Genomic DNA, 122,864 nt, shown 5'->3' on the forward strand with positions numbered 1-122,864 from the left:
ATTAATAAGTATATCAAAATATCATTATACCATACCATTTCATTTATTTGTATCAAATATATATATATATATAGATATATATATATATATATTGTATTTATATATATGCTATTGTTTCACTTATAGTATTAGTCGGTTTATAATGTGTATAGTATGATATATCGCATCTATGGCATACATCAATAGGGATGTATTCATATCAGAGCGCTAAGTATAAGTAAAACTCAAAACACTTGCAATCCATTGGATCTTGGGATATAACGGTCACATTGATATCACGTATTATCTAATAATGTAGATTTTTAACTTAATAATGTAGTTTGGTTAATAATGTAAATTTTCAGTTTAATAATGCACCTCGACTAATAATATAGATTTTTAGTATAATAATGTAACTTATCACAACCATCCAATCTAAGAATCCAAAGGCTATGATTTGTGTTGTGTTTTACACTAAGGACTTTAACACACTAGTCCAAAGCCTTTGTCCCAGCGGCAATGAGCTTAGACATTATTGTATGAGGTGCCGAGTTCGAGCCCTCTTGACATCAGATGCAATTTCCTTCTTTCTATAGTATATGAGTTTATTTGTAATTTCCTCATTCATATAGAAGTTAGTTTTTTTTAAGGACTTTAACACACTATATAAATATCCATATATAGCATATCTATATACTGTTATATATGAAAATTCGAATTGTGAAATTGTATTTCCTCCTTTCTATAGTATATGAGTTTATTTGTAATTTCCTCATTCATATAGAAGTTAGTTTTTTTTAAGGACTTTAACACACTATATAAATATCCATATATAGCATATCTATATACTGTTATATATGAAAATTCAAATTGTGAAATTGTATTGAGTTTTGCAGGTGGAATGATACTCTCTATGTTCTCTAAAAATATAAACTTTTAAAACGACACGGATTTTAATGCAAAATTGAAAAAGTGAGAGAATTGAAAAAAAAGTGTGTCAGTGAAAAATGTGCCCATTAGAGAGAATTTTTTTTCCTTGAACAGAAAGTTTATATTTTTAGGGACGGACCAAAAAGGAAAGGATTTCTATTTTTAGAGAAGGAAGGGAATATAAATTTGACATGATACAAAATTTGACCTGCTTCGCCTATTGGCATTCAAGAAAAATAAATTATAATCCGTATATTGTTCAGTGAAATATTTCTCCTCGAGTTAAATCCATGTTCAAAATGAACAGGACACTCAAAAAGATAGCACTAGAACTTATCAACTGCAAAGGGAAAGAAAAAAAAACTGCAACTCCAAATTTGCCAGTAATTTCATGTGTTAAAGAAAACTGCAGGAGCGTTGCAGGAACAAGAAACAGGGTAACAATTATTGAACATCAAAATGCATCTTCTAAGCTATGGAAAGAAAAGGATGCCAGGGCAAATTGTTCATCGCTGTCACTTCACTCTTCGGACTGTCTCTGTCCCAGAACCGAAATATCCTCATAGCGTTTCTGCAATAACGTAAAAAAGGAATTACTATACATCAGGTTCTGTCTCAGAAATGCTGTATTTAAGCAACTGTTTGATTTTGTGCTTAAAGAGACCTTAGCAAGATATTATGAGAGTGCAACGAGCTAAACCCTACGAAATAAATTACAGAACATAAGCTGACGCCAGTTAAGGTTAGCAGCATCTTTAAATGGTCATATAATTCATTCCAGCACAGTCTTAACCCTAAACCCTAAGATACAATTTGCATCACAAAGGAAGGCTGACGATACTTCATGACATGTCCCAAGATGAAAGCATAATTGTCGATTATGAAGGCATATCAGTTACAAAAAGCATTACATCTTGATCAGAATAGTCATTTGTATATTTGTGCAAGCACACTAGAAACATAAGCAAGCAAAATCCTTATCTTTCCTAAAACTTAGCTGGTGTGCATAAAGCTCTCGCTCTACATAATGACTAGAAGCACAAGTAACCAGTAGCCATAGGTATATATCATATATTCCATATCGAATGCATCTCCATCAACACATATTAGTCGAATCATAATGTTATGAAGAATCATAATGACAGAGGTAGTATATCTGTAGTGGCACTTCTTAGTTCTTAATGATGCAAGTATGAGAGCCAACTTTTAAATTTCAATCTATCCACACCAACTCATATTACTCGAATTCAACCGAAAGATATTCCTATACACTAGAAAAAGGTTACATCACAGATTAATTTAACACACAAATAACCCATACAAATGTTATGATGAATCAGCAGCTTCTTAGAAGCAGTAGTATCATTTTATTACCTCTTAAAGACTGTTCCTTGAAAGCTAGAATTTAACTACCATATAAAATTGACAATTTCAAAAGCTCAATCAGTTGGACTTGGACAAACTCCCACATAATCTAGCTCAGTCAACATAATCAACAGATGAAATGAAGTTACGCAATTAAACCACAACAATCAGCTAATTTATTTAAATTGAAAAAAATTCAGTAAAAGCAATACCCCAACGTTGATGTGTTCCCATAGAGCGTGAATTCCACGATCGACGGCCTAAATTAGGGAAGAAAAACAACATATCCGATCAGAATCAAATTCAGAATCATAAATACGCAATCAAATTGAAGAAGATGATAGCCGCCAGAAAAAAAATCTATAAATTCACACAGATCATCACCAACTTCTCTTTTCCGTCTCCCCCAATCCCCACGCCAATTATAGAATTAGTACCAATTTCTCAGATCCAATTCAATCCAGCTACCACAAACACGTAAAAACACACAAAATTAACAAAGCTATATTTAAATCTAGATAGAAGATACATACGCGTTCACCGACAAAAGCGCCGACGAGGACGAAGGTGACATAGACCGGAGTGCGGCGCATGACCAATCTATACATGCCCTCCCACGCGCCGCCGCCTCTCCTCCTAACCGCAGGTTCCATTTTCAATAGATGCTTTTTTGCAACAGAAATCAGGCAGCGGGAGAAACTTTCTCTGATCTGTCAATCTCTGCGACGCGATTGAGGAGAAATGGTGAAACTTCGATTTTTTGATCGATTCCAATCTCTTCCACACTGGCTTCGATGGTTTAGTGGGCCGGGTCCGAAATTTCGGACTTTTTGATAGGTATATATGAGCCCGGCCCATTAGAGTTGTAAGTGTACATTTTAGGCATGAGAAAAATACAACTGTATTCGGTTTAATCGATTTGACAAGTCTAAATTTTTATATTGTTCGACTCAATGGATACATGTATTAAGTGTTGGCTTTTCCCATGTGAGTAAATTAGTCTATCGTAATCTTATGGAGTACTTAAACCATTCAATTTCGGACAATCATATGACAAGTTAATCTAGAACAATCGAACGTCTCATAAACTCACAGTCTCAAGTTAAACTATTTTGTCATTGCATGTAGAAGCATGATCAAGTTTACTAGAGTTTGTTTACTAAAGTAATATTCAAATTTGTCTAATATATAACAAAGAGACTATGTAGAGAGACGAAAAAGTCTAGCTTGGGTTGATTGTACTTTTGTAGTGTACAAAAGTTCAAGTACGCTTACTTAAATTTTGTTTATTCAAAAGTCAAATTATATAGATCATGTAGCTTGAGTATTGATTCACATAATTTAATTATAATTTCCAAAATAAAATTATATGATATGACCATTGTTTGCAATAAAGATCTAATAGTGTTTTAATCAATATGGGTGCTTGTATGAAGTACTTTATTTCAAAACTTATTTAATTTTATTTAATTAACAATTCAAAATTAGTGGGAATAAAATATAATGGGCCATATTGAGCCTCTACAAATGAAACAAATATTTCTCTATACTAAATTATTACTTGAAACAATAATGATGATAATAATAATAATAATAATAATAATAATAATAATAATAATAATAAATAGTAGTAGCACTAAGATAAAAATATATATTACTATATGTTATGATGAATTATATAACAGCTGAGCCTCAAATTTTTACTTGTATTGTGAATTTTTGTGAGTACAAATTTTGACCTGCTTCACCTATTGAATGCACATGGAACTCGAGAAAAATAAATGATAATCCGTATATTGTTCAGTGAAATATTTCACCTCAAGTTAAATCCATGTTCAAAATAACCAGGACACTCAAAAGGATCAAACTTATCAGACTGCAAAGTAAAAGAACAAAAAAAAACTTCAACTGCAAAATTGCCAGTAATTTCGTGTTAAAGAAAACTGGTAAGCACATTGCAAGGACGAGAAATAGGGTAACAATTATCAAACATCAAAATGCATCTTCTAAGCTATGGAGAAGAAGAGGATGCCAGGGGCAGATTGTTCATCGTTGTCTTCACTCGTCGGACTGTCTCTGACCCAGAACCGAAATATCCTCATAGCGTTTCTGAAATAACATAATGAAGAAATTACTACAATCTATACACAAGTTCTTGTCTCATAGCAAGTTATTACTATGAGAATGCGTCGCGCCAAACTATACGAAATAAAATACAGAACAAAAAGGTCAGGGAACACCGAAGGACGTCATTCAAGGTTAGCAGCATCTTTAAATGTTCATATAATTCATTCCAGCCCGGCCCCAAGACAATTTGCATCACAAGGGGCCTCTGATGATACTTTATGACACGTCCCAAGATAGAAAGCATAATTGTCAAATATGAAGGCATGTCCATTACAAAAAACATTACATCTTGATCAGAACACTCATTTTTATATTTGTGCAAGCAAACCAGAAACATAAGCAGGCAACATCCTTATCCGGTGATTCTGGTCTGAATAAAGCTCTCACTGTACATAATAATGACAATACATCATACCTTGTACTTTAGTGTTTTCTATTCTCATGACACGTTCCTACAACCTGAGGCTTCTAATTCCATTTCCATTTCCATTTCCATTTATATTTCAACTCCTACGACAAATCATAAGTTTTGAACTGCATCTTCTTTTACTGATAAACATCATTAATAAAAACCGATCCCCTTCCAAAATCCCCATTTCATCTCACTATATTGAGCAATCACCATTGACTTGAGCTTGATAAGTCCATATGAAACAGAATATAATAGACAGATGTGCAAACTTGAAAATGTTGAATGCATAGATATCCTATGCACCAGAAACCTCTTGTACTTCACTTTTTAAAAGAATATATCCTTAGTGGCACTTCTTAAAGATGCAAATAATGAGAGACAACTTTAAATTTCAATCTATCCACACACCAACACAGTAATCGAATTCAACCGAAGATATTCATATACACAAGAAAAAGGATACATTCCAAATCAATTTCCCATACAAATGTTATGACGAATCAGCAACTTCTTAGAAGTACTATCAGTCTATCATTTTATAACCTCTCAAAGACAGTTCCTTAAAAGCAAGAATTTAACTACCATATCAAATTGACAATTTTTAAAGCTCAATTAGTCGAACAACTCCCACCGTCCCACGTAACCCAGCTCAATCAACATAAACAACAGAAAAATAAAGTTACGCGATTAAACCACAACAATCAGCTAATTTATTTAAATGAAGAAAATTAAATAAAGCAATACCCCAACGTTGATGTGTTCCCATAGAGCGTGAATTCCACGATCGACGGCCTAAATTAGGGAAGAAAAACAACATATCAGATCAGAAACCCTCAAAGTCAGAATCATAAATACGCAATCAAATTGAAGAAGATGATAGCCGCCAGAAAAAAATCTATAAATTCACACAGATCATCACCAACTTCTGTTTTCCGTCTCCACCAATCCCCACGCCAATTAAAGAATCAGTACCAATTTCTCAGATCCAATTCAATCCAGCTACCACAAACACGTAAACACACGCACAAAATTAACATAGCTATATTTAAATCTAGATAGGAGATACGTACGCGTTCACCGACAAAAGCGCCGACGAGGACGAAGGTGACATAGACCGGAGTGCGGCGCATGACCAATCTATACATGCCCTCCCACGCGCCGCCGCCCCTCTTCCTAACCGCCGGTTCCATTTTCAATCGATGCTTTTTTGCAACAGAAATCAGGCAGCGGGAGAAACTTTCTGTTTGTCAATCTCTTCGATGCGATGGAGGAGAAATGGTGAAACTTCGATTTTTGATCGATTCCACTCTTCCACACGGGTTTCGAGTTCGTCGGTTTAGTGGGCCGGCCCGAAATTTCGGACATTCTGATGGGTGTGTATGGGTCCGGCCCATTAGCGTTATAAGTGCGCATTTTAGCAGAGAAAATACTAGTACTCCGTATTCGATTTTAATCGCTTAGACAACATTGAATTTTTATGAATGTTGTTCGATTCGATGGGTTCGGTATATAATAGCACCACAATGACTTGTACAATGAGCCTTGGCTTTTCCCAGTCACAAAATTAATCTCAAGACTCTAGTAATCACCATTCAATCTCGGACAATCGCATGACAAGTTAATCTAGAGCAATCGAACATCCCATAAACTCACAGTCTCTCGTATGTTAACAATTTTGACATTGCACGTAGGAGCGTGATCGAGTTGACTACAGTTTGTCTCCTATTATTATCAATGCACATTACGTTTTGTGAACAAAATACCACATTGCTATACGATATCATATACAGTAATAAAGTAAAATACGAGAAGCAGCGGAGAAACCAAACACCGCGGCCGGCCTGAGTCGCGTAGTGAGACTCTGTCGTGTAGAGTTGTGGATAAATTCAGATAAAAAAGAGATGACTGTGGTTTGAGGTCTCTACATAGCCATAGGAAGATCCAAATTTGCCTGATCTAACAAAGTCTAGCTCGTGTTGATTGTACTTTTCCGGTGTACAAGTACAGTGAAGCTTACTCACTCTTGATGGCATGGTATATGCGGCGGACAAACAGCAACGACGCTTGAAAACTCACGGCACCCAGCATCAAGAAAAGCGCGTAACAAATGCAGGCGTTGTAGCCGAAGAAGAAGGCCGTCTGCAAGAGGCCAGTCATATTCGAATGCAGGTAGAAGTATATACAGTAGCAGAACATGAAGATAGCTGTTGAGCCACCGCGCATTAGAGACCTACAAATTTGTAAGAGCAATGGCGGTAGTAAGGGAAATGGTAGAAACAGGCGAAAATATGCAGTCGATGAAATGCCATAAACGGTAAGCACATATGGAAGTATCCTTTCAAGAAAAAGGAGAAAACAATGTAATCTGAGTATACCTCCAATGCCATTTGTGGTCTTCGACAGCCAGTTGAAAATATGTCAACCCAACGCTTAAAATAGCAGTGATCAAGATAAGGATTACGAACGTGAAGAATAAAATTCCTGGAGAGCTATAGAGTTTATAGCCCCAGATTGTAGCATAAAAATGGTGTAACTCGAGAGCAACGGCACTGTAAGGTAGAAGACCTGCAAGAAACATTTGGGCTGGGGTCTTCCGGTACCAAGCCAACGAAGGAATCTCCCTTGGACATTTCTTAGTGACGGATGAGGCCGGGGAAGCAGATTTATAGCGGTGCCCAAACACTCCTCCTAGGGCAAGTAGGGGAACTGATACTAGTATATATACGAGAACAATGACACATATCGTTCCAAGAGGAAGAGCTGCAGTCACCCCGAAAGATGCAGCCAGTAAGTTGAGGATGAATGATGTGAAGAGCAGAGGACCTAAGAACAGTATTCCTACGAAAAGGAGACTTTTTTCCTGCAAAATATATGCATTGGTTTCACATTTTTATTGGTATTTTTTACAAAGAATGACTCAATGTGGTAAGGGAAAAGCATCAATACCCGTCCAGTTTCAGCATACTGACTATAAAATGACGCAGATCTGTAACTCGCAATTGCTGGAGTAAGAATGTAAGAAATGAACACATAACTTGAGAGAGTACCACGGCTATACGGTTGGAAGACTCCCAGAAACGCCAAAATGAATAAAATGAATAACCTGTTTGACGGGGACAAATTTGTAACTTGGATGATACAAGAAAAACTAGTACTCGACTAATTACACGATGTTAAAAAGCACCATAGCCAAATTACACGATGGTTGCATCATGGAGCAATTCTAAACTAAAAAAGAACCAGCTTGGTATATATGAAGAGCTCTTATATGAATGTAATTATCATTTATTGCGATATCAAATAGTTTGAAAAGAGACACGGACTCGACTAATTGTGCTAGTGCACTATATGACAGCCACCGAATATTATGTTATGATAGAGGAGGTAAGAAAATAAATGAAAATGACAGCTTACATTGTCAACAACTGGGTACCACAGCCCAAAACTGCAGAGAGCAGTGGTAGATTCGTTGGGCATCTGAACACGTCCTCGTGAATGTATTTCCAACCAACTTCTTTCTCCTCATCTTCATCTCCAATCGACAATCTGAAATAAATAATAGAGGGAAGATGTCAGAACCAGGTGTGTAACTTCTATGTACGGCGAAACTTACACTGAAATGCACGCACAAAATTAGGAGCAAAAAGCAACGAGTACCACGGCGCAGAAAGTTACTTTCTTAAGTCATTCTTGACATGCCGCAGCAAGAGCAAAGTAAGCAGTCCCGTGAGCAGAATAACTACGACAATAGAATTAGCGAATGAGAACCAATGACTTTGGTGGATAATATGCAATGAGGAAGCTCTAGCGTATCTCTCCATTCTGTTCTCGTATGGCATAGAGGTTCTTTTCCAGGATATAGAATAAGTGAACTCGACTTCAACATCAACATCTTCTGTTATATCCACCATATGACTTGGCTCGCTGAAGGCATGGATTTCTATGACTTGATTTCCATTGTAAAGAACATCAAAGTGAACATGGGTAAAGAGTAAAAACTTTTTCCCCTTGTTGTCAGCTTTCCAGCTTTCATCCTCAACTTTGCCGATGTATGCCCAAAGTGGAAGATCATCACAGTACATGTTATAGTAAAAGTCATTAGCGACAGAATCCCTGAATTTTGTTATATCAGCCTTTGTTAGCTTGTTTGGGCAAACAACTGCTTGGGTTGTGTTGACAGCAAATCTCAAATCGTATAAAGCATTTGCTAATCGATCACCACTCAAAACTTCCCCAAAGCTTTCCTTCTTTTGAATAACCTGATCTGCCAATGAGATAAATAGTGAGTTATGAATCTGCTTATAAAGGTACTTCTTAGCAACGGGATCAAATAAACTTGAAAAATGCAAGAAGATCACCTAAAAGAATTTAGTCTGGAAGAGGGAACAAATAATCTCTTTAAGCATGATTTGAGCAAGATACATTCTTACATTATGGACTGAATATGCTCTCGAGATCTTAATCATGAAAAAGTGGAATCTACCATTCAGAAAAATGAAGAAACTGAATGATCTCTACTCTTGTCTCAAGGAAAACTTAATGCTTCAACTCCCGATACCTTCATCATCTCCATATTTGTATTTTCTTTTTTAAGTTTTTTCTTTTAAGGTGATAATGATCAATATTTCAACTTCGAACTGTATGTATTTGGCTCTTAGCAATGTTCATATATAATTTAATAAGCAAATGATTGCTGATAAGTGATAAACAATTTTCAAAAGAAAGAGAGCAAGATTAAGAATTCTTCTACAATATACATTTACAAGTGTCAAAGCGAACCTGGACGACAGAAGGGCAGCTCATAATATTCATATGTTTCACTGCAAGTAAGTCGAAAGTAAAAGATATCAGAACAATTTGAATGCAAAAGGATCACATATACTACAATTATCAGAGTAAACAGAAGCTTAAAATTGATGAAAACGTGGAAACAAAAAGGTTTTCCAATCATAACAAAACATAATCCCAAAACAAAACAACCAACACTGATTGTCAAAGCTCCTTACCAACCCCAATTCGATTCAATGGGCACTGGATTTGAATTTAAACTGCTATATTAAGCTCTCAAATAGTAGCTAAATGCTTTGCAAATAAAATTGAATATTTCATTTTCGGATCTCACTTCCAAACCATGATGAATAAATGCATCAGTGATTAATTTTGGGAATAAGTTAAAAAATCTCAACAAAAGCGCATCAAAAAACTATTAGTCAACCTCGAAAAACCAAACACAGACAAAATGCACTCCCTCTTTAACATCAAGAGATGAATGCAGACGAGTATATACCAATATGCATTAAAACAGAGCTCAATGCTAACATTTTATATGAATCGATACCTAGGGTTGTGAAGGGGGCCGATTTTGTTGACGAAAAGGGGCACGCGATCTCCCACATTGTAGGTGTTGGCGCAATCAATAGTGATGGGCAATAGGAGTAACAGAGCCGTTACAAAAACAGATTTCGATATCGTCATTCTGCCGTAATCTCGACGGTTCACTGATCTTGAGCTCAGACGGCGGAGGCCGGCGGAGGCGGAGCGGCGGAATTGAAGTGATTAGCAACGGTCAACGACGGGAATTGAGTTCTGCGACAATTAATCTTTAACTGCTACAAGAAAATCGCACTTTCTTCATCGCGCTTTCAATTTATCTCTCTTCTCTATCCAAACTAGTACTACTACTATTATTTTTATTTTATTACTATAATGATACATATTTCAAATCTTATGTTCGATTCTGATAAGTTTGTTAAAATCGAAAAAAATAGGACTGTAGTTATGTAATTTATTTAATATTGTCTTTTAAATTAAATAACTTACTTCATTTAATACTATTAGTGATAATTATTTACTTTTATTTCAAATTTATTTATTAATTTGAATATTTGGATGTCGTCGATTTTTTTTGGCAGATTCTGTTTTTTTTTTGGCATTTTGGACTTATTTCGATTATACTTATATGGTGTATTCTTAAGACTCAATTATCGGATTGTATCCAATGTCTAACTAATTTTAAAGGCCGAACTAGAAATCAAATCTCAGATTTATTTTATCCATTAGATTATGAAAATACGTGGTTGAGATTCGATCTCTAGTTCAGTCTTTAAAATTAGTTCGAAATTGAATATAACTCAGGATTATTATATAGACGGAACTAAGTCTTAATACCGAACCGTCAAACTAAAATATATAAACTACTATCCTTTTATTAATTTAAGTACCCAATTAAATATGAATATAGGAGTACATTTTATTTTATACTTGAAGTAATTTGGGCTCATTGAATATGGAATTGGATAGCCCATGTACTAGGTGGCCAGTGATGGGCTTTTCATAACAATGGGCCGTTGAATTAATTTTAGCCATTGGTTTAACGAAAAAATTAAATGCTAAATTTTGGGGCATTTGATAAGCATTAAGCAATAGCTGAGAAGAAAATCAAATTCCATATTTATATCTATCAAATTTATCTACAACTTTCTTTCATCCAGTCGAATATGATAAATAAAAATAGTATAAGTGATTATTAATATTAATAAATAAACTTTGAAAAGAATAAGTCAATGGATGTACATGAATCATGGCTCCAAATTTATTTATTTGTTCAATGCAGGAATTTAAGGTGCTTGAAGCACTAGATAATCATTATTGTGGAGATTAGTTTCTTAATAGTTGACTATAAGCAACATTTATTCTAAATTAAGAAGTTTAGATGTCAAAGAAGCTTTCATTAGCATCTCAAGCCACATGTATTTATGATATTAATTATTCTACAAGCAAAGCATAAAGCTCCAGCCCCAGGAAGATCACAACCAAAATATATCTCAAGCTTTTTACAAAATAATAATGTGTGATTCTATATAACTTTAAATAAATGAAAATGCGCTTTGATTTCAATTTAATTTCTAAAATAACATTGCTTTATGCTGTTTTTATCTTATAACTTGGAAATTACAATTGGGGTGGTCAAATTTATACATTATATAATAATGAAAGCATTATGTATTATTATTATTATTATTATAAACAAAAGAATAATAGTCAAGCACAAAAATATAACAAGGATTGATTTATTCTATTAAAATATATATATCCAAGAAACGTGATTACATTAGACTCGTTAATTATAAAACAAATATTTCAAAGAGGTCATGATTGTACTACTATTTGATAAGAACATTCGTATTTTCAGAAGAAAAAAAAGCTACACAAGTTTTCCAAATTCATTTTAACACAAATAATCCAAATGCTTTAACATACTATATGCATGAGACTTTTAATGTGCCAATGTTTATATTTTGTAAACTATTTTTTTGTTGTATATGAATAGTAATGGTGAGTTGAGATGCATGAACACCTATTCCTCATATAGACAATTCCCTACCAAAAGTTTTAATTTATAAGCAATCATTAATAATAGTAATAAGAATAATCGGTAGGGGGAATATTATAGCCAACAGTGGTAGATGAAACAAACACATATTTGAATAAAATATTGACTAACCAATAATTAATATCTTCACGAATAGATGTCTAATTGTCTCATCCTTCAAATTATTTTTGTTATCATAAATGTCTTCAAAGTTCTAATAAATTAAAATGACATCTATAACAAATTGTGTAAAATTGGTGGCATGCTAAGTAGTGCAATGGCATGAGATGATTATTCAATGGTTATTCTATTTGTTTCTTTAAATGAAAATAAACTATGATTTAGATGTGGGGTGAATTATAAAATTATTATATAATAATCTCCACTAGCAAAATCTAGAAACTTTATAGCAGTCACACCTAATTCACAAACTAGTGATTTGTCCATTCACAATGATAGATATTCATAAAAATTATGTCCCAGTCCCATAATAGAAATAAAGTCCCAATATTCCCCTTGATATGCAAAGTGACATTTTACATGTTGGTCATATTTAGCTATGTTCTTCAAAAAAAATTATCCAGCCAATATATAAAAAATATAGGGAAAATACTCAGGACTGTGCAATTTCAGCTTATTTTAATTAGATTTATGTCTATTTGCCATCCTTGGTACTTTTATTCATATAAATAGAAATTAAATGTTTGCAAAATAAACCTATATTTACCCAAGTAAAAACAATTACACTAAATGGCGTAAATATGTTATATCTCATCTTAAATGAATGAAATATGATGATCTCTCACCCCATCCATGGATTTAAAATATAACAAGAATTCAAAATAAATTCTATTAAGAGAAAAAAAGAACCTGATGACAAAGAATGGATGTTGACCTATCAACAAATGGGATAACACCAAACAAATCCATCTCAAGAATTGGATTAATAATAATAACAAGTGGAAGTTTTTATAGGTAATTGTATTTAATTAATTAATTTGTTTTGGTTGAAAGCCCTTTAAGCAACATCCTGCATAATAAATATTGTCAAGTATGTGCGTTGTCAAATTCTGAAAATAGCACATAAAAGTAAACCCTTTCAACATAAAAACATCAAAGATCAAGAAAGCAGCTTTAATATACTTTTTTTTAATTACCATATTTTATAAGTATTTGTTAATTCACATCATAACTTGTCTCATAGTATCTCCTACTCTACTTGAAATAAGACACTTATTTAATGTGATCTTGATTTTAGACGAATACGACAAAACACAACTTGTGTATAATCTTAAGTTCTCAACCTCAAAAATGTCATTTCTGAATGTGTATTCAACATTGACAATGATGAATGTTCAAACAATTATTGCAATTAGCAAAACTACCTAAAGACTCAACTCAATATTTACCTCTTTCAAAAAAAGATTCAATTTTTCCTTCAAGAAAAGGGCCAATGAAAAAGCCCAGGCAGTTAGAAAGAGAGGATTTTGAGCATTAGCAATGGGGCGTCCTAAGGCGCGCCACGTCAGCTGTTTTATCCTCCTACCTTTCCACAGCCGCAATGGTGCAAACGATGGCCATCGTCCGCGCTATCCTCCGCGACCGAAGTATAAAGCGCGACTATCGTCCGCTCATTGCGGATGCTCTTAGTGTTCCTGCCAAAGACCCCACCTTTTTTGTAAGGGTGTCCACTATGGAGTGGACGCGGGTGTAGCCGCGAGGGTGGGCGGGGGGGCGGCGGATTATAGTGGAGAAGTTGTCCGCCCTGGAGGCGGACGCGGCGAGGGGGGAGAGAGGCGGCGGACGCGCGATAGCCGGGTGCGGGGCGAGGACGCGGCGGAGGGGCTATAGCTGCGCCTATAGGCGCGGCGCCTATAGTGGACGACATAGCCGCGGCGAATTAGCCGGTTACGGGGAATTTGAAATTTTTTTACACTCCCTCTATAAATACCACACCCCCTACTTATTTTTCACAATTTTCACAAAATCCATCCACTCACTATCCACACAACCACTCTCTAAAAAATGAATCGAGGAGACGACGACTCACCCGACCCTCAGGAATCGGGATATGACACCAATACATCACACCCGTCGGGTTTTGCCGGATATGGCACGACTCCGTCCCAGTATTGGAATTGGAATCAATCTCCCCCACCGTGGGCATCGAGTCCACCGTGGGCATTGGAGGCGCGTCATGATGGCATACGAGGAATTCAAGCCCGACGGCGCCGAGAAGCGCGACCCAGAACAGATCCGAAAAAAGTTCGGTAGGATTCTGCGGGCTACCAAGCTGTTCGCGTCCATATACGAGAACAACCTTCGCCACGCCGAGAGTGGCCGAAGCGTAGTAGATGTGAAGACCCTATCGGAGGGCCAATACCACAAGACGGGCGCGCCGAAGTTCACCTTGTGGGAGGAGTATCTTGTCCTCGCGGATTATCCGAAATTCAGGTCGATCGTGGCGCAAGAGGTGGGCACAGCTCCTGGCCAGAAGCGCACAAGGCACAACCTTGCCGGGGAATACAGCAGTGGGAGCGGCTCGCACGAGTTCGAGCAGTCCGACGAGCAAGTCGAAGAGCCAACCGCGACTCACATTAGGCGACGACGGCCCCCGGGACAACAGGCCTCTATCCGCAGCGCCAGAGGGGGTAGAAGTGCCTCCCGTCTAACGGCGGCCGCGTCCGGATCGCGCATCCCTCAGTCTACCCCAATCCCACAGCCCACGGTGCAACCCCACGAGGTATTGATCAATACCATAGACGTAACGTTGATGCAACAACTGCAAGACGTATGCAGCAAATACGCAGGGGAAAAAGACCCGTACCTCAGGAACGTCTACAAGCGGCTCATCACTCGGATTGAGAGACGATTGGGGAGCGTTGATAATGATCCTGGGGAAACCGTGCCTGCAGCAGCGAGGGAGGAGGAGGAGGAGAAGAAGAAGACGACGAGGAAGCCGACTCCGACACCGAGTAGACGGTGGCGAAGTTTTTAGTTGTATTTTATTTTAATTATTCGTTGTATAATTTTACCAGTTTGCAATACAACGAATATTCGGCCCTAATTACCTCGTTTTCTATTTATTTACACTGCGATTATTTTAATAATAAAATTTGGGGACTATTGGAGGTGTCCACTATAGTGGCGGAAATAGAATTTTGGGGCTATGGACAATAAAACTGGGGCTATGGACAAAAATTGGAGCGGAGCTATTGGGCATGCCCGCCTTATAGTGGACGCTCTAAGTATTTTATTGAACTAATGTTGTTTTTCAATGCACAAATTTCCCTCTTTTTTTAATCTGTTTTAATTTCGATTTTCTGTTGCAAAACCCCACAAAATAAGCCTGGGTTGCCAGGACAAGATTTTCTGTACCCATGGCTCGACTCCCAATTCTGATAGTACTAATTATTACACCCCCACAGAAGAGAGAGTATAAAGTATAGTGTAGAGAGAGAGAGATGATCAAATAGAATAATCAGATTGATTTCTTCATAGAGAAGTAGAGAAAAGAAAGCTAGATAGAGACCCTCCAACAGCTCAAAACTTGTAGTAGTAGTAAATCATTTCAGCAGAGAGAGAGCCCTTCTCACTGACTCACTCCCTTTTAGACAAGAAAGCTATGATCTTTTGCTGATCCATCTTTCAAGAAAGTGGCCTTCTGTCTTCAAATCCCTCAACACACCAAAACCTCAGAAAAACAAAATCAAGAAAATCACCACCTTGAAAAAGAATGGCCTGAAACTGAGTTTGCATGGCGAGTCACAGAGTCGGTGAGCCAGCAGCTTTGTCTGACTCGGGAGCTCCACACCACCACCACATCCCCTACGCAGTTGCTCACATGCTCCACCACCCCACCAACTCTAATTTCATGTAAGCCTAAAAAAGTTTCGATTTTTCGAACTAGCCTTTCGATTTTCTGACTTGGGTTCCTTTGTTTGACAAGAAATCAAGAAGGGCCAGCTTTTGATTTCGGAGAACTTGAGGAGGCCATTATTCTGCAAGGGGTTAAGATCAATAATGATGACAAAAAACAACGTATGCTACTTGCTCTCTCCCTCCTCTTTTGTTTTTCTTACGTTGCTTTGTGTAACCAACTCCCAAGAAAGAGAGAAAGGGGAGAGGAGGGTTTGTTTGTGCAAAGGGGGGTTTCTTTTTCTTGCACAGAAATCATTCTTGGACTAGGGATTTGAATGGCGTGTGTTTCAAATATGGAAAAAACCAGACCTGCTTGCATGATTCTTTTACTGACATAACTGCAAAGCAAAAAAACCCATACATAAAAGGGGATTAGGTTCTTACCCTTCTTTTTAAACCAAAGTTTGAAACTTTCAAAAATCCCAAACATAAAATTCCAGAAAAATTTCCTTCTCGTGGTAGTTTTTTTTCAAATTTCCTATTTTCTGCCTGATTCTTGAAGATTTTGCTTTTGATTTTTGGCAGATTTATACACAGCTATCAGGCCGGCAGCAACTCTGGATATGTTCCCTTCTTGGCCTATGAGATTCCACCAGCATACCACAAGAGTACTCTCTCTATATTTACCTCTCTCTCTTCATAAACCAAGCTTCATTTCTTGCTCTTCTCCCTCTCTATCTTGACCACCTTCTGCAGTGTTGTTTAATGTGTTTTTGAGGTTTTTTTTAAGAATAGAATTCTTTTTTTAGATATTTGGTTGATGGTTGTGATGTGATGATGAAAGCCATTTTGACTAAAAATTTGTGTCATTTAATACAGGGAAGCTCAAAATCAGGAGAGGAGAGTACTGATTCCGGTTCAGCTGTAAACACACTTTCCAACACACCAGAGTCTCCTTCAGACCACCGCCAGCCACCCCCTCCACCGCCGCAGATGGACGCCGCCGGTGGGATTGACAGCCCGAGGATGAGTGGCTTACAGTCACAGCCACCAGCTAAACCTGCCCCAGAAAAGGTTTGCTCCACTTTTCCCCAATTCTTGATTGAATTTCTTCCCATATCTAAAGAAAAAGGTCTCATCTTTATTGCTAGTTTGCTATCCTATCTCTCTGTGTATAATCCCACATAGCTAGCTGCAAGAAAGATTTGTTGGCAAAGGGGAACTGTACTTCCTCATTGCTGAGGAGTTTTTCTGATTTTATTCTGACATATAATAAATCCATCTTTCTTTATCTATTATAATAATATATGCCTGTGTGCCTCAATCTCCAAGACTGCAGTTTCAAGTCCTTGTTCATAATTGCTACTTTTTCCCATCCCAAGAACTGTAGTTTCTTTTTTTCCCTCTCTCTTTCTCTCTCATGTGAGGGATCTTCTTCATAGGATAAAAAAGGGAAAACAAAATATAAAGAGAATTTGCAGACAGAAACAATAAAAATAATTAACTCACATTTTTTTCTCACAGTGGTCATCTCCATTATTATTTTCAAGAACAGTTGTGAAAAATGCCAGCATATCTTCTAATAATAAAAAATTTGAAATCTTTCTGAAGATTCTGCCATTGCTGACACGTTATCTTCCTTCCCCTATTCTCTAACATAGAATAAAAAAAATAAAGTTCAAATTTTTGCCTTATAAAATTTGTTTGTTCTAGCTGCTCTTATTGACTCTAGTAAAGTAGAAACGAATTAACCATTGTCTCTCTTGAATTTATTTTTAAAAATAATGCAGAGAAGAGGGCCTGGTTCTAACTCAGACAAAGTGCTTGATGCTAAGGTGATGAAAAGTGCCAAATTATTCACATGCATGCATGAGCTGAAAATTTAGTCTCACTGATTTTCATAATTTCTACAGTTTTTTCTTACTTCCCAAATTTGAATTCCTTTAAATTATTTATCTTGAGGCTTTGTATTTTTCTTCTTCATACAGACATTGAGACGTCTAGCCCAAAATAGGGAAGCAGCTAGGAAAAGCAGACTTAGAAAAAAGGTAAGTTGCAAAATTTTTACTCCAGTTCTCCTAATCCCCCCCCCCCTCTTTCCCCCCAAAATTGTTTCTTTATAAATATACTCCATATAAATATTATATTTTTATATGTGTGTGTTTGTGTGTGAGTACAGGCCTATGTACAGCAGCTAGAATCAAGCAGGATCAGGCTCGCTCAGCTGGAGCAAGACCTTCAGAGGGCAAGGTCACAGGTAACAACAGTAACATTTAATGGAGTAGAAACAAAGAACATAAAGAAAATCAAAACATCTAGTGTCATAACATAAATAAAATAATTGAAGGATGCCAATCCAAAAATGTTAATTAATTAGTGTCTAATTCCTCTATAATTGATTTTCTTGACTTACTTTCTTTCTCCATCACTATATTCAACAGGGACTTTTCTTAGGAGGAGGTGGAGCTGCAAGTGGGAGTATTAACTCTGGTATCTCTCTACATTTCTCATTAGTGATTTTACTAAACTGCCCTATTGAAGACTTCTTCCCCTTTTCCCATGAATGTTTGATTAAAGATTGATTTTTTTTAAGGAGGAAGGAGTTAGTCTTTCCCATGCTAGTTAATTATTGCATTATTGGATTTGTTTAAACTTAAATGACATTATTAGATTTGTCTGACTTCAATCTAGTTGTGAACAAAAACATCAAAATTGTCAAACCCTTCAATTTGTAGACATTAGCTAGACTTTTTCTTCCTTCATGGTCTAATTATTGACCATAAAATAGTGGGACTTAATCTTAATCTTCAAAAATCAAAATTTTTGGCTAGATGTTTTGTTGTATTGAGTATAAAAAGAGATTTTGAAGCCATATTAGGCTTTAAACTTTTTTCAACTAAAACAAAAAAAAAACTTCTATTTTTGACTAGAAGTTTTCTTCTTCTTGAAAGGCATGTCAGATTTTAATTATTGTTTCAGGGGAAAAAAGATTCAAATCAAATATCTGTATGACCAAGGCTGCAATTCTTACCACATGGTCAGCAAGAGTGTCCTTGACATGTGTGTGTTTTCCCTTCCCAAATAGCTGGTTCTATCAGTATGAATAATATTTGGAATTTTGGAATCTTTACAGTTCAGTCTTTTGCCTCATCTGTGCCCACAGATATTTGAATCCTGGCATCAAGCCTTTGTACATTATGCAAAAAAGTTGTTATGTGGATATACAAAAAAATATAAAATAAAAAATCATACAAAATCAAAACCAAAAAAAGGTGGGAATAAAAAAAATGGTGTAGTAGTTGGTGGTTGTGGCTGTCCTTTTGTGCTTTCTTGAAGCGTGTCTTTACTTTATGAATGCAACATTCATGGGCCCTCAATGGACTATGTGATTCACATACTATAATCAAATAATGTTATGATTTTTTGTTATAGGTGGAGCAATATTCGATATGGAATATTCTAGATGGCTAGATGATGATCACAGGCACATATCCGAACTCCGAACTGCATTGCAAGCTCACTTATCCGACAGCGACTTGAGGGTTATAGTCGATGGATACATTGCTCACTATGACGAGGTCTTTAGCCTGAAAGGCGCCGCTGCTAAATCTGACGTTTTCCACCTCATCACCGGAATGTGGACTACACCTGCAGAGAGGTGTTTCCTTTGGATGGGTGGTTTCCGGCCATCTGACCTGATCAAGGTTATAGTCCATCACTGTACAAGTCATTTGTCATCATCCACATTTTTAACTGTTTAGTAACCATTACATTTTATTGATTATCAGATGTTGATACCGCAATTGGACCCTTTAACGGAGCAGCAATTCATGGGGATTTGCAGCCTTCAGCATTCCTCACAGCAGGCAGAGGAGGCTCTCTCTCAAGGCTTGGACCAGTTGCAGCAATCCTTGGTTGATACCATTGCTAATGGCTCTGTTAACGACAGCATGCGTCACATGGCTGTCGCGTTGGGAAAGCTCGCCAATCTTGAGGGCTTTGTTCGACAGGTTCATACACCCACTCCCTCTTCCTTTCTTGCATTTAGATCAGTCCTATCATGAAACTATGCAAAAATAGAATCTGATTTTAATCCCTTACCTAAAGTCATTTAAAAGTTAAGGCTTGCACTTTAGGGACACGCCGCGTTGTGGTTTGATGCTAAAATGTGATTTTAATTAGTGAGATAAGCGATAAGTGATTAGAAAGCATATGTCGGAAACTAATGCAACAAGATAAAAGTATCATTCCCATTCCTTTTTGGCTTTACATTCTGCTTTCTCTTTTAAGTTATCTCTCAACCATACTTTAACAGATTTAGGTATCTTTCCTCGTCAGCATATACGTGTAACTAAGTAGATTTATCTTCGGACCACATAATATGGCTCCATTAGATTTACATATACCTAAGTACCTTCTTTCATCTGTCAAAAAACATCTGAAAATTGTTAATATTTAGGAAAGGAAAGTATAAAAATACTTCCTTTTTCAAGAAAGCAATGCCTTCATGAAAGCTGCTTTAGCATGATATGACTAATCAGTCCATTTCTGGTGGAACCAATTATAGATGCTCGTTTTCTTGCAACGTCGTTATTTCAACTCATGGCATGTGTTAAAGGCAAACAAATGATGCCTTGCTGTTAACTGATGAGCTCTTAGATGAAGATTTGTGTAGCAGATCAATGCATATGTGACATTACTATTCTCTATGTGCCTAAAAACGACTCAGTAGTTGAAAAAAATGCATTCTTGACTTCATTTTGGTGCTACATTTGCAAAAACACAGGCTGATAATCTAAGGCAACAGACCCTTCATCAGCTGCACCGTTTGTTGACAATTCGGCAAGCTGCACGTTGCTTCCTGGTGATCGGAGAATACTATGGCCGACTACGAGCTCTGAGCTCACTGTGGGCTTCAAGGCCAAGAGAGTAAGATCACTTTTGCATCAACTCATTACAATTCTTGAATATAAAGATTTCATTTTTATTTATTTTTGGTATTTTTTTCAGGAGTATGATTGCAGAAGACAATTCTTGCCAAACGACGTCGGATTTGCAGATGGTGCAGGCTTCTCAAAATCAGTTCTCAAACTTCTGATTGTCACTATTATTACTATAACCGGTTTTATTGATGATTAGGTGAAAATTGAGGTTGTTTAGGAGCTACTCTTAGAGAAAATAGGTTTTCCTCCTATAATTTTGATGTAGCTTTACTTTTAATGTCAACATAATACAATGTTCTCTTGTAAATGTATATCGATGTCTATGCAAATTAATTTTCCTTTTCTTATTAATCATTTCAAAATTGTGGGATGAAAATTACTGATGGATGATATAGTGTTGTTAATTTTTTTTATTTTTTTTATATTTTTTGATATAGTGTTGTTAATTATGGATTCTTTACCGTTAATTTTTTGAAGGACTTCTGGGATTTATCGATACAAATATTCGTCGGTAAATCTTGTTTTATTGTTGCCACACGTGTGACAAAATCATAGTATCTCAAATTAAACTAAACACATTTGTAGGATTTTCAAGTGATGAATAAAATTGAGTGCCATTTTGTAATTTGTGCTATAAATAGCTATATACTAGTATTGTGTTTATCAAATTGTATCTTTATGTAGTATAGTTGAAAAAAAATTCATTCATTAATTCGTAGTATTTGTTAGGTGGGTGTTTTTTAAAGCATAAAAGACGAAGAGCGGAAGAAATAAAGGAGGAATTCATGGGGAGGTTATGAAAATTTGTCTTTTATGTAATTGTTTAATTTATCATTTTCCATTCTACAAAATTATATCTTATCCTTTCAAATAAACATTTAATTTCCCCTTCGAGGTCCACAACTATGAAATTTAAATATTTAATATGAGCTCTTATTGATTTGATTTGTACAAATAAAAAAATTATTGTTGTCCTCCTATATATCATTTCATTTAATTTTAGTGCTTTTCCTTTTAATTTAGTTTCTTATTTCATCGTTTTGCTTTATTTAAGGCCATTTTATTGTGGTACGACATGAACTTTTTTTTGTAAACACTTGAAATTAAGAGCATCCCCATAGCCACTCTCTGGGGCGGACGGCGTCCGTTCCAGCTGCGCGGCACAGCCCCGTCCATCGTCGTGCTTGCGCCAACGGCACGACCCTGCTCGATAATAAGAGCACGTTCGTGCCGCTGAGCATGGCGACGTGGCAGCGTGCGATTGGCCAACGACAATCCCGTTGTAATTTTTTTAAAATCGAAAATAATATCAAAATTAAAAAAAAATTCAGATTCCCAAAAAATATAGCCGTTTATTACCGTTTTTTTTTATTTTTTTGAATTTTTTTTAAATTTTTTTAAATTCCGAATCATCTATAAATACACACATTCATCATCCGTTTTCTCATACAACTCATTCATCATCCATCTTCCTCTCTTACTCAAACTCTTTCTAAAAATTCAAAAATGGATTTCACCGATATCATGGCGGAAGCAGAGCTCGAAAAACAAGAATACTATGAACAATATCGTGCCGCCTATGAAACCTATGTAGACACCGCCACCCCCGCCCTCCTCCTCAACCAACTAGATCAAAACGCCTCTACATTCCTCGTGACCGGGAGGGAGCCCGTGAAAAGCTCGTTGCCGATTATTTTTCTGACAAGCCGCGGTTTCCGGAAGATTACTTTCGGCGCTGTTTTTGCATGTTAAAACGGTTGTTTTTCCGTATTGTCAACACATTGTCCGCCCATGTTGAATACTTTCAATCACGTAGAGACGCAACCGGTCGGCAAAGTCTCTCGGCGTTGCAGAAGTGTACTTGTGCCCTCCGACAACTTGCTACTGGGCAAACGGCTGACCTCTTCGACGAGTATTTGCATGTGGGTGAATCAACTGGAATTCTATGCCTCAAAAATTTTTGCGACGACATTCGTTCTGCTTTCGGTGAGGAATTCCTTCGGGCACCCACCACCGAAGATTGTCAACGGTTGCTTCATCTTCAAGAAACAGTCCACGATTTTCCCGTTATGCTTAGCAGCATTGAATGCATGCATTGAAAGTAGAAGAATTGCCCGAATGCTTGGAGGGGCCAACACTTAAGCTGCCACAAAGGCGGCGGCCCAACACTTATCCTTAAAGTGGTCGCCGACTACCGCCTATGGATTTGACATGCATATTTCGGTGTTGCCGGATCCAACAACAACTTGAACGTGCTATATTCTTCACCACTCTTCAATGATGTTTTGAATGATGTGGCACCGGTGGTCGACTTCACCATCAACGGAAATCTGTACGACATGGGTTAATATCTCGCCGATGGTATCTACCCAATGTAGTCGACTTTCGTGAAGACGCTCAGCAATCCGCAAGACCAGAGACGGGTTCTTTTTGCGAAGCGTCAAGAGTCTGCTCGGAAAGATGTCGAAAGAGCTTTTGGGGTCCTTCAAGGCCGATTCAACATTGTGAATGCCCCGTCTCGGCTGTGGTACTCTAAGAATATTGCCGGCATCATTATAGCTGACGAAGGACCGATGACGTCTAACTTTTACGAAGGGGATGAAGCCGGAAGCTCAACCGCAAGGTCTCCCCCACGCCGAGGTGTGCATACGACGGTGCAAGAGAGGATCGAAACAAGACACACAATGCGCGATACCAAAGCCCACATTGACCTAAAAAAAGACCTAATCAAACACATTTGGGCGAAATTCGGCGACGAGTAGTGGTTTTTTTAATTTTATGAATTTAATTATGTAATTTTTAATTTTTAGAACTTTAATTATGTAATTTTTAATTTTTAGGATTTGAATTATGTAATTTTTAATTTTTTACTAATTTGTAATAGTATTCCGGGTATTTTTAATGCATTTTAATATTGTGAAAATGTTTTTATTTAAATTGAATAATAAAATGGTGGGACTCTTGAGCATATCTTTGCGGAAGAGTAGGGATGTGGGTGTTGTGCTCTTGGGGAAGAGAAAAGAGTAAAAAATGAATAAAAGTAGGTCCGGGCCCACTTTCATTCTCTTGCCTATGAGCATGGATGGGGTGTAACACCCGTAAAAAAAAAGAAAAAAAAATCAAATAAATCTAATTAAATCTTTTCCTAGTTGACTTGGTCAAATATATTTCTCTAAACCATATCACCAAACGATTTCCCCATATCTATACTCCCTAAAATCTCTCCAACCACCAAATCCATCAATATCTATCAGTTTTGCCTATATATATCCAATCAATCCCACGATCTTTCTACACATAAATTCAATACCAAGAAAAACCAGGAACTAAAATTTAGAGAAAGAACCGAGTTGGAGAAGAGAGTTTTCTGCCGCCTAAGAAGGTAATCACCGATCAATTCCCAGCCTTGATTTCCTTGCATTCATTTAGGATAACTCGAATTTTGGAGCATGAAATCTGTAGTATTCGGAGAGTAGGTTCCGACGCATGTTTGACCAACCAAACGAACTCCTTTTTATACGATTCTTTTTTCTGAGTAAACCTTAAGGTGTCTTCTGTGTGGTGTGTGAATTTCAACCTATTTGGACGAAAGATGTATTTTTGGTGAATTTTTGAAGTTGACTGCGCAGTTCTGTCAGAAATTATTTTTCTCGACCAGGGAGTTACGTTTTCGATTTGACCGACCTAAAAAGATTATTTTGATGTGAAATTTTAATTGAATGATATTTTATGTGTCTACTGTATTGTGGGAAAGTTTCAGCCCCAACGGAGACCGGATGAATTTTAAATGATTTTTACAAACCAACCGCGCAATTCTGCCAGTTTTGTTGTTAGGTGAAAATATCACTTGTTGCTAAGTTTTAATGAATTATATGATGCATGTATGATTTAAGAAGGTATCATATGACATGATTATGTGTAACACGTTGAGAAGTATTATGGCATGTTTTTCCTTATGTTGATGAACGTTCGGGAATGGACAATCTAAGAAAACGATGAAAGGAACGATAGGACATGCATGATAATTGTAATAATGGAAAACCTGATTGTGTGGTGATATTGACAAGGGGTTGTTGCACGTACGAGGGTACCAAGAGTAAAAGGTTGCGTAAAGTCGTGATTGTGTGGTATAAGCAAGCGAGGTGGGCTTTCTTTTTAAATAAGGGCAATGCCCTAAGTATACTTTTTTATGTGAAAATGATATGAATATTTGTCATGCCGTGTTTTGTTTTATTCTATGGAACCTATCTGATGTGGCTTTTGCCATCAATGGATAATCGAATTCGGGTCTGTCTAGGGAGTGAGTCCCTATTCAGGCTAGTGTACACCTATGGAGATCGTGAGCCGTCTTTTGGGTCGGCCGGTCTAGTGACTTGGAATGTGGCCACATTCTTTGTCATCAATGGATCAGATATGGTAGACATCTATGGGAAAATGACTGCAGTCACAGGTTTTACGATGGAAATGATTTTAGTGTCTTGGGAAATTTCTAAAGTTAAAACCCCAAGGTCACTCAGTGGTGGCATGATAAATACTTTTATAAAATGTTTTCGGCATGAGTCCACTGAGTGCATCAAGTACTCAGCCCTGCTTTTCTTTTAAAAATTGCAGGTTGAGCGTGACGGGTGCGGTGGGTGTTGAGCAAGACCGTTGAAGAAATTTAAGTGTGTAGAATGTGTCATGTCTTCATATGTGGCATATTCATTCTCTCAAATGCTTCCGCTAAGTAGTTGTTCTTCTTTTGAGTTCTTGTATCGTTGAGATAGTATTCATTCTTGAGTTGTTGATTGTTGAGATACTCTGATTTTTATTCGAGCTATTCCCATTTGTTTCGAGCTATGGTCGATTTGTATTGTTTTCCCCTTTCTTCCCCGCTTCTTTAATCCTCCCCTAGTCGCGATCAACCGTATTTTCTATCCTTAGAAAATGCGGGCGTGACATGGGGATGCTCTAAGAAGTACTGTACATAATTTATTATTGAATTGGCATAAAATTAAATCAACTCTTTTCTGGAAAAAAACATAGTACTAACTTTGGCTGGAAATTGAGAGTTTTAGAGAGAAGTATGCTTTCCGCTTCAAAATAAAATAAAAAATATCAATTTCATTTAAAACGTTAAAAACGAATAAAAAACGATCACAATAAAGTTTGATACCTTTCTTTATTTTTTAATCTACAATCGAACTACATCAACTAACAATAAAAATAACTTGATTCGCTCATTAAATCTTCATAGCGATTTTAAAATCCCCATTTTTCAATTCATGGCCCACATTTTTAACCAAAATATAAACAATTAATTAGTTGTAAAAGGCTAAGATTTTGTCTTTTTTCGAGTGCTTTTGGGAATTAAGTTAGTTTATTGGGCACACAAGATGACCTAATTATCACATTAATTTAATTAAGACGTCCTTTTACAAATTAGGTTTTTTGCAATCAAGTGTGGCCACACAAATTTAAATATGATAAGATTAGAGTATTTCATGAAGTTGTAAGGTGAAAAGTGTTTATTTGCTAACTGATTTTAATTAGTTGCGTGACATGATTCTCAGTACTTAAAAAAAGTTATTCGTGATTGGGAAAGTCGATAACATACTTTATTACTTAACAACTGCTCCCTCTGTTCCATAATAATGGAGACGTTTTTTTTCGCCACAAATATTAAGAAAAATTGTGTTAAGTGAGTTAAGTAAAAGAAGAATAAAATTGAAAATGAAAAAAGATCTAGAGATGAAGAGAGAAAAAAGTAAGAGAGAGTAAAGTAGATGTGGAAAAATTTGTTGACTTCTAGAAGGCAAATGACTCTATTATTAAGAAACGTACCAAAATGGCAAAATGACTCTATTACTATGGAACGGAGGGAGTACCACAAATTACACTTGTTTCAATTCATAATTTAACTAATTGTGTTTTAAATCAAGACTATTAATTAATGAATTGATAATAATGATTATAACAAGAATTATTCGGACAGTTTGCGTCGTAAGACTAAACACATGATTGAAACAAATATACTTAATTAATGCGTGATTATACCAAACGAAATCTAACTACTAGTTTATAAATCAAACATAAAAAATAATTAATGATCAAGTAGAATGTAATTAATCTGCTAATCGTTGACAGTAAAACTATTTATTTTTGCCGACATAGGATATTAGTATACTACTATGATATAAGGTCGATGTAACAATCAGAAAGGTTTGACTTTTTTAGTGATATTTTTATATTTTGCATTATAAATTGTATATTCAGTATCTTTAATTTTCATCTTGATTTATGTTTACGTAAGTATTATAAATTATTTTAACATGAGCTTAGTCAAATTAAGATTAGCATGCTTGGAACAATTATTAATATATGAAATGGAGTATTAATTTGTGAAACTGTCTCCAAAAGGGAAATTTGTAACTAGCTGAAAATTATACTATAATAACTAATACTCCCTCCGTCCTAAAATAAGCGAGTCACACTCCTTTTGAGGATGTCCCACCATAAGTAAGTCATTTATCTTTTTAGCAAAAAATCACCTCTTTTACTTTAATCATAAAAAAGTAACTTAATCAAATTTGAATTTGCCCATAGTCAATTTGGAGTTCACATTTTGGGCCATAAAATTGGCCATAAAATTTAATTTTATGGCTATGATTGTTCTTGTAAAAGCCTCATAAAATATTAGTGGACTGATTCAAATATTATTGGACATGGGATAATGTTTATTTTTGGATTTAAATTTCATTTGCTTAGTAAATGTGGCCTAAGCCCACTAGGAACCAGTTAAAGTTTATTAATCTGATGAGAACCTACATTATTATGAATTAAAATGTACTGAGAAATAATGAATTAAAGTGTACTGAGAGCAATTGCGGATCCATGTAGAGTCGGAGTCGATCGACCTTTGAAGCTGCTGCCGATCCCACAGTGTGATGGTTCCACCGGTTCACTTATGTATTCGTCTAGCATCCATTGCTAGCGACACCTGATGCACCATTTGTGTTTTGATACCGGTAACGACCTTTTCCTAATCACTCATTGACTATGGGTTAAAAACTTGCAAGCAACAATCTGTATACTACTCCCAGTGGGCCGGGGCCCAATATACCATGGGCTGATAAACATGCAGAGGTCCAATGAGTTTTCACAGCAGCGTTAGCATGCATAATACAATTACACATACTTTTAGGAATATTTAGGATTTATTTTGATTTTTTTAATTTACGAAATATTTTGATATCGATTTATTGTATAGTCAATTTTGGGTAAGGGAAATTTTTGAATTTTGCTTATTTGCCAAAAAGTATGATTTTAAATATGGATTTGAACTTAAAAGGTTTTGATTAAATTGCCAAAAAATAAAGAAATATAAATAAAAACATATCAAAAGAACTAAATATAAAAAAGAAAAGTTAGTGACAAACTATGCCTTACACACTTTAGCACATACAAACTATATATAAAGCATTTTTTTAAAAATCTAAATCCACTATATAGAATAAATTCTCTATCCACAACCTATTTAGTGGATTCAACACCAACAATTGCAACTCCATTCACAACCAAATGTTTCTTGAAACAAATAGAATACCAATACTTCAATCTACTTTGCAAGATCATCACTTTTGTGATGAACAAGAATGGACAAAAAAATTCAACCAAACTACTAGCATTGAGGTCTATACATTTGAGGAGGATCTTCTCCAAGAACAAGAGACCTCAAGATGGCTTCACACACATCAGAATCATAAACCAGCAGATGCCCTCCATCCGGGACCTCGTGATACCGAATCCAAGGCAGTTTCCCGGAGACGTGCCTCTGCAGCTGGACCGGCACCACCTTGTCCTCGTGCCCCTGCCATATATGCACCGTGCTTTCCCTCTGAGGATATGGATTGCACAGCTCCAACGGGTCGAAGTCCCACTTGCCAAATGCCACCACAAAATCACGTCGTAGGGAATCGAACACTGTCCTATCCCTTACCTTGTTCTGAATATGTGCAAAACACACATGATTAGGACAGTTTATGTTGATTTCTTGTATGAATTAGTGTCTTTACCTGACTAAGCAATTGGTAACCCGGTGTGATCTTGAGCACTTCTATGTCCTTTCGACTGAAGAATGCAGGGTTCCTATCAAGAACGGTCGATGATGGGAAGAGCTTCTGTGTCAGCCACCAATACAGCAATCGTGGAGCGTGGCTTGCAACGAAAACAGCCCAATGGGAAAGGCCCTTTCGATAGTCATCCTTCGTTAGGTCACTCGGAAGAGAAGGCCATTTGTAGTTTATGTATGGAACTACTAATGCAACACCAGCTAGCCTAAAACATCACAACAAAGAAACCAACATTCTTGAATAGCCCAAACATCAATCAACAAATGACAAGCTTATCGGATCAAACGACTATATACCTGTTTGGTGTTCGTCTGAGGCAACCCCAGACAGGGTAGCACCCCAACGAAACGCCAAGCACGAAGAACTTTGATCCCAGCTGCAACTTATCAGCTAGCTCCTCAATGTCAGAGGCTTCACTTTTTAAGGATCTCTTCGGATTGGGATCGCTTTCGCCATATCCAGCCCGGTCGAACAACAGAAGGCATATCTTCAACTCCTCAAGAAAATCCTAGAGGCTAAAGTCACATCAACTACTAAAAAACTAATCCTGATTTCTACCACAAACAGAACCAGAGGCAAAAATTCAGGTTTCTACTTTTGTAAAGTGAATTAAATTCAGATCAAGAAACCAAGACGAGTCTTTACAACAACACAAGCGAGACATCCAACAATCACAAACTACAATTGAACATAAGGCCATCAACCCTAATTTCACAATGAAAAAATTAAAAATTTACTAAAAGGGGGTAAATTAAAATTACCATACCTGGGAAGCCATAAAGTTCATTTCTTTAGAGCTACCAAATCCATGAACAACAATAACTGTGTAATTGGACTTATTCATGGGGACTCCTCTCTCTGTGTAAGCCAAGAATCTGCCATCACTGAGCCTGATTCCTTTTGAGCCACAGATTTCAACATCAATGGATGAAGATTCAGCAGTTTCAGCAGGAGGGGCAGGAAGAGTGGGCTGCTTCGATATCCCTAAACAACGCATCATCAAAACTGCCACTTTCTTGAAAACCATTGCTGCAGATGAAGCCCAAACGGAAGGGGGGAAAAATTGAATCTTGAACTAAAAAAATTGAATCTTGAACTAAAATGAATGCTTAAAAGTAGAGATGTGTATGATTGAAGAATGAGATTCTTGTTGTTGGCATACCTTAGAGACAGTGTGATCTTCACAGATTCTTGTCGATTATTTATTAGCTTCTGTATTGTTTTCGGACAGAGATGTTGACTTCCTAGTAACAGAGTTGTCTGAAAATGTAGATTGTGCCGACAATAGCTTCCACTTTGAGCATCTAAAAATGTTTTTGGATCACAGTTTTGTGTAAAGATTGATTCTTGGAGGAGTTCTATCAACTATTGCTTCTGAGATTTGATGAAGTGTGAGATTAAATTCAGTTAACTTCAAAGGAATGGTGGCGGCCCCATACTCATCTGTAAATTCTTCTCTCCCTCTCTGTCTGTCTGTATTATTGATTTAATACAAGTGGATTAAAGAAATGAGAGTGATTACTTAATGGCTTAAGGCCTAATTTTGGAGTATTAATGGTTGAAAAAGAAGAAGAAGAAATATTAGAATATTTATTTTTTATATATTTCTAGGCAGTCAATCAATTTATTATTGCCATTATCTTGAAAATTAAGCCAGTTAGATTCTTCCTTATTTCAATTTTTTTTACTTTTAATATCAATAACTTTGATAGTGAATAATGTGTATTTTAATTATATTACGGTATGTAAATTAAATAAAAAATAATTAAAATATTACTAAAGATAGGAAAGACTAATTTTATAGATGAAAAAACTAGTAGTAGTACCTTAATTATGAAGATAGTGAATTACAGTTTAATTTTTGTGTGTGAAAGCAAGATGGGGATATTTTCTATAAAACCGGTCAACAGAAATGATTCAAAAAAATGTACAATGAATAAAATAAAACTGGCCTATCTGGAAATAGGAGCAGTGATTAATTATACCATTATTCATGACCTCTGCTACATAATCAACCATCACACATATGCCTACTATATGTTCTCATTAATAATTAGATTATACAAAGTGACAAACAACACAATATTTATACTCTACTTTTTTTATACTACTAGTTTACAATTCAGAAATAGGATTTTAATGTAATTTCAATTTTTTGTTTTGTTAGTGTAGTTTATTAAAGTTTTTCATTTTTTTTACTTAGTGTAATTTCAATTTATTATTTCATAGTTGTAGTTTTTTAGTTACTTTTTTTTATGTATGAATATAGTATCATTAATTTCTCTACCCTTTTAGTATATCTAGAAACATAAAGTTCCGTAACAGAATTTACTTTTTACTTATTTATGAGTAGATTTTGTCACCGGTATCTAAAATTGTAGGTAGATCTCATTTTACATCTTGTATCTCTTAAAATAGATAACGACAAAAGTTTCCCAATTTATTAATGAGTGACATTAATAAACTATCAAGATTTACTTGTATCATTTCTACACTCTTTCATATTCAAATTCAATTGGAGTTGGATTTAAGTATATTCTTTTTATATATATTCGAAAACTCAGATCTTATTTATAGAATTATTCCCGTGTCTAAGAATATTCTTTGTGTGCCATTTCCGGCGCCTTTTTCAAATAAATGATTATCGCGTTAACACAGACAAAATAATTGAATACTATTCACTTATTACATCATGTTAAACTTTTGAAGTTAAATCTTAAATGCCTACAATTTTAGTAGACAGTATCATCGACAATTCTTTCCTCATGAAAAACACGTTATTGAATAGTAACTCATATTTCCATTTAAAATTATTATAGTTTTGTTGTAATAATTCATTTTATGTCAGTGCAATAATAATAATCCACATGAAGATAATAAGACAAAATTCTAATGCAAAAATACTGGTAAACAAGTAGTAAAAGGGAAGGCTGTAATAATGGGCTACAGATTTAAGTAATGGGCTTTAATATTTCCTAAAATGGGCCTTCTGTGTAATACTTCTATTTGTTAACAACCTTATCAAAGTCCATTATGTGATTTCATTCAAATATACTCCCTCCGTCCCGGACTACTTGCACTTATTTCCTTTTTGGGCGTCCCAAGTTATTTGCACTCATTCTATTTTTAGTAAAAATTTTCACCTACAGCCGTAATATTTGACTTTGCTATACACTCATTCCTTAATCTTCGTGCCGAAAAGGAAACGTGCGAGTAGTGCGGGACGGAGGAAGTACTTTTTTGCTTCAGCCTTCATTTCATTCAAATTTATGAGAAATTGATTTTGAACAATGAAATTTACTTTTGTTGATTTTTGCAACAACTACTCATAATAGTTAAGAATAAATAAACTATTTTTTTTAACTTTATTTTTTTTAAATGGCCATTTATTTGTGCGCACTGCTAAATAATCTGTGGAAAAGTTGAAGTACATAAAGTTATAGCTAGGATGCTGATTGAACTCTACATATAGCCATATAGGTAGATATCCTTAGAAAAATCGACACGTCAAACGTTGTTGTATCAAAGAAAAAATTTGTAATTTCCAACCTAATTATTACTCCCACAAAAAAATTCCGACTGTACTTCAACATGGTACACTTTAAAATTTAAATATTGTGTCACTTCTCCATGCACGCTCATTTTAATTCCACTGTTAATTCATAAAACTCGATAATACGTATAACCATAACTTGCTTCATTAATTAGAAAAAGTATACTCTATCCGTCCAACAAAAATAAAAAAGTGCATACAAATTTTAATAAAAGTGATCAAAATATTATAAGAAGATAAAATATTCATGATCATAAAGATAGTTTTAATAAAAAAAACATAACTATATTGTAATAAAAGAAAGTAGTGGACCAATATGAAAGATAAATAAATTGATATATTGAAAGTTAGAATAATATCTGTCTGTAAGTGTAAATAAACTAGTTATCGTGGAGTACCAAAATGACAAATTCTATAATTCCAATAATTATACTATATAATACTCCTAGTAAATACTCCCTCCGTCCCGCACTACTTGCACTTATTTTCTTTTTGGGCGTCCCAAGTTATTTGCACTCTTTCCATTTTTAGTAACAATTTATATCTACAGCCGTAATTGTTGACTTTGTCTATCACTCATTCCTTAATCTCCGTGCCCAAAAGGAAAGGTGCGAGTAGTGCGGGACGGAGGGAGTACTAGTTACGCCACTATGAAACTTATTTTTCTTCCTTTTCCTTCTAGAACTTCAAGCATCCAATTCGCTCAACAACAATTTTAACCGTACATTAATGTAATTGCAAATTTGCAATATACTCTATACCATTTTAGAAGCTTCTAAATAATGCAATACCAAACTTTGCTGAGAAGAAAATAGTAGTAGTACTTATAATTAAGGTGACTTCTAAAACTAGGTAGAGTAGTAGATATGGAAGAATCTCATCACATCAATAGAGAGAAAAATTGATGCCTTATGACAATATGACATCTTTTTCAACCAAATAGATTCCTCATAGTTTTCATTATTTTGTCTCATATAGTGGTGCAAATTAATATGAAGTGTATACCTAATTAAGGTCTCGATTGTTGGATTAAGAGAATCTAATGATCATAAGAAATTGCTTGTTAATTTTTATATTGCAGATTGTTCCTTAAATGGAAATATGCTTTCTCCACCATATACCTAGCGACAATTAGGGATTGCATGCCAAATCACGTTTCATTGGTTTTTATGCTAACAATACAGCTATGCTGCCACATATATTATGACTACCTATACAAATTAATTTTTGTGAATATACATAAATTAATAAACCAAAAAAGCTGAAGAGAGTGAAAAATGGACTGAGCAGTAATTTATAATTAAAGTATTCATACAAAATGTTTTATTTTATTTCATGTTAATACAAACATGAAACATTAGTAAAACATTTTGTATGAATAGTATTATTACCCCATTCGAGTTAAACAAGACAGTGACAACTTTCAATAAGAATTGTTGAAGTGAATAGTCTATCAACTTAACCTGATTAATTCGAATCAAACAAGTTGGCTCGACTGACATTCCTAAGTGCAGTGCAACGTCTCATTATTAAAGTAACTAAGTTGAAGTTGTCACATCATAAAATCATTAACTAAACAAATAAGGAAAATAGAAGGAAATGCACTAGAAACTATATATAAACCTAGAGTATGCACAGAAAGTCCAATTAAGTGGACTATATAGTCTATATAGATGAAGAACTCATCAACCTAGGGCTTTCCATTTAGAGCACAAAAATCAATATTTGCCCCTTCCCATTTTCCATTTTAGGAACCACTACCAAAACCTTCAAAAAGATAGAAATTCCCACCATTTTATTCCTTTTCTTGAAATGTCCACCACCACAACTTAACTATTGTGGAGTCCCTTTAATTATGAAACTTTTTATTCTTCATTGCATGAAAAAAAATCCCCTTTTTATACCTAAAATACCAAGAGTTACATCTCCTTTTAGTATCTACAGAAGTCCCAAACAGTATCTCCAAATTCCCTAGCTCTCTCACTTCATTTTTATATGTACATTATTAGGGAATTCAAAGATGAATATCCTCCATTTAAAGCCTGCATATCAATGTGCCAAGAGAGAGAAAGAGTTAGAGTGTCAAATCATCTTTAACAATTTTTTGTTGCTCAAATTCTTCCTTTTTACAATAAAATCCCTTTTTCTAGCCTCTTACTTGGGCTTTTTTTTCTTCTTTATTCCTTAAAGTTAAAACCTTTAAAATAATGAACAAAAATAGAGTACAACTAGCCAATGACACATGAGCAATCTGTTAGTTGTTGTTGTTTTCACTATAAATACATACCCTTTGCTATTCCATTCTAAGCAAAAAGTAGAGCACACTATAAACACACACACACATCACTTGAAAATGTCTTCATCGACGCCGCTGATAATCGGAAGAGTAATCGGAGACGTGGTGGATAACTTTACGGCCACGGTGAAAATGTCGGTGACGTACAACTCTAACAAGCATGTGTACAATGGCCATGAGCTCTTCCCCTCCATAGTCACCCCCAAACCTAGGGTTGAGGTTCATGGTGGTGACATGAGATCATTCTTTACCTTGGTAATATTACATTCTAATTTACATATATTTCATTTTGTGTGTGTGTGTGTATGTTTGAGAGAGAGAAAGTGTGTGTTTTGAGTGATAGTGTTAATTTTGTTAGATTTTTTGCTCAGATCATGACAGACCCTGATGTTCCTGGTCCTAGTGATCCATATCTAAGGGAACACCTGCACTGGTAAGATTATCCGCCCCATTTAAAGCGAAACATTTTTTTTTCCGACACAAGATTTTACGTAATTTTGCTTAGAAAAATGGAATTTTTATTTATTGAAATATGATATATTTAGTAAGGCGGAAGGAGTATATGTATTTTAATTTGGAAATTACACAATCATTGAGTAAAAATAAAAACAAAACAAAATACATATTTTTATGAATTACAAGAACCTAATATATTGATTGAAATATCAGCTATTTTATGAAGCAGTTGTGTTTCTTATTAAACAAAATAATCAAGAATTGGAGACTAACTAATGATTTTGTCTGATTTGACCAACTGATCACAGGATAGTCACAGATATTCCAGGCACCACTGATGCTTCATTTGGTAAAATTTTTATATACATTACCTTAATTGATAAAAAGAGTAAATATTTGAGTTTAATTACATGGAAAAAAAAACAGGAAAAGAAGTAGTGAGCTACGAGATGCCTCGTCCAAACATAGGAATCCACAGGTTTGTGTTATTGCTGTTCAAACAGAAGAAGAGAGACGGGATTAAGGCACCGATTTGCAGAGATCGATTTAATACGAGGAAGTTTGCTGAGGATAATGATCTCGGGCTTCCGGTTGCTGCTGTATTCTTCAACTGCCAGCGTGAAACTGCTGCGAGAAGGCATTGATCATCTTCATCAAAAATTTATACCTAAATAAAGTAAACTATATATATATGATGATGTTGTTGTAATGAAGGTGATGTTGTTGTTGCTAGCCATGTTACTCCTTTTTATGTATGTATGTAAATTAGTCATGTTTGCATCAATGTTGTCTAATAAACTTTTGCTAATAACCACTTGTTATTTGTATCTCTGTGTGCATTATTAAAAAAAACGGTGTTTGAGGAGCATCGATGCTTGCTAAACTGGCGAAAATGCTCACTCGACAGGAGTCATCGCGAACTTACAAAAGAATAAATGTGCTAGGCAAAGCGATCGTTGCTAACTTATTGATCGAGCAAGTACGATACCATTTTCAGACGAGTAATACTTATTATATAATCACTGCTTAATTTTGGATTGGTTATGAGATATTTGTGCAAATTATGTATAGTACAAGACATTTGGTAAGACGTTTCTCATCTTGTGTGTGAGAGTTGTAATTTTTAAAATATATGCACGAGGATAAAAGGACAAATTATTTAGCTAATTAATTGGATGATGCCTTGCAGCTGAGGATGGGAATTTGTAGGTATTTTCGGTTTTATTTTCTTAGTATGTGATTTAGGCCGTTAGCAACAAATCTGTAATCATAATTGTTTGAGAAATTTCATGGGTTCTTAACTAAAGACCATAAAGCATAAATAACAAAATAAATGAATACAAATTAAAAATAATGGCCCTATATTGTGTCATATTTTACCCTCTTAATTAATAAAGATTATATGCAGATTTATTTGTAATGAAGTTCGAAAATGATACTCCATACAGTAATTTTTTATGCCTTAACTAATCATTCAAAATTTGAAATAATAATTATATATTTATAATACAAAAATGTAAAAAAAAATCAGCAGATAGTTTGATTCCTTATTTAACTATGAAAATAGTAAAACATGTATTACTACTTCTAGGCTTCTAGCCTAAAATAATTTAACCTGTTTACTCAATCTGTTTTGGAAGATAATACTAATACTATTACACATGTTCTCATTGCTTAAAGCCGTCTTTAAAGTACAGAATATTTCGTGAAACTCTCAATTATTTTCTGGTCTATACTGTCAAAAATGTCAAATATGCACCAACAAGAATAATTACTAGGGTTTTAACCATTGGTTATTACATGATACGTTTATAACCATCGGGTTTTACACAAATAGACACACACACGCAGACAAAATTAATGTCTGAATCGATTTGATGCAGAATCATGAGTCTGTTAGAAAGATTCAATTGAGATTATGTGTTTTCACCTTTTGCCACATTGTTTGTTTGTTCTTTTTGAAAAATCAATTTTTAAACCTCAAACTTTCCTTCGTATAGAATTAGTCATGGACTACATTATTTTGTGGAATTCAACAGTCATAACTCCATTTTCACCTTTTGCCACATTGTTTTGTGGACAAATTATATTTAAAATTTTAAATATATTATTAAAAAACATGAAAACAAGGAAATAAATAGTAAAATAAGAAGAAAAATAAAAGAAAAAGGAATTATAAAAGAAAAGGGAAAACAGAAAATAATTATACTATAAGTACGTACAGAAAATATTCTCTGTACTTTTATTTGCAAGTGTGTACTTTCAGATTTCAAAATATTTTCAATGAGATGTCGCTATTTATGTTCTTTCTTTCTTTCTTTCTGTTTCTTGGAATTGAGTTCTTAAATTTTCATTTCGTTTGTAAAACGAAAAAATTAACTTGTTCTTCATTCAACAATTGAATAATTTAAAATTATTTTCTTTTACGTAATTATTTTAAATTTTAATTAAGTTTTTTCTAGTATTAGAGTGTCCACAATGGTGGCCCTTGAAGGCCACCATTTGTGGCCCGGCCACCATTCGTGGCTCTCATGTGGCTTCCGTAATGGTAAAGTCAACAAAACTATCAAAAATAACAAGGGCCACCAAATGTGGCCCTCTTTAAAAAAAATTAATTTGTTTATTTTTTTAATATTATTTTTTAATTTAAGTCTAATAAATTTTATTAGTTTTAAATTTATGATATTTATAAATTTAATTAAAGTAAAATAATGTGGATTGTAAATTAAAAAATTCACAACCTAGAAAAAATGTAACAATAACTTCGTTGTATTATATTGAAATAGGAAAATTATACAACGAAAGTGACATAATTTAAAAACAACAAGCCGGAAACCCAAATCACTCTCCAGCGCCCCTTCTACGGTTACAGACCTCTTCAACCATATCAACCTGCAGTGAATCATGCGATATTTGGCTCCGCATATCGGTGTACCTCTGGATCAAGTATTCATTACTACGTGGTACACCCATCTGTATGGGCTCCATGGCAATACCCGAGCTCGTACTAGCACCTTCTTCGGGTGTCCATCGCTCTGCAGCAAATCCTTCGTCATCTATTATCATATTGTGCAATATGATACATGCAGTCATGATGTCTGCGACATCATTTTCGTGCCATTGTCGAGCCGGGCACCGTATAATGGCCCATCGCGCTTGCAGTACACCAAAAGCTCGCTCAACGTCCTTCCTAGCACCCTCTTGTTTTTTCGCGAAGTAGGTTTGCTTCGGCCCAACGGGTTGTCGGATCGTCTTCACAAACACGGGCCAGCGAGGGTATATCCCATCGGCCAAATAGTACCCTATGTTGTACTGAGTTCCGTTGGCCGTGAATCTCACTTGCGGCCCCTCACCCCGACTCTCGTCATTAAACAAGTGTGACGATCGTAGAACGTTGATGTCGTTGTTCGATCCAGCGACACCAAAATACGCATGCCAGATTCGCAAGCGGTAATCAGCAATGGCTTCCAAAATCATCGTGGGATGTCTGCCTTTGAAGCCAGAAGTGAACTGCCCCTTCCAAGCCACTGGACAGTTCCTCCACTCCCAGTGCATGCAATCGATGCTCCCCAACATCCCCGGAAAATGATGTGCAGTCCCGTGCATAGCAATCAATCTCTGGCAATCATCGGCCGATGACTTCCGTAGATACTCCCCTTTGAAGATATCCTTGATCCCCCTGCAAAACTGCCTCAACGTCTGTAGTCCAGTCGTTTCGCCCATCTGTAGATATTCATCGAACATGTCAGCGGGCCCGGCATAGGCAAGCTGTCTAATTGCCATCGTACACTTCTGGAAAGTCGACAAGCCGGGTCGGCCGGTGGCATCATATCGCAAGTTGAAGCACCTGAACCGCTGCGCCAAACACGTCGCTATATGGATGAAGAGATTTTTCGACATTCTGAATCGCCGACGGAAAACTTCTGGCGGATAACGGGCGTTGTCGTTGAAGTAGTCCTCCATCAACCTGCGGTCTGCCCCGACATGATCACGATCGAAAAATCGCCGATGATGGAATGGCCGGCCGACTGCCACCGCCGCCTTAGCCGCCGCCTCCGCCGCCTCTTCTGCCTCTTCCGTTTCACGTTGCACCGCCGCAACAAGGTTTTGGAACTCTAGATCTACCGCTTGTTGGAATTGTTCATCGTCGGAATTCATAATTGCAATGTTAAATTGAAGTTGGAAGGGAAGATTGGAGGAAAATGGGAGTAAAATGGAGTTGGAAAATGGAGTGGAAATGTAGTATATTTATGCACAAAATTTCAAAAATTAAAAAAAAAAAAATAATTTCCGCGGCCCAGCCGCGATTCTCGGCGCTTGCAATGGGAGGGCCGCGGCTCAGCCACGCTTCTCGCCTCTCCGCCCCGGCTCTCGGCCTTTGCAATGGGGGGCCGCGCGCCGAGCCGCGGGCCGCGGCTCCCCCATTGTGGACACCCTTAAATGGAATATAATACTCCATATAATACTGTAATTTCGTGTGTTTTAGAATTAATATTGAAATCTAAAAATAGAGTGGTAAAATAATTTGGACCAGGCTAGTTTGACTTTATTGGGCCAAAATCAACCTATAGGCCCAGTTTTTTATTGGGCTACAAAGAAAAACAATTGTAAGCCCACTAACAAAGAAAATGAATTATAAATCCATATTTGGCGACGCTTGCCGCCAAATGCATGAATTTGCAGCAGTGTCCCGATTCATTCACCTCGAAAAATACGAAGTAATTTTCCTCATGTTGAAGTGCAAAAGTAAAACCTAATCCAATTCCCAATTTACTACACATTTTGATGCAGATCGAAAAGGTACAACTCATCCAAGCGCGGGGAACAACACGAAACACTTGTCACGAAGCACGGAAACTGCACCTGAGCATCTCGGAGTCGTGGCAAACCGCAGCACACCTGTTGCCTCGCGAGGAAAAACACGCAGTCGAGCTTGTTTCCGAGGTCAGTTCCCGCTACCGACATTACTGTGTAAAAATGAGTTGGCATAACCTGGAATTTGTATTTCACAAGCACAATTTCAGATTATTCCTCTTTTTTCTTCTACTGAAATATTGGCGATTGAGAGGAGGGAGTTAACCGTAGTTGTAGAAGATGAAGGTTTTGTTCTGTTTCTGCTGCATTTTGTGTTATCTGTTTTCATGATTGTGATTTGATGAAGAAATGTGAAGTAGTTTTAGGGTTTATGTGTATGTATAATTAATTCGATTCGTGAATTTGGTAGTATGAATTCATTTGAAGCAGTTATTTGATGATTTTCATGTATCTGGATTATCCGATTGAACTGCCAAAAGGAGTATGCATGATAAGCAATAAGCTGAGCTTTTGCTATATTTGGAGGATGCTTGTGTGGTTATGCTTGCAAATATATTGAAGTAGGTTTAACTATATTTATATGCTCAAGAAAGTTTTGTTGCAAATTGAAGGCTCATGAAACAAGATCAGACGCTCGATCCTCTGGTGATCAGGAAAGAGTGGCGACAAGGAAGCACAAGGCCGAGGCCAAAACAAGCGAAGGGGGATCCGATCATTGGGCAAAGAGGGCCAAAACCGAGGCTGAGGAGAGAGCCGAGGATGTGAAGAAAGCAAAAGCCAAGGGTAAGGAGCAAGCCGAGGATGTGGAGAAGGAAAGAAGCAAGAACAACAAGGGAGAGGAAAATAAGAATGAGAAGTCTACTGAGGAGATCATAGCAGAGTTTGAGAAGTTTTGTAAAGCCATGAGCGAGCATCTGTCACTTCGGCAGATGCGTGTGATTCTGGAGGCAAATGGCGGAGTGAATGATGTTGTAGTCCCTGGATGGTAAGGATCATAGTTAGTACTTCTTTTCTTTTGGGTGAAGAAAATGGACAAGATTGCTCATTGCATAGTTATTTTATAATGGTATTCTTTACACTTGGATTGCAGTCAAGATGTTCTATGTTGTGGGACGTTAGACAATTGTCCTGCTTGTGGTGGCACTTTGAAGATGTCCTAGAGGAACTTTTCAAGTTCGGATGTATATACTGTTCAAATCGGTGAAGGTTGGGGGAAGGTTGCCAAATCGGTGATGGGCTCGTTTATGATACTGTTCACCTGTCTTTGGTACTAAGCAGCTTAGGGTGTGTGCCACTTTACAGGGGCGATTTTCCTGGTTGTGTCTCCAGCAGTTGAGTGGGAACGTGGTGGCCGACTGAGGCAATGTGAGAATTGCTGAGCCTTTCATTGTGTTTATCTCCTGGTAGGACTTGGGAGTTCAGGGGATTTGATGCTGGTGTTTGGCTTCAGATCAATCATTCTGAGACATGATTTCATGGACAGGGGAATACACTTGAAGAGATGCAAGAGCTATTTCTCAGACTCTTGCTTTATTATCAGGATGATAGTTGGTATTCTGACTGTGTATGATGATATGACCGATTGAGGATATTCTACCGGAATTAGCACATGCACAAAGGATGATGCTACGATCCTCTCTTTGATCGGTGTAAGAAGTTGGGTTGCTCTGTCTCTCCAGTTGAATATAGACACTGACAAGTGACAACTACAAGATGGTTGCCAATTTGTTGCAGACGTTTGCCTTCATTTTGTTACTGGTGGGAGTTGCATCATTAGGTGAAGTTGTTACAGAGCTAACTGGTGCTCAAGAGGCACGTGGATTAATCACTAATCTCATCGGCACATTCATGTTTCATTCTTATCAAGGTATAATTGTCCAGCCAACATGATACGGGCTCTGCAAAATGACGCAGCAGAGCTGGAAAAGAAGAAACGCGAACTGGACGAGTCAGAGCATTCTACCTCAAGGTGAGCATAACGACAGCCTGCTCGAGTACAATCAATACGCTATCCACAACCCAAAGCAAGTGATGGGCCGCACACTACATACTGAATATAGTCGAATATAATTTCATATGGCGCTTATTGTTCAGGTTCGTATAAGGTCCATAGTAGCTGAAGTTCGAGGAGACAGATATTGAGTACGAAACTGCTTCGCCCTGGCTGCTGCCAGAGTCTGAATTGCGCTAGCCGTTCCTAACTATTGAAGTACATGGTTTTGTTTCTTCCCTTTGGACGAGGAGCGAGTACATTATGGGAGTGATAGGAGTGGACAAAGTGGATAGTTCCTTTGAATCTCACTCTTGGAAATATGTTCCCTTTTCTTTTCAAAGAACTTGACATAAGTTGAGAGGTATTATCTGGAAGAGCTGGTAATTGGTATGAATCATCAATCATCAATGCTGCTGTTCAATAATTTGAGATGATTCATGATTACTTGTGAAAAAGTAGATTCCCTTTCCTTTTTCAACTTCAATGTCTTGTTTGATCAAACACATGATCAATCAGGCACAATTCAGGAAGATTTTTGCACAGAGAGAAACTAAATTCGGGTCACTGCAGAAGCTGCTTTTTTTAAGGTTAACGTGTAAAAATTATTTGATTTCACTTTACAATTTGATCAGCAAAGCAACAACACAACCTAATCTTGGAAGGTGATACATCTCTCAGAATACAAACAAAACTAACACTGACTCAACCAATTTCCACAAAAAGCTGCACTACTCAAACAACATCAATGGTACATTACAAAAGGGGGAAACTTGAACTTATCTAAGACATACGGCACCGCCACCTCCGCCTCCGCCTCCGATCTCTGTAAATCCCTGTAGAACTGATACTCCGCCTCGTAATCATGAAGCGAGAGCTCCGCCTTCTGGTTCGTGTGGTAATGGTGCCTCGCCTCCTTTGATTTCCCAAACCCGAACACGCTCACCCTCTCGCAAACCCCCAGCGCCACCATCACCGCCTGCATCCCGGACGAGTAGTGGAAGTTCACCGCGTCGTGAGCCGACGCCCACTCCACTGGATCCTTCCCGGTCGTCGCAACGAACCTCTTCAACGAGTAGTACTTCACGATCCTCGCGCATAAGGCGTCGAATCGCGGATCGGTGACTATCAACGGCGATTTGTGAGATGCGTTGCAGACTAAATAGTCGAGGAAATGCGCCGGCTGGCAAATGTACATGATCATGGCGACGCTCGCGCCGTAGGGTTGGCAGAAGCAGCTCTCTCTCCTAGCGCAGAGATGCAAAATGTTGCTGTTGGCGAAGGAGATGTTCGTTCTGAAACCTACATTGCGCTCGAATCCCCTGATCCGAGCGTTGTTCAATCGGATCACGATTTCGTGGCTGTCGATTAGGTTTCCGTGATCCGATTTCAGTAAAATTCCACTGTTTCCGACGACGGCGCAGCTCCTATACTTCTCAATTGATCGTTTCACGCCGTTGAAATCATCGATCGAGGATTTGATCTCATTCACGAGCTCCGACATTATATCCGGGTGGAAAAACCTCCGATTCCTCGCCCAATCGCTCAGATGCCGCCGGAATTTCTGCCAAATGCGGTGAAACTCCGGCGATCGGAGCTGCAGCGGCATCCCCCGCGCCGTCCGCAGCCTCACATCGATGTGGTACTTCCCCGAGGAAAGGAAGGAGCGCTGGCGGCCGCGGCTGGCGAAATTCCCCTCCAGCAAATCCTCGATCTCCTTCTTCAATTTGGCATCGGCTGCATCGACGGCGGCGAATCGGAGGAGCGTATCGTTGAACGGCGGCGGTTTGGGGGGTGGAGGTGATGATGATTCTGATGCGGATGCGGCGTCGTATCGGAGGTAGGAGGTTCCGTTCTGGTGATGAAGCGCGACTCTGAGGGTTAGGGTTCCGGCGAGGGCGAGGAGCAGCAGCACGGTGTAGAGCGGCCGCAGAGTGCGCTTCATCGAGTGGTACATTGGATCTGGAGAGGCTAAATTTGCGAGGAGATTATGTGGAGGAATTTGGAGGAGAGGAGGAGGGATCTGTTGTGGTTCATGATGAGAGAGGGAGTGAGAGGGAGGGGCGCAGAGGCATTGGGTTTGAGGTTGCAGAAATGGCGGATGTCGGCTGGGTATTGTGGGTTGGTTTTTATAGTGGGGAGATGGGGTTGCAGAGAGAGAAGGGATCTGTGGAGAGAGAGAGAGAGAGAGAGAGAGAGAGAGAGAGAGAGAGACGTAATTAAGGACTTAAAAAGGTGTTTAATATGTGTAGTATGCTTAGAACTAGAGTTTAGTTTACAATTTTTTATAAATGATGCGAATTTTTAGGGGGATTTTTCAACTTATTTATGACAACTATGTGACAATATTTCCTTATATGAAGTTATTGGATTCGCTATTAAATGAACTCTTATAAAGGGGGTAACTGTCAAAAAATTATACTCCCTTTTTAATCAAATTTAGGTTTGTCTTGTAACTTTCATAATTAATCAAAAAATTTATCAAATTTGAATTTGTTTGTAATTATTTCAACGGTGGAATTATGGAGTATCTAATATGATAGTCGGACTTCATGTGTATGCTATCATAGATGAGTTAACTGATGTTGAGTATTCACAAAGAAAATAATATTGCATAGGCTAAAAACATCAACAATATAGTGCAGATAATTGGAATTTTGTAAAATAATTGCTAATATATTCAAATTCATGATTTTTTTTCCAATTTATTTTATTTTGCGGACAATGATATAATTGGACTAAATTTCATGTTTTTACATAATCTATCCTAAAAAATATTACTACTCCCTCCGTCCCATAAAGTTTGTCCCAGTTTGATTCGGCGCGAGTTTTAAGAAATTATTTGACTTTGTATTAAATGGAGGTGCGAAGTGAAATAAGGGTCCCACATTAAGGAGATTGGTGGGTTTATTTAATGTCTATTTTTGGAAAAAAAAATCAATTAGGACAAACTTTGTGGGACGCACGAAAATAGTAAAATTAGATAGACTTTGTGGGGAGGGGGGTATGATTTTTTTATTGATGAGATTCAATTCATAGGATTGTATTCATCCATTAAGGTGGTGTTCGGTTTCCAAGATACAATAATACGAGATACAATCTAAGATTGAGTTGTGAGATTATTTTAGTCATAGGGGGTTAGCTATGACTAATTATCTCATGATTATCCATCTAGGATTGAGTTGTGAGGTTGAATCTTATGAACCAAACATACTACAAATTTAATCTCGGATACAATCTTGCAAACCGAACATCACCTAAAGGGATGCATGTAATAATGAAAATAGTGTTGAAAATAGTTTTACGATCAAAGTGTTGAATAGTTTTCGTGTATTTCGTGTTAGATATTATATACAACAGTATAATATTGTTGAGAATAAAAAAACATATTTAGTTTTCGATTATGGGAGTCTACAATACATCCTTTCATGTTGCATTAATGTACACTTAAGTTCAAATCTCATTAGTAATACGGTTTTTATATTTATTTATTCACCTTTTATTTTATATTCTTATGTATGATTTTTTATGTAATACTAATAAAATTGCCATTATTACATATGGATGGTGGAACCAATGTATTTATTCACTTGTAATATAAAAAATCACTTGTTTGAGAGCTATACAAGTCCCTCCCGCAGTCCAATTGTTTGGTGCCCTTGCTCATTTTTATTTTTATTTATTTTATTTTATTTTCAAAAAAATAATTGGTAGATGTGTACTTAAAATTTTAAAAATTGCCTCATACTAACATTTTACTGAAAATAATTTAGGGGGTTTTAATAATCACTTTTTTGCACTTTTTGCACCTTCTGGGTTGCTCAATGCATGATTGACAGATTTAGGGGGTCGACAACCCCCTCCATGCGACTAATTTTCCCATGTTCGATGGCAAAATTTTCATATCCGTCCCCTTCGTTTGCTCTCGACACCACTCTGAAGATCAAAATATTATCTATATCCGCTCCTTTCATTTTTGAATCTCAGATCCACTACTTGCTCAATGTTAGTGATAAGTCATATAACTCAATACTAGTACTATAAAAAAGTTATAGTAAGATTTTTAACGTGTAGATCACTTAGAATAAATTATTAATGTATAGTAGTATTAAATTGGCATTTGACAGATAGTAAGAATAAACAAAGGGTTGATCCACTTTTCTTGTATCCTAATTAACTCAGTGAATTGTTAAGAAGTAGGCTTTAAAAAATCGTTTTAACCGATGCAGCAAATAAGACTAAAGGGTTTCTTGATTGTGATTTACGAAATTTTAACCTTTTCTAAAATAATTTAAAATTTGGTTGTCACTCTATGCGACGGCGGTGACAATGCTGGTTTATAATTAGTGTAATTATTTAAGGGAATAATTAATTACTTTATTGTTTTGTGACGCTATTATTAAAAAAAATTTCCTGAAAAAAGTAAACTAATAAATGCATTGATAAAATTCCTTGGATTAATTTTAAAAAATGCAGATTAATAATACTATTGAATTATCAATTTAATGTCATGTTGTAACCAGAATTCATTTGGAAAGTGTATTTATTCCCTCACTTGTATATACTACTATAGAATGGTAATCAGATGCAAATTTTAAATATTGTACAAACTCTAAATTATAATCTGGACTGTTAAAAAAAATCAATAGATTACAAAATAACATCATTATTTTTACCTTTCAAAGTTTCCACATTATTATTTGTCGTTATTCGATCCTTCATGTATTTCATAACTTCATTTATTTTGTATGTTGTGCCTATTGTGACATCTTCTTTCTTTTAGTTTGATTACTAATAGATGTTTTGTCGTGCATATGTTTTGTGATGTTATGTTGTTTGAAACTTTTATTCGGTTTGGAGCTAACGTATGACTATTGAATGAACATTGAACAAGGTTGATACACTAATATATATTTTTTCTTTTATTTTTTTGTGTTTGTTTATTACTTTTCCCTTAATAGTGATTTCGAATAGAACATTTTGTTCATTAGTTGATTTAATTACATTTTATTGTTATTTCTATTACAAAATCCTTTTATATTATTCTATTGCTAGCTGTTATTGGCTATGAACATTTTTTCTTAAAAATCAATTAAATCAATATTACCTCCGAGTATTCAACAACTCATCTGATGTGGTTCCACGATTGAATGGTTGGACAATAATCGTGCTTAATTAATAATTAATATGGCACCCTGCCCACAATAATTAATCGTGATTAATAATTAATACTCCTATGGTTCAATTTTTATTTTAAACAACATTGAAATCATGTTCCCTTCCCTATATTTTTATAGTGGTCAAATACTCAAATTCAGAAAGGTGGAGTATTATGCGCACTCATGCCATCAAACCATCGGTCTTTTTGCCATATGATTAGGTTAAATAATTCGTCCACTCTTTACACTAAATTTAGTGCAACAAAGTTATCCGCAATCTATTAGAAATAATGGGATAAAATTCTCAAGTGTGTACATGCGGTACTCTAGCTATTACAATCGAAAGGAAACCGACAATAATAAATGGAATGAAAATTACAACAGAAATAATAAAACAAACTAAACTAAGTCGAGTCGAGGGAAGCTCTCTTTCCGCAAAATAAATTACGCCCCGGCTAGTGCTCACGGAATGACGTATTGCCCCCAAAGATAAAACGACTTCCTCCTAGCGTGTAGAAGCACCTCAAACCCGCTAGGCACCGGCAAACTTGATGGAGTTCTGAGAATCGAGCTAGACAATGCTCCTAAGATGTACACTATGATGTAGAGAACTTGAGAGAATAGAGAATGCTTTTTGTTGGTGTTTTGTTTCTCTACAACTCAACGCCTTTTATAGGCATAAAAGAGGACATGAAAGGTCTAGGTCTTGGATTTAAAACACCAATAAACCATCACATCAACAAAATGGAGGTTATAAGAAGTGAAAGGCCAAAAGCCTCTCAATTTCACACGTTTTCAATTTCACACGTTTTCAATTTCATGCGTTTTTTTCAACACAATCTTCAGTCTTCAGACATCATCACAGAATTAATACTTGAATACACACTTTTTTTTAGTATATACTCCGCTTCAAGTTTTATTATGCAATGTTTCCTATAAGATGCGGCCAATGAGGAGTAGTTGTCGGATAATATGCAACTTTTTTTACCTTGGGAATTCAAATATACCAATATCAACATTCTTTACCGATTTTTATAAAAAAAACTTAGATATTTTCGTCAAAATTAGTGGGGCTCAAACCCACAAGTTCCGCCTTGACAGAGCAATAGCTCCTCTAGTCTAACCGATTGAACCATATTCATATGAAAATAAAGGACTCGATCTGCTAAAATATTAGTATTCCAGAAGGAGATGTTTCTAAAGTACTGGCGTCTAGTGTTGAATTGACCCAACTAGATAGTAACGGATTTAAGAACATCCAATGCCAAAGGCCCAAAGTGAATGTGTAACTCGTCAATCCCTGAACTCTGTAATGTACATCGAGAGACGTACGAGCATTTTAATAAAAAAAATTTAAAATTTATCCTTGTATATAATTCCTATCGAAGCAGTGTAATAGCATGGTTTGGGAGGAGAGGGAATATCAAAGACATTTTAAATAGGTCAATATACATATATGGCCCAAATAAGCTAACACAAAGTCCAATATATTTTAACCCAAGGCCCATATAAAAGAGCCCAATAAAGCGCGACGCGATTTCCATTTTGAAGTCAACAATTCATCGCGTCCATTTCCATTATCTTCCAAATCCATAGCAAAATCCCAATTTTGTTATTTGCATCATCTCCCAATTCACCGCGCCTCCAAAATCCGACGCGAAATTGAGCTGAAATCGACCAATTCGGCCGCGGGAAGAGCTCAATTATTTATGATCGGCGACGATGTATAGCAATTTCAAGGAGCAAGCGATCGAGTATGTCCGGCAAGCCGTCGCCGAGGATAACGCCGGAAACTATGCTAAGGCTTTCCCTCTTTACATGAACGCGCTCGAGTATTTCAAGACGCACCTCAAGTACGAGAAGAACCCTAAGATCAAGGAGGCGATCACGCAGAAGTTCACCGAGTACCTGCGTCGGGCGGAGGAGATCCGCGCCGTGCTCGACGAGGGGGGATCGGGACCCGCCGCGAATGGGGATGCGGGGGTGGCGACGCGCCCGAAGACCAAGCCGAAGGATGGGAAGGACGGTGAGGGGGAGGATGGCGATAAGGAGAAGCTTCGGGCCGGGCTCAACTCGGCGATTGTTAGGGAGAAGCCCAATGTTAAGTGGAATGACGTGGCTGGATTGGAGAGTGCGAAGCAGGCATTGCAGGAGGCTGTGATTCTCCCTGTGAAGTTCCCGCAGTTCTTTACTGGTATAATTTCGAGATTTTATTTTGAAATACGTGCATTGCAAGAGTATAATGTGTGATAATTGATTGGTTTATGGTGGTCTTTATGTGTTGCTTGGGTAATGGCCATCCTGTTTGCTCGTATTATGCCGTTGTGATTTTGAACTGTGAATATGCGCTTGTTCTAAGAAAAGGTGGTCGAAATCACAATTTTAGGGCACGTAGATTAAGAGTAAGAGGTGGTGGGCAGACATTGAGAAAGGTGGTATGGTTGTGAGTTTAAATAGCTTGCATTTTTTGTTGCTCTGCTGCCTACACGTATTGTAATTCGTTCTCTTGCTCAGATACTGATAAGTTGATTTTAAAATCTTTGCTACTCATGTCATTTTCATCCTTACAATGGAAATGGATAATGGTATGAGGAAGATTTATATCATGAAAAGGGGTTACCCTTGTGGAAGAGACATTTATACTATTATGTTAGAGATTTAGGAGTAATACTTTTGGGTATGCACCTTAAAGAGTTCCTTTTCTGTACCATGTATATATAATAGGTAGCGGAAGCACATTCAGTTTGGAGCATGGTCAATTAGTTTAATGCCTAGCTCGTTATGTTTAATGTAATGCACTTTGTGTTTTTAGGTAAGAGACGTCCTTGGCGGGCTTTTCTTTTGTATGGTCCTCCTGGAACGGGAAAGTCATACTTGGCCAAGGCTGTTGCCACTGAAGCTGACTCAACATTTTTCAGGTCATTTATCTTCCTTGATATATGTATTTTCTGCTTGCCGTTGATAGATGAATGACTGTTAAGCTTGCAATGTTCTTTAAAAGTATGTTATCTGGTTTTGATCTAGTAGTTGTGAAGTTGGTAAATGATATCTACTGTTTTCTTTCAGTGTTTCTTCTTCAGACTTGGTTTCAAAATGGATGGGTGAAAGTGAAAAACTAGTTTCTAATCTCTTTCAAATGGCACGTGAAAGTTCTCCCTCGATCATATTTGTTGATGAAATAGATTCCCTCTGTGGACAGCGTGGGGAAGGGAATGAAAGTGAAGCATCTAGACGAATCAAAACAGAATTGCTTGTGCAGATGCAGGTAATTGTAGTTAAGGGTCCAAATGATTGAAAGTACTCTTAGAAATTTCTTAGACATATCTTAAGAAGACCTCTTAGGAGAATTTCTATCATTCATGAACGTAGACACTGAATCTTAATGTGGGTTGCGAATTTTTACCTCTCAAACTTGCTGCTTCATTTGAATATGATCCTGGGACTTGTTGAGTGGTTTCAGTCCTTTATTCTCGAACTCAAATTCTAATGTTGTACTTTATGAATTTTCTGACTGTTGTTACATTTGAGATATTTGGAAATGGCTTGTCATTAATGCAAGTAGTGTTTAATTGTTGTGGGTTTTAGGAATCATAAATGGTGAGGTTCTGTATGGATTTTATCCTGGATTTATTTTTTGGTTTCTGTATTGGGGTATTCTTCTCATGCAGTTCATATGGGAGAATATTATTTGATATCGAACATCAGACACCAACATTAAATGTAGATAATAACTTGAGCAAGCAACATTGCATATTAAATGTGGATTGTATCTCAAAACTTGAAAAGTTATTTTATGTGGTGTTCAGTTTACAATGAATAAGATGATAATTAAGTTTAGAGTCGTAGGTTTCCTAACTCTGGCCTGTACCTTGAGATATGTTTTGTCTGTGGTGGTTTTGGTTTCCCTATATCATTTGAAATGAAAATTTGACATTTTCCAGTTCTATTGTTATCTTATATACATCAGGGGGTGGGACACAATGATGACAAAGTTCTTGTTCTTGCTGCCACTAACACTCCTTATGCTCTTGATCAGGTACTAGTTAGTTGCACTGTTGATGGTAGAAAATAGACATTTTTCATTCAACTTCATTATTATTTTGTTATTAATATATTTATTTCGTAAAGGCTATAAGGCGTCGGTTTGACAAGCGTATTTATATCCCTCTACCAGATGTGAAGGCACGGCAGCACATGTTCAAGGTATGGAGCACTCTTTCATCTCACCAATTGAAATGGAAGTATGGAACCAGAATTAATTAAAGCTTAAAACAATCTCCTGTGGCTTGTTACTCTTGCAGGTGCATTTAGGAGATACTCCTCATAACTTGACTGAAAGCGACTTTGAAAGCCTAGCTCGTAAAACAGAAGGGTTTTCTGGTTCAGATATTTCTGTTTGTGTAAGTCTGCAACTGTTTATTTGTTGATGATGTTTAGATAGTCTCTTTACTAAATTTTCAGTGCTGCCGTTCTCAACGGAACCTGCACATGTCTTTTGAACTTGGAATTGATGCGAATGACTTTAATAGGTTAAAGACGTCCTATTTGAGCCTGTACGGAAAACCCAAGATGCAATGTTCTTCATCAAGACACCCAGTGGCTCATGGGTGCCATGTGGACCCAAGCAACCTGGTGCCGTCCAGATAACCATGCAGGAGCTTGCTGCGAAAGGACTTGCTGCACAGGTATCTACTTTAGTTGAAGCACATGTGTATATTGTAATTTGTGTAAAACATATGATGTTTAAATGTGAATAAATGTACATTGGTATATATTTCTGCATGATTCCTCTTTCTCCTCATTAGCAACTAAATGCTATCTATACCGTGATGCTTTTGTAGATCAACCCACCTCCTATATCAAAAACAGACTTTGACAAGGTGCTCGCGAGGCAACGACCAACTGTGAGCAAATCTGATCTCGATGTGCATGAGAGATTCACAAAGGAATTTGGCGAGGAAGGCTGACGAACAGAAGGTGTTTTAGCCTGCTATGACTTGTGTACCCGGTGACCTTTTGTATATTATATTTTCTCTACCGCATTCAGATATTAGCCTCATCAGATGGGAAGGTTAGACGGCTTTGCATTTTCCTCTAGCATTTGGCCAGAAAAATGAGCTGACACTTCTCAAATTGCTGTACTTATTGTTATGTACAAACATAAAAATTTAAAACTGCTCCAAGAAACGTTGTCAATATGGTGTGTTTGTGATTCTGGATTATCTTATTTTAGCAATTCTTACATTACATATTTGTGTTTAGAAATGGGGTTCATATCATACATTGTAAACTTGTAATGATATATGGCATCTACAGGAGTGAATGTGTCCTCTTTTTCGTACGTTTCTATAGAATTCAATGGCAACGACGAGGCACTCGGATGAGCAAACTGCAGGTGACATTTTTCTCCTTCGGGTACAGTCGATATCATTCCACCAGCAAACACGTAGGCGATGCGACCGTTGTTGTGGGCCGTCGTTCTGCTGTTTTCCATGTATTCAGATCAACAATGGCTATACTCTTTTCTTTATGGAAAATAATCTTATTTTTTTATTTTGGTCTGTCATCAAAAATTATTCTCATTTTTTTATTTATGTAAACTTTCTCATAACTTTTTTTTCTATCTTTGATTTTATTCTTTTTTTTTCTTTCATCCGCTTTATCAATGGCATATTAAAATGTCGGTAGTCTACTGATAACCACATCATCTACAAATAATAGTAGTAGTACTACTAAAGTTGTTTGTGTGAGTTGGCAAAACAGTAGAGATGTTAATATTTTTGAGTCCTCAATAGGCTGGCTTTTAAATTTATGTTCATTTACCTATAAAAAAATAGTATTCCCTCCGCTCATAATAGATGACACGCTTGACCTTGGGTAATAACATAAGATTTTAGTAGATATTGTTTTGGGTTGAGTGGTGAGAAAAAATAGTATATTTAGATTAATATGAGAGATAATTTTTTCTAAAAAAGAAAATATGACATTTTTGGGGTGACAAATAGAAAAAGGGAAGTGTGATTCTATTATTGGAGGGAGGAAGTAATAGATGATATAGTACCATATTTGATGAGAAATCTTGGATTGGTTCAACGCAAGGCCCATATAAGAAAGCCCAATAAAGCACGACTGGATTTCAATTTTGAAGTCAGCAATTCATTGCATCAATTCCAAATAATCCCAAAATCCACAGCGAAATCCCAATTTTGTTCTTCACATAATCTCCCAATCCACCGCGCCTCCAAAATCTGTCTCGAAATCGAGCTGAAATCGACCAATTCGGCTGCCGGAAAAGTTCAATTATTTATGATCGGCGACGATGTATAGCAATTTCAAGGAGCAAGCGATCGAGTATGTCCGGCAAGCCGTCGCCGAGGATAACGCCGGAAACTACGCCAAGGCTTTCCCTCTTTACATGAACGCGCTCGAGTATTTTAAGACGCACCTCAAGTACGAGAAGAACCCTAAGATTAAGGAGGCGATCACGCAGAAGTTCACCGAGTACCTGCGTCGGGCGGAGGAGATCCGCGCCGTGCTCGACGAGGGGGGGTCGGGCCCCGCCGCGAATGGGGATGCGGCGGTGGCGACGCGCCCGAAGACCAAGCCGAAGGATGGGAAGGACGGTGAGGGGGAGGATGGCGATAAGGAGAAGCTTCGGGCCGGGCTCAACTCGGCGATTGTTAGGGAGAAGCCCAATGTTAAGTGGAATGACGTGGCTGGATTGGAGAGCGCGAAGCAGGCACTGCAGGAGGCTGTGATTCTCCCCGTGAAGTTCCCGCAGTTCTTTACTGGTATAATTTCGCCATTGTATTTTGACGTGGGTGCATTGCAGAAGTGTAATATGTGATGAGTTATTGCTTTATGGTGGTGTGTATGTATTGCCTGGTTAATAGGTATCCTTGCTCGTATTAAGCCTGTTGTGGTTTTGAACTGTGAATATGCGTTTGTTATAAGAAAACGTGGTCGGAATCATAATTTTAGGGCACGTAGAGCACACATTGAGAAAGATGGCATGGTTGTGAGTTCAAATTGCTTGCATTGTTTTTTGTTGCGCGTAATGTAATTCGTTGTCTCTTGCTCTGATACTTGTAACTTAAGTTTATTTTGAGATCTTTCCTACTTATGTCATTTTCATCCTTGCAATTTATAATGGTATGAGATGTATTAATGCTTTTGGGTATGGAACTTAACGAGGTCCTTTTCCATACCGTGTACACAATAGAGGAAGCACATTCTGTTTAGAGCGTGGTCAATAAGTTGAATGCCTAGCTTGTTACGCTTAATGTAATGCACTTTGTGTTTTTAGGTAAGAGGCGTCCCTGGAGGGCTTTTCTTTTGTATGGTCCTCCTGGAACGGGAAAGTCATACTTGGCCAAGGCTGTTGCCACTGAAGCTGACTCAACATTTTTCAGGTCATTTATCTTCCTTGATATATGTATTTTCTGTTTGCTTTTGATAAATGAATGGTTGTGAAGCTTGCAATGTTGCTTGAAATTCTGTTATCCGGTTTTGTCTTCCTTTCTTCTTTTTCAATGATCTAGTAGTTGTGAAGTTGTTAAATTGCATCTGCTGTTCTCTTTCAGTGTCTCTTCATCAGACTTGGTTTCAAAATGGATGGGTGAAAGTGAAAAGCTAGTCTCTAATCTCTTTCAAATGGCACGTGAAAGTTCTCCCTCAATCATATTTGTTGATGAAATAGATTCCCTCTGTGGACAGCGTGGGGAAGGGAATGAAAGTGAAGCATCTAGACGAATCAAAACAGAATTGCTTGTGCAGATGCAGGTAATTGTTGTTACAGGTCGAAGTGATTGAAATCAAGCCTAGAAATTTCTTTTGCGTCTCTTAAGAAGATCTCTTACTAGAAATTGTATCATTCATGAACATGGATACCGTGCATCTAGAACTCTGCATCATAACATGGGTTGCAAGTTTCGACCTCTCAAACTAGCTGCTTCATCTGAGTATGACTTTGGGACTTGTTGATTGGTTTCAGCCCTTTATTCTCGAACTCAATTTTTTATTTTTCTACATTTTGAATTTTCCCTGTCGTTACATTTGAGATATATGGAAATGGCTTGTCATTATTGCAAGTTGGGTTTATGTTGCGGATTCAAATATTATGGGTTATTTTGAACCAAAAATGGGGAAGATTTGTATCGCTTTTTCCCTTCATTATTATCCTGGATTTAGTTGGTCTCTGTATTGGGAAATTTTTATTATTCTCATGCAGTTCACTTGGGACATTATTATTTGATATTGAACACCAGACTTCAACATTAACTTTAGATATTACCCTTGAGCAAGAAACGCTACAAAATAAATGTGGATTGTATCTCAAAACTTCGTAAGTTATTTTATGTGATGTTCAGCTTACAAGTGTATAAGATGACAATTAAGCTTAGATTCGTAGGAATCCTAGCTCTCTCCTGTACTGTTTGGTATGCGTCTGGTGGTTTTGGTTTGCCTATATCATTTCAAAAGAACTTCTGACACTTTCCAGTTCTATTGTTATCTTATATACATCAGGGGGTGGGACACAATGATGACAAAGTTCTTGTTCTTGCTGCCACTAATACTCCTTATGCTCTTGATCAGGTAATAGTTAGTTGCACTGTTGATGGCAGAAATGGGTATTTTTCATTGAACTTCATTTTATTTGTTATTAATATATTATTTCCAATAGGCTATAAGGCGGCGGTTTGACAAGCGCATTTATATCCCTCTACCAGATGTGAAGGCACGGCAGCACATGTTCAAGGTATGAAGCACTCTTTCATCTCACCAACTGGATTTGAACCAGAATTAATGAAGATTAAAATCATCTCCCGTGGCTTGTTTGCAGGTGCATTTAGGAGATACTCCTCATAACTTGACTGAAAGCGACTTTGAAAGCCTAGCTCGTAAAACAGAAGGTTTTTCTGGTTCAGATATTTCTGTTTGTGTAAGTCTGCAACTGTTTTATTTGTAGATGATGTTTAGATAGTCTCTGTACTAAATTTTTATTTTTTAGTGCTGCCACAGCCATTCTCATTGGAACCTGCCCTTATCTTTTTGGACTTAGAATTGATGTGAATGACTTTAACTTTAACAGGTTAAAGACGTCCTTTTTGAGCCTGTACGGAAAACACAAGATGCAATGTTCTTCATCAAGACACCCAGTGGCTCATGGGTGCCATGTGGACCCAAGCAACCTGGTGCCGTCCAGATAACCATGCAGGAGCTTGCTGCAAAAGGACTTGCTGCACAGGTATCAACTTAATTGAAGCACGTGTATATTGTAATATGTGTAAAATATAATGATGTTTAAATGTAAGTAAATGTACGTCGATATATTTTTCTGAACGAGCCTCTTTCTCCTCATTAGCAACTAAATGCTGTCTATACTGTGATGGTTTTGTAGATCAACCCACCTCCTATATCAAAAACAGACTTTGACAAGGTGCTCGCGAGGCAACGACCAACTGTAAGCAAATCTGATCTCGATGTGCATGAGAGATTCACAAAGGAATTTGGCGAGGAAGGCTGAGTGACGAACATGAGGTGCTTTAGCCTGCTAAGACATGTACTCGGTGACTTTTGTATATCATGTTTTTTCTACTGCATTCAGATATTAGCTTCGTCAAATGGGAAGGTTAGACTGCTTTGCATTTTCCTCCAGCATTTGGCCAGAAAAATGAGCCGACACTTCCCAAATTGCTGTACTTATTATTATGTACAAACATAAAAATTTAAAACCACTCCAAGAAATGTTGTCAATATGGTGTGTTTGTGATTCTTGATTATCTTATTTTAGCAATTCTTACATTCCATATTCGTGTTTAGAAAAAAGGTTCATTACGTTAGTATATTTGTAATGATATATGGCATCTACAGGAGTGAACGAGTCCTCTTTTTTCGCATGTGTCTATAGAATTCAATGGTGACGAGGCACTACCCTCGCGCTCGGATGAGCAAGCTGCAGGCGACATTTACTCCTCCTGGTACAGTCAAATGCGAAGGCGGGAGACTGCTGTTCTGCCATTTTTCATGTATTCAGATCAACAGTTGCTGATGATGGTAGAGGAGTGGCTGCTATAAGAAATTCAAAGAAATAATACTCTCTCTGTCCATGAAAAATAGTAATTTTTTTCATTTTAATTTTTGGCCCTCCACGTAAATTTGTCTCTTGTTTTAATCTATGAAAACTTTCTCACTACATTTTCTCTTTTTCTTTCCTATCTTATCCATTTTTTTTCTCTCATAATTTACTAATTGCATGTTAAGATCTGTGTTTTCCACATTTTTCATGGACAAAGGGAGTAGTACATGACATAATAAATTGTTATTGACAAAGTAAACACATTGGATGCTGCAATCATATCTTCTGAGATATATCTTGCTCCAAATGGATGTAACTTAAATATTATGATGTTATTCTTCTTATATATTATATACATGGACCAGTTCAATCCAATTTTCATACTTAAATTTCTTGATCAATTGTTCTATTTTGAATTGAAAAACTAATAAAAATCACACATCAAGGCTTGATCAATTGTTCGAGTGTTTTGAATTGAAAAACTAATAAAAATCACACATCAAGGATGCTAACAGAAGCCGGCTTCAGAATTCCATTTGGAACCATGCATTTATACTCAATCAATTATCTGAAAATTCTGTATGATGTTTTGTACTTGGGGAAAAAAGTTGATGAATGTCGGCTTGAAAAAATAGTGTATAAATTCCCAAGTAATCGAAAAGCCACACCAACATTAATCTTTCCTTCAAAACACTCACTTTAGCAACATGGATGTGTGTGGAGAAAGGTACGTACGGACTGCATGAACTCATACTACTGATACGTGCACCAGTACAAACATCGTGCCTGTGCACTACACGCGACTAATGTTTCCGCTCGTTTTCTTGAATCATGCAGCATTATGTAGTTTACATGGGTGAACACTCGTTCGAGGACTCAAAGTCAGTGATCACAGCTAACCATGAGTTGCTTACCTCGGTAATGGGAAGGTAAAGCTTTGAGCTTCTTCCTTCTGTGAGCAGATATCGAAAAACGAAGCTGCTAAAACCATAGCATAGACATACTGGAATTAACACCTGTTTTCCTGGTTAACTTTTCAGTCTTGAGGGGGCGCAGGGTGCAGCGGTCCACCATTATATGAAGACATTCAGAGGCTTCTCCGCTATGCTAACCTCGGATCAAGCAAGAAAGCTCCAAGGTTCGTCCGTTCTTGAACTCAATATCTCTTACAAGAATCATCTGTGTTCTGATAATAATTTGTTTCTTTTGACTGCAGAGAGTGATTCAGTAGTGTCTGTGTTCGAGAGCAAGACAAGCCGCATCCATACAACACACTCGTGGGAATTTCTTGGTGTAACCAACTTAGAAAATAGCCATCAACCGTTGATGGACTCTACATCCGACATGATCATTGGAGTTATTGATTCGGGTGCATGCGTCCTCTAGAATTTCTGTTTATATGTTGATTAACTAATAGAACGAAAAAATGAATGATCTTACGTTTAGGGGTGTGGCCCGAGTCCAAGAGCTTCAACGATTACGAACTTGCTCCAGTGCCCGAGAAATTCAAGGGTGTGTGCTCAACCGGTGAAAACTTCACTCTGTCAAACTGCAACAGGTAAAATAAGCATGTTTATATTTTCACAGTTTACTTGCTTATGATGCATTGTGATTCCTATTTGCAGAAAAATAGTAGGAGCAAGATTTTACTACCAAGGATTGTAGCAGATGTCGGGCCTCTTGAATCGTTCAACGAGACATTTTTCCTGTCGGCCAGAGACTCTGATGGTCACGGAACACACACTGCATCCACCATTGCTGGCTCAGAAGTTCCCAACGTCAGCGTGTTCGGAATAGGGAAAGAGGCACTGCGAGAGGAGGCGCGCCAAGAGCTCGACTGGCAATCTACAAGGCTTGCTGGTTTGACTTATGCAGTGATGCAGACATCCTCTCCGCGATGGATGATGCAGTCAGTGATGGCGTGGATGTTATATCAATGTCGCTCGGACCAGGTCCGCCCCAGTCTGTCTACTTCGGAGAAGCAAGTTCCATTGGAACCTTTCACGCGTTCCAGAAAGGAGTAGTCGTTTCTGCATCAGCTGGTAACAGCTTTCTCCCCGGAACTGTGACCAACGCTGCTCCGTGGATCCTCACTGTCGCAGCGAGCACCATGGATCGCGAGATACAGAGTAATATATATCTAGGAAATTCACAACTTATAAAGGTAATCAATCAATCATATAAACACCTACATTGATACGATAATACCTGTTATTCTTCATGCTTCTGATATCAAGTCTTGCTTGTTTGAAGGGTTTTAGCATAAACCCTTTTCAGATGAACAACTTCTACGGTTTAGTGGCCGGGAGGGCATCAGCAGCGGCTGGGGTTCCCTCTGCAAACGCGAGGTACTTTCCTTATTCTCACTCTTGAATCTTCGCGTCTCTGATTCTGTTTTATCTGCCAGTTTTTGTAAGAGCGACACCCTAGATCCGGCTCTGGTTAAGGGGAGGATCGTTGTCTGCACGCTCGAAGATATTCTTGATTCACGAAATGAAAAGGCTGCTACGGTGAAACAAGCCGGTGGTATGGGGATAATTCTGGTTGATCAACTAGCTGAAGACATCACATTTCAGTTTGAAATCCCAGGCACAATAATCAGCATTCAAGAAGCAGGAAAGCTTCAAGCATACATGGTTTCGAACAAGTTCGACTTTGGTCTATCTAAACATCATTCCAGCAATCAACAATCAATACCTTAACTATACTTGTGCTGTTGTAACTTGTAACAGAAATCCAGTGGCTAGAATATCCCAGACAGTGACAGTTCAGCCGACTAAACCAGCGCCCGAGATGGCATTGTTCTCGTCTGCAGGGCCGAATGTCATCAGCCCGGATATAATCAAAGTATGTATTTTCAAGTAGTTTACATAAACAAACAAGTGGAGAAGAGATAAAAGCTCATATCTTTCACCTTTTGATTTTCAGTCGGATGTAACAGCGCCAGGCGTGAACGTGCTGGCAGCGTGGTCTCCCTTGGCCACTGCCAACACGGCTGGAAGAGCAATCGACTACAACATAATCTCGGGCACTTCAATGTCCTGCCCCCATGTTTCCGCGCTTGCTGCCATTGTCAAATCTGTCCATCCTTCGTGGAGCCCTGCAGCGATCAAGTCTGCGATAATGACAACAGGTAACGTTTAAACTAAGCCTACGACGTGCTTCATGTTCTAACTCTCTCCATTTTGCTGTAGCAACGACTCAAGACAACGATAGGAGCTCGATCAGAAGACATCCGAATGGAACTGAAGCCTCACCTTTCGATTATGGATCCGGCCATGTCAATCCGGCTGCAGCAGTCGACCCTGGATTGGTTTATGATTTTGACAGCAACGACGTCATTGATTTCCTGTGCAGCACCGGTGCAAGCCCTGGTCAGCTGAAGAACCTCACCGGTGAGACGACATACTGCAGGAACACCACAGCATCCTCGTACGACTTCAATTATCCGTCAATTGGAGTCTCGGACCTGAAAGGGAACGTATCAGTGCATAGAACAGTTACGTATTTTGGGGAAGGGCCAGCTGTTTACAAGGCGGAAGTAGACTCTCCCGCTGGTGCATATGTCTCAGTCACTCCGAACGAACTCTGCTTCAAACAGACAGGGGAAAAGATGTCTTTCGTGATAAATTTCACGCCCTACAAAGGCAGCAACGAGAACTTCGTGTTTGGAGCTTTGACATGGACTGATGGAACGCACGTCGTGAGGAGTCCGATTGCTGTCAACATCTCTCTCTAGGAAGTGTGTGAGTGAGGCAAGGAAACACATTCAAACAGCTCATGTAATTGTCATTGAATTCAACCTCATCAGAATGTAACCAAGTTTGCAATCGAAAACATTGTCATTTATAATCCCATGTTTTCCTATATTATTCAACATAGAAATACACTTTCAAGTTTCACAGAGCAGAGATAGATCCAAAATCAATTCATGCTTCCCCAATCATAAATTCATTAATGCGTATAATTTGTAAGAGAAATTACCAGCAAATCCACACAAGATCATAAGCCTCTGCTGAAGTGGTGGAATCTATTCGAACCGAAATGCAATAGCTGGCCTTTGGACGAGCCGAGAAAGGATGGCTTCCTTCTGTTCGTCCCTCTGATAAATATCATCGCGTACATCATTCGTATCTGGCTGATATCCTGCACCCCTCAAACGGGCCGAGAACAGTTCCGACATCTTCTTGACAGCACAATCCGTGAGCAACGTTCTTCACTCTGATCTCATGAAACACTCTCTTCATTATCCAAATTTCCATTCTTGACAGCATAATGGTTGTATCAGAAACATCTCTCTGCAGAAATTCATCAAACAGGTTAGGCGCTTTCATGTAATATGAAAACTGTCCCACCATTATATAACACAGCTACAATTTTCAATGCATTAACAACTTCATTGGTGATGTGGTAGTGTGTAACTATGATTTGAGATTTGTGAATTGAAAGAGATTCCATGACATTTACAAAGATCACAGGTACCTTTGTTTAAACTCAGTTTCAGTGTAACTAAACGTTTTGAAGCACGTGCTGAACATACATACAACCAAGTTATTTAACCAAGATAATTAATACTTATTATATCATTTTATTTGCTACAAAATACAAAAATCGGTGGTTCTTGCTTTTTTCTCTTTGGATGCCTTGATTCTCTTTCAATAACTGAGCTCCCTTTTCTGTGTTTTGCAATAAAGGAATAACTTTTAAAGTATTTCTCATTGAAAATTCGCCTCTTGTCTGTTCTTCGCAACAAATTCTTACTAGGGTTTTTCTCTGTCATCGAAGTTTCAAACCTTTTCCCAATTTCCCAAACTCAAGATTTTCTTTTTCTTTTTTTATTCAATAATATTCTCTCTAATGGCTAATTGCTCGAAAACGTTTTCCTTTTTCCCCCTATTCCCCCTTTTCCGCTAGGAATGTTCCGCCTAATCCCAATTCATTCATGAATTTGTTCGAGTCTTGAATTTCTGGGTTTGAGGGAGTTCCCAATTTAGAGTTATTAGGTACTCATTGGGATCTGATTGAGTTGCAAGGCATGACCTTGGATGGGTTTTGAGGGTTTTAAGTGAGAGAAAAACCCTTATTCAATTCCCTAATTTTCTCCTAAAATTAATTAGGTTTGTGAGGTGAAGCTTTTTTGGAGTGGTTAAAGATGAAAGCAGAGAAACCTAGCTGGATTAAGCATGGCACCACTCAGATTTTCTCCATTGATATTCAACCTGGTGGCCTCAGGTTTGCAACTGGTGGTGGTGATCACAAGGTATGCTATCTTCCTCTCTAATGTATTCTCTATCTTCAAAACTTTAGCTTGTAATTTCAGCATTCTATTTTGTGGTAATGTGTTTCTGTTGGAACATTAGAAGTTGAGACGTGCAGAGTTTCAGTTATTGAGAAATATGCAGTGATGTATTTTTAATATGGCATTTGATGTTCAAGTAATCGATTGTATGTATTCGAATTGATAAAGTTATGCTGAACTTTTATGAATCTTGAACCAGCAAGTGTCTTTGTTGGTTAGCTTGCTGAGAATAAGTTCAAGAAAGCTTAAAACTAAGGGATATTTTGTGGATTACAGCTATAAACTATCTTGATTTTATACATATGTCTATGGGAGGTAAATCACGGATGAATCCATGGTTTATCGTTTCAATCTCCTGTTTATTGTGTGTGGATTTGGGATTATACAATTACTTTAGTAGCTTGAGAAATCTTATTATAATTATGTATTTTATTTACTGAAATTCCACTGGAGTTCTCTTCTCTTAATAATGTGGTTGGCTAAAATCTCAGGTTCGCATTTGGAACACGAAGTCTGTTGGCAGAGAGATGCAGAAAGATGATTCGGCTTCGAAGCTTTTGGCAACTTTGCGGGACCATTTTGGGTCTGTTAACTGTGTTAGGTGGGCTAAGCATGGGCGGTATATTGCATCTGGATCTGACGATCAAGTTATTCTTGTTCACGAGCGGAAGCCTGGCTCGGGAACCACCGAGTTTGGCAGTGGTGAACCACCTGATGTTGAGAACTGGAAAGTTGCCATTACTTTGAGAGGGCACACTGCTGATGTGGTAATACAAGTGCTATTGTGTATTGTTGCTAGCCTAAATCTTGCAGGCATTGGCACCTTTTGTTCATTATATTTTGTTGTGTGCTCTAATCAATGTTTTAATTTTGTTCTATGCTTAAAGTAGGTGGATCTTAATTGGTCTCCTGATGATTCGACATTGGCCAGTGGGAGTCTGGATAACACCATTCATGTTTGGGACATGAGTAACGGAATATGCACTGCAGTTCTACGTGGTCATTCTAGTCTCGTAAAGGGTGTAGCTTGGGATCCTATCGGGTCATTTATAGCTAGTCAATCGGATGACAAGACTGTCATAATTTGGCGAACAAGTGACTGGAGCCTTGCTCATCGAACCGATGGTCACTGGGCTAAATCTGTAAGTTAATGAACGGCAGTATAACGTATACTTGTTTCATTTTCCTTCTACCCACCATTAACATGCTATAATTTGAATTATCATTTTCAGCTTGGCTCCACCTTCTTCAGACGGCTAGACTGGTCACCGTGTGGTCATTTTGTAACTACGACTCATGGTTTTCAGAAGCCCAGGCATTCTGCGCCTGTTCTCGAGAGAGGAGAATGGTCCGCCACATTTGACTTCTTAGGACATAATGCACCAATAATTGTTGCTAAGTTCAACCATTCAATGTTTCGGAGGACTCCCTCTAGTTCCGAGGACTTAAAAGCTTCACCGGTTGGTTGGAGCAATGGCTCTTCAAAGGTTGAAGGAAAAGATTCAACGCCATATAATGTTATTGCAATAGGAAGTCAGGACCGCACCATAACTGTATGGACTACAACTAGCCCGAGACCTCTTTTCGTGGCAAAGCATTTCTTCTTTCAAAGTGTGGTGGACCTCACCTGGTAATTTAAATTTAGTGTGCATTTTCTTATTCCTCGATGCTGTGCTTCCTTTTTTGTTAGCTGCATCCTTATATTTGCATCTTACTGGTGATTGCAGGAGCCCTGATGGCTACTCGTTATTCGCTTGTTCCTTGGATGGGACAGTGGCAACATTCCATTTTGAAGTGAGTGAAATTGGATATAAATTGACTGATGCTGAAGTAGATGATTTGAAGAGGAATCGCTATGGCGATGTCAGAGGTCGGCAGGGAAACTTAGCTGAGACTCCTGCACAGTTATTGCTTGAAGCAGCTTCTGCGAAGCAAACTCCAAATAAAAAGACGCATACAGCTGTTCCAGAGAGTCAGGCATCTCTGAAACCTTCAGTTGATTTAGGAGTCACTAAAAAAATTAGTAAGACGGTTGTAAATGCTGGAAAGAAAATTGATGAAGCTATCGGTCATGTATCGAATAAGGTGGCCTCAGCTCGGATGTCAACCCCTGTAAGGCAGAAAGAATATAGACGCCCTGACGGTCGGAAAAGGATAATACCAGAAGCAGTTGGTGTCACTGCCCATCAGGAGACAACATCTATTGATCATCACTCTGAAGGTCTTCCGTTAGCTATGAAATCTTCAGATCATGGCAAGGACAATAACGGAGTGATGTATACTGGTAATGGTAGTCGAGAAGGGTCAATAAGAAAGGTTGTAGGCGGGAGTGCCGATCTAAGAGAGCGCTCTGGTGTCACGGCTAGAGCATCTATTAGTGAAAACTTGATTATCGAGAAGGTTCCTGCCTCTGGGAGTAAAGACACAAGCTATAATGTTGAGCAGGTTGGTCAACTACCTTCTGGTAGTAGTATCCTTTCGATACGAGTATTTGATAACAAACAAGGGGAAGATGCAATTTGCATGGAAGCCCGTCCGAGAGAGCATGCAGTTAACGATATTGTGGGAGCAGGAAACACTTTAACGATCAGAGAAACAGAACTTTCTTGTACACGAGGGTCTCAGAATCTTTGGTCCGACAGGATCTCTGGGAAGGTCACTGTCTTGTCTGGAAATTCGAACTTCTGGGCTGTTGGTTGTGAAGATGGATCACTCCAGGTTTATAGCTCTACTTCCCAATTTCATGTTACTTAGAAGATTTATTACGCGTTCTATATGTAATTACATGCTGTTAGATGTTAAAAATCATGTGTTTTCAAATGTGTCGTAATTTAGTGTCTACAAGCCATGTGAGCATAGTTTGTTATGCACACATTTTTTTCTCTCTGCGTGAATGATGTGATAAATATTAGTTCTATTTATTGATTGCAAATATTCGTCATTGTAAAGGTTTACACAAGATGTGGGAGGCGTGCCATGCCAACCCTGATGATCGGTTCTGCAGCTGTATTTATCGATTGTGATGAATTCTGGAAGTTGTTAGTTGTCACAAGGAAGGCGTCCTTGTATGTTTGGGATCTTTTCAACAAGACGTGTTTACTTCAGGATTCCTTAGCTTCACTGGTAACAACGGATCTCAAATCCGATGCTGGTAAGCCACGAAATCTGATTTTTTGAAAAAATAGCTTAACTATAGCAGTTCGATTATGTTAAACGTGTGAGAAATTGCTGTTAATGTTTCTCTTCTTTTCATTCATCCAGGTACAGTTAAAGTTATATCTGCAAAATTATCAAAATCCGGTTCTCCCCTCGTTGTCTTGGCCACACGCCATGCGTATTTATTTGACATGAGTCTCAAGTGTTGGCTGAGAGTCGCAGATGATTGTTTTCCTGCTTCGAATTTCTCTAGCTCCTGGACCCTAGGCCCTGCTCTTGGTGGTGAGCTGGCTGCGTTACAGGTTGATGTCAGGAAATATCTGGCACGGAAACCGGGGTGGAGCAGGTTCGAATGCGTTGTTTGTCTATGTAATGATTGATTTTGTGGTTGCATAACGATTTTTTGTTTAAACCGTATTGTTGTAATACAGAGTGACTGATGACGGAATGCAAACACGTGCTCATTTGGAAGCTCAGCTGGCATCTGCTTTGGCTTTGAATTCTCCTAATGAATATCGCCAGTGTCTTCTGTCTTACGTTCGCTATTTAGCAAGGTATGGTGTGCTCTTCGTAGTTGTCGTATTGCCTGTGATAGTCGATTGGATAAGTCTCCGGATAAATGTTTCTGCTATTCTCATTTTCCTTCCTCGGATATCTACTAGAATGGAGTGTGTACAAAATGAAATTAGAAACAATAACAAGAGAGATCATTATAGTCGGGACATTGGTATGAAAAAATATCACGAGATCGTGTTGATACCTAAAATAGAGAACGTTTACGAGTGCAAATGCTAATTACTACTGATCTTGCTGTGCATTATGTTATGCTTGCCACACATTTTGTAGGCTTACTGTGAGAACTTTGTAGGGAGGCAGATGAATCCCGCTTACGAGAAGTTTGTGAGAACTTTCTCGGACCTCCCATCGGAATAGCTGAATCTGGATCAGATGCAAAATCACCAGTGTGGGACCCTTCTATTCTTGTAAGGCCTCGTTCTTAATTTTGTTTCGAAGATTGTTTATTTTCGACACGATTGTGCATCTTTTGATTTGCAATCCTCTGTTGGTTTGTCAGGGAATGAATAAGCACAAGCTCCTCCGTGAAGACATTCTTCCAGCGATGGCATCCAACAGGAAAGTCCAACGGCTGCTCAACGAGTTCATGGATCTCCTATCTGAATACGACACTGCTGAGACCAACTCTGAGCCGAAGAATCCACCACAGCTAACTGCACTATCCCAGCCTGCGAAAGATGTAATGGATTCCAATCCTCCTACGGTAGACAAACAAGATTCTGATCCAGCAGAGACCTCTCGAGAGAATCTTGTCGAGCCAGCTGATCATACTCTGCAGGCTATCGATGAAATGGATCCTGTCACAACGACGACACAACCTCAAGCAGATTCTGTTCAAAACACGCCCCAAGCAACAGAACAAATGGACATAGACGTCCCTGCCTCGGATCAAGTGGAAAATCCCGCCCCATCTCCAAAAGAGAAGGATTCTTGATCCCGGCTGACAACCAAACCCTAAATGCTAATGTCGACCACTCGCCTTTCTCTGCTCTTCTCATGGATCTCAGAATCTTGCACTGATTTGTTACCAACGGGAGCTATTGCATTCGAAGCTCCAGCTGACAGAGCGTCGCACACTTGAGGTACTCGGGTAGACTAGATCATCATTTCGTCTTTCATTTTCGTCTAATTGTGTCATACATTTAGCTAAATTCTGTATGTAACTTTAGGTTCCCAATTTTCAAATAGGCTGTAAAGTAAACTCTACTCTAAAGCTTGTCGGTGAGTGACATGTCTCTAAAAACGCATAATTTTCGCATAATTTATGACAAGGGTCGCAGAAGCAGTCGAGCCTCATCAGAGCTCGATTGCTTCTGCGAGTTACCGGTCATCCATTTTTCCGGTTACGGTTTTAGACATAGCCTAAGAGAGCATTTGCATTGTTTCAAGATCGGTTTTTTTATTTTTTTTATCGTTGATGTGCCCAATTTATCACCATATATTTGGTTGAAGTGTCCAAATCATAATTACCAAATTGATCAGGTTCATTTTTATTGGATGCATGCCAATGGTACTCTTCAATAAAAGTTATCATGGTAATATATTCTTATAATGAGAAAGAAAGAAAGAAACCATTTGGGAATGAGTTTTATTTTTGTTCTTCGCCTGTCATTCATTGCAAGTGAGGGTTGTTAAACTGCTTCTATCTTCCGACCTTGGTGACGACCATCATCACTGTGTCCTACCCCATGATTTTTGTTTCTAAGTGAGGGTTGTTAAACTGCTTCTATCTTCCGACCTTGGTGACAACCATCATCACTGTGTCCTACCCCATGATTTTTGTTTCTTGAATCCGTCATCATAAATTACAAAAATTGTGATTGTGATTACAAATTCAGAAAATTGTTAGTAGTAGTATTGTATTGAAAGTGATTAGCCTTTACAAATTGTGGCTAGTTCATAAATCGCCCAAACAATAATATATCCAATGATCGTAATTAATACTTAGGCCCCAAGTTTGGGGAATATACATAGACGTCTATTTTGGTCATCTTGTTGATCACAGTGAAATGACAGTTTTACCCTTGATGTATTAATTTTTCATTTAATAAAAAAATAATTAGTATGATCCACACCACACCTCACATGAATTGTCCCACTAATTTAAATCATGGGACAATAAGAATGAAGAGTGAGAGTGAGAGTGAGAGTGAGAGTGAGAGTGATTTATGAAAAGATTGTGCATATACATTTCAATTTTACGACTAAAGGTGTGATAAAACCAAAAATTCTGGATATTGAGTGTCATGATATTTAATCTGATTTATCCACCGGATTATTTAAAATATTACTCCCACATTATTATAGCTATAAAAATAAAGCGGTACTATTTTTCAATGTAAAATTAAAGCTTCAAACCACCAAAGATAGTGAGTGATTTTTAGTGAGCATGAATTCAATAAAGCCGTCGTAAAAAATCTCCACAATGATAAAAATAACCAACAATAAGAGCATCCGCAATGACGGACGTCGACGCGGAATTCCCACGGATTTGGCGGAATTCCGTGGCGGACGTACGCCATTAGGCCACATACGCGCGGATACGGAAATCGCATGAGGACGTCGCAGGTCCGCGCCCTTCCGCGAAATTCCGTCCTGACGTCCGCCATTGCGTGGACTGTCACGGAATTCCGCACGGAATTCCGATTTTTGCATTTTTTTTTATTTTCTATAAATACGTCTCGTTGAACTTCATTTCATCTGCACCACTTGTTTTTAAAAAATGTACATTTTTTAATTAATTATGTATTTTTTTAATGAAGTATGTTTTTTTTAAAATAAAGTGTGGTCGTTTTCTCCGTATTCGCGTCGAAATTTTAATTCCGTAAATTATTTACTTCCGGAAATTGGTTAATTTGTGAATTTGTGAATTTGTGAATTTGTGAATTTTTTTAATGTGGGAATTCCGTCGGGAATTTCGCCACTGCGCAGTGGGAAGTCCTTATGACGTGGCAGAGTAGTGGGAAGTCCTTATGACGTGGCAGTAGAAATTCTGTGGGGAAAGGCGCCGGGACATCCGCACCACTGCGGATACCCTAAAGGAAAAAAAAAAATCAACTCCTAGTAAGTTGTTAGCAAATTGAGGGACACCCTAATAAAGCCAAAAACACTAAAACAAGAAGCAACCCTACAAATTAAAAGAAAAATATCAAATCCCGCCAGCAAACTAATCCAAAGGTGAGGCTTGCACTTGCCATCCGCAACGCTGTCTCTTATCTATCTCTTAACCGTCTCATCTCTTCATTATTCATGGACCCCACTATACTTTTCACCCAATCTCTTAACTAAGACAGCACATGCATCACTCCATTTCTTAACCATCTTATCCCTTAACTATTCATTCAATTTCATTTTTTATTTTTATTTCCAACAAATTCAATTAATAAAAACACACTTCATTAAATAAAATAAAATTACAATTTAAAATTCTAAAAAAATAAAAAACCACATTAATAAAATCCTAAAAAATAAAAATTACATAATTTAAAATCTTCCGCTCACTCTCTCTAAATTCAAAACTCAAAAAAGCAGAAGAAGATATCATCAGTTGCGACGTCTTATTCCGTGGGATCAAAGCTTGAGGCAACAAAAATTCGCAGCAATAGACTTGGGGAGGTGAAGGATTTTATTTCGAATTTGAGAGAGAGCTCCGACGAATTTTTAGTCTGTGGATTCCAAAGATATTTGAAAATTTAGGGTGTTTATTTTTTTATTCGACGCATTTGCTCAATTGGATCCATGAATGGATTAAATTTGGGAGAAGAATAATGTTTTGAGATGAAGAATGTAGAGTGTTTGAGTGAAAATAGAGAGTTTTTTTATGGTGGATTAATTTGTGGGAATGATTTGATATTTAAAGAAGTGATTGGGGGCTTAAAAAAATTAAAAATTTGTAAAAAAACGGCTATAAACCGCTAGTATATTTTTTGGGATTTTTTTTTAATTTTCAATTTTTTCCTGAATTTAAAAAAAAAACAAAAAAAAAACACATTTTTCTGGATTAAAACGACGCCCACTCGCGGGCCGGCGAGTGGGCGTCGCGGACAAACCGGTGCTAGCCACGTGGCGCTGGCGCGTTGCGAGCTGTCTCGCCAACTCTCCCTCCGGGACGAAACGCCCGACGAGACGAGACCAAGACGGAGGACTGCATCGCCGTCTCTTATCCGTCTCGTCTCTCCGAGACGAGACCGAGACGGATAAGAGACGCGTTGTGGATGCTCCCTTAGGCGAAGAGAGAGAAAAAAATATACTCCCGAAGTCGTGCTCAGTATGCTACTTAATTCATCTAATCATTATTTGTTGGTAGGATAGATTTTGTGATTCCCTCTCGACCATTTTCTCACTTTAACCAAACTTCCACCCATTTGTCTTACATAAGGAAATTCCAAAACCAACATTTAATTATATAACTTCTTTTTTATTTTTTTAAGAAGATCAATAATAGATTCTCACCTACGCTAAGCTATTGATTAGACGGCAAACGTCTTACCAATGTGCTAAAGTAAACCTTTTGCGAATATAACAATTTTGAGTCAATAACGTTTAATAAAATTATTTTTTGAGTATCAAAAACCAGAAGTAAATCATTGAAATTAACAAAAAGGTGTACTGAAATAAATAATACTAATCGATATTAATGTAAGGATAAACAGTTAGGTAGAGACAACAAATGACAGTTCCCATCATTAATTTAGTTGTCTATTTATATATTTATGGAATATGATTTAACATAAAAAAAACACGAATGTCCTAGGTTGCTAACCAAAAACAATCTGTACGTGTGATATTCGTTTGATACATAATTGTCATCAAAATAAATGTCATTTTAATATAAAAAATCACAAAATGAACATGTTATTGTAAAATTAAGAAGCGTTGTTGTATTTTGTGTGTATATATTTATACATTCATTGGATAGGACAGGAAAAAACTATTTTCTTCTCAGTTTTCAATTGAGCAATTTGATTCCGGAAAGGATCAATAAAGAAAATACAGAAAGAAATTTGTATTCCACTCGACTCAAAAGATAATCCTTATTTCGTAAAATCAGAACTAAAACGTTTTTATTAGGTCCTATTTAGTCTCGAAAAGCGATAAAGATATAATCACTATAACTGGAAATGAATGACACATAAAAAATTAGTTAAATGATGAAATTAAAGCAGCTAATTATGATAAATTAATTACTTTAATTAATACTTGGCCAAAAAGGAGAGGAAAAATTAGTCAAAATGCAAAAAGTTGGCCAAAGAATCAAATATTTCTGAGTATTGGTTCATTTTATCAATTTAATTTAATTATAGTAGTACATTAAATATAATTATTTATGTCATTAACTTTTACAAGTCACATCAAAATTAAAGCTCGCGATTTATCAATGTTCTCTATAACATGAAAAGATGATTTTTGAGGTATTCAGAAATACTTTTAAAATATCAGGTCATCCGCAAGGTTGTCTCTTAACCATCTCATCTCTTCACTATTCATGAACCCCACTGTACTTTTCATCCCATCTATTAACTAAGAGACATCATCTGCAACCCTCCATCTCTTAATCATCTCATCCCTTAACTATTCATTCAATTTTATTTTTTATTTTATTTTCAACAAATTCAATTAATAAAAACACACTTCATTAAATAAAATAAAATAAAATTACAACTTAAAATTCTAAAAAAATAAAAAACCACATTAATAAAATCATAAAAAATTAAAAATTACATAATTTAAAATTTTCCGCTCACTCTCTCTAAATTCAAAATCTCAAAACTCAAAGAAGCAGAATAAAGAATTATTTAATGGCGATCATGTGCGTCTACTGGTTGCCAAATTTTGCCCAAAAATTAAAAATATGTAAAAACGACTATAAACGGCTAGTATAATTTTGGGATTTTTTTTTCAAATGTTTTCTAAATTTAAAAAAAAACAAAAAAAACATACATTTTCAACGGAAATAAACGACGCTCACTCGCGGGCTGGCGAGTGGACGTCACGAACGAACCACAGCTCGTCACGTGGCCAACGTGCGTGGCGAGACAGCTCGCGGACTGCCTCTCCGCGACAAGACACGGAACGAGATGGGGACGAGGCGGAGCCCGCAACGCTGTCTCGATGCGGTCTCGTCTCTCCGAGACGAGATAGAGACAGCAACAAGACGGGTTGCAGATGCTCTCAGAATCAAACGAGAGCAATGATCATGTACAACGCTCACACTTTACAATTTGAGGTGATTAATTGTGTAAATTACTAGTAATGAACTTTACAGAATTAAAAATTCGACACAAATACGGAAAAATTGCAACCATTTTATTTTTAAAAAAAACATACACATTTCAATTAAAAAAGTATATATAGTGCAACAAGTGGTGCAAATGAAATGAAGTGCAACGAGCCGTATATATAGAGTTGGAGTAAAAAAAATATAGCGCTCGCCGATCGCGTCATCACAATAGCGGAAGAGCGATCGTCTAATGCCATCACACCGCGGATGACCGCTCGTCCACCCCGTTCGTCCGTCCCGCTTTCGCCGACTGCAATAGCGGACGAACGCGACGCCCGAGCCGCTAGCCGGTCGGTAAGACGTGTGTTCGTCCGCTATTGCGGATACTCTTATTCATGGACGGAGGGAGTACTATTTAATTACTACTCCCTCCGTTCTATACTAATAGAGTCATTTTCCCATTTTGATACGTTCCATAATAATAGAGTCATTTTCCTTTTTAGTAAAAGTCAACACATTTTTCCACACCTACTTTAGTCTCTCTTACTTTTTTCTCTCTTCATCTCTCTACCTTTTTCATTTGAGTGATGCTAAATGGCCATAATGTGGCCGGCCATAAAGAGTTAATTTAGTCCATTTACATGTATAAAAAATTAGAATTACCGATATAAACTTATATGTGTGTGAATGGACTTGTAAGTTGATACTTATCTTTGAATTTCACTACGTAAAACACATTAATATCACGAATTACTGTATACGTTGAGCAACAATCAAGAAATGACAGTAGTAATAAGTTGAGCAAAAACTACGAAATAGCAACACTAACATGTTGAGCAACATATAATGAAGGTGATATAAAAGTAAAATCAAGTAGTATTAAACCAAAAATTTGAAAAAAAATCTATTTTTTTGTTATTTAATTAATTTATGGTTGGCCATAATGTGGCCGCGTAGCTTTATTCTTTTCATTTTCCACTTTATTCTCCCTTTACTTAACTCACCTAACACATTTTTTCTTAATCTCCGTGCTGAAAAGAAATGTCTCTATTATTGTGGAACGGAGGGAGTAGTAGATCAAAATTTAATGCGAACCATTATTAATTTTTATAGAAAAAAAATTTATTGGCTGATATAATTATCTCCACAACTATCTTTTTAAATAACAATGAAAAAAATCTAAAAAACGTGCAATAGGTCTATTTTTCCTGATTTGGAGGAATAGTATATGCAATAGATACTTGTCAACATCATCGTACGTTAAACTGTTAATATACATTAATTTCTCATTCAAAACGTGCAAAATGTGACTTTGCTCTTTTTAGATTCGAGATAAATGTGAGTCATCAATTTTCCAAAAGTAAAAGTAATTATTTAATATGTCCTTTTTTTCCTGCCTGTTAATTTCCAGTTATGAGATAACGACTTCAAATTGCACAGTTGATTGCCCACAACTGGCTAAATAGGTAGTGTGTAATAAAATTGATTTATTATGCAAGTAGAGAAAACGACGTTAAGTCCAGCACGCACAATATTGTGAATAGAGAGAACATAAGGAATCATGTCGACATGATTTGGGACTGAATTTAATTTAATTTAATTTAATTTGTTTTTAATCCAATCTTTGTATGGTAATTAATATGGTTCAATTTATTGTGGAACATTGAAAAATAAATTTTAGCGTGTCTAAGTTGAACACAATAACGTTCATTATTCGAACCAGACTGTTTTATTTCGTTGTAGCATGTAGATAATGTGTTATTGAAATACTTATAACAGAATAACTGTAAGTTGAGTCGAGAAGAAACACTCTCGGGCTGGTCAAAGCAATCGTTATTTAGTAGGCCAGGTAATGTCAAAAGTATATATAATAAGTCGTTAAATAGATAACTCCTAGCTTGACAAATTATAAATTTGAAACCAAGAAAAAATAATGAACGAAACAGAAAGATTGTAAGTTCAGACAAGAAGAAACGCTCTTCTATCATTCTGGTATGGTGTATTTAACTTGTCCTGGTTAGCTAACTTGATGAAGTTCGGAGAATGAACCGGCTATGTATCTAGCCAGAGCTATATGAAAAGCGTGAAAACATGTTATACTAGTATTCACATTTTTTTAATATATGTATTTTACTTTCAAAATCACATCAATACCCAATAGTGATTACGATTACGGTCAACTGAAAGACCGAGATCGTTGTCGAAGACGAAAGGATTTTAAAAGACTTTTGACGTTACCAACCGATTATAGTTAATTTTGGTGGCTTGAAAAATATTGGCATTTGACTCATGTGAACACTTTACCAAACATGACTTGCAAAACGTTAATGACAGTAGTATCTATTAGGCATGGGTACATTTTGATTTGCAATAAAAGTCGAATTTGTTTTAATAGACGTCATTATTAAGAAATTATATCATGCGATTTTATTTAATATAAGCCGAATTATATTTGAATAAATTGTACTAGTTAGAAAGTAGTATCATCACCGGGTCCATTATATCGGATTCACACGTAGCATATCCGGGCGTGTTTGCAGTTTGGTGAGATTTTTATTGCTAATAAATTAATAATAGGTAATGTGCTAAAAAAATTCTAAACTTAATTTTGTATATTTATTTTAAATTATATGTAAATTATGGAATTTTGATTTCGGTGCTAACATAGCATAATTATATAAGACTTAGTTACGTGACACTATCAACCTCTAACAAAAATAACGTAAGATTGTGTGCCAAATGAAAATTTTTATTTGGTATAATGTTACTTTGATTTACTGTCTATATTGTAACATTGTTTTTATTAATCCAATAATAACACAAAGTTATCATACAATCTTATTGTCAGAATCTTGATTAATTTTAAAGTCATAACAAATCAGTAATTCGATACTCCAGAAGCAAATACCCCAATTATTAAATTTACTACAACATTATTATTATTATTATTAAATTCTGATTGGCCGATGACGTCGACATGATTCTAGCAATATTGACACACATGCTATACAAGAACGAATAGTTGATTAATGTATGTTTGAATATTAATTAATATAGTATAGTATAATATTTTGATTGAAAAATGTTGATTCAAAAGTTATCTAGAAAATCCGATTGTCGCATGCTGTCTAAATTATTTTTATTACTGAAATTTTCAAAGTATATTAAAAAGAATTAAAATTAGCACAAGTTCCACTATACTCGGAGGGCTAAATCAATTTTCAACAAGTGGATTTTTTATTTTTCTAATATATATCCACCAAATTCGTATTGGTTGACTATGACTTGGCCTTTCGTAATATTCGTGTTTCATGTGTAGAGTCGAAAAAAACAACATATTGATGGGAATAAAATTTCATGCTTACAAAATATTTCATGGTTAAATATAATTTCCTTAATTATTGAACCATATATTTATAAAAATATATATCGTCATTGGCCAACACTTACAAATAGAGAGCTCAAGGGCTTGAACGGTTGAACCCCTACCAAACTTATTTTTGTAATTTTTTTATATAATATTTAATTTTATTCAAATTTCATATAATTGTTATACAAAAGTGGCTATAATTATCCGAATAAACTAAAAATATATTATCAAATAAAATTTAAAATACACAATTCCTATATAAAAATTTCAAACTTAAATTTAAAATATATGCCGAATTTGTATTTATTGTCTCATGGTGAGGCAGTATTACCATTATATGATGTCTTAATTCTAGATGGTTGGAATTGGTATAACGAGCTTGGTGTATGTAACAATTTAAAGAATGTTCCAATAATAGTTCAAACTCTAAAAAGGGATATCATAATAGTACTAGTATTTTTTAAATCTTAAAAATTGACGTGTGTGTATATAATTCACTATATATACCTCAAGTTTTCTAGTCAAGCAGCATCCATGAATAAATATGAATAAAACAACAAAGCATAATGTATTGTTAGTCAAAATCTCGAGTTTTGACCAACCCCATTTTTTTTTTCTAAAATTATTTGGAAAGTAGTCTAGAATTCTTTAGAAATTATGAAATTGAAAAAATTGGGCGTCCAAATTCAAGGCCAACCTCCTATTTGGACTGGCAATCTAAAACGTGGTCACCTGTGTGACAATTCAAAAAAGGACTATATATGTATATATAAATATAATTAACAATTAACAATACCATGAATAATTAAGTATACAATTGATCTTGATGTCGTTAACCTAAACAAAGCCTATATTTTTACTCAGAGCTAGGATTAATATCTCATTTATTTTCAATAACTATTATATATGTCCACATAACTCATTTAATTATAATCCTAAACACTACTTAGTACTCCTTATCTATTATTATTAATTGGCTCATCACAATTATTGTTGGAGAACGACTCTTTTGTGCTCGACTAATTCATACTACATGCCAAAATAGATGACAATTACCTGTTTTAATTAACACTTGATCACTTCAATTAAAACTTCATTTAATGGCAGTGCGTGCTCCTAGTCCTATACAAGTCTTTTACATTACTTATTTTTAAAATAAAAATGAGTCACTTATGCCACACCATGACACATAACTAAGTTGTCCAAAAGTATATAAGTAATAAATGAGACATTTTTGTTGTAATCACAGCATACTTATTTAAACTAGTGTTAAAAGTAAGTAGGTGAGTTAGTGGTTGAGAGAGAAGAAAGAATAAAACTAGTGTTAAGAGTAGTTGAGTTACTAGAACTTACTACTAATACTCAAACTCGCTAACATTTTCTGAAGAGAAACATTAATAGTTCCTTATTATATGGCCATCTCACATGCACATTATTAAACAAAGATGTTAATCTGGTCACCCCACCAAATTTCCTGTTAACTTTATTAAACTAAATTACTTAAATGATTATCAAACATATTCACACACGCATACAATACAACACCTACGCTGTCTTATCAATATTTTGTCACACGCGTTTTTTGTGCCAATTTCTTCGTGCCTTTTCCCTATTTTCCCAAATCGACCCCTCTCCTAATTCCCACTTTCAGCTGTCAAATAACTGCCAAATCATCCCAAAAAATCTAACCCACCACTAATAAAATTATTTAAATATCCATTTAATATTTGATTTCAAAACCAGCCCACAATTTTCCCACACAACCGAACATTATATATTCACACACATCCATCTCGCCTCTCACCTTCCCATCATTAAACACTCTCACACCACTCTCTCTCTCTCTCTCTACAAACCAACCATCAATGGAGTTGCTGCAGCTCGGCCTCGCCTCCCTCCTCTTCCTCCTCTCCGCCGCCATGGTTTTTGTAGCGCGGATGAAGCCGTATTGCGCCTGCGAAACTTGCCAAACTTTCCTCACTTCGACGTGGACGCTGAAGTACAACAATCTCTGCGATTGGTACACCCACCTCCTCGCCGAATCCCCCACCGGAACGATCCACGTTCACGTCCTCGGCAACGTGATCACCGCCAATCCGGCTAATGTCGAGCACATGCTGAAGACGAATTTCGTCAATTATCCCAAGGGGAAGCAGTTCTCCGCGATTTTGGGAGATCTCCTCGGCCGCGGCATCTTCAACGTTGACGGCGATCTGTGGCGGTTCCAGCGCAAAATGGCGAGTCTCGAGCTTGGGAGTGTTTCGGTGAGATCCTACGCGTTCGATATCGTCAGCTCCGAGATCGAATCGAGGCTCGTTCCAATTCTCCGATCGGGATCCGATTTCGATCTGCAGGATATTTTCCGGCGATTCTCCTTCGACAGTATATGCCGATTCTCCTTCGGATTGGATCCGGAGTGCTTAATTCCGTCGCTTCCGGCGAGCGATTTCGCGGCGGCGTTTGATCTCGCGTCGAGGCTCTCGGCGGAGAGAGCCGTCGCGACGTCGCCGATTGTGTGGAGGATGAAGCGGTTTCTCAATCTCGGATCGGAGAAGAGGTTGAAGCAAGCGATTAGATCCGTCCACGGACTCGCGGAGGAGGTGATTAGGCACAAGCGCGAGCACGGCGGCGGCGGCGGAGATCTCCTTTCGAGATTCATGGCGACGACCGACGATGAAGTCTTTTTACGAGACATCGTCGTCAGTTTCCTCCTCGCCGGCCGCGACACGGTGGCGTCGGCGCTCACCACCTTCTTCTGGCTCCTCAGCCGGAACCCCTCCGCCGTCGAATCTATCCGCGAGGAGTCCGACCGCGTGATGGGGGAGTCGAGAGACGAGGGCGCGACGTTCGCGGAGCTCCGGGAGATGCACCACCTGCACGCGGCGGTGCACGAGAGCATGCGCCTCTTCCCGCCGGTGCAATTTGATTCGAAATTCTGCGAAAACGACGATGTTTTACCCGACGGCACTTTCGTCTCGAGGGGAACTAGGGTTACATACCATCCGTATGCGATGGGGCGAATGGAGCGGATTTGGGGGGAAGACCGGCTCGAATTCGACCCGAGTAGATGGCTCGAAAACGGAGTTTTCAAGCCGCAAGACTCGTTTAAGTACCCGGTTTTTCAGGGCGGGGTTAGGGTTTGTTTGGGCAAGGAGATGGCGTTGGTGGAAATGAAGGCAGTCGCGCTCTCTCTAATACGAAGGTTCGACATTCATGTGACCGGGTCAGGTCAAGGTCCAAAGTTCATGCCCGGGTTGACCGCCACTCTGCGTGGTGGCCTACCCGCAATTGTTCAAGAGCGGAAGCATTAGGATTTGAAAATATATATGCTTCCGCTTCAGATTTGGACATGCGCATCTCGTGTGTGTACAAAACGAACACGTTTTTCACGTGGGAACTGCTGCCGAGGGGACAATCGGTAGGCAATAGTTATGGTTCGTGTCTTCGGGCAATCCGACATAGCACACACCATATGTTTGTACTATACATATGGCGTTTGAGTATTCGTAACTTGTCTTTGTATTATGTCAGTACAAGCCGCCACATGTATACGAAAAGATCGTTGACTACGAAAAGAAGAGAATTGTAATTAATTAGAAGATGGTTCATACAATGTGAAATCAGATTCACATAGTGGATGGAGTACAATAAATTGAACATTATATTATTTGTTTATTAAGGTTGGACCACACATTATAATCAATTGGATAAGCCAAATAGACCAACGTGAAGTGTTTCGTCACATTATATGATTTTATTTTTGTAATTAATTAGTATTGTGTCTATTTCATGAACATGTATTACTTGGGGTCATTGTCAAATAATTTATTCTCTTTATAGCTAGTATATCAAAAGGCTAGTATATCAAAAGGCTTGAAGTCGTTACGTACATGCACATACATAATAACTCAATTATAAGTTATAAAAACATTTCACTTCGGAATATATTGATACCTACTTGTCGTGAGGTACAATGGACTTATCTTGAATAATATGTCTCCTCCATTTGGACTTTATGCAGATGTATTAAGTTTATTCGATGATTAATTTAATTAGAATCCTATATATCTACATACATAGTTTAGATAGTGTTTCACATGCATTACCGCCCAATGTTTCTGTTAATAATTACTATACCACTTTCATGTCGACAAGCATACATATATAATCCAATAAATGAACTAACAAATGCATAAACAACCTTGTTTTATTTTTTATTTTTCATTGCTGGCAGTGGCAGCAATCATTAATTTGATTTCTTCTGGTAATTTTGCTAGGCAAAGAGCCATGCACGTCGACTTATTACTTTTTCATGAATAATTAATTAACAGTGTCGTGATCAAATTACTTGGATATTTGTATCCCACATATTTAACTTAATATTTATATTCTAGTCTCTTTAAAATATTACTTTGCTACATCAAGTCATTTTTAAATGCCGTTTATCAGTTGGCAGTTGTCTGTTTTATAATTTTATTAAATAAATATAGGTTGAGTAATCAAGTACAAGTTGTATTAGATTTAATGGTAGCCAATTAGTCAACTCAAATATATTAAATTTTAATACACCGCCGCCCATGCTCATTTTCACACATATATTAATTTATTTTTTGGTATAAACGATCGGTGATACTAAGCAAGTTAATTCCGATAATATAATATTAGACAATTAGATCGATTGTTACAACTTCTAGGTCAAAGCCATTATATATGTGTAATTATGTATATATGTGTATTCAAATCATGGGGTTGTGGAATCCATATGCAATTTTATCTTATCTTATTTTATCAATTATTGGTATGTATAGACAAGGTAAATAAGTAGTACTTTTAAAAATTGATGTTGCATGTTAAAGGGGTCGACTACATAAATTGTCAAGGGTAATTTCTTATGTTAATTAATTTAGAGAAATATGAAGTAAAAACCCTATACTAGTTTTTTCTTCCTCTTGCATTATCTACGGTGTTTCACATAATTAACTAATTAATTAGATAACTTGGGGTCCTTCATCAACAATTTATTATACGAGTAATATAAAAATATTTGGATAATAGATAAAGGGATAGATCGAGCTTTATTATGTCATAGAAAGGGATGCATACACTTGTTTAATCAACTTCATAAATTGATTTAATGACAGTTTTAAACCGTTCATACTTAACTGATTCATATATTAAGTCCATTTGGCAACTAGTGTTTCCTCAATGGGACAACTATCTTGTATATTAGAATATCTAACAAAACAAAGTGTCGCAATTCATATTAGAATACTCCTAGTTCTCTACAATTTCCTCCAAATTCATTATGATTCCGTGGGATAAATTAGAGAACATGCCAATAGATGCAACATATATTGTGCACACTAATTCACCGTCTAATTTTTGTTCGAAGAAGAAAACACCCAAACATAGTTATAAGAGAAATAATTATTTATATACTCTCTCCGTCCCAACTTAATTGTCACTCTTGAAGTGGACACGAGTTTAATAAATGTAAAGAAAAGTTGGTTGGAAAAATTAGTGGAATGTGAGATCCACTTTTTAATATTGATTTTATAATAAAATGTGAGTGAAGTGAGTTACAGGAAAGTGTCACCTACTTACCATTTATTGTAAAAATAAAGTGTGACAATTAAGTTGGGACAGACTGAAATGGAAAATAGTGATAATTAAGTTGGGACGAAGGGAGTATTTTTGTGTGCGTGGACAGCATTGGCTCCATAATTTTATTGCACATATTATAACATTAACACACCTCGAATATAATGTCTACTCTATTTAGTACATCATATATATACCTTTCTCTAAGTTTAATTATTGCAGTGAATAAAATAATGATCCAATTAATCATGCGCACGATCAAGAATCTTTATCTAGCACACTTAGACCTATTCACCTCTAGCCAATAGAAATGGAGCCTCTAGATTTAGAATCGGAAAATGTGCACTAACCAAAGGTAGCAAATTTGCCAAGTCACGAGATTAGACACCACTAATTACGCCACAAACTAATGACTAAATTATTAACCAATACAAAATATATTAACGAAATTATAATTTTTTTTGTATAATAGTCTGCAGAAAACTGCCGCATGTCTTAATCTTCGACACACTCATAGATTTTGGCGTCGATGGTGTTCGATTGTCGGTTGATTGATCATGTTTTTATCTAAAATTTGGCATCTTAGATTTGCCTTTTTTGGAGGGGATGTGTGTAATTAATCAGCTATCTTAGAGTTTTGATTACAATTAATCACCCATGTGATATGGTGTTAGCTTCTACATATAGAGGCGTGTCTCAAATCTAGTGTTACTTCACGTGAATGTTAATTTTTTAAAAAAGAGTGAACTACACTAATAGTCTCTGATTTTGTCGAAAAATGCACCAATGGTCCTTAAAATTTTTTATATCATTTTTGATACGATAAGACTAAAGTAAACCTAGGCACCACTAGTGTGAATATTTAAAGTTCTAGAGCATCTTGGACCTTTCTACTGTCCTTTTAATTTTTTTCATTTTTTCTTCCATCACCATTTTCTTTTATAAACTCAATTATACTTTCATTTAAATAATATTTGATGCTTTATGATTTTAAAAATTTAAATAAGAAACCAAATGTTTTAATTATGCTTTATTTATTTTTAAAATTAAATATTATTTATTATACGACTTAATCGGTATGTTTGCAACGAAAAAATTATATTAAACAGTAACATTTAATATTAAAGTGGATTATAGAAAATTCTTTGTGGGATTTATTTTTACTTAAAAATTTTACTTAAATTTTTATTAAAAAATGTTACTTAAATATTAAAATGTTAATATACTTAAGTGAAAAATAAATATTTTAATTATGTTAATTAAAATATAGTATAGTGAAAAATATTTTTTAAATATAATAATTAAATTTATGAATTATATCTAACATAAATTAAAGCTAACTCTTACAAGTAACATTTTTTTACTAAAAATATTAAAGTGAAATATAGTAATTTTTTCATTATAAAGCTTAATCTATACGTTATTCAAGTAATTATTTAAAAAATTTAAGTGAATTAATTCAAAAGAAAATATTTTTTGTTGTAAAAAGTGCTTTTATGTAGGTCCAAAATAATTGCATGATTGAAGAGGTACCAAAACTGTAATTCCCAGATACCGAAAATGCCCTTCATGGCATTTAGGAGAGTTTTTTAATGCAGAGGGATATAAAAGACCGACAGGTATAAAAAATGTAATTTTTAGGGACCAAATAGACTATAAAATTTTTTTATGGATCATTGGTGCATTTTTCGACAAGATCAGAGACTATTAGTATAGTTCACTCTTTATTTGTGATTTAAAGTGATGCTTGTTCTTACTACAAGATACAGTTTTATTCGGTTCGATTAGTTAATGGGTATGAATTAGAAAGACAAGAGTTTGATGTTACAACGAACCATATGCATACATAGTAAGTAGGTGTTGGGGCTTGAGACCCTACCAATTATTATATTTTTTTCTATTTTAAAATATGTGAAAATAATAATAAAAATCTCTAATATTTATAAAACCGAAATTTATAAAATTATTATAAAGTAATTGCGCATCTATCAATATTTTGGCTACTCCCATCACTTGAAATAACTACGTATACATACTAGTATTATCTTCAGAAAATAAAGGTTACTACTATCATTCATTAGAAAATATATTAAAACAACCAAGCATATTTTTTATAAATATATCTAACTACATTTATATGTTGTTCTTACGTACATTCACAAATAAATATTCCATTTTCTTGAAAGTGCAATAAAATATTAAGTAATTTTCTAAGCCCAGCCCAATTCACTTGGATTGAGCTCCGATTTATGGAAAAAGCCCAGTCAATTATTTCCATGGTTGAAAATAATCTTAAGATTACGACGACTGCAATCGGAGAGATAATTTAGCTAATCGAATTATTCTTTACAAAATCAATTTTAGATTATGATATTGAGTTAGTTAATTTGTTTTATTAGAGATTTACTGTTGTTAATTGATTTATCGTTATACAAACTGACGAACTAGTTAAAATATGAAATATATAATTATACTTTAAAAATTAAATACCCAAACAAATTGAGAAAGATGTTCATAAAAGACTCCTATCATGTAACTAAATACTTAAAATGTTGTTCTAAAAGACTTAGTATTTATTAGGAAAAAGAGCTTATTTAAATAAATCTCACAAGCCACATATATTACCGTGTATAATTGTCGTGGGATAAATTTACTAAGTCCCGACATATAAAATAGTAGTAGTAAAAATTTGTGGTTTTTCCCATTGACAAAATAATAAAAAACTTGGTGTCGTAAGAAAAAAAAATCGTTGTACTTAAGAAAGGACGACCTAGATACATACCTAATTAATCTACATTGATAAATCAAAATCTTAAAAGTAAAAAGCATTGTATTCCAAGTATATCCTTTAATTAAAATATATCTCCAAAATTTAATTTCGCGCACGCCAGTAGATTTCACATTCCGGAAAAAATTTATAGCAAATTATCATTATCTAAAATGCGGAAAACAAAATTAGGCTGCTACCTCATCATATATTTAGTTGAAAAAATTGTAAAAATTACAAACTTCTTAATTTATAATTCAAATTTTAGTAAAATGTGGGACTGACCAATTTCCGTGAAATTACAAACTTTGAAAATTTTCATGATTTATTTGACAATTTTTCCAAAAAAATTAGGGATATTATGACACAAAAATATTATGGCAAAATGTCATTTTCCTTACTTATATTATGTATACAAAATTATTGAGATGTATCATTATATGTAATTATGGTAGAAGATCGTAAGTATCAATTAAAATTCCAAACACATGTAATTAATACAATAAGGAAAAGGAAAGATACCTAAAATCTTATATTGCCAATGAAATATATTTAATTATGCTAATTATTTTAAGAATTAAACACAGCAAGGAAATATGGAAAGAATATATAAAATCGTATATTGCCCTACAATTAATTAAGCTAATTATTTTAAGAATCAAACGATGCCCCTAATACAAAAGGAATTAAAAAAAAGGGAAACAATACCTAAAATTGTATATTGCCGATTAAATACATTTAATTAAGGTAATTATTTTAAGAATTAAACGAGGCCCCAAAATTAGCCCAACCAAAAAGCTCAATCAAATTCTTAAACCCTAAACCAAAGAATTCTATAAATCCTCAACTCAGAAGGGTAAATTCTCTAACCAAAGAATTGAAGGGTAATTCTTCGGAGTATTTCTCAGAATTAGTTCTTCTTTTTCATCCGTTTATTGATTTTGGTTTCGAGAGAGATGAAGATCGTTGCTGCTTATTTGTTGGCTGTGTTGGGCGGCAACGCCTCCCCCTCCGCCGATGATATTTCCAACATCCTCGCCTCAGGTTCATATATACTCTCTTCGCATTCATGTTTATTCAACTCTTCTTTCTTGTTTGATCATTGAATTGTGTGAAATTGAATGTTTCCCCTTGGAAATTGAGTGTTTATGCGCGTTGTTAATTTAGTGTAATTTATATATGCTTCTGGAATTGTTTATGTTTGCTATTTGATTTTTGCGTATGTTTCGTTTTTTTTGTTTGTAATCGTAATTGCGGAAATTCTGAGTGTTGATCATTAGGTTTGTTTCACCGAATTTTTTGTTGAATTTATATTCAGCAAGATTTTTAGTCACGGTGCTCTTACGTATAAATTGTAATTTACTGGTTTTGTTTTATCTTACTTATCGGTAATATGCAAGTATACATGGACATTGTTATGGATGTAAATTGTTATGGATGTAAACCATAATTTTGGTTTTCTTTTATTATTATTATTATTATTATTATTATTATTATTATTATTATTACTACTGTTGATAGAGTAGGAATAAATTTCATGAATTCTTAGTTGCATTTACATTCATCGAGGTTTGTAGTTACTGTTTCACTTTTCCTACTTATGTAGCAGTAGTAATTAAGGCTCCAAAAATTATCCTGCTTAGGAAATAAAGATCTATGCAAATGTAAAAGATTGATTCCATATGATTAATTTGCATTATTAATTCTGTAAAATATTGATTCCATATGATTTAATATTTGAATGACGGTATTATAGTTATGCCCTGTTTCCAATATGATTAACCATGAATTAATTTGCATTATTCATTCTGTAAAAGATTGATTCCATATGATTTAATAAATATTTGAATGACAGTATTATAGTTATGCCCTGTTTCCAATATGATTAACCATGAATTAATTTGCATTATTCATTCTGTAAAAGATTGATTCCATATGATTTAATAAATATTTGAATGACAGTATTATAGTTATGCCCTGTTTCCAATTCGCTGTGAAGTTGTTCTAATACTATTCGTGTTTCAGTTGGAGCTGAGTGCGATCAGGAAAGAGTTCAACTCCTTTTGTCTCAAGTTGCTGGCAAAGATATCACCGAGTTGATTGCTGCCGGGAGGGAGAAGTTGTCTACCGTACCCTCAGGAGGTGGTGCAGTTGCTGTCGCTGCACCTGCTGGTGGTGGCGGTGGCGGTGGTGCACCTGCAGCAGCTGCTGAGGCGAAGAAAGAAGAGAAGGTGGAAGAGAAAGAGGAATCTGATGGAGAGGTAAGCTGTCAAAACTTGTAGACTTTGTCCATCTGTCTTGATGCATATGGTAAATCCTACGTGCTCGAATTGGACGTCGTGGACTCTAATTATTTGTTTCTTTTGCAGGATATGGTGTTTGGTCTCTTCGACGACTAAGAAATTTGTGCACAATGAAGAAATTTAGTTAGTTTAGCTGGGGAAGAATTTGCTGCTTGAATGAGAGCCTTTTGCACGGTGAAGATATTACATTAGTACTTACTTTGTTTTGAATTTCAATTGCTTAGAATGATTCATTTGCACAATGAAGGTATACTATTACATACTAATAATATAGGAGTATGAATTTTTGAAGTACAATGGTTGTTTGTGTTTAATTCTTGATGTATTTTAATTTCTTCTATTTTCGTTATACGAAAATTATCATTTAATCTGCAGACCATATACAAGATGAAGAAAGAACGAATATCTCAATTTCTATTCATTGTCTTCACACCCCATAAAACCGCTAACACGAATAAAAATCCCTTTTGAAAAAAATAAAAATCTAGGCACATCAGATTATTTCATATTTTAGTTCTTTTCGTATTAGTATTAAATTATATATTTTTTAATAATTTAAACCAAATTATATTTGCAAGAATATGAATTGAAGTAGACCTGAATTCTCAAAATATCCAAATTTTCAAAATTATACTATGCTATTACAAACAGAATTGGAAAATTAGAAATATTTTAAATTTTTCTAAAGAAATTCAAAAATCCAAACCAATTTAATAATAATAATAATAATATTAATTTTATTATTATTATTATTGTTATTATTATTTTTATGATGATAGAAATAGTTAAAAATATATATTATACTCCATTTAAAAACAATTAATATATTAAATAGCGTGTATAAATTCTACTCCATTCATTCGATTCTTTGAAAACCATTCTGAATATAACTGAAAATTCGAAATATTTTATCCAAAATTAAGTAATTCAATTCGATCCAAAAATTCGAATCAAATCCAATAGTACTCCTACTATTTTTATTTGGTTCAGTTTATTCAAAATTAATTTCAATGAGATTTTTAAAACAATAAATAAAAGGTCGAAAAAATGTCTTATCTACATGAATCCAAATCAACCAACATTAACTGTAAAAAATTACTCAAAATAGCCCCAAAAAACCTGCGGCCTATAGCTATGGCGACTGCCGCAGCTTCGCTTCACCACTTCATCTCCAATCCCTTCAACCCGGGCTCTTCCGCCGGATTCCGGCGGCCGAGGAGCGCGCGCCACCTAGTGGTTCGGTGCTGCGAGGCGGCGGCGGTTGAGGTCGCCGAGAAGAGAAAAACGGCGGTGGTGAAGAACGGGAACGATTCGCTCGAGATATGCAGAGTCCTCAACGGCATGTGGCAGACCAGCGGCGGCTGGGGCAGAATTGACCGCGACGCCGCAGTCGACGCTATGCTGCGCTACGCCGACGCCGGTCTCTCCACCTTCGACATGGCTGACCACTGTACGTAAATTTACATTTCTGCCCCTCACGGACGAGAGTGGAAAAATCTAGAGAGTTATTTTATTTTCATCCCTCTTTATTTAATTTATTTGATTTAGTTTTAAATTTACCATTTCTGAAAATAAATTTAGCATACATTTATCAAGAGTGGTTGAAAATGTAAGTCACAAAATGTTGGAAAAATAATTATATTTGGTCAAATTTTGGTTCATTCCACTATTTTAAAAATCGGTTGGAAAATATTTCCAAATTTTGTATATTATGTGGAAATCGGGAAATCATATGTGGACGTGACCATGGTTAAGTCAAAACATACAATCTATTCATAATGAAAATGACGTTGTTTGGTTAACGTTAATAGTAATATATTATACAAAACCAAAATTCATAATTTTTCTACTAGACCAGAATTTGACCAAATGTCTCCTAGTGGAGAATATAAAAATTATAGTAAGAGATAATGTGACATATTTTGACACAGAATATAGGAAAATACATACGGTGGAGAATAGATTGCTAAGTAGTGACTCTTAGCCTTTGGAGTTTTGGGATTCAATCTGCCAATGGCAGACATTGTGAGCAACTCATGTTCATGGAGTCTTCTTGAATCCAATCCAATCAAGAAAAGGGCTAAACACAATAGATCAATTCCAACTAGAAAATTGGTGTTTAGCCCTTCTCAATGCTTGTTAACCAATGACAAGAAGAGAACTGAGGTCAAGAATGGGAAAGATTCCTTAGACATCTGCAGAGTGATCAACGGGACGTGGCAGACGAGTGGTGGCTGGGGTAGAATCGAGAAAGACAATGCGGTCGAGGCCATGCTTCAGTACACTGATGCTGGCCTCAACACTTTTGATTTGGCTGATATATGTAACAAAACCTACACATGACTTGTTGTACCACTTCTTGACTCGTCTCATTTATGTCGTTGGCATTGTTTTGATGTCACGCTTGTTGGTTGACAGATGGACCCGCGGAAGATCTCTATGGAATTTTTATAAACAGAGTGCGTAGAGAGCGCCCACCGGAGTACCTAGAAAGCGTTAGAGGGTAAGTAAGTGAGTATAGTAAGCAACGATTCGAGTTCTTGATAAGAAATTGGAGAGATTTCATAAAACTGCGGTGAATGCAGTCTTACGAAATGGGTGCCTCCGCCGGTGAAGATGACTAGCAGCTATGTTCGCGAGAGCATTAATGTTTCCCGGAAGAGAATGGATGTTGCCTCTCTTGACATGCTTCAGTTTCACTGGTAGTTTGTTTTATCCGTTGGCTAATTACTCTGTTCGGCCTCTGTTTCGTGTTGAACTCGTTCGTTGTTCTTTCTAGGTGGGACTATTCGAATCTTGGCTACCTCGACGCCCTCAAACATCTCACAGACTTGAAGGAAGAAGGTTTGTTTGTTTGGTTTTTCGCTCATGTGAATGTTGCTATAATGGGAGTTGATTAGGTTGGATTACTTTAGCATTTGCTGTGTAGGTAAGATAAAGACAGTTGCTTTAACCAACTTTGATACTGTGAGGCTTCAGAAGATTCTAGAAAATGGGATTCCGGTTGTGAGCAACCAAGTAAGAGATTTCCTAGTTTTCTCGGATCGTCGCTGCATGGTGTAATTCTTGACGTACGTTCTCTTTCTTCAGGTGCAGCATTCGATTGTTGACATGCGTCCGCAGCAGAAGATGGCCGAGCTTTGTCAGCTCACCGGAGTTAAGCTTATAACGTCTCTCTCTCTTTCTCTTAGCATTTGCGTTTATCGTTGCATAATCCAGACTGCCAAACGCCTCACTGGAAGTTCATCGACAGGTATGGCACGGTGATGGGTGGACTGCTATCGGAGAAGTTCCTCGACACGAATCTAACGATCCCTTTCGCGGGCCCTCCGTTGAACACTCCTTCGCTGCAGAAGTATAAACGGGTAAATGAGTTGTTTTCATGAATGAATGCCTAAACCATATTATCCCACATCGGTTAGTAAATTGGAAAAATGAAGTGTGGTTTCTTGTTCATAAAAGGGTGGGTGAGTGGGAGAGAAAGGCATCTTTGCGCTTGGGGCAATGACGCAGCTAGTGAGGTTCTAACTGAGGCGCGTCTATTGCTGGTTGAAAACTATTTCCAAACCCCTTCTTCGGCCATTGCTCGACTCTGGCCGTCGAGAATTTCTGGAAGGGCTCCCTTTTTTGGCTAAAGCCCCACATAGCAGTTGAAATTTTACTATTTTTCTTTGTCCCAATCAAAGTGACATTTCTTGATCGGCACGAGATCTTCTTCTCTCCCGTATTTCACCTCTGTCTCCTCTTTCAACAAAATGCAGATGGTTGATGCTTGGGGAGGATGGAGTCTTTTCCAAGTTTTGCTGCAGACTTTGAATAAGATAGCTATCAAGCACGGGGTTTCAATTCCAACGGTTGCTGTGAGATACGTTCTCGATCAGCCAGGCGTGGCTGGATCGATGGTCGGAGTTAGACTTGGTCTGGCAGAGCACATCAAAGACAACAATGCTATCTTCTCACTTGTTCTTGATGAAGAGGATGTTAGCAACATACTGCAAGTCACCCAGAAAGGCAAAGATCTCATGAAGATTATCGGCGACTGTGGGGACGAATATAGGCGTGCTTAACGGTGTATACACAGTTTATCCAGTTACGGACTCCAATTCAAGGAAACTTGTCCCATATCGGTTGTGTAAGATAACATGAGTTTATAGATCGAATAAAATCAATCTTGAAAAACAAGAATAATATTTGAACATTCCATTGGAAGATCACAAGTTAATTTTATTTTGTATTGTTCTAAACTGATTTCATTTATGGAAGCATTGCTAACTGCAAATGCTACATTGAGACTGAACACTGTCACTTCATATATTATACAACAAAATGGATGAAAACAAGACTCAGTTTAGTTATTAATGAATTATATTCCTCAATCATTTAGGTGAAAATCAAATTAGATATACGAGGGCAATCTTTCACCAGAAGAACCATCTCTTCTTGGCACTCGCTTCTGCACCGGGTTCATCTTTCTTCCTACTCTCCAGCCCTAGCTTTAGGGCATCCAGTCGCTTCCTACATTATAACGTAGGTAAAAACATTATGCAACCATCTTTGACCCATGAAGGTTCAGGATCAGAAAGCCCTTACTTTGTATCAGTAAGGCGGCCATGGAGACTCCATCTTTGTCGAAACCCTTCCATGCCCTCGACTCCACTTGCCAAAATAAAGCGCCTACCAATACAAGGCAAGAATGTGCAAATTAATAAACTTTACACAAGCAGCATCGGATCTAGTCTAGCAAGCTTATACATTGCATATGCTCGCAATTCCAAGACCCATTAGTGCTAGATCAAGAGGACCTGCAAAGGCGACTCAGTACAACGATAGAGCGATAGAGTTATCCTTTCCCCACTTTAGTTCAGCATTTCCAGACAAAAAGGAGAAAAACCAGCAGAAAATGTGGCTCGTGAATTGCCAAAAAAGAGTGTCTTAATGATCATCACATACAAAAACCTAATATCCAATCTTCTCTAGAGGAAGATTTATAAGAAAACATCCTAATTCTTGTTCAGTTGTTAGTAGATAGCTCACAATAAGAAAATATTTTTGGTGAAGGAATTCAAAAATATTCAAGAACTAAGCCGATCAGCAATAAGTCTAACCTGGCCTTTTGACAATCTAGTAAGGTTATACATTGCATATGCAGGCGATTCAAAGACTCATTAGTGCTAGATAGAGAGGATACACAAAAGGCAACTCAGTACAAGCATCGTGTAACCATTTCCCCGCACCAGTACTTGCCCGGTTCAGCATTACCAGAAAAAAGGAGAAATATGTCTTTTAATGATCATCACATACATAAACTTAGTAGTTTGTATCCAAACTTCTCTAGACTAAACTCATTATCTATACATAGAAAACGTTCAAATTCTCGTTCCTCATGCTACTTAGCTCACTATAAGAATGCATTCGAGAAGGTTGCTAAAGCATTTAAGTGGCGATTGACATACCTCTCTAATTGAGTTGCTTCTGCCTCCAACTGCGTAGATCTTTCGTTTGCCAGATTCAAAGGCATAGACATCCCTAATTTCCTCTCACTATCTTGCAGCCTCTGTCTAAGCTCCTTATCCTGCAAAAATTTGAGTTTCTCTCATAAAAAGTTTCTCTACCAACAATTGATTACTAAAACTCACCCTTCTCTCAGCACATTGCTTATACAATGCAATCTCATCTTGACAGAAGGGCTCAATGTCATTAATTTGCAGACCTACAAACACACAACCAATCAAAATCCGAAAACTCGACATCATCCACAATCACTAATTCATGAAGAAATGATAAAGAAAAGTTACACAGGAACAAATTCCGCAAAATTCCATCACACAGATCGACTCCCTCGAGCACGTGTGAAGCTATCTCCGGTGGAATCACCGGAGAAGGCGGCCCCATCATCAGATCATCACCCACCAGTATAGTTTCCTCCATGCCAGGCTTCGAATCGACTGTGTTAACATACATCAAAAGCAGTAATGATCAACAAAATATCCCAATAATTATATTTTCTCATCACTTCCCACCTTCTCAACGTCAGAAACCAGGTAACGGAATTCATCAACTTCATTCAAACCGAAAAAAAAAACGTTTAAAAGGTAGAGACAAAGCTAGATTACCATCCATGGCGGCAACTCGTTATAGAACATAAGCTGCTCGACGAAATGCCTCTGAAAACAAGCAACTCAATTGGATATAAACAAAAAACAAAACTATCAAAACCACTACAGAAAAAAAGTGTATAACATTAGCTGCAGATATGACCGGGAAATAAAATTTCCGGCGACGAAAAAATCACCGCCGATTACTAACAGAAAATCTGCTAAAAATTTATGAACAAATGAAATTCCCCAAATATTCCGGAATTAAGAAGTTGGACTATTAGTTCGGCCCAAATAAAAAAGGCCCAACAAAATCCGGCCCGAACCACCTAAACCCTAATATAAAAACTAAATCTTCAATCGAGAAGAGCTCGCGAGTTTCAGTGGTGTGATCTTCATTTGTGCTTGTCTCTGTGAAATTTCTCAGGTGAATATGGATGCTGCTTCTCTATCTAGTTATTGATTGTTGTTTGTTGTGTCTCGATTTCTCGATGAAATTGAATTCTAATGTTCTATTATTGATGATTTTTTTCTGTTGTTTTTAGTAGCAATGAAGGTTGTCGCAGCTTACCTGTTGGCTGTTTTGGGAGGCACCGCCGCCCCCTCCGCCGAGGATCTGAAGGGCATTTTGAGCTCAGGTTTGTATCTTCGCGACTTCCATTTATCTAATTGTGTTTCTTTCTAAGTTATTTGTGTTATGGAATTAGATCTAAATTTACTATACTAGTATTGATTTGCATAGCTCATTCTTCCACCTCTATTCATTCATCTTTAATTTGTTCATTTAAAAAAATTAGTATTTGATTTGCATGAAAATTGATTGTACAATCTGAAATTGGTGAGGAGTTTTCCAAATAGTTGTTTCTCTTACACTCATTGTTATTTTTGCTTTTCTTAGTTGTTTTGGGGCTAATTTGATGTTTGTTTTTGTATTTAAATCTCTTATTTTGCAATTGTATATTTGGTTGTATGCATTGATCATCTACAAGAAAGAAACTCTGGATTCTGTTGTGTTTTGCGTTTTTTAAATTGAAGAGAAGGCGGCGAATGAATATTATTTTTTGCTTTGGTTAATTTAATCTATATTTAGGATTAAATGATATCTTTTGAACTGTTTTTTCCTTATCAAATTACTATATTGCATTATTGACTTCCAAATGCTTCTCGAAATACTTTAACGACTATACATTTGAATATGAGAATAGATTTCATTAGATTATCTATAATTTGATACTATCAGTGTAAATGATAGGCAAGTTTTGGATTTAGAGACTTAAACTAAGTTTTATCATTGCTCACTTGGAATATTGGCGTGTTTGAAGATTACTCATATTATAATTAAACATACTTGTGGTTCATAACGAGCTTACACTCTGTTGTATGCTGCTTTATTTTGATTGAGTGTATAGTCTGCATAGAATTAGTGATCTGTGTCCTACTTGTCACAGTTGTGCAAACTTATGTTTAGAGTGTTTCTTTCTATTGTTTGTTCGGTCTTTGTATGTTACTTAGAGTGGTGCAAAATACATTAACATGAGACTAATGGTTTTGCTAGTTGGTAACATGACTTTGGCTATACTTGAATAATGTGTGTGAGTCATTTTAATTCTTAAATTGATTACTTCATACCCTTTTCCTTTTCCAGTTGGGGCTGATGCTGATGAGGAAAGAATTGAGCTGTTGCTTTCTCAAGTTGCTGGAAAAGACATTACTGAGTTGATTGCTGCCGGGAGGGAAAAATTGGCTTCCGTACCTTCAGGAGGTGGCGGGGTTGCAGTTTCTGCTCCCACTGGTGGTGCAGGAGGTGGTTCTGCCCCTGCTGCTGCCGAGGCAAAGAAAGAAGAGAAGGTTGAAGAGAAAGAAGAGTCTGATGATGTAAGTATAGATTTATGAAGGTATAGATATAAGTTTCCTCAATTACTTTATTGTTTATCTGACCTGATTCTTCTTCTTTTTCCTTCTGGTTCAGGACATGGGCTTTGGTCTCTTTGATTAGATTTTGCAAATGCAGCCGTGTATCGAGCAAGCATTCGCTGCATTCTCTTCAATTTACGTTAGTAGAGAAATTTTCTTTTATGTCATCGGTACTGGAATTTCGTGTACGAACAATTTGAGGACTAAGTATAGTGTTCTTGTTTTTGAATGTTATACCCTCTTTAATGTTTTTGTTATCCATGCTTCCATACTCTTGTCTTGAATTTTATTAAGTGCATAATATTTTATTGCCTATATTCTGTGTTAATAGAGTCGTATTTCTATTTACGAATTACCAATGTAATTAAGTTATTTTTATTTTTGGTAAAATTTAACACATTTAATATCTGTTCATTCCCTATTATTTGGGACCTAATAGAGTATTTTTTGGGGCGATTTCGGTTATCTGGTTACCTAATCAGACGTCAGCTATACTCGATTAATATATTTGCTGGAATTTATTTCAATGCCAAGCTGAACATTTTGTTGAGTTGTCAAATTGTGTGTTGTGTACTTACTAGTTAGTAGTAGTTGTCAAATAATTGTGCTGATTAAATTAATTACATAATCCATTATATCATTTGGAGTATAAAACATCCCAACCCTACAACTTCTGCCATAACATACACAAAATCACATGGTGGGAACATTGTCCTTTGCATTTTCCGTATGTAATTTGTGGCAAATATGAAGTTGGACTTCGATCCTTTATTCTTCAAATTGCCAAGACATGTCAATTTATTCTGTTGCAATTTTAATTTTTGTTGACATCTCATGGGCTACTTGGCTCGTCCTATGCAGTGACGGTTGGAGGTGTGTTTGAGCGAGATCCACTTCCGACCCCCAAAAAACTCCGCCTCAATCCTTCTCGTTTCTACTAATTATTTATTTTTGGACTGAGGAGGTAGAGTCGGTCATTACAAAGAACATGACATCTCGGTTGTAGTATTGTATACAATGAGGGAAATTTCGACCCAAGAGTTCGGTTTCCTCGAGCCGTCACTGCTCCCATAGCCAATTGGTTATAAGATGAAACCCCCGTTGACTTATATTTTGGTATCAAACGTATCGCTAAATTTGGCTTGAAATTTTAACTGGCCAACCAATATAACTGAAACAAAAAAAGAACTAATCTAACCGTATATATAAGCTTCAAATTTGATTCAATTCGATAAAAGATTGATCTAACACTAGATTAAGTCCAACCACGTAAAGTATTGATGACTAGTCCACTTATCCCCTATCTAAAGAGAGAATAGACCTCTCACCAACATAAACTTTTCAAAGTCCACATTCACTTGAATAATCAGTTGTTTTGAAAATGATTATACATTACATAGAAGTAGGACATTTAGAAAGTCCATGAAACTTTATTGCAATGAAGAACGATTTATTACAGCAAAAGGTGTGGTCTCAATAATAAATTGGTGAAGACGATCTTGTGATTGAAAATGCTTTAGTTTTAGTCCAAGTGTACTTGAAATTGTTCTTTAAAGAAACATGACAGCTAGTTTGTGTGCACCTCATCCAATCCATGTTATTATCATTGACTTCATGTACGTTGTCGACTTAGATTATTACACATTATTCTTGTCTCCTTCTACCCGAAATTTGAGTTTACATTCCCACTAATTATATTGTATGCAATGCTAAAATTTCTAAAATAAAGCATGTTATGGACCCTAACATCCCATATCGGCTGTGAAGGGCAACTGAGAGCTGGCTCGTAGTGATGGCCCACCGATGACAATTATGAAGCAATCGATTTGTAATGATGGACAGCAAAGAAGAACCTGCTGCCACCATTGTAGCAGTGAGTAACGAGAAGTCAGATTAGAATGTAATTGGTGTGCGTTTTATGTATGGATCAACTCACAATTATGTATCGGTTATGAAATGTGAGGTTTATAGATAACTAATGGGGTTCATGATTTTGATTGTCTCTGTGACTTTTCATTTGACTAATACTCCCTCCGTCCCCAAAGAATATGCACTTTGGGTTCGGCACGGGTTTTAATGAAAAATTGGTAAAGTAAGAGCGAGCTAGAGAGAAAAAGTAATTAAAGTATTGTTAGAGCATCTCCAAGGAGAGAGATAAATGGAGAGGTAAAGTCATATAACTACCATATTTCCGTTTATTCTATGAAAAATCATTCTCTAAGGGGAGAGGTATATGAGAAAGTATTATACATTTTCCCATTTTGAAGAGGTATATCTTTACCTCTCCATCAATGGAGAGGTAAAATATTATAACTACCATATTTGTCTTATTTTCATGAAAAACCATTCTCCAAGGGGGAATGTATTTGAGAAGGTAAAACACTTTATATTTTTTTAATACATTTTATACTATTATTTTATTGATTTACCTTTCTATATACCTTTTTCCTTTGGAGTGCATTATTTTTTGGAAATGTATATTTCACTTTATGAGAAAGTAAATAGATAATATACCTCTTTCATTTACCTCTCCTTGTTGGAGATGATTTTAGTGGAGAATGTGCATCACCTCTTTAGAGAGAAAAGACTTTCTAAAATTAAAAAGTACATATTCTTGTGGGATGGAGGGAGTATAAGTTGTCGTGGAAATCTCTATCTATTTTTTCATCAACAAATGTATCACGAGCATTTGAACATTTCAACTCATTTTTCTTTTTCCTTTTTTTCACTTCCATAATAATATTTTCTGGCAACATGTATAATTGACATAAAACAAATAGTAATAAAGAAAAAATAGATGATTCGGGGTGTTTTTTTTTTCTATTCTTCTATTTGTTAATTTATGACAATTATAAAAATCATTTTCCATGGAGTATTAAACTGGTGCCTGGAAAATTAAAAAAATAGTTAAATTCTTAAAAACATTTTTTTCAGCGCACGCCATAGTTCACACATCGACCCTGACTATATCACTAATATAAAACTGCAAATAATAATTCAGCTAATAAGTAGAAAGACAGTTACACTATAAAAAAATTGAACATTATTTACATATAAGTTTAATAAACTCTTTTGCATTTTTCAACATTTTCTAACATACTAATTAATAATAGTCCACAGGTGTATCAGGACAGCTCTCATCCGACAAAACATCTCGACTAAACGGAGGTGGAACGAACGGTGGGCGATTGCATCTCAGCAACGCCCAATTCACTCCTTGGAAAAACGGATGGTTCTTGATCGCCGACGCACCCATCGTCGAACCCATCCGCCGCGCCGGATCCTTCGCCAGCAGCTGCGCGATCAAGTCCTTAGCCGGGCCCGGCACGGCCGGCTCCTTAGGGAACTCGAGCGCCCGAGCCACGATATTCGCTAGGGTTATCTCGTGGTCCATCCCGCGAAAAGGCGTCACTCCGTAGAAAAGCTCGAAGACGAAAATCCCTAGGGTCCACCAGTCGACCGCGCTCCCGTGCCCCTCCCCGGAGACTATCTCCGGGGCCAGGTACTCGTGGGTCCCGACGAACGACATCGACCGGACGTCAATCGGCTCGGCCACGAAGGCCGGGCCCGCTTGGCTCCCGGCCTTCTTTTTTTGTCTGCGCTTGTTGTGGAAGCACGACATGGACGGGACGATGCAGTTAGGGAGGATGCACGAGGCCGAGCCGAAAGCCGGCCAGTCGAGCGCGTGGTCGCCCTGCGGGGGCGGAGGCGCGCTCGGGTGATGGCTCTGGGCCGGGATCACCTGGGCCGGAGTCGAGGTCGAGTCGTCGCACATTAGCGACAGGTCGAAGTCCGTCAGCATTATATGGCCGTCGGATCGGACCAATACGTTTTCAGGCTTCAGATCGCGGTACACAATCCCCATCATGTGTAAGTATTCCAACGCAACCACAACCTCGGACACATAGAACCTAATTAAAACACAAACACAGACGGTGAGCTCAAATATGAAACCTCTAACCTTAGACAATAACCACTCTACCAGTAAGTCAACTCACACGTATCTATATCTAATGATCAATTATTGATTAGTTGGCAAAATAGCCTAGAAAAAGTGGTCCAACTTATAATGTTGTCACACCTTGGAAAATGAATGCACCAAAAATTGTTGACCTAAAAATGTTAGTAATATCATTACACCATTAAAAGAAGAGATATATTCAAATCTATCATGTGATTAATCATACAAATTAAAGAGACCAATGTGTTTTCCTGTCGGTACAACTATAGTGTCTAGGCCCCCTTAATTCTCCAACGAAGGCAAACCAAAACTAGTAAGGGGGGCCTCAGCCCCCTTACCCTACAATATACAAAACTTAGTGCCAATATTTTTCCCTTTGTTTTTTTGCTTTTTGTTACTTTCTTAATGTTGTGTATCTCTTCTCAACTATCAAAAAGAAGGATCTTTATACACCGAAAAAAGTGAAGTTTCCCTTACCTTCTTAAAGATGAGATAGAAGAAAGGGAAAACACACTTCAATTATTCTACAATTATTAGTGTCCCAATAGTCAAATATTCACATGTGAAAATAACAAACTTCGAATGAATCATTTTAGTGTTGCAATGAAACTTATTATCATCAAACCTATCAAATTATGAGATGATAAATCAAACCTTAGTTAGTAAGATGTTTCCCTTCAACCTATTGGTTCTAGTTACGGTGGAACTTATTACCATCAAGCCTATGAAATCATATGATGATAAAACATAACTTAGTTGGTAAGACATGTCCCCTTCAAACTTTAAACAGTAGGTCAAATGTACGAATTACAATGAAACTTATAGCCACCATCAAAACTATTAAATTATGCTATCATGACACATGATGAGATTAGGATATCAACCAGCAAAAACATGTCTGATGCAATAATGCAATGCATGCCTTGTCGTGGAGCTAAGATTTGTTGTAAAGTCAAGAAGAAAAAATCGAAGAAGATAGCTACAAAGTCGGCATTAATAGATTGCTACACATCAATAGCCTAATATTGGCCGATAAAATATTAAATAAAAAACTTATATTCATTATTGTAACACAAATTGCTCAATTAGGACAAACAAAATTTGTTTGTTGCCATTTCATTCCCACCCCAAAGCCAAATCACACACATTGTCACATCATTCTAGCTTCACTAGCATCATACAACATGGCCTAATTGTCAAATAGTAATATAATTTCATTTGATATCTTGCAAAATTATTTTAGCACTCCTATATTACAATCAAATTGGAATCCCACAAATTAAGCAAAAAGTTAAAACTTAGCATCTCATACCCTCTTATGGTCCTCATTTTAGGGATCATATGATTGCATGTGACAAAACAGAAATTCTTAGACTAAAATTAAGAATTCAAAGGGGTACTTTTGTAATTTCAGGCACACATGTTCGAAGATCTGTTTCTTTGGGAACTTTCTAAATTACTTTACTCAAGATTAAATTTTTTTTAATATCAATCGATTCAAACTCATTAAAATAGCATATGTACCAAATAATTTATTCATGGATCACGTGTGTTATTGCACGTTTTGTAATTGTAGGTCCACTTTTAACCTTCCAGTTTTCCAATTTTAACCTTTCAATACGAAGCCGGAGCTACAATCCTGTGTTTCACAATGTACAATACATTACTACTAAGTAAGTAGGATTATTTGTTTTAATTGATAGGAGTATTAGTTTAGTTTAAATGCTAATAAAAAAATTCAAGCGTGAATATTTCAACACTGATTATATCCAGTTGGGGTTGGTGCTGAGCTGTCACTCACACCGGCTTTCTATCTCACCATCACAAACCAAAACATATTCAAAAACTCCCCCTCCATTTCCCCATCATAAATATGCTCTATGTTTCTATATTTGAATTTTATAAAAAATTATGGACCACAATAAATGACATGTTTATAGATTTGGCATTCAAAATATTTTCTAGACCTATTAGGAAATCACATAAATATTAGTAAATCCCATAATACAGTAACAAAATCGAGACACTAATTAGGTACTACCATTATTATTTACTCATCACCGATTTAGGATTATTAATTCACAAAGCGACACCCACTAGTGCTCCTCTATTATATGGAGTACTACTAAGAAATAAAATAATAATACTAATAATAATAAAACAGACGTAAGTAATAATTAAATTAAGAAGGGTTTTAACGCACCTGACGGCGGATTCCGGGAAGCGCTTGCAGGGCTGGCGCTGGCGGAGGACGTGGAGATCTCCGCCGGGGCAGAACTCGGTGAGCAGGCAGGACCATTTGGGCGTGTCGACGGCGGCGTAGAGCTTGGGAAGAAACGGGTGATCCAATATTTGTAGGATTTCCTTCTCCGTCTTTGCCCTTCCTTCCTTGTTGCGGCTCGCCAGCTCCTTCCTGTCCATCACCTTCGCCGCAAATAGCGCGGCGGAGGGAGGCGGTGGTTTTGGAATGTCGGCGGTGGGGGAGGGGGGAGGTTTGAGTTGGGCGAGGTAGACGGAGCCGATGTCGCCGGAGCCGAGGCGATGGAGGAAGCGGAGATCGGTAAGGGAGAGGGAGAGAAGGGCAGAGGAAAGGGGAAAGTGGGAGGAGGGGGCGGTCCAGTCGGAGCCGGAGCTGGTGGAGCGGGGGATATCGGTGGTGGTGGTGGTGGTGGTGGAGTTGAAGCTGAGGCTTTGGAGGTCGTCGGAGCATGGCTCCATTGAGTGGGTTTGGGGAAAAGGAGCATTGGATTTGGGTTACAAATACTACATTATAATTAAGGGGCTTCGGCCAATCTGCGTGGCACGTGCGGATATCATAATTTCATTCTCAAAATCTGTTTATAATAAAATGAGATTTTATTTATTGCCGCGGATTCACTAGTTTCTTCATTCTTGGAGATCTATAGTGATGGGGTACGGACTAAACAAGCCCAACAGCAGTGACGGCCCATCAGCCCAAGGAAGAGTATGAGTTCGGCATTACCAAAGAGTTCGGCATCAGCCTACAGCTCGGTAAAAGCCAACCAACCATCACGCTCTCAGGTCGGCATCAAGCTCTACTCTCAGATCGGCAACCAAAGCAGTTCGGTCTCAGTAAGAGTTCGGCCTCAGCCTACAGCTCGGCAAAAGCCAACCAGTCAAGCTCTGCTCTCAGGTCGGCATCAAGCTCTACTCTCAGATCGGCAACCAAAGCAGTTCGGTCTCAGCATTTCGACCGAACAAGGAGTTATTGGACCCATACTGGATTTCCACAACTTCCAACATACCCACTACCACGTGGTGTCAATTCAGGCCACGATCGTAGGCCATGACCTACACTACATCCACGATCTTAGGCCATGACCTACACGACATCCACGACTTAGTGGTGATGCAAGCCACGATCTTAGTTCAATGTATAAATAGAACTTAGATCAGATAGAAAAAGGTTAAGCTCTCTAGAGATAAAATCATATAGCAAGTCTGTGTTGTAAGCTGTAATCCCAGATCAAGCAATACAACCTTGCCCTCCCTTCTTCCCGTGGACGTAGATTTACTTCAGTAAATCGAACCACGTAAATTCTGTGTGTTGTAGTTTTCATTCTCTACCAGCTTTTACTAACATCAGAAATTCGCGGAACCATCACTGGCGCCGTCTGTGGGAAACAGAGAACAAAATTTGTGATAAAGCGAATTTTTGATCCCTTTTTTTCCACCCAAAAAATGCATACCAGATCGCAGAGTACCCGTATTCCTGCCCGTGAGAACCAGGAGGAAGCCAATCCATCCCATAGGTCTGGAAAACAGCCTAGGGATAAATCCACCACCAGTTCTCATGGCGAAGGAACAGGCCGCTCCAAAAATCGTCCCACTGAGTCTTCCCAGCAGCCTGATTTGAATGAGGCTGTCAAGCTGTTCTTGGCTGAGAAGCAGGATGAGTTCTTAGCCTTCCTGCAAAAGAGCCAAGAGCCGAAGACGAAAACGGAGGATTCTCCTTCCTCATCCAGACATGAAAGTCACTACCGCAGTAGTGCCGTGTCTTCCAGGAAGAAGAATCCTCAACCCCGACATATTCCTGTTCCTCCTCGGTACCGGAATCACAGGAGAACTCAGTCTCCTCCATACCGACGAGATATCGGATTCGCCGTGTACGGAGCACTGAAGACTCCGTTCTCGGACGACATCACCCGAACTCCCCTACCACAGAACTACCGAACTCCGTCGATGACTTACGACGGGCTCGTGGACCCTCACGATTTCTTGGGGCGCTATCAATATAACATGGCGAACCAGGGTCTCAACGAGGTCCACATGTGCAAGCTGTTTCCCGAGCTGCTCATCGGGAACGCGAGAAGGTGGTTCGATAGCCTCCCCCAGGGCAGCATCAGATCTTACCGAGATCTAATGGATGCCTTCCACAGGAGGTTCTTTCAGAAAGCGGAAGCCCGAATCACTTCGGCTCAGCTGCTTTCCATTCGTCAAGGTCGCGACGAAAAAATCAGCGACTTTATGACAAGATTCCACAAGGAATGCCTGCAAGTAGACGATCTCAACGATCTGCTTGTCATCTCGGCATTCCAAAATGGAATCCTGCCCGGAGCTCTCTACAGGAAGCTCGTTGAGTGCGGTCCGCAGACAGCTCAGGAAATGTGGGACATTGCGGACCAGTACTCCCGGGCCGATGAGGCAGACCGTCGCAAACGGTCTTTAGACAGCTCATCGTCCCGAGGAGACAGGAGGAAGCCCGATCATAGCGATCAGGGACATCCTCGCCGAACTCCTTTTGGCGATCAGGGACTTCCTCGCCGAACTCCTTTTGAAAGGATTCAAAGGACCCCGGTGCAAGACAGATTGGGACCCCGTCTCAATCCCGAGAAGCCGCCCGCTCAGTTCGTACCGCTGAACAAGCCGAGAGCGGAAATTTTCGAACTGCACTCTGACCTGTTCGAAAAGCCAAAGCGGATGACGAAATCAGCCGCGCGCCGACCCCAGGATAACTACTGCTCCTACCATCAGGACCACGGTCACGATACCGAGGAGTGCAGAAACTTGGCTGCAGGTATCGATGTTCTTGTGAGGGCAGGGACATTGAAAAAATACCAAAGCAAGCAGTCAAAGAAGAATAAGAAGCAGAGAGGTGCGAACTGCGCTCCTCAGGATCCGAAAAGGCAGCCGGATCCCGAAGACGATGACGAGCCGCAATATGATGGAGTAATCCTGACTATTGACGCTCTCCCTGCTGGGAAGACCAAGTCGTCCCTGAAGTCAGAGCGCAGAGGCTCCAATCGAGAGGAGCCAACGCATAAAAGGCTGAGGCAGGACGAAGTGATTACGTTCTCGGATGCTGATCCCGTCCCGGCCATCTCTCCTCACCAAGACGCCATTGTCATCCAAGCCGGAGTGGCAAACAAACTGATCCACAGGGTGTTTGTGGATACAGGAGCGTCAGTCAGCATTCTTTTTAAAGAGTGCTTCGACAAACTAGAAGTGGACCCAGCTCGGCTCAGTCCGGCTCCGCTTCCCCTGAAAAGCTTCGCCCAGGAGGACACCCGCCCTGAAGGTATTATCAGCCTTCCGATCACGGTGGGGAAAGCGCCTACTAGCTCCAGTACGATGATTGAGTTTTTCGTGGTGAAAGCTCGGTCCCCGTACAACGTCATCCTGGGAAGAGACTGGCTCAACACAGTTCGGGCCATTTGCTCCACTTATCACCTCACTATCAAGATCCCTACTAAAGGAGGGATAGCGGTCATCCGAGGTGACCAAAAGAGAGCAAAGGAATGTCTGCAAATTGCGCTTAGAAGTGCCGAGCAGTCAGATCGGCACCACCAAGCATAGCAATCACAGCAGCCGGAGTCAGAGGCGATGACCGAAGTCATACATGAGCCGAACTCGATGACAGTTCAGCTGTACGAAGACGATCCATCCAGAACGGTTAAGATCGGCTTCGCGGGAACGCCTCTACTTCGGGAAAAAACCATCCAGCTCCTCAAGGAGTACAAAGACGTCTTTGCATGGTCTCCGTTGGACATGACCGGAGTGCCCCCCGAGGTAATCACTCATCGTTTAAATATTGATCCTTCGGTCCGGCCGATAAAACAGAAGCAAAGACTCTTTGCGGCAGAACGAAGTCAAGTCATCCATGACGAAGTCCGTCAATTATTGAAGGCGGATGTGTTATTCGAAGTGAAGTATCCTTCGTGGGTGGCCAATCCTGTCATGATCAAGAAAAAGGAAGGAGGATGGCGGATGTGCATAGATTTCACCGATCTAAATAAGCACTGTCCCAAAGATTGCTATCCCCTTCCGAACATAGATAAAAAAGTAGAAGCTCTGATAGGCTTTGAAATTTTTTGTTTTCTTGATCTATACAAAGGATACCATCAGGTTTTAATGGATGAGATTGACGCTTCAAAAACGGCCTTCATTACTGATTTCGGCATTTTCGCTTATAAAAAGATGCCATTCGGTTTAAAGAATGCCGGAGCCACTTATCAAAGGATGGTAGACAAGCTTTTTCGGCACCTGATTGGAAAGGAGGTCGAAGTGTATGTTGACGATATAGTCGTCAAAAGCAAAAGCACTTCGGAGTACGAGCACAACCTCAAGTCCACTCTCAACGTGCTCAAGAAAGCCAACCTCAAACTTAATCCCCAAAAGTGTACCTTTTTGGTAGATTCGGGAAAGTTTCTGGGTTGTTGGGTTTCAAAGGACGGACTCAAGGCAAACCCCTCAAAAGTTCAAGTCGTTCAGAACATGGCAATGCCGAAGTCCATACATGACGTGCAAAGGCTAACCGGATGTCTAGCCGCACTGAATCGATTCCTTTCCCAAGCAGCCGAAAAGCAACTGCCGTTCTTCAAGGTGTTGAAAAAGGCACCAAAGTTCGAGTGGGGAGCCGAGCAGAAAAAGGCCTTTGACGAGCTCAAAAGTTATCTAGCCGAGCTTCCTATTCTCTCTGCTCCAACCGAAGCCGAAGTAATATTCTTATACTTAGCGGCATCGGATCAAACCATCAGCGCGGTGCTTGTACGAGAAGAAGGCCTAAAGCAGCTTCCCATCTATTTTACAAGCCGAGCATTAAGAGGTCCAGAAACCAGGTATCAACCTCTGGAAAAGATTGCTCTGGCATTAGTAAATGCAGCAAGGAGACTGCGGCCATACTTCTATGCTCACAAGGTATGCGTCTTAACTGATCTGCCACTTCGGCAAGTGTTGACCAAACCAGAAGCATCAGGCAGAATCGCCAAGTGGGCTATAGAGTTGGGAGAGCACACAATTGAATATCTACCTCGGAAAGCCATCAAGGGACAAGCCTTGGCAGATTTTCTTGCAGAAGCAAAGTTCGATCAAGCAATTCCTGTTATTGCCGAACAGAAGAATTCCGCCAATGCCGAACTAGCACAGCCCTTGGAATCCGAAGTAGAGCCGCCGGACTGCTGGAGCGGATTCGTAGATGGAGCTTCAAACAAGATGGGAAGTGGAGCTGGTATTTTACTTGTCGCTCCCGACGGACACGAGGTAACCTACTCACTTCGTTTCCTATTCCCCACTACTAATAATGAAGCCGAGTACGAAGCCCTCCTGGCCGGACTCCAGTTAGCGCAAAGTCTGCTCGTCAAATCTCTCAAAGTCCATTGTGATTCACAAGTCATAGTAAATCACATGTTGGGTACAAGTGAAGCTCGTGACGAGAGAATGAAGAAGTATTTGGACAAAGCGCAAAGCATCAGCCGAAGTTTCCCCTATTTTCGGATAATCCGCATTCCTAGAGCGGAAAATAGCCGAGCAGATACCTTAAGTAAGTTGGCCTCAGATCCGAGCTCAAAGGCGGAAGAATTAATGCATCGAAGCATTGATGAAGCCGAGGTACATTCAGTATCCAGCTCGCCGAACTGGATGACGCCGATCTTGCAGTATCTGGATCAAGGACAATTGCCCGAGGATAAGAGAGAAGCTCGGAAGATCACGTGCCGAGCACTTCGGTACGAACTTCATGAAGGAGTCCTCTTTAGAAAGTCTTACCTCCAGCCGTTATTGCGGTGCGTAGGACCAGAAGAGACGGACTACATCCTCAGAGAAGTTCATGAAGGATCGTGCGGTAGCCACATCGGAGCCAGAGCTTTAGCTAAAAAAGTTCTGAGATGGGGATATTATTGGCCAACCATGGTACAAGAGGCAGTGCAGCTCGTCAAGAAGTGTACGAAGTGCCAAATTCATGCAAATGTCCCAAGGATGCCGCAGACCGATCTATACACTATGCAAAGCCCTTGGCCTTTCATGCAATGGGGCATAGACATAGTGGGACCACTTCCTCAAGCTCCTCGGCAAATGAAATTCCTTATCGTTGCCGTGGACTACTTCACGAAGTGGGTGGAGGCTGAACCATTAGCTACGATAACGAGCTCAAAGGCATTGGACTTCGTCTGGAAGAACATAGTGTGCCGATTTGGCATACCCCACATCCTCATCTCGGATAATGGGACTCAGTTCACCGACAAGACGTTCAAGAATTGGTGCCAAGAGCTGAACATTCAACAACGGTTCACTTCAGTCTCCCATCCCCAAGCAAACGGACAAACGGAAGTAACGAACCGGATTCTGGTGAAAGGGTTAAAAGCCCGGTTAGAACAAGCCAAAGGACAATGGGTAGAAAATCTCCCTCAAGTCCTATGGTCCTACCGAACTACGCCCAAAACCTCCAACGGTGAAACTCCGTATAGCCTGGTGTACGGCACTGAAGCCGTAATTCCGGTGGAGATCGGCGTACCCAGTCCCCGAACTCTAAATTTCTCCTCAGAAATGAATGACGACGGACTGAGAGCAGAACTAGATCTCGCCGAAGAAAGAAGAGAATTGGCGTGCATAAAAGCAGCCAAGTATAAGGAGCAAGTAGCCCGGTATTATAACCAAAGGGTGAAAAAGCTTCAATTTCAAGTGGGAGATCTCGTCTTGAGAAACAACGAAGTAAGCCGAGCAGAAAAGCTGGGCAAACTCGAACCCACATGGGAGGGTCCATATCGGGTGTCCGAAGTCCTCGGCAAAGGGTCTTATAAATTGACTCACATGTCAGGAGAACAAGTACCCCGAACATGGCACGTCTCCAACCTCAAGAAGTACCACTTGTAAGAGACAAGGTTCGGTCAGTCTGTCTTGTGTCTAGTTCGGTCATAGGGGTACATGTTTTTATTTGTTTGTTTTTTACTTGTACCTTTTACTTGTCGTTTTAAAAAAAGGTTTAAAGTTTTTTTCCTTCGTCTTTTTCATTTTTTCTCTATGTGTTTTGTCTCTATGTGCTTGTCGTCTCTTACAAATGGTACCAAGGTATATCGTTCTTTAAAGACTGATCCCCTTTTTAGATCGATTATTAAAGACTATTGTGAGTCCAAGCTTCTAAGGAGGATATAAGACCACAATTCAGCTTAACAAGCAGTCCGTCTGAAACGAACTGCAATAAGCCAACGATTGTGAGTCCAAGCTTCCAAGGAGGATACAAGACCGCAATTCAGCTTAATAAGCACTTCGTCTGAAACGAACTGCAATAAGGGAAAGTCCGATCCACGCGATAAACCTCGCCGAATTAGGACGACCAAGTTCGGTCAAAGAAGTTTACCTCATAAGACCGAGGACGACCATGTCTAGTCAAAGAGGTTTACTGCATAAGACCACTTCGGTTAACTGGGAAAGTCCGATCCACGCGATAAAACTCGCCGAATTAGGACAAGGGAAAGTTCGATCCCGGCGACAAAAATCGCCAATTTAGAACACAAACCAAGTCCGGTCAAAGATGTTTATTTCATCAGACCAAAGACGAGTCCGGTCTAAGATGTTTATTTCATCAGACCAAAGACGAGTCCGGTCAAAGATGTTTATTTCATCAGACCAAGGACCAAGTCCGGTCAAAGAAGTTTACTTCATACGACCGAGGACGAGTACGATGAAATTTTTTCGCTAAGCTGTAAATACAGTGTTAGAAGCGAAAACGAAATTTCATTTTTCAAATCTTGTTCGGCATACAACTCAGCTACCCTACAAAATGGCGTTACGCTATTACAAAGGACTATTCTACTGTCCAGGGTTGCTGAAGTTAAGCCACCTATCTGCAAAATCCTCTGGAAGCCGAGTTCGGTTGTTCCGAGCAGATGAAGAATAAGCAGGTCGACGAGATGCTATCCTCGACCCAACGCCTCTTCCCCGAGCCCGAGAAGTCCTAACACCTCGGCGATGAAGAGTCTCTGCAATAAGCATCTGCTGATCTTGCTCGCTCATAGTCACAACTCCTCGGCGAATTTCAGTCCGTCCCTGTCTTGACGATTCCGGTTGCTCCTGAGCCCGTTCTCGTCTTGACGTTTCCGGCTGTTCCTGAGTTCGTTGCTGACTTGGAGCAAGATTTTGAGCAAGGGAACCAGAGGTTTGATCTGGAGTGCGAGCATCTGTTGGCACGATATGCCGAAGGAATCTTTCTATGGAGGGGCGCCGAGAAAAAACAATGTTGTACCGAGAAGCCCAACGCCGCAGTGATGTCACAACTTGTTGGCAAGCCGGGCTCTCCAGCACATTGTTCATACGGAGTACATGATATTCCTCCCACAGTTCGTCAACTCGACTCTGAACATCCGAGATGGTAACTCCCCCGCGCTCACGGATATAATCCTCATACGCAGTCCTCTCAGCAATGGCCGTATTCAGCTCGGCCTCCAGATCTTTCTTATCGGACTCTAAGTCTTTGATATCGGCCTCCAGCTTCACTAAACGAGCCAGAAGCTCGTCATTCTTCGTCTGATCGGCTATAGCTCTTTTCTCAGCTTCGTCTAAAGCCGAAGAGTACAGCCGTTTCCAGTAAAGTATCTCCATCTCCTTGAGTACAAAGCAGCTATATTAGTTCGGCAGCTGTACCGAGCAGATAGTAAAATACAACAAGAATAAAGGCGAGTACGAAAAGCTATACGAAGACAAGTGTAGAAAATTTTTCATTCACAAGGAAAATTTTTACACTAGGAGGGCTTCAAGGCCATTTTACAAGGAAGAAACTAGACTAAGAGAAGGGAGACGAAATCATACTCCGCCAGCTTCGTCTCCGGCTCCTTGGTCTGGTTCAGCTTCTTTCTCCTGAGCTACCTCAGCCTCGGCCTCGCATCCTGCCGGCCTCGCCTCCGCCTCCTGATCGGCCTCCTTCTCCGGATGCCCGGCCCGCTCGACTTCGGCCTCCAGCTCCAGCGGCTCGGCCTCACCCTCTCCGTTGTAAGTCGAAGCGGGTGAAACGGGTCCCACAGAGGCAAAGATAGCCTCCAGGTTCTCGTCCCGATCAGCTCGACAACTCCGGACTCGGTCTGCAGAAAGCAGGACCGAGGATGAAGCGAGCTCCTCAAGGAGCGGCAGATTCTGAAGCCGAGCTGCTATCTCTCGGCTGTACAGAGGCAGCACGACGTCGGCCCCCTGCTCGCCCTTATCGGTAATTAGCCGTACCAGACTACCGACAAAGGCCGAGAACTGGCTGCTCAAAAAGAGTTTCTCCGTGTAAACACGGAGAGCCTCCCCCTGGGCAGCCACGGCGGCAGCCTCCTTCTGAGCTTCCCGGTGCTTCGTCTGCTCTTGCAGGATGATGAGCTGGTTTTTGGCTGACCGGGCTTCATCCTGAGCCGAGATCCTAGCAGCTCGGGCCCTCTCAAATTTGGCCTCAGCCTGTTCGGCCACACTACGAGCAAGATGCAACTCCTTCTGCATCTCCTCGTAGTCGTGGGATGCTTTGGAGAGCTCCACGGAGACGAGCTTAGCTCTCTGAAGATGAACAAGGAAAAAACTCAACAGAATGGCCATCAAAAAATGTGGAAAAGAAGCCAAGTCAGAAAGCTTACCTCCACAAAATTCGTCGGCCATTGAAAGGGCTCAGGGACGTGTTCCGAGATGTCTGCAACCACCTCGGAGATGACCAGGTCTTCCCCCGGCACTCTTGGGGACTCATGAAATTTCCCCTTCCCTTTAGCCGAACACGACTCCGGCACTTTCGGATCCGAAGAAGAGGTTTTTTGCCTCTTCGGATTCTTCTCGGCTTCAGACGCCGAGCGAGGGGCTCTCTGCCTCTCCGGCTCCACAAGCTCGGAGGACTTTCGGATAGCCTTATTCAGCATGTACACTGCCAAAAAGCAAGAAAGCAAGGTTAGTTTTCTTCGTTAAAGCAGTAGAGCATAAAGATAAAGAGAAATCCTCACCCTCGGCCTCTTCGTCCGAAGACGAGATGTCGAACACGACGTCGCCCTTGACGAGCTCAGACTCCGTGTATTGTTTCCTAACTATGGGAATCTTGTTGAGCTCGCCATCGAGCTCGTCCAACGGTTCAGGCCGAGGATGACGGATAACGGACTTCGGCCCTCTCCAGGGAAAACTAGGAGCCGCGGTCCTATCATAGTAGAAGAACCGGTTTTGCCACTTCGGCCACTTCGTTTTACAAAAGGCCCTAAAGGGCTGTACAGGGATCAAGTAAAACCAAGACCCCTTCCTCTTAAATTGAAAGAATTTAAGGATCGCCTTCAAAGACAAATCCCTTCCTAACCTACGGAGTTCGGCAGCGAAGGCCGACAAGTGCCTCCAAGAGTTCGGAGTCACCTGGCCTAAAGGAAGCTGAAAAAAATCTAGTAAATCTATAAAGGCAGAAGGGAGGGGGAAACGAAGCCCGCATTCTAAGCAGGCCTCGTACACGGTGGCGTAACCCTCCGGCGGGGAGTCAGCCCTATGATCACCGTCAGGTACCACCGCCTTCCCCCCAGGAAAAAAGTATTTTTCGGGTAGGGATATCACAGTATCCTTACTCAAAATACTATGGAAATACTCTACGGTCTTCTCCCCGGACTCTTTCCGGCCAGAAGACCCCTTACCGCCTCTCCTAACGCTACCCGACTCCGAAGAAGAAGAAGAAGACATTTTTCTTACTTTTTGAAGGTGAAGAAAGTCTGAAGAAATTCTTGAAAGCGGAGAGAGAATTTTCGCAAAAAAGAGAGAGTGCAGAAGAAGCAGTCGCAAAAGTGCTTCAATGATGAAGAAGGGAGGTATTTATCAGACTCGGCGAAGATTTCAAAATCGTCGCACCGTTTCGAATCCCACCTTTTCGGGATTCAACGGCCGGATTTTACTGTCGCATTTAATGCAGTCACGTGCAAGGCACGTCCCCTGACGTCAGCCTCCCCCGTACCTTTATCCAGAATGCCGAAGTGACTCGCTTCGCCGAAGTGATTCACTTCGTCTTTCGGGGGGGGTAGTGATGGGGTACGAACTAAACAAGCCCAACAGCAGTGACGGCCCATCAGCCCAAGGAAGAGTATGAGTTCGGCATTACCAAAGAGTTCGGCATCAGCCTACAGCTCGGTAAAAGCCAACCAACCATCACGCTCTCAGGTCGGCATCAAGCTCTACTCTCAGATCGGCAACCAAAGCAGTTCGGTCTCAGTAAGAGTTCGGCCTCAGCCTACAGCTCGGCAAAAGCCAACCAGTCAAGCTCTGCTCTCAGGTCGGCATCAAGCTCTACTCTCAGATCGGCAACCAAAGCAGTTCGGTCTCAGCATTTCGACCGAACAAGGAGTTATTGGACCCATACTGGATTTCCACAACTTCCAACATACCCACTACCACGTGGTGTCAATTCAGGCCACGATCGTAGGCCATGACCTACACGACATCCACGATCTTAGGCCATGACCTACACGACATCCACGACTTAGGGTGGTGATGCAAGCCACGATCTTAGTTCAATGTATAAATAGAACTTAGATCAGATAGAAAAAGGTTAAGCTCTCTAGAGATAAAATCATATAGCAAGTCTGTGTTGTAAGCTGTAATCCCAGATCAAGCAATACAATCTTGCCCTCCCTTCTTCCCGTGGACGTAGATTTACTTCAGTAAATCGAACCACGTAAATTCTGTGTGTTGTAGTTTTCATTCTCTACCAGCTTTTACTAACATCAGAAATTCGCGGAACCATCACTATAGTATAGTATAGTATAGTAGTATATTATAAATCTGATTGCTATAAAAATAACATGAGTTATTGATGAAATTGTAGCTTCTCCTGTAATTTAATGAATCGGTTGTGAATTTTTTCAATGGGTCTGATTTGGGTAAAATTGTATTCCATCTAATGACTTCTAAAAAAATCTAAGAAGATGAGACCATTCGTGAATTTTATTATTTTTCTCAACAAACTTAGCAAATATTTAACCACGACACAATTTGAAATACATGTGAACTAAATCAACAACATATTATAAATAGGAATCGAAATATTTAGTCATGGAAAAAGTTTTTTTTTTTAATTTATAGAGTTTGCAATTGATTTTTAACGTTGCGGGATGGACCACAATTCATGGGTTTTTTTTTCGTTCATTCGCCTTGGTAATAAACATATACTATTGCATATATATTTTAGTAACCTAAAAATCAAAATGTAATTATATTTGAAGAAGCAAGTACGAAATTCGACTTTTATTATTTAAAGGTATTGATTGGAGAAAATTATGTTCAATTTCTCTCTTTTATTCCCCATTCATATAAATTTTCTCAAAGAGGATATATAAATTTTAATTATAATGTGCTCAAAACATTTTTGTAATGTAGCTAGTGTGATGATAATTGCAATTTCTTAGGGTTAATCAAGATTCAAGATGAGTTCAAATCATTATGATTAGGACTGATTTAAATATGCAAAGAATTCCTTAATCATGGAGTAAAACCTTTTCAATAAATACCTTACTAGAAGCACTCGAGTGAAGTAAGAAATTGCTTCTTTTGCTTGCTATAATTGTTAAGTTATAGAGCAAATCATGTCTTCTTGATTTGCATCAATCATGGGCTTTCTATCATCAAACTAACATGTCTTATAATTATAGGGTTTTTTTGAAAGTCTATAAACTTAAGTGATTTAGTAGCATGTCTTAATCTTAACTAAATTTCGATTGGCCCCTCGTTTTTCTTTCTTTCATTGTGTTAACCTATTTGCCAAGTTTATATGGTTCGAATTAGAGGCGGGTGCAAAAATTTGTTTTGATAGGAATGATATATTCTAAAATTCTATTTAAATATTTAAGACAATAATTATTATACGTATATTTTATTGTGATGATAGATGCTTTTGCATAATATTTCACATAAAATATAAAAAAATCGAGGCTAATATAATATATAGATAGATTTTTTTGATTTAGTAGAGTTTTAAGTCCCTTGTTGGCTGCATGTGGTTGGTTCAAATATTCTAGGCAGAAATTAAATAGCATACTTGTGTCAATAAATAAAAAAAGACCCCACTAGTTATTAAGGTATTTTTTTGAATTTTGAACATTATAAATAGGCTAAAGAAAAAGGTTTTGGCCATGTCAAATGAGATTATGAGATAGAAGGAGTAATTTTCAAGTAATCCGAAATGTATATTTGATAATTGATAATATGTGAAGAAAAATAGTAATTAATAAGATAGGTAGTTTACACATTAATTTAATATTAAGACTGTAAAGCTTGTGAATGTTAATATTATGAGTCTTTTATAAATGTGATGTGATTGGTACGAACTTTTTAAAATTAATTTTTTAGTGTTAGAATTCATTTATTTGCATGGACTAAAAATTTGATATTTTCCATGACTACTTAATTTGTTAGTCAGTTTTCTCTGAGCCATTGGACAGCTAAAGTAAATGCTCGAAGAAGCATCAGAAATTCAAATTTAATCTTAAATAAAAGGGTATCTCTCAAATTCCAATTTCAAAGGTAAAATTGATTGCACGAACTACAATATTTGCCTATGGAAAAATTCATTATACATGTACATAAATAAACTACCCATTGAATTTTAAAACAAGTGGCAACGAATTAGATATCATATTTATGGAGTAATATATATAAATACACGTACCTATTAACTATTTTGTATGCTATGATCGTAATAATATAAAATTATTATACGTCTAAGAATTTTGACAGGTTACACGCTAATGGTAGAATCTTGAATTTGAAAATTAGCTTAGCATTTAATATAGGAAAAGATGATGTTTTATAGAATATCAAAAGATTAGTTGTACAAATTGGGTTACATAATATGGGCTGAATAGAGTAGAAGTCGATTTGTACGAACCAAGATAAGTCTATCCCTTATGGGTCTAAACTGTGACACAAAGAAATACAGTACAATAAATTAAAGTACCAATTTTCAACAAAGGCAATATACTTTAATAAGAAAAATTCTGTTATAATTTGACAAAATGGTTAATTTCCTATTAAATCACGAAAAATATGCCATTTATAGTTTGTCCCCTACCTTTCTAAATTTGAACGACAAAATATAAAATTTCATAATTTTTCAACTGGCCCATTTACCAAATTTCTATTATACTCAAAATACCATATTGGTCAATCATCTGTAAAAATCATGGATTAAATATGCCCGGTCAATGGATTTTGACCAAATAATAAATGTGACGAGACATTTAATTTTGTGAAATTAAATGACATAGCGTCGATCTACATTTTACGTAGGTAAATGTAGTATATTCACTTTCTCAAATCCGATTTCCGGTGAGTGAGAAATAGTGGATTAAAGTTGGGCATAATTAGCTTTTAATTAAAGCTTGGAGATGGAGCTTAGGGAATAATTAACTAGTGTTAATTATCCCACATTGGAGGATTAACACATCTTTAATGTGTATAAATTAAGTGACTTTATGTTACTTAATAATTATAGTGGACCAAGATGGGTGAAAGAGCCCACACGCGCGCACACGCGCGCGCCGCCGCCGCCGCCCGCCCGCCCGAGCCCGAGCCCGTGCTCGCGCTCGCGCTCACGGTCGCGGGCCGCGGGCCTCGGGCCCGATCTCGATCTCGATCTCGATCTCGATCTTGGACTTGGACTTGGACTTGGATCTTGGCAATTGGCAATTGGTCTTTGGGTGGTCTTTGGGCTTGGTGCTTGGCCCAAACTATTCTTTTTGGACCACCGCCGAGTCAGCAATCCAAGTGGCTTGACACGTCGTCAAGCGAGGCACAGTCACGGTTGCCACGTGAGAAATCCACACGCTCCACACACGGGTGGCACATTACGGCCACACGCCTGTAACCGACGTCGGTTACGTTTTTGCCATGATGAGCCTTCAATGGCTGGTTGACCCTGCATGGTGGTTGGCCTATAAATAGGCTAGCCATACCACTGCATTAGGACACACACCTACAAGCATTCTCTGTATAAGCTCTCTCCCTCTCCCTGCATTGTCTTTCTGTCGAAGCTCTGCCCTCTCCTCCATCCCGTTCGCCGGAGCTCTGCTGATTGCGGTGCTGCATCAGAAGAGACGTAGCCGTTTTACCTTTGGGGACGACACGCCAAACCGAGAGCACTACCGGGGCGTATCTCGTCTTGCGGGAAGAGGCCTCCTCGACTCGGCTGTCATAGCATACTGGTTTAGTTGTTTCTTTTTCGTTGTAACTTCAGTTCTTTTTTGTATTCCTTCTTTTGGGTTGTATTACGCCCGGTTTTGTTATCTTGTAATCCCAGAAACCAACAATCGCAAGACGAGATAACTTGCCTTTGAAGGAATTTGAACTTCTAAACTGAACTAAAACTTCCGAAACATTAACACCTTTTGCTGGAGATGTCGACGGAATCCAACACTGCTGCTGCCAACGCCACCGCCGCCATTCCCTCCACCATGGCGACCACTGGACCGGTCAACACTTCATCGATTCCCTCGATGATGCCAACTCCTGGCTTCCCAGCCGCTTCATCCACCGTCCCTTGGGTTTGGGACAACCCCTTCGGGGCGTCCACTGGTTCCACCTTTGGTGGTTCGGTTGGTTCCACTTTTAGTGGTTCCTTCGGATCCTTTAATGGATCGAGTGTTGGTGCCTTCGGGCTCAATACTAGTGTTGGATCTTTCGGGATCAACACGAATGCTGGGGCCTTCGGGTCTCATGCGGGTGCTAGTCCCTTCGGGGCTGGTACGACCATGGCGGGCTCTATGCCCAACATGAATGGTGGGGGCTCTATGCCCAACCAAGTTGTTGGCTCCTTCGGGGGCAACGGAATTGGTTCCTTCCAAGGACCAACTGCGGCACCTTTGGCACCAAGAATGATGCCACCTGCCGAGAAGCCACCAAAGTTTGGAGGATCTGACTTCAAGCGGTGGTACCAGAAGATGTTGTTCTACTTGACAACATTGGGCGTCGCCAACTTCCTCACGGAGAACGAGCCGCCCGCACCAAGCGACCAAGAGACTAGGCTCGAAGTCATGGCAGATTATGAAGCTTGGAGGAAAGGAGATTACCTTTGTAAAAATTTCATTCTAAGTGCTTTAGATGATAGTTTGTACAATGTATACTCCAATGTAACCACATCTAAACAAATGTGGGAAAACCTAGAAAAGAAGTATAGCATAGATAATGCTGCAGGGACGGAACAAGTTGTAGCATCCAAGTTTATGGACTACAAAATGGTCGACTCTCGACCCGTCATGGAGCAAGTCCAAGAGCTCCAAATGATCATCCACTCATTAGTGGCTGAAGGGATGACCTTGCCCGATAAATTCCTAAGGTGCACGATCATTGATAAGCTCCCTCCAAGTTGGAAGGACTTCAAGAGTTATCTCAAGCACAAGCGAAAGCAGATGACCCTTGAAGACTTGATCGTGAAGTTGCGCATTGAGGCCGACGTGCGCAAAAGTGATCAGAAGGCTAAAGGCTTCACCCCAAATGAAGCCAAAGCCAACCTGTTGGAGCGGGGCGGTCCCTCCAACAAACGCCCTCGCCCAAACCGTCCAAATGACAAAGGGAAGGGAAAGCAGCCTTCAAGGAAGTTTGAAGGCGACTGCTACAAATGTGGCAAACCGGGCCACTTTGCCAAAGACTGCCGCAGCAAGAAGAAGAAGCCGGCAGCCCACGTCGTTGAGAAGGAGTTCAAGGACTGGGATGAGAACGACCTCATTGCAGTGGTCACTGAAGAGGTTAACCTTGTTGATAACAAGGGAGGCTGGTACATCGACACCGGCGCTACTGCTCATGTTTGCTCCGACAGGAGCAAGTTTGCCTCCTACACTGCTGTTGAAGGGAGGAAGATCAACATGGGGAATCAAGCATCGTCCGAAGTCCTCGGCGTTGGCAACGTGATTCTCATGATGACGTCTGGCCTAACTATCACTTTGAAGGATGTGCTGCATGTCCCGGACATCCGCAAGAACCTAGTGTCAGGATCAATACTAGTTAATAAAGGGTTTAAACTTGTATTTGAGTCCGATAGGTTTGTCTTGTATAAGTTTGGAAAATCCATCGGAAAAGGTTATGTAACCGATGGGCTTTTCAAGCTTAGTGTAGCAACTCGAAGTGTTGCGAAGCCATTGGCCAATAAGAATAAAGCATCTACTTCCTCTTATTTGATTGAGTCTTCAAATTTGTGGCATTGTAGATTGGGACATGTAAATTCAAAAGCCATTAAAAGATTAGTAAATTTAGATTTACTAAAGGCTAATGAATTGGATATCCAAGATAAATGTGAAATTTGTCTTGAAGCAAAAATGACTAAGTTGCCGTTTCACTCGGTTGAACGAAGCACAAAACCCCTTGAATTAATTCACACGGATGTATGTGATTTAAAGATGTTGCAAACTAGAGGTGGTAAAAAGTACTTTATCACTTTCATAGATGATTGCACAAGATATTGCTACATTTATCTTTTAAGAAGCAAAGATGAAGCAATAGAGGCGTTCAAAAATTATAAGAACGAAGTTGAGAATCAACTTGGTTGTAAAATCAAAATGATTCGAAGCGATAGAGGAGGCGAATATGTAGCCCCGTTTGAGGAGTTATGCAACGCAAGTGGTATAATTCATCAAACAACTGCTCCATATTCACCACAATCTAATGGTGTTGCAGAACGCAAGAATCGAACTCTAAAAGAGATGATGAATGCACTGCTACTCAGTTCAGGATTACCACATAACATGTGGGGGGAAGCTGTTTTGACAGCAAACTATATCTTGAATAAAATCCCTCTCAAAGGAAAAGATGTTACTCCTTATGAGTTGTGGAAGGGAAGGAAGTCATCCTACAAATACCTCAAAGTGTGGGGGTGTTCGGCTAAGGTGATGGTTCCTCCGCCCAAAGAAGTTACAATCGGACCTAAAACGGTTGATTGCATCTTCATTAGATATGCACTTAACAGTAGTGCATATCGATTTGTTGTTCACAAGTCTGAAATATCGACTATCACAGTAGGAACAACAATTGAGTCGAGGAATGCTGTATTTCTCGAAAATACCTTTCCTTGCAAAGATAAGGAAAAGGTATCAACCAATTCTGAGACAAGAATTGAAGAAGCCACTAGTTCTAAACAAGTGGAAGAAGAAGCCACTAGTTCTAAATCAACAGATGCGGAACCTGAATCGCGCAAGCGTGCAAGGCCCGATCCAAAAGATACAGTACTAAGACGTGGTAATAGAGTCAGAACACCAAAAACTTTTGGTCCTGACTACATTGCTTTCATGTTGGATGAAGAACCAACATCGATAAAAGTAGCCTTTGCTGGCCCAGACGGGCTGCATTGGAGAGAAGCTGTTCAAAGCGAAATTGATTCAATTTTGCTAAACCACACATGGGTGTTGGTTGATTTGCCCGAAGGTGCTAAACCTTTAGGATGCAAATGGGTTCTTAAAAGAAAGTTTAAGGCCGATGGAACAGTTGATTAGTAGTAAAGGGTTTTAAACAAAAAGAAGGACATGACTTCTCCGATACCTATTCACCTGTAACAAGGATTACATCTATCCGGGTGCTTCTCGCTATTGCTGCATTGCACAATCTCGAGATTCATCAAATGGATGTAAAGACCGCGTTTCTGAATGGTGAACTAGAAGACGAAATCTACATGGAACAACCCGAAGGGTTTGTAGTACCTGGACAAGAGAAAAAGGTATGCAAGCTCGTGAAATCCCTATATGGATTGAAACAAGCGCCATTGCAATGGCACTTGAAGTTTGATAATGTGATGTTATCAAATGGGTTTAAAATCAACGAGTGCGACAAATGTGTCTACATCAAGAGCACTAATAACGGTCATGTTATAGTGTGTCTCTACGTTGATGATATGTTAATCTTGGGTAGCAACACTCAAGTAATTAACGATACAAAGGCCATGTTAAAGAGAAACTTTGACATGAAAGACATGGGTCTAGCCGATGTAATTCTTGGAATGAAGATTCTAAGAACAAATGATGGAATCATCTTAACACAATCACATTATGTTGAGAAGATATTGAATAAATTCAAAGCCTATGATGGCGCGCCGGTTAAGACTCCAATTGAACTCGACGTTCACTTGAGCAAAAACAAAGGCGAGCCCGTTGCACAAGAAGAGTATGCACGGGTCATCGGGTGCATTATGTACTTGACTAATTGCACTCGACCTGACATTGCTTGTGCCGTGAACAAGTTAAGTCGTTACACGAGCAATCCAAGCAAAGAGCATTGGAGAGCTCTTGTGAGGGTTTTGAGATATTTAAAACACACTCAAAATCTTGGGCTACACTTCTCGAGATACCCCCCGGTGCTTGAAGGGTACTGTGATGCCAATTGGATATCCGATAATAGAGACTCACTTTCAACAAGTGGATATGTCTTTACTATTGGGGGTGGTGCTGTATCGTGGAAATCCACAAAACAGACCTGTATAGCCCGATCAACAATGGAATCGGAGTTCATTGCCTTGGATAAGGCTGGTGAGGAAGCCGAGTGGCTTAAGAACTTCCTTGAAGACATTCCATGTTGGTCTAAGCCAGTGCCACCAGTGCTGATTCACTGCGATAGCCAAGCGGCTATTGGAAGGGCAAACAATGGTTTCTATAACGGTAAGTCTCGACATATACGTCGACGACATAACACCGTGAGACATCTGATCACAACAGGGGTGATTACAATTGACTATGTGAAGTCAATAGATAATCTAGCGGATCCGCTAACCAAAGGGTTAAACCGTGATCAAATGAATAAGTTGCTAGAGGGAATGGGTTTGAAATCCACAAACTAAAGAATTGTCATAGTGGTAACCCAACCATGATGACTGGAGATCCCAAGAACTTGGTTCAAAGGGACAACTAAGCTATGAGAGTTCATGGAAAAACACTCAAACTATATCTATTCCCTAGAGAGCAATAGAGTGTTGGAGAACTTGCCTCGTGGTAAAGGCTAAGTCTATGACTTTTAATGGTTCTTAAGGATCTCAAAGAGATGGAATTCTCAAAGAGACCAAGTATGGCAAGGTACTTGACTAAGAATCACCTACGTAAGTGCGAAGTGTGGTCGCTTCATAAAAAACGCACTTATGAATCCAAAGTGGTGTCCAAGACCGCAATGGACACAAAACGTGAGAACGGATGAGGTTGAGGTGTTTAAGTGTTAACACCATTGTCTCGGTGCACGCCGTGGGGGATTAGTTCAAAGCATCGCGCTACTAAGCCGCCTGTGTATCCGATGGTGTCGACTATGGAGGGTTCAAAGTCAACAACTACCTATCCTTATGCTTATATACCTCGCGAGGGTTGAGCTTGTGTCTGCATGCATATGCATTCGGCTATTTCCACTCATGTGGGGGATTGTAAAAATCATGGATTAAATATGCCCGGTCAATGGATTTTGACCAAATAATAAATGTGACGAGACATTTAATTTTGTGAAATTAAATGACATAGCGTCGATCTACATTTTACGTAGGTAAATGTAGTATATTCACTTTCTCAAATCCGATTTCCGGTGAGTGAGAAATAGTGGATTAAAGTTGGGCATAATTAGCTTTTAATTAAAGCTTGGAGATGGAGCTTAGGGAATAATTAACTAGTGTTAATTATCCCACATTGGAGGATTAACACATCTTTAATGTGTATAAATTAAGTGACTTTATGTTACTTAATAATTATAGTGGACCAAGATGGGTGAAAGAGCCCACACGCGCGCACACGCGCGCGCCGCCGCCGCCGCCCGCCCGCCCGCCCGAGCCCGAGCCCGTGCCCGTGCACGTGCTCGTGCTCGCGCTCGCGGGCCGCGGGCCCGAGCCCGATCTCGATCTCGATCTCGATCTTGATCTTGATCTTGGACTTGGACTTGGACTTGGATCTTGGCAATTGGTCTTTGGGTGGTCTTTGGGCTTGGTGCTTGGCCCAAACTATTCTTTTTGGACCACCGCCGAGTCAGCAATCCAAGTGGCTTGACACGTCGTCAAGCGAGGCACAGTCACGGTTGCCACGTGAGAAATCCACACGCTCCACACACGGGTGGCACATTACAGCCACACGCCTGTAACCGACGTCGGTTACGTTTTTGCCATGATGAGCCTTCAATGGCTGGTTGACCCTGCATGGTGGTTGGCCTATAAATAGGCTAGCCATACCACTGCATTAGGACACACACCTACAAGCATTCTCTGCATAAGCTCTCTCCCTCTCCCTGCATTGTCTTTCTGTCGAAGCTCTGCCCTCTCCTCCATCCCGTTCGCCGGAGCTCTGCTGATTGCGGTGCTGCATCAGAAGAGACGTAGCCGTTTTACCTTTGGGGACGACACGCCAAACCGAGAGCACTACCGGGGCGTATCTCGTCTTGCGGGAAGAGGCCTCCTCGACTCGGCTGTCATAGCATACTGGTTTAGTTGTTTCTTTTTCGTTGTAACTTCAGTTCTTTTTTGTATTCCTTCTTTTGGGTTGTATTACGCCCGGTTTTGTTATCTTGTAATCCCAGAAACCAACATCATCCATGTCATCACACTAATACACTCTATGTCATTATTTGTCCACTTCACAAAAAATAACGTAGTGTGCCTATTTTTCCAAAAAAAAAAATAATTATTGTCGTCCCAACAATTGAGAAATTTTGAAAAGTACATGACAAGTAATAAGAATTTGACCAAACTTAATTAATGATTTTTTTGCAATTAAGTCTTGATAGAACAAATATATATGCTTCCAATAAGAAAACATATAAATACAAACCAATGTTCTTCATTTAATTTGAAAAATGAATAAAATCACAAACGTATAGCATTCATCTTATTTAAAATTATTATATTACTCCTAAATCTGACCTAAATCACATAAAATATACAGATTTTAACTTGTTTGTATTTCTTAAATGAGGAAGATCGTTACAATAGAAACAAGATTTGGGAGTAATATAGTAGG

The 122,864-nt window shown here is 38.1% G+C and overlaps 15 protein-coding genes, 1 non-coding gene and 1 pseudogene across 23 annotated transcripts; 12 read left to right on the plus strand and 5 right to left on the minus strand.

Annotated features, from left to right (window-relative positions):
- Positions 1 to 6,559: 6,559 nt before the first annotated feature.
- LOC121741938 (transmembrane 9 superfamily member 5-like) lies at positions 6,560 to 10,434 on the minus strand. The gene is made up of 7 exons (XM_042134920.1): positions 10,152 to 10,434; positions 9,593 to 9,633; positions 8,489 to 9,077; positions 8,228 to 8,359; positions 7,760 to 7,916; positions 7,189 to 7,673; positions 6,560 to 7,043 (listed from the first exon to the last, which is right to left on the minus strand). Exons 1-7 carry the CDS (start codon positions 10,286 to 10,288, stop codon positions 6,827 to 6,829), a joined length of 1,758 nt encoding a protein of 585 aa, XP_041990854.1. The 5' UTR covers positions 10,289 to 10,434; the 3' UTR covers positions 6,560 to 6,826.
- A 5,217-nt stretch (positions 10,435 to 15,651) lies between these two features.
- On the plus strand, positions 15,652 to 21,340 carry LOC121741939 (transcription factor TGA9-like). Its single transcript, XM_042134921.1, has 12 exons — positions 15,652 to 16,061; positions 16,135 to 16,226; positions 16,632 to 16,714; positions 16,926 to 17,120; positions 17,837 to 17,881; positions 18,035 to 18,094; positions 18,226 to 18,303; positions 18,488 to 18,536; positions 19,479 to 19,750; positions 19,835 to 20,056; positions 20,833 to 20,975; positions 21,057 to 21,340. The coding sequence occupies exons 1-12, from the start codon at positions 15,943 to 15,945 to the stop codon at positions 21,142 to 21,144; spliced, it is 1,446 nt and encodes a 481-aa protein (XP_041990855.1). The 5' UTR covers positions 15,652 to 15,942; the 3' UTR covers positions 21,145 to 21,340.
- Positions 21,341 to 28,504: 7,164 nt separating this feature from the next.
- Positions 28,505 to 30,580, minus strand: LOC121811212. Of its 3 annotated transcripts, none has more exons than XM_042212023.1 (5): positions 30,263 to 30,580; positions 29,867 to 30,084; positions 29,397 to 29,608; positions 29,044 to 29,305; positions 28,505 to 28,973 (listed from the first exon to the last, which is right to left on the minus strand). In XM_042212023.1, the coding sequence occupies exons 2-5, from the start codon at positions 29,942 to 29,944 to the stop codon at positions 28,650 to 28,652; spliced, it is 876 nt and encodes a 291-aa protein (XP_042067957.1). In that variant the 5' UTR covers positions 29,945 to 30,084; positions 30,263 to 30,580; the 3' UTR covers positions 28,505 to 28,649. The 3 variants fall into 3 exon arrangements, with proteins under 3 accessions (XP_042067957.1, XP_042067955.1, XP_042067956.1); XM_042212021.1 differs by having other exon boundaries at positions 29,867 to 30,129; XM_042212022.1 differs by having other exon boundaries at positions 29,867 to 30,175.
- A 4,398-nt stretch (positions 30,581 to 34,978) lies between these two features.
- On the plus strand, positions 34,979 to 36,216 carry LOC121740746 (CEN-like protein 2). Its single transcript, XM_042133367.1, has 4 exons — positions 34,979 to 35,204; positions 35,321 to 35,382; positions 35,714 to 35,754; positions 35,832 to 36,216. Exons 1-4 carry the CDS (start codon positions 35,007 to 35,009, stop codon positions 36,047 to 36,049), a joined length of 519 nt encoding a protein of 172 aa, XP_041989301.1. The 5' UTR covers positions 34,979 to 35,006; the 3' UTR covers positions 36,050 to 36,216.
- Positions 36,217 to 40,138: 3,922 nt separating this feature from the next.
- Positions 40,139 to 42,735, plus strand: LOC121741169 (protein ADP-ribosyltransferase PARP3-like). Its single transcript, XM_042133863.1, has 3 exons — positions 40,139 to 40,349; positions 40,832 to 41,205; positions 41,311 to 42,735. Exons 1-3 carry the CDS (start codon positions 40,191 to 40,193, stop codon positions 41,378 to 41,380), a joined length of 603 nt encoding a protein of 200 aa, XP_041989797.1. The 5' UTR covers positions 40,139 to 40,190; the 3' UTR covers positions 41,381 to 42,735.
- A 33-nt stretch (positions 42,736 to 42,768) lies between these two features.
- LOC121741168 (beta-1,6-galactosyltransferase GALT29A-like) lies at positions 42,769 to 44,387 on the minus strand. The gene has a single exon (XM_042133862.1). The coding sequence runs from the start codon at positions 44,165 to 44,167 to the stop codon at positions 42,956 to 42,958; it is 1,212 nt and encodes a 403-aa protein (XP_041989796.1). The 5' UTR covers positions 44,168 to 44,387; the 3' UTR covers positions 42,769 to 42,955.
- Positions 44,388 to 48,938: 4,551 nt separating this feature from the next.
- On the plus strand, positions 48,939 to 52,616 carry LOC121810996 (protein SUPPRESSOR OF K(+) TRANSPORT GROWTH DEFECT 1-like). Its single transcript, XM_042211744.1, has 8 exons — positions 48,939 to 49,563; positions 50,182 to 50,287; positions 50,436 to 50,634; positions 51,337 to 51,405; positions 51,498 to 51,572; positions 51,671 to 51,769; positions 51,899 to 52,054; positions 52,211 to 52,616. The coding sequence occupies exons 1-8, from the start codon at positions 49,092 to 49,094 to the stop codon at positions 52,334 to 52,336; spliced, it is 1,302 nt and encodes a 433-aa protein (XP_042067678.1). The 5' UTR covers positions 48,939 to 49,091; the 3' UTR covers positions 52,337 to 52,616.
- A 903-nt stretch (positions 52,617 to 53,519) lies between these two features.
- On the plus strand, positions 53,520 to 57,564 carry LOC121810243 (protein SUPPRESSOR OF K(+) TRANSPORT GROWTH DEFECT 1). 3 transcript variants are annotated; one of them, XR_006052426.1, is made up of 9 exons: positions 53,520 to 54,160; positions 54,676 to 54,781; positions 54,953 to 55,151; positions 55,896 to 55,964; positions 56,053 to 56,127; positions 56,212 to 56,310; positions 56,461 to 56,616; positions 56,770 to 57,000; positions 57,243 to 57,564. XR_006052426.1 is itself a non-coding variant. In XM_042211010.1 (8 exons), the coding sequence occupies exons 1-8, from the start codon at positions 53,689 to 53,691 to the stop codon at positions 56,893 to 56,895; spliced, it is 1,302 nt and encodes a 433-aa protein (XP_042066944.1). In that variant the 5' UTR covers positions 53,520 to 53,688; the 3' UTR covers positions 56,896 to 57,151. The 3 variants fall into 3 exon arrangements, 1 of the variants encoding a protein (XP_042066944.1); XR_006052427.1 differs by having other exon boundaries at positions 57,280 to 57,564; XM_042211010.1 differs by lacking the exon at positions 57,243 to 57,564 and having other exon boundaries at positions 56,770 to 57,151.
- Positions 57,565 to 58,278: 714 nt separating this feature from the next.
- On the plus strand, positions 58,279 to 61,763 carry LOC121741480 (subtilisin-like serine-protease S). Its single transcript, XM_042134246.1, is given in 12 exon segments — positions 58,279 to 58,376; positions 58,488 to 58,585; positions 58,664 to 58,816; positions 58,894 to 59,005; positions 59,073 to 59,104; positions 59,107 to 59,246; positions 59,249 to 59,611; positions 59,701 to 59,795; positions 59,855 to 60,094; positions 60,180 to 60,294; positions 60,376 to 60,580; positions 60,642 to 61,763. Coding segments are annotated over 12 exon segments (2,196 nt in total). The 3' UTR covers positions 61,187 to 61,763.
- Positions 61,764 to 62,033: 270 nt separating this feature from the next.
- Positions 62,034 to 67,808, plus strand: LOC121742750 (protein HIRA-like). 3 transcript variants are annotated; one of them, XM_042135990.1, is made up of 10 exons: positions 62,034 to 62,707; positions 63,238 to 63,513; positions 63,637 to 63,888; positions 63,979 to 64,376; positions 64,474 to 65,464; positions 65,696 to 65,897; positions 66,008 to 66,248; positions 66,334 to 66,456; positions 66,771 to 66,885; positions 66,978 to 67,808. In XM_042135990.1, exons 1-10 carry the CDS (start codon positions 62,600 to 62,602, stop codon positions 67,410 to 67,412), a joined length of 3,141 nt encoding a protein of 1,046 aa, XP_041991924.1. In that variant the 5' UTR covers positions 62,034 to 62,599; the 3' UTR covers positions 67,413 to 67,808. The 3 variants fall into 3 exon arrangements, with proteins under 3 accessions (XP_041991924.1, XP_041991926.1, XP_041991925.1); XM_042135992.1 differs by lacking the exon at positions 66,978 to 67,808 and having other exon boundaries at positions 66,779 to 66,852; XM_042135991.1 differs by lacking the exon at positions 62,034 to 62,707 and having other exon boundaries at positions 63,389 to 63,513; positions 63,634 to 63,888.
- Positions 67,809 to 77,810: 10,002 nt separating this feature from the next.
- On the plus strand, positions 77,811 to 79,735 carry LOC121810976 (cytochrome P450 94C1-like). The gene has a single exon (XM_042211725.1). The coding sequence runs from the start codon at positions 77,934 to 77,936 to the stop codon at positions 79,377 to 79,379; it is 1,446 nt and encodes a 481-aa protein (XP_042067659.1). The 5' UTR covers positions 77,811 to 77,933; the 3' UTR covers positions 79,380 to 79,735.
- A 5,483-nt stretch (positions 79,736 to 85,218) lies between these two features.
- On the plus strand, positions 85,219 to 87,053 carry LOC121811443 (60S acidic ribosomal protein P2B-like). Its single transcript, XM_042212300.1, has 3 exons — positions 85,219 to 85,480; positions 86,462 to 86,697; positions 86,806 to 87,053. The coding sequence occupies exons 1-3, from the start codon at positions 85,393 to 85,395 to the stop codon at positions 86,833 to 86,835; spliced, it is 354 nt and encodes a 117-aa protein (XP_042068234.1). The 5' UTR covers positions 85,219 to 85,392; the 3' UTR covers positions 86,836 to 87,053.
- A 749-nt stretch (positions 87,054 to 87,802) lies between these two features.
- LOC121741556 lies at positions 87,803 to 90,966 on the plus strand (annotated as a pseudogene).
- LOC121742769 lies at positions 90,226 to 90,378 on the plus strand. The gene has a single exon (XR_006038114.1). It is a non-coding gene; the product is annotated as a U4 spliceosomal RNA (small nuclear RNA).
- LOC121741557 lies at positions 90,951 to 93,056 on the minus strand. The gene is made up of 6 exons (XM_042134386.1): positions 92,853 to 93,056; positions 92,535 to 92,684; positions 92,376 to 92,449; positions 92,193 to 92,311; positions 91,330 to 91,413; positions 90,951 to 91,254 (listed from the first exon to the last, which is right to left on the minus strand). Exons 1-6 carry the CDS (start codon positions 92,857 to 92,859, stop codon positions 91,158 to 91,160), a joined length of 531 nt encoding a protein of 176 aa, XP_041990320.1. The 5' UTR covers positions 92,860 to 93,056; the 3' UTR covers positions 90,951 to 91,157.
- A 99-nt stretch (positions 93,057 to 93,155) lies between these two features.
- LOC121741558 (60S acidic ribosomal protein P2A-like) lies at positions 93,156 to 95,005 on the plus strand. Of its 2 annotated transcripts, none has more exons than XM_042134387.1 (4): positions 93,156 to 93,261; positions 93,383 to 93,472; positions 94,480 to 94,709; positions 94,804 to 95,005. In XM_042134387.1, exons 2-4 carry the CDS (start codon positions 93,385 to 93,387, stop codon positions 94,828 to 94,830), a joined length of 345 nt encoding a protein of 114 aa, XP_041990321.1. In that variant the 5' UTR covers positions 93,156 to 93,261; positions 93,383 to 93,384; the 3' UTR covers positions 94,831 to 95,005. The 2 variants fall into 2 exon arrangements, with proteins under 2 accessions (XP_041990321.1, XP_041990322.1); XM_042134388.1 differs by having other exon boundaries at positions 93,168 to 93,261; positions 93,380 to 93,472.
- Positions 95,006 to 97,750: 2,745 nt separating this feature from the next.
- Positions 97,751 to 101,540, minus strand: LOC121741284 (serine/threonine-protein kinase D6PKL2-like). The gene is made up of 2 exons (XM_042133988.1): positions 100,913 to 101,540; positions 97,751 to 98,659 (listed from the first exon to the last, which is right to left on the minus strand). Exons 1-2 carry the CDS (start codon positions 101,425 to 101,427, stop codon positions 97,852 to 97,854), a joined length of 1,323 nt encoding a protein of 440 aa, XP_041989922.1. The 5' UTR covers positions 101,428 to 101,540; the 3' UTR covers positions 97,751 to 97,851.
- Between the last annotated feature and the right edge of the window lie 21,324 nt (positions 101,541 to 122,864).

The sequence above is a fragment of the Salvia splendens genome, chromosome 7 (assembly GCF_004379255.2).
Source record: "Salvia splendens isolate huo1 chromosome 7, SspV2, whole genome shotgun sequence".
Lineage (NCBI taxonomy): Eukaryota > Viridiplantae > Streptophyta > Magnoliopsida > Lamiales > Lamiaceae > Salvia > Salvia splendens.

Excerpts from the sequence above, each read along its gene's own strand:
- LOC121741938 (XM_042134920.1), bottom strand. The coding sequence starts at position 10,288 with ATGACGATATCGAAATCTGTTTTTGTAACGGCTCTGTTACTCCTATTG. Across the intron at positions 9,634-10,151 it reads GGCCCCCTTCACAACCCTAG|TGAAACATATGAATATTATG; the intron begins GTATCGATTCAT and ends ACTTACTTGCAG. Across the intron at positions 7,044-7,188 it reads GACCACAAATGGCATTGGAG|GTCTCTAATGCGCGGTGGCT; the intron begins GTATACTCAGAT and ends ACAAATTTGTAG.
- LOC121741939 (XM_042134921.1), top strand. The coding sequence starts at position 15,943 with ATGGCGAGTCACAGAGTCGGTGAGCCAGCAGCTTTGTCTGACTCGGGA. Across the intron at positions 18,095-18,225 it reads AAAGCAGACTTAGAAAAAAG|GCCTATGTACAGCAGCTAGA; the intron begins GTAAGTTGCAAA and ends GTGTGAGTACAG. Across the intron at positions 18,537-19,478 it reads AAGTGGGAGTATTAACTCTG|GTGGAGCAATATTCGATATG; the intron begins GTATCTCTCTAC and ends TTTTTGTTATAG.
- LOC121811212 (XM_042212021.1), bottom strand. The coding sequence starts at position 30,127 with ATGGTTTTCAAGAAAGTGGCAGTTTTGATGATGCGTTGTTTAGGGATA. Across the intron at positions 29,306-29,396 it reads CTCAGACGAACACCAAACAG|GCTAGCTGGTGTTGCATTAG; the intron begins GTATATAGTCGT and ends GTGATGTTTTAG. Across the intron at positions 28,974-29,043 it reads GTTACCAATTGCTTAGTCAG|AACAAGGTAAGGGATAGGAC; the intron begins GTAAAGACACTA and ends GCACATATTCAG.
- LOC121740746 (XM_042133367.1), top strand. The coding sequence starts at position 35,007 with ATGTCTTCATCGACGCCGCTGATAATCGGAAGAGTAATCGGAGACGTG. Across the intron at positions 35,205-35,320 it reads TGAGATCATTCTTTACCTTG|ATCATGACAGACCCTGATGT; the intron begins GTAATATTACAT and ends TTTTTTGCTCAG. Across the intron at positions 35,755-35,831 it reads CACCACTGATGCTTCATTTG|GAAAAGAAGTAGTGAGCTAC; the intron begins GTAAAATTTTTA and ends AAAAAAAAACAG.
- LOC121741169 (XM_042133863.1), top strand. The coding sequence starts at position 40,191 with ATGCAGATCGAAAAGGTACAACTCATCCAAGCGCGGGGAACAACACGA. Across the intron at positions 40,350-40,831 it reads CAGTCGAGCTTGTTTCCGAG|GCTCATGAAACAAGATCAGA; the intron begins GTCAGTTCCCGC and ends TGCAAATTGAAG. Across the intron at positions 41,206-41,310 it reads GATGTTGTAGTCCCTGGATG|TCAAGATGTTCTATGTTGTG; the intron begins GTAAGGATCATA and ends CTTGGATTGCAG.
- LOC121741168 (XM_042133862.1), bottom strand. The coding sequence starts at position 44,167 with ATGTACCACTCGATGAAGCGCACTCTGCGGCCGCTCTACACCGTGCTG.
- LOC121810996 (XM_042211744.1), top strand. The coding sequence starts at position 49,092 with ATGTATAGCAATTTCAAGGAGCAAGCGATCGAGTATGTCCGGCAAGCC. Across the intron at positions 51,406-51,497 it reads CTCCTTATGCTCTTGATCAG|GCTATAAGGCGTCGGTTTGA; the intron begins GTACTAGTTAGT and ends TATTTCGTAAAG. Across the intron at positions 51,770-51,898 it reads GTTCAGATATTTCTGTTTGT|GTTAAAGACGTCCTATTTGA; the intron begins GTAAGTCTGCAA and ends TGACTTTAATAG.
- LOC121810243 (XM_042211010.1), top strand. The coding sequence starts at position 53,689 with ATGTATAGCAATTTCAAGGAGCAAGCGATCGAGTATGTCCGGCAAGCC. Across the intron at positions 55,152-55,895 it reads AATTGCTTGTGCAGATGCAG|GGGGTGGGACACAATGATGA; the intron begins GTAATTGTTGTT and ends TATATACATCAG. Across the intron at positions 56,311-56,460 it reads GTTCAGATATTTCTGTTTGT|GTTAAAGACGTCCTTTTTGA; the intron begins GTAAGTCTGCAA and ends TAACTTTAACAG.
- LOC121742750 (XM_042135990.1), top strand. The coding sequence starts at position 62,600 with ATGAAAGCAGAGAAACCTAGCTGGATTAAGCATGGCACCACTCAGATT. Across the intron at positions 66,249-66,333 it reads CGGAAACCGGGGTGGAGCAG|AGTGACTGATGACGGAATGC; the intron begins GTTCGAATGCGT and ends GTTGTAATACAG. Across the intron at positions 66,457-66,770 it reads TACGTTCGCTATTTAGCAAG|GGAGGCAGATGAATCCCGCT; the intron begins GTATGGTGTGCT and ends AGAACTTTGTAG.
- LOC121810976 (XM_042211725.1), top strand. The coding sequence starts at position 77,934 with ATGGAGTTGCTGCAGCTCGGCCTCGCCTCCCTCCTCTTCCTCCTCTCC.
- LOC121811443 (XM_042212300.1), top strand. The coding sequence starts at position 85,393 with ATGAAGATCGTTGCTGCTTATTTGTTGGCTGTGTTGGGCGGCAACGCC. Across the intron at positions 85,481-86,461 it reads TTCCAACATCCTCGCCTCAG|TTGGAGCTGAGTGCGATCAG; the intron begins GTTCATATATAC and ends TTCGTGTTTCAG. Across the intron at positions 86,698-86,805 it reads AAGAGGAATCTGATGGAGAG|GATATGGTGTTTGGTCTCTT; the intron begins GTAAGCTGTCAA and ends TTTCTTTTGCAG.
- LOC121741557 (XM_042134386.1), bottom strand. Across the intron at positions 92,312-92,375 it reads AGCAATGTGCTGAGAGAAGG|GATAAGGAGCTTAGACAGAG; the intron begins GTGAGTTTTAGT and ends AAATTTTTGCAG. Across the intron at positions 91,414-92,192 it reads GAAGCAACTCAATTAGAGAG|GCGCTTTATTTTGGCAAGTG; the intron begins GTATGTCAATCG and ends TTGTATTGGTAG.
- LOC121741558 (XM_042134387.1), top strand. The coding sequence starts at position 93,385 with ATGAAGGTTGTCGCAGCTTACCTGTTGGCTGTTTTGGGAGGCACCGCC. Across the intron at positions 93,473-94,479 it reads GAAGGGCATTTTGAGCTCAG|TTGGGGCTGATGCTGATGAG; the intron begins GTTTGTATCTTC and ends TTCCTTTTCCAG. Across the intron at positions 94,710-94,803 it reads AGAAAGAAGAGTCTGATGAT|GACATGGGCTTTGGTCTCTT; the intron begins GTAAGTATAGAT and ends CTTCTGGTTCAG.
- LOC121741284 (XM_042133988.1), bottom strand. The coding sequence starts at position 101,427 with ATGGAGCCATGCTCCGACGACCTCCAAAGCCTCAGCTTCAACTCCACC. Across the intron at positions 98,660-100,912 it reads TTCCCGGAATCCGCCGTCAG|GTTCTATGTGTCCGAGGTTG; the intron begins GTGCGTTAAAAC and ends TGTTTTAATTAG.